Source organism: Nycticebus coucang, chromosome 7, assembly GCF_027406575.1.
Source record: "Nycticebus coucang isolate mNycCou1 chromosome 7, mNycCou1.pri, whole genome shotgun sequence".
NCBI lineage: Eukaryota > Metazoa > Chordata > Mammalia > Primates > Lorisidae > Nycticebus > Nycticebus coucang.
In genome coordinates this window covers 120,062,040-120,206,218 of record NC_069786.1, presented here as the reverse complement: position 1 = coordinate 120,206,218, position 144,179 = coordinate 120,062,040, and the positions used below count along the sequence as shown (strand labels likewise).

The following is a 144,179-nucleotide window of genomic DNA, read 5'->3' as shown; positions in this document are numbered from 1 at the left end:
ATTTGCAGATGTATTGGGAGGTGGCAGGGTGTGGGTGGGAGGTGTTACGCTGGTTTAAAATTATGCTAAATGATCGAGTTCTTTGGCATTTTTAATTTGAGAAATTTCACTCTGAGTCAGCTCTGAGTTGAGATGCCCTTTAAAACTTAAATCTCCCATCATTGCAATCACATTCCATTCTGCAGCCACCACCTAGGTCCAGGCTTTCCAGTTCAACCCAGCCCTCACTGGGATCATGCATTGTTTTTATTTTAACTGCCTTTTTGGCAATAGAGACAAGTTCATGGAAGAAAATATTTCCTTGGACAGTGAGGGGTGGCTTGCATTAGATTCCCCGAGGAGCAGGCAACCTACATCTCTCACATACACAGTTTACAGAAGGCTTTGTGCTCCTGTAAGAATCTAATGCCACCGTTGATCTGACAGGAAGCAGAGCTCAGGGGATAATACAGAGATTGAGAGGGGCTGTAAACACAGATGAAGCTTCTCTCACTTGCCTTCTACTCACCTCCGGCTGTGCCGCCTAATTGCTAATAGACCACAGATTGGTACCAGTCTGCAGCCTGGGGGTTGAAGGGTACAGGCCTAAATAACAGAAATCCATTTCCTCACAGTTTTGAAAGTTTGAGATCAAAGTTTCCTTGTTGTGGCAGCCCTTGCAAACTAATACATTTGCATAATTTTATATAAATTTGATTCTCATTCAGGGTCATCTTTACCCAAAGGTGACATTTGGCAACATCTGGAAATACATTTGGTTGTCACAACCTGGTAGGTAGGGATCCTACCATCACTGAGTGGGTGGAGTCTAAGGAAACCTCTAAACACCCCACAACACACAGGACAGCCCCCACACACACACAGAGAACTGTCCAGGCCCAATAGTGCCGAGGATGAGAAACTCTGACATAGATGAATTCCACGAAGTGTTTTCACGTGCCAGGCACTTGGGCTTTGCATGTATTGAACCCATTTAATACTCCTCAAATTCTACAAAAGGTGATATTATCCTCACTTTACAGATTAGGAAACTGAGGCTGGCACAAACAGAGGGTAATTAGCTTGCCATCTCTGAACCCTGGTGTTTTGGCTCAGAGACTGTGTTTCAGGTTTATACCACATGGATATCCTTGGCAAGTCAGTGGAATAAGCTCCAGGGCAAATATCCCTTCTTTCTATCTGTGATTTATCCCAGGAAGCACCTTTTAAAGCTCTTGCCCTTTGGTCTAGAAATTCTGAAAATGCTTATTATAACCTTCCTTGTCACACTGACTGCAGCACGTTCTATCTGGCCAAAAGGATGAGGACTAAGGGACACCACGATCCTCTCCTGTGAAATTTCCAGGCTGTTCACGTAGCCTGTCGTGAAACTGGAAACCGGAGAAATGATTCCCAGGCTTTCAGCCTGCTGTCCTCCTTCCTTATTCAAATCCTCCTTATAAAGCATACAAGAAATGGCGCAATTAACTGTAAATGGACACCGACTCCCCTCTCACCCCAGTTTCCCCTCAGCAACTTAGGGCACGCCATCCCTGACACTGCACAGGGGTCACATTTGTATGTAAATAACAGCTGCAGATAATGGACTCCCAACGGCAACGAGCAGAGTCTGCCTCTCAAAGTAAGAGGAAAGACCTCTAATTTCATCTTCAAGGGCTTCAAGTCAGGGCTCTGCTGTGTATCCCTTGCCTCTCGTGGTTTTCATTCCCTCCTGTGTAAAACAGGGGAAATAATACTACCAATAGCTCTGTGGGAAAGGTTAAATGGGTTAATACAGCGAGATGTTTGTACTCGTGGCTGACCCCTGGGCAGTATTGGCTATTGTTACTGGTAGACAACTGCTTTCTCCCTGGGTGACCTTAATTTTTTTATTTGTAAAATGGGAACAAAACATGCATAATAGTCCCTTCCCCTACATCAATAAATTGTTGTGAGATTTAAGCAGAAAATCAATTCAAAATAAATTTGTAAACTGCAGGTACTAAACAAATGTAAAGGTATTGGAGGCCTCATTCCACGTGGGGGATGCAAATCACGTCCTACCTGCCAAATACACATGTTAGCAAAAAATACAATGCCAGTTCTAGCTCTCAGCTCTCAGGTTAAGTCCTATAATTCTCAGATTCATTCATCCCAGGACCTGCGTTCATCCCAGGCCTGTCTCTTCTCTGCACCCAACTCTTCCACCACCTGTCTTGGTCATGTCTCTTTCTTCCTTCAACAAGATTTTTCTCAGGGCCCTCCTTCCACTGGGCACTGCTCAGAGCTGTATGTGGCTACTCTGAGAGATTTCAGTAACTGTGAATCTCAGACAAAGGTTATTAGAATTCTTGTTCCTTTCCTCTCAGAAAGCCCCATGAAAATATTCCTACCCTCCCCTGCAGCCTGCAAACCTCATATATCTTCAGTTTCCTCCACCTATACATAAAGTTTTGATTCTACAAATACCCTGCTTCACACTGAGCCCAGAGAAAACCATTTCAGTTGCTTGCAAAGTACCAGTATTCTCTTTCTGTTAAAATCCAAATAAAACCTGAATAGGTATGTGAGTAGCAGCAATCCCAAAGTTACATGCATTGAGCCCTTTGGTAATAATGGTGATTTTTTTTTCTACCTAACAATGTCAATTAATTTTAGTAATAAATATGATTTAATTTAAAAAATTAAAAAGATTGTTACCTCCCAACCCTACTCTCTAAAAAGACCTTCTCAGAAGATGGGGTGCCAGCAATCTGGATAACCCACATTCTGTTCTGCAGCTGGGTTCCTCAGAAGAGTCGCTTCTATGAGAAAACACTGTTGGGCTTTTAGTGTGAGCCCATCCCCAAAGACCCCAGAAACAGGGCAAGTAAACCTCAATGTTAGACTTCCAAGGACTTAAAAGGGTATAAAATTCATACATGGGAAAAGAAAGATTTCTCACACAAAGATTAGGATAAAAAGTAGCAAAAAGTTGATTTACTTTTCTGAGAAAAAGAAAGAGAGAAGGAAGGAAGGAAGATAGATGGAAGGAAGGAAGGAAATGTCACAGCCCTGAGAAGGCAGAGGAAAATGCCGGGCAGCTGATGATAAGTGGCTTGGAGTTTTTTAAGGGTAAAAATGACTTTTTTTCTTCTCTGCTTCAGCATAACAGAAGTAGCTGTGAAGCTGCTGCGGGTGCTTTTTATTTTTATTTTGTCTCTTTTCTCTGTGAGGCTGACTATCAGTCCTTGAAATGAACTCCTGGAAGGAACTGAGGCAGAGAGCTGGAGCGGGGAGCTCACAGCCCAACAGTCTGCTCGGGGCTCTTCAAGGCTGAGACGGTGGATTCTCAGAAGTAACAAGTCAGACCCCAGCGCTTAACTAAAACAAAGAGCAGTTGTGCTGTGAGCCTACTCTTCAAAGTGGCAATTCGCTATTGTGAGTTTATTTCTCTTACTTTCTGTTAGATAGTTTATTTTTCCTCTGTTCACTAAGTTATTTGTAAAGCCACTTTTCAGGACTCATCTTTTTTTTTTTTTTTTTTTTTGGTAGAAAACCCAAAAAATTCCCATAACTGCCCAACCTCACCTTGGTTTTAACATAACTCATGGTGAGGACGAGATCATGGCACACAGCTACCATTTGGAAAGGAAATAAATGGAAGTTGGCACAGAAAAGCACTTTCAAGAAAGTCAAGAGGCATCTATTATGACATTATATGTGCATTCTGTCATCTTGGTTGTTCCTTCAAGAGAAGGCCACAAAAAGCTTTTTGACATCTGCCATGTTGCCTCCTTTACTCAGGCAGTGCCCTCGAGGCCTGCGTGTGAGTCAGGCCTGCTCTTCCCCAGCACTCCAGCCAGCCTGGACGCGGGCACGGCCCGTCGCTCACTCTTTACTGCAGCAGTGCTTGCAGCTTGCAGCAAGATCACTGGAGGAGCAGAAACCCCACTTCTTATCTGCCTGCACTTGGACTCGTTGGTATTCGTCCAAATGTGCTAGTGCTTTGTAGAAAAAAGAAAAACACAATTTAAAAACCCTTGGCAATGGGGAGTGTACAACATGAACTAATCAGGAGGCAAAGCAAATGCAGGCTCCTCTACCTCTGTGTCCTCTTACCCAAGGTAATCTTTGTTTTGCCTAAGAATGCACAGTCCATCATGTTAGGGTAGGTCAGAATTTTTCTGTGGCACTGACAATAGTCTCTCCTCCCCTGAGCAGGCTGGAAATAAATGAGGCTTTATAAATAGAAATCGAGGGGGAGATATGAATCCAGCAGACACATGTGTCCAGCCAGAGTGAAGAGAAGATGCCTCTCATCTGAGCATGAGCCGGAGGAAAGGTTAAAAGTCACAGAGCAGCTCTTTAATTGCACCAAATAAAGGGCCTTGCTAATATCAGTGCATCTTACTCTAAGACAGGGTTTGAGTTTTCTGCTGCTGTATAACAAACCATCCCAAGGCAGTGGCTTAATCCAATTACCACCACGTATCATCTCTCCTGCTCACAGGTTTGGTTGGGCTCCACCAGGCAGGTTTTGCTCAGGGTCTCTGCCTGGTTGCAGTCAGAGAACATCTTGCAGCTTTGCTCACTGGCACAGCTGGTGCCTTGGCTGGGAAGAAAGAAAAGTCTGGGGGTGAAACAGCTGGCACTCCTTGGACACCCCTTTCTACCTCCAGGCTGCTCTCCGTGCAATCTCTCCCACATGGCAACTTTCGTGCAGCTCAGTCTTCTTACATGGTTGCCCGGAGCTCCAAGGGCACATGGAGGGAGGGAGACACACAGAGGGATGGAAGGCGGAGCGCTCTGCTGCTTGCTTTCTATGCTCTAGCCTTGACTGCCTTGAAGGGCATGTCCACTGCTTTCTATTGATAAGAAGACACAAGTCACTCAGCAGGAATTAGAGCCACTTTGTGATGGAAGAAGCATCACAATAATTTTGTAGGCAGGTTTTAAACTCATCAGAGTTATTTTCAACCCTGCCTACTCATCAGAATCATCGGGGCAGCTTTTACAAATCCTGATACCCAGGCCACACCCCCCACGAAAGTGGAATTTGTCTTAGTAAAACCCAGGCATCAGTTTCTTAACACCACGAACCCGAGTTTAAGAACCACTGCTTTAGACAGTAGGGAGGATTCCTGTTTAGCATGCAGAATAAAACAATCGGAAGCTCTGCTTCTTAACCTCAGAAGACCCAATGGCTGCTGCTTGTCATAAATATTTCAAATGTCCTCCTTATGTGCTGAATTAAAATTCATAGGTAATAGAACTTGCCTATACATATAAATTCCAAAAATACCAACATATTAGCTTAACTAACATTAATGGTAAATACAAAAAGGTAATTTATTTATTTTTATTTTTTTTCTTTTTCTTTTTTTTTTTTTTGTGGAGACAGAGTCTCACTTTATGACCCTCGGTAGAGTGCCGTGGCCTCACACAGCTCACAGCAACCTCCAACTCCTGGGCTTAAGCGATTCTCTTGCCTCAGCCTCCCAAGTAGCTGGGACTACAGGCGCCCGCCATAACGCCCAGCTATTTTTTGGTTGCAGTTCAGCCAGGGCCGGGTTTGAACCCGCCACCCTCGGTATATGGGGCCGGCGCCTTACAGACTGAGCCACAGGTGCCGCCCACAAAAAAGTAATTTATAATAAAATAACATAAATGTCATGAAGTAAATGCTTGGGCTTGACAATGCTACTCATAACAGCCTGAGACGCTTGCACTGCATGTGGAATTAGTGTGGATGCCACTGCCACAAATGCCGATCAATGACCCTGCATGTGGAATCAGTGTGAATGCCACCACCACAAATGCCGATCAATGACACTGCATGTGGAATCAGTGTGAAAGCCGCCACCACCACAAATGCCGATCAGTGACACTGCATGTGGAATCAGTGTGAATGCCACCAACATAAATGCCAACCGATGACACTGCATGTGGAATCGGTGTGAATGCCACCACCACAAATGCCAACCGATGACACTGCATGTGGAATCAGTGTGAATGCCACCACCATAAATGCCGATCAATGACACTGCATGTGGAATCAGTGTGAAAGCCATCAGCACAAATGCCGATCAATGACACTGCATGTGGAATCAGTGTGAAAGCCACCACCACAAATGCCGATCAATGACACTGCATGTGGAATCGGTGTGAATGCCACCACCACAAATGCCAACCGATGACACTGCATGTGGAATCAGTGTGAATGCCACCACCATAAATGCCGATCAATGACACTGCATGTGGAATCAGTGTGAAAGCCACCACCAAACACAAATGCTGACCGATGACACCTGTGTGTTATGTGGGAGGTGCAAATGCACCCAGCAGCTTGAAAATCATGGGTGTGATTTTCCAAAAATAAAGTAATTGTGTCCATTAGCTAAGGCCACCATAATATATCACCCACTGTAGCCTAAACAATAGAAATTTACTTTTTCACCGTTCCGGAAGTTAGAAGTTTCAGATGAAGGTGTCAGTGGGTTGAGTTTCTTCCAAGGCCTCTCTCCTTGGCTTGCAGATGGCTCTGTCCTCGCTGTGGTCTCCCACAATCATCTCACAGCACCTGCATGTACCTGATGTTTCTTTGTCTGTGTCCTAATCTTCTCTGCTTATAAGAACACGAGTCATCTTAGATTAAGGCCACCCTCATGACCCCATTTGAACTTAATCACCTCTTTGAAGAACTCAGTAATGCTTATCGAAACCAAACAAAGGCATATAATCTTCCTTTAATTAATCACATTCTTAGAACATTTATTGTGTGTTTTTAAAACCCAGACTCACCAATAATAGCACAGAGTGAGTTGTTTATTATAAACAACAGAAATTTACACCTTATGATGCTGGAGGCTGGGAAGATGCCAACAGAACTGGTGCCTGATAAGGGACCAGTCTCCACTTCCAAAGTGGCACCTGATTGCTGCATCCTCTGGAGACGACTCCTGTGTCCGCACATGGCAGAGAAGACCCCATGTCCCCACATGGAAGGATAAGAGAGCACTCCCTTCAACCTCAAGACCTTTTAAAAGGTAATCTCATTCAGGAGGAGAAATCCTCATGACGTATTCACTTCCCAACGGCCTCATAATTTGTTGCATTAGGGCAGCAGTTCTCAACCTGTGGGTCATGACCCCTTTGTAACAATGGAAATATATCCTGCATATCAGATATTTGTATTACGATTCATAACAGGGGCAAAATTACAGTTATGAAGTAGCAACGAAAATAATTTTATGGTTGGGGGGTCACTACAACATGAGGAACTGTATTAAAGGGTCGAGGCATTAGGAGGCATTAGAAAGGTTGAGAACCACTGCATTAGGGATTAAGTTTCAACATGAATTTTGGAGTGGGTACCATCATTCATAGCATAGCAATATGTAAAATGAAGTTAGATTCAAGTCTTAGCTCAGAAAGCAAATTTTACACCTACATGAATGTCTCACTGGACAACTGACAGTTGTACAAGTTCACAGATCATTATTTGTGCAGGACTGTTCACCACCACTTCAATTACTGCAATACCCAAAATGTTCTGTAGAGGGCAGAACTGTCCCCTTTGGGAATGTCCGATTTAAGGGAACCCAACAATTAATCATACTCTAAATATTTCTCTTGTCAGAGAAAATCACCACCCCATAATTTACTTGCTAAGTTTTGATTTTTGTTATTCGATTTTCTAAAATTGGGTAAACTGTTATTGTACATGATACTTAAACTTGACTGTAGGGCTATCTGACATACTGGAAATTACCCAAGTACAAAGAGGACTGAATTCCAAACAAAATTTGTTTGGGTTTTTTTATGCTGTTCCAAATCAGCTACGCCAATGATCTGTCAGTTGGTCTAATAAATAGCCTAAATACTCTAGCATGCAATGAGGGAGTAGAATTTTTTCCTCTTGTTACATATTTGAGAAAAAGCCAAAACTAAATTTGCAATTTATCAAGTCTCCTAAAACTGTTTCAAGGTGAATGTGTACCTTGAATTTGATGTGATGTGTGCACACCTAACTGAAAAAGAAGAAAGGACAACGTAAAGAAAAGGTACTGTTGTTTAGCTGTTTTACTGTACCCAGAGTCCCAGAATCAGCAGGTGGGGGGACACATATCCAGCCCAAGCCTGTGTGACGCCAGAGGCCTGCTCTCCACTACCACTCAAATCCCACAGGATGCACTGTCCAGAAGAAGGCCAAAAACAAGGCAAGAGAACACTGTGGGATGTGTGGCATTCCTCAGCAAGCCACAAGGTCTATCTTAGCATTAGGACAGGTGGGATGGTCCCTTAAAGCACTTCAGCTTTAGAATTTGATTTGCTGTGGACAGGGCCCAAATTCCCCTTGTATGATCAATGTCTAAGTCCAGGGGGGAAAGGTCTAAATAAAACATACATGATTAAATAATTGGGCCAAACCCAACTTAGAATACTTAAAATGTTGAATATATTATGCTTTAACGACTAGATTTTAAATGCTCTGGAAATGGACATTATTATTCCCTATCTCATCTCTTCTCCAGCACACAAAGGAGTTTCCTCTGTGAGTCTTTTGAGAACTGCCAAGGTAATTCTACACTTTGTACAACTAGAGGCAATACTGTGTCCCACTGGTGGGTATTGTCTCCACCAAGACCCCGCCTCTTCCTGCTCTCAGCATCCAGCAGTTTCTTCCACAAAGAGACTGGAGAACAAGACCTCTTTTTACTTAATTTTCCTTTGATCTCTTTGAGCTATTGGCTCTTTTATAGCATGAGGGAAGTTATTTATGATCATGTCTCCAAAATATCAGGTGGAATAGTTTTCATGGCCAATATGAATCCTAGCATGAGTGGTTACACTAATGGTTCAACACATATTTTTAAATGAATGAATAGATGGTGAAATCATGTGTACACAATGGAAAAGAGAAAAATGACCTGGAAAAGTGAGTAGAGTGACAAAGCATGACTAGAGTCCCATCTTTCTATGGGACAAAAACTGGGAATTTTATTCTGGCTGGGGCTTTTAAAACCATGAGTTTGAGGTAATCTTTTTAAATATAATCATTATTTGTATTTTGAGTCATTAAATGATTCTCAAGGACTTTACTCTGGAAAAAAGAGACTGTGTTTATAATACTTTAGTTGCATGTTACAGTACATTGTATTCTGTAATTCCATCCTGAAATCCCAAGAGTCCCTGTGTAGATTCTGTCCCCATGGTATTGAGAAGGCTATAACAGCATAGCATTAAACAGGCTCTTTGCCAATGGTGTGTATCCACGGCTTTCAGAGACCCAAGAGGTTTCCCTTTGGACTCTATGCCAGAGAATCACATTTTACACACACTGTGCAGTATGTATGACGGATACTATAGGAACTCAAAGATAGCAATTAAATATAACAGAATTTAACTAATCCTTTCCACACACACCCCCATACCCTGCACTTCCATCCTTCCCAAACTCATTTAGGGATGCCTTCCAGAATAGATGAGACCATGCATGATGGTTGATTCATCTGGTCAATGACATGACCAAACAATGTACAGTCACAATCCAATCATTGTAGTCATAGCATATTCAAAATTTTATGATAATTTTACAACAGCCAAATGGAATTTAAGTGGTGCAACAAATCTTCCTTTCAGGCCATTTCTATTATGTATCACCCCATTGATTATTTGGCATCTGATATAAAGGAATCATTGAACATCATTTTACACGTGTAGCCTTCACTGAGACCACCAAGGGAATTGAATGAAAAAAAAGGAAGTATGATTCATTGTGAGCCTAATGCCCACAGATTTCCAAGATTTTTATAAATCATTTTTCTACTCAGCATATATATACTCAGCTGCTATGTTCCCCACGTGGGACTTCATATGAAACATCAAAAGATGAAAAAGGTATATCCCTGAAGAAACTCATGGCTGAACCAGAAGGAAAAACAGCATATAATGACCTATAATGTAATGTTAATTGTCGGATACAGTAGCCACTAGCCACATGCTACTACTGAGACCCTGTGGGGCGGCCAGTCTGAACTGAGAAGTGCTGTAAATGTTTAACACTTATTTCAAACAATCTTTAAAAACAATGTAATATATTTCATTAACAATTTTTACAATAATTATATATGTTCATGGTGGTTATACACACACACACACACACACATACACATGTTCGTGATGGTTAATTTTATGTGTCAACTGTTGGGGCCACATGATACCAGATATTTGGTCGAACACTATTCTGGGTGTTCCTGCAAGAGTGTTTAAGAATGAGATTAACATTTAAAGGGGTAGACTGCATACAGCAGACTGCCTTCCATAATGCAGGTGGGCCTCATCTGATGAGGTTGAGGCCTAAACACAACAAAAAAGCTGACCTCCGGGCGGCGCCTGTGGCTCAGGGGGTAGGGCGCCGGCCCCATATGCCGAGGGTGGTGGGTTCAAACCCAGCCCCGGCCAAACTGCAACAACAAAAAAATAGCCGGGCATTGTGGCGGGCGCCTGTAGTCCCAGCTACTTGGGAGGCTGAGTCAAGAGAATTGCCTAAGCCCAAGGATTTGGAGGTTGCTGTGAGCTGTGTGATAGCACGGCACTCTACCAAGGGCAATAAGGTGAGACTCTGTCTCTACAAAAAAAATTAATAAAAAAAAAAAAAAAAAGTTGACCTCCCCCCTGCAAGTAAAAGAGAGTTTTTCCTGCCTGAAAGCTTTTGTCTTAGTCCATTTGGTGACTAAAACAGAATACCATGGACTGGGTGGCTTATAAACAATACAAATTCCTTTCCTTTTTTCTTTCTTTTTTTGTTTATTTTTCTTGCAACAGAGTCTCACTTTGTCACCTTGGGATTGAGTGCCATGGTGTCATCAAACAACCTCAAACTCCTAGACTCAAAAGATTCTCTTGCCTCAGCCTCCCAAGTGGCTGAAACTACAGGTGCCTGCCACAATACCCAGCTAGTTTTTCTATTTTTAGTAGAGAAGGAGTCTTACTCTTGCTCAGGCCAGTCTCAAACTCCTGAGTTTAAGTGATCCACCTGCCTCAGCCTCCCAGAGTGCTAGGATTACAGGCACGAGCCACCATGCCCTGCCTACAGTTTTATTTCTCATAGTTATGGAGACTGAAAAGCCCAAAACAAAACCCCAGCAGATCCAGTGGCTGGTGAGAACCTGCTTCTGACCCGTAGACAGCTGTCTTCTCCCAGTGTCCTCACACAGTAGAAGGGGCTGGAGAGCTCTCCAGAGTCCCTTTTACAAGGGCACTAATCCCCTAATCACCTACGAAAGGCCCCACCTCTTAATACTGCCACACTGGGAGTTAGGATTTCAATATACAAATTTGTGTGGGGACACAACCATTCAATCTACAGCAGCCTTCAGACTAGAACTGAAACATTGCCCCTTCCTGTGCCTTAACCTGCCAGCATTTACGCTGCCTTAGAAGTCAGAAAGGCAAGTTTCCCTCCCCAAACTAATGCTTATTTTCTGTCTGCTAAATGTACTTATTTTCCTCATCAACCAATGAACAATAATAAAATTGTTGAGAATCCCATTCATTTTCAGTTTCTCTTCTTCTGGGCTTTTCCCATTCATCCTTGAGTTCACTGAGGACTGTAATGGCAACGGTTTGCTCGGCCACCCACACACACTTCCTCTGACAAAGGCCCTCCTTTTTTCTCATGCTGTGCTATAGTTGAAAAAATGTAGTCCACGTGGCTGGGCTGTGGACTTGAATTGCTCATCTCCTTTCTGCTTCCCTTTTGCACAAAGGCCACTAAAGTCTCTTCTGTGATCCCGCTCTTGTTTACATCATAACTACTTCGGTCTTCTGTCATGTTTTCATTTTCTCTTGGGGAGAAAAATGCTACTCTCCCTGGAATTCATGAGAAAAAATGAGGAATAGAGTTCAATTAGCACACTTGGAAACAAACACTGAAGTGTTCAGAGTAAGGGGCAGGAGAGGAAGCAAGTGGAAGAGTCAGTGGAGGCTGAGAAAGGAGACTGGAGAGCAACACCACAATCATAGTTTAGCCCAATAAAGGAGGCTAGAGAGAGAAAGGAAAATACTTGTTGGGAAAGAAATGTGTAGATGAAACCAGATAAAATCCACAAGAGATGGCCACTGGCCACAGATACAAAGTTAAGACTCTTCACTATTTTTTCCTTTATCAGATAGTGTTGTTAAGCGTCCATGGTCTGATTAGTATTATCTTTGAATTTTCACAGCAGCTTTCAGAGTAGAGCCTTGGGATTTCATGTAGCAAAAGATGAAGCTGAGTAATAATAAAGAGACACATCCAATTTCCAGACATCTCAGTCTATGACTCAAGTAGTGAGATAACAGGGTCTGCTCGTAAAGAAAGAGCAGGGGACTCCATTCTCTAAAGTACACATTCCCATGTATTTAGTATCATCTACTGACCAGACAGCACATCCTGAAAACCTGCAGGAGGTTTCTGGGAAGCCGGAAACAGCCTGAGTCAATCAGGTTTGATTTGTTGCAAGGAACAGAAATTGATTCTGGGTGCATCATGTGAAAAAAAAAAAATATACTGTATATAATTGAAAGGCTATGAAATAACTCACAGAAATTAAGGGAAAAGAGAGAGATCAAAATTCAGAAAAGCCAGGAATCATGGACACTCTGGAGATCCGGGTAGCAGGAACTAGAAAATAGTCTATTCAGGGCACTGGCATCGGGAGTTATCAGATGGCCAGAGCATCTGGATTATTCTACGTGAGATGCAGATTCTAGGGAGAGAGTGTCTACCAGTGTGGCTTGGATCACTCATCCATTTCCTGTCCAGGAAGGACAAAGTTCCTTGACTGACAGCCCCCCACCCCACGCCTGAAAGTAGCAATCAAAGTATAGCTGAGTCCTCCAAAAGACGGGGTGAGTGCTGGGCAGACAAAGCACAAGGCGCCCTCTGCAGGTCCCACACCCTTTCTCCATTCAAACCATCCATGACCGTCCTTGCCCTCCACCTAAAGCACATCCACACTCATGGTCCTACCTTCAAGCCACTCTCTACCAGAAGTGCACTGGGTACTCCAACCCTACTAACCCCTTTCTCTCCCAATGTACACAGGTGGTCATTCACATAATCATTCATTCAACAAATATAGTTCCGTCCTCAGGTACTCTACGTGGTACCCATTCTTCTGAATGTTCTGATATTTTCCTCTTGGGTGCCCCAGGCACAACCTCATCCTATTTTGGGAACTCAAGCAAAAATTTACAGATTTTACTGGTCATTCATCAGTCTTTGATCCCTTGGGTGTCAGCTTGAAGCCAAATGCTACAACCTTAGATAAATGCTCAGAAATTGTTTTAATAACCTGTACCCCATGACTACTGATTAAGCCAAGTTACTTGGAAATACTCTAATTTTAATTCTTATCAAGCAGTTACTCTCAAGTTACATTTAAGTTGTAGTTATTTTCTCCTTCAACAAACAAATCCCTCTTCAATATCTTTCTTTTATAAATAAAGACACACTTTGCTAAGCAGAGCAGATACTCACCAGTACACAGTAATGCAACTGTGCCAGTCGTGAAAACACCCCATGCTGGTGGGTAGTCACTGCCCCAAGCCTCCAGGTGTTCCATCACCATCACCTCATAGCCCCAGCTGCCCTCACTTTTATGCCCCCTCCCCCAGTAACCCCCTTTCCCATGATCCAGTAATTAAGGGTGAATTCCTAGCAGAAGACCTTGCCCCAGCTCTCAAGCCAATGTCTGTTCTGATGTGTGCTCCTATCATCTCCGTTGATAAATATTTTTAATATCACCCTGGTTCTAAGAATTGATAGAAAAATAGGCAGGCCCTGTCCTTAAAGAGCTTACAGATGAAATACCTCTCAGCAATAAAATGGAACAAAGTGTATAAATCTCAAAAATGCATTGAGCAAAAGAAGCCAGACATGAAAGAATACTGTATGCTTCCACTTATATAAAGTTCTAGATCAGAAAAACACTACCATCATGTAACTCAGAAGAGTACTTGCCTGAGGTGGACTAGGGGAGGAGGGTATTGACTAGAAAGCGGCACCAGGAAACTTCCCAGGATTAAGGACATGTATACAGCTTAATTAGGGTGACTTAAAAATCTGTGCACTTGGTTATATATCAATAAAGAGCTTACATTCCAAAAAAGAATTTGATACCTCCAAATATCAACTTAATCCCATCTGGAAAACCTGAGCCTCATGAAAAAGGTATCAACTTAATTCCAGTTGGAAACCTGAGCCCCATGAAAGAGGCCCCCGTGGCCGAGTGATTAAGACCATCCTCTCCTGGGTTTCACAGCAGTGCCCAATCTGGAATCTTGACTGTGGGCAAGTTATTTTAAGCCCCTTAGCTCTCTCATCTGCACAATGGTAACAATCATATTAACTACCTGAGGGGTATTGCAAGGGTCAAATGAGTCATCTATCTAAAGTGTTTAGAACCTTTGGCACAGAGCAGGTACGCAATGAATGTTCAATATTAATATAATTACTGGTCTCCAGAAGAGGAGGTTATGGCCAGGTGGCACAGCATTGAGGAGCTGAGTTTTGAAGAATTATTTACAAGTTGTAGATCTGGGTAGATGGGAGGAAATAATATTTATGTGTACTTACCTCCCTACTTCAATGCTTCAAGAATTATCTTAAGTGTCGATTCCTCAAATAAGCTTGACCTAACTCTAATATCTTTTGGCCCTCTGTACACAGTTTTAGGACACCCCATACTTTCTTGTACTCACTTATCCTTGGGGTTCCTCTCTGGGCTTAAATCCCACTTTCCATAGACATACCTCTGGGCAAGTTAGTCCATTTCTTTATACTTCCATCTCCTGCAAGTTGAAGAGGGAAATTAGTTTGCCTGCACAGATTTGTTGAGAGTAATAAACAAGGGAATTCTTGAAAAGCATTTTACTATGTCTATCACGTAGTAAGTGCTCAAAAAATGGTGGTATCAGTATCACTCCCTTTGCTCAATCTATAAAGTAACATCATCCCATGAGAGATGTTGCTATGCTAAAAATATAAAAATACATCAAAATGGCCAGCAAAGTAGCGCAGGCCTGTAAGCCTTGCACTCTGAGAGGCAGAGGCAGGTGAATTGCTTGAGTTCAGGCATTCAAGACCAGCCTGAGCAAGAAAGGGACCTCATCTCTAGGAAAAATAGAAAAACTAGCTAGGCATTGTGGCAGGTACCTATAGTTCCTGCTGGGAGGCTGAGGCAAAAGGATTGCTTGAGCCCAAGAATTAGAATTTGCAGTAATCTCTGACACCATGGCACTCTACCTAGGGTAACAGAGTGAGAATATGTCTCAAAAAAAAGAAAAAAAATCAAAACACTCAGACCGGAACTGTATGGATCTTTCTTCTTCTCAAACTATAAGGTCTGACAATTAAGTTCACATATTTGTTCTAGGTAAAGTACTGCCTAACTCATTGCTAAATATCACTAAAGTCACCTTCTAAGTATACCCCTTGGGAAGCTATGCACAAACACCACAGCCTGTAGTCCACCATTCAAAGCAATTTTGGAACTATTTTTCTGAAATGACCATCCGAGATGTCATCACACAGAACACAAAATCACACCCCTTAGTAAGATACTGCCACATGTCAACATGAACACAACTGTGAGACACTGACATACCAAGGTTATGAAACCTTACCGAGTTGTTTGAACAGTGCTGCCAATGTAAGTACATGATGGCAAGTTCATCAATTGTCAGACCTTATATTCATCCAGTTCCCCAACTGGCAGAGTGCACAATAAGGTTAAGTTGTGTTTTATATCCATTGTATATATCTTGTCCAAAAATGAATTGCCAAAAAAATCTACTCTAATTCCAATCATTTCAGCTTCCTTTTCCTTTTACAACCCCAAGATTGTATTTTCTAATTCTTCCCCATCATGACTTTGGCAAAAGTGTTTAGCATTTACAGAAATCTTGTAACTACTCTATCTCATTTGGCCTTCAGATTGGCCTCCCTTTTCAATATGAGATTGGAAGATAAGAAAAGATGCTGAAGTTTTCCCCAGGCCACAAAGAGTAAGCAAGGGAACTAGGATTCCAAACCCAAGTCCTCCAGCTCCAAGCCTGCTAGCCTTTTAATGTAGACATAACTTCCAGGAAATGTCTACAGCAGGGTCCTAAAGAATAAGAGTGACATTTCTGAGTGTCTTATAGGTCTGTGCTGATGAAGCCCAGTGCCTGATTTCTTCTGACTCCAAGTCTAAACTCCAGGGAAACCAAGTAGCCACAGATTTTACAGTTAAATAAGCACAGCCTGAGGCTCAAGATTTTAATTAGTCTTTGGCCTAGTATGAATTTCCTGGAGCGACACCTCAGGGGAGAAAACTTGAAACACCAGTAAATAAGCATGACTGGGAAAAACTCCCACGTCAAAAGAGGAAGTGGTAAAATAGCCTGTCATGGTAGTAGAGAGAATACCAATCTAGGGAGAAAAATAAAGTCCTAGATGTGATAGCCCCCAAAGTGGACCAGGTAAGGTCATCTAAACATTGGCTAGACTGTTCCTATATTTTTCTTCTGTATCAAGTTCTGTTTATAGCAATGAGGCTGGGTCATTTTTCTCTTTAGTTCTTTATTAATTACCTCCTCTTTGGGTCAATGTACATATCATAAATATATGTATGTTTATATGCATGCAAGAGTCATTGTAAGAATTCTTTTTACCTTAACAAAGACACTAAACTATGAAGTGCAAAAATAAATGTGGAAGTACCCAGCACTATTCAAGGTACATGTGGGTACTCTGTAATTGCTTGCTAACATCGAATCTGCTGAAATTTCTTTCTAGTGGCTTTTAGCTTTTCACAACAACCACCAAGACAAACTTTTCTCCTAACCCTACTATTGTACTAATACTTGGAATGCAAATCTCTTTTGAAGCCCATTCCCTTGCCTAAAGATTTCCGACACATCAAAATACCATTAAATAGTTTCAAAGTCAAATAATCAGACTACTTTTTACTAGAAACACTGGAGAAATAAAACTGCAAAGAACTCATTAGAAAGGCTGAGAAAAGACCATCTCAAGAGCTGTCCAAAACATTTTGTTCCTATTTAAAATTGTCTCTGGGACACTTTCCCTCTAAATATTGCATGAAAAAGAATTAGTAGTTTCACTCATAAATATGTCTCAGGCTATAGGCTCCAAAGTCATGCTCAGAAATGTTGACAAGCTCTCTGTCTTTGAAGGGAGTAAAGGCAACACCAGATGGGTCCTCATTTGAATTTCTCTCTCTAAAAGCTTCCATTCTGAGTAAATGCTACAATTTTAAAATGTCTTTTTTTTTTTCCACATCCGAAATGTCTTTATTTATACCATGGAAATTCTGATGTCAATTGCCTTACAAATCTCCCCAACAAAAGAAATCCCAATTAATTGTTGTTGACAGGCCTGCTGCATCTCTTGTCAGAGCTTGTCACCACAGTGTCTGTTGCCATAGTTACCTGTAAGGTACGACAACAACTGTGTCTCCAGAAATTAAAGTGTCAAAGAAAACAGAATACCTGCATATCACTTAGCTAGATGATCCCATGTGGCACCATAGCTGATTATTAGAGAGGGATACTATAGTCCTCCAGGTGAAGCCAATGACCAAGTGACACAGCCACTGAGAAAATGGTTTCCTCAGCGTTTTCTCTCCTAGATCCTGACAGACTGATAAAATGATCCCTTGATAACATTTAAAAGGTATTTTCCAAATTTTTCTTTTTGTAAAGTTTAGGAAAGCTGTATCACAGTAATTGACCAATGGAAATCACTTCAGACTACATACCACCTGGGATGACCACCACCAAAGAAGGAAAAGCACAGCTGATAAGTGAGTCATCCTCTCTATATAATAGCAACCAACCAAATTGATCTTTTTCCTTAAATGGCAGGTTTTACTCCAAAACAGTTGTGGAGGGAATCTTAAGTGTATATGTCACCATTTAAGTGTACACTTTCCCACTTTAAATGAATTAGTTGATTGAGTTGTTTGAACTATGTCCACCATTTACAGATTCCTGTCAGCATTTACTGAGCTTCATGCCCCCTTCCATTAAAAGAGAAAGTTGAGAATAACAAATAGTGTATTTAACGTTAGCCCCACTTGTTTCAGATGGCTCACACAGAGCTGTTCTCATCTCCTTGGAGGCTCATATAAGGAAATGAATGCAATAAAGAGGCAAACCTCTTTAGAGAAACACTGCTAACTTTCTTATTTAGCAAGGAGAAGAGTTAAAGCTTCAGGAAAGGAAAGATAATGCTCTCCCCTAAAAGCCTAGATTGTGTTGTGAAAAAGAAATACACATACATATACATTCCTCTCATGGTGGGATATATACCAACAAGGCAACTACAACTCTCACCAGCGGCAATTAAACTGGAATTAGAATAACTAGCATCCTTCCACCAGCTCACTCCACTTGTATGTCCCTTCCTGCCCTAGTGCTGATAAAGACATGGCGTGATGAAATCCACCTCTAGCATTCATCTTAAATTTTCACTAGAGTTCACAAAATAGAGAAGGCCCCAAGGGCATTCACACAAAGAACAGTAGATTTTCCTAAGGAAGAAGGTTGAGGACTTTGTACCGTGGGATGTGGAGGGAGCTGGAAAGGTTGAGAGATTTAACAGTAAGAACATAGGAGCATCCGCATGGAACAGCTCTAACCCTCACCCTAATCCTAACCCAACCCCCAGAAGGTATAAGAGATCTAGATAGTTGGAAAAAAAGAAAAAAACAAACAAAAACTCCCAGTTTTCCTAATCTGTAGTATTGCCAGATAATTACCCAACCCTATGTCAAACTTGGACTATGGCTAAGAAGGCATCACTCTCCTCATGGGGAGAGTTAGGCAGAAATGTCCACAGAGCAGTCAGGGCCTCTCCCCAAGCATGAGATAGAATAAAACCCATTCCCCTGATTCTCCCTTGTCTCACCCTTAATGAAACAGCAAGCAGCATTCTGTTAACCTGCCCAGGTTACATTCCGTTAACAAGCCCAGGTTACATCTACATAAAAATATATAATGAAAAGAAAATGTTATGCTAAAACTCAACTAAAAGGAAAATATTATAAAGTATATAAAATCAAACATCTTACAGTCTTCCTTATCTCCACTGACTTTCTCTTATTTCTTTCACTCATTACATGAAAACAGCTGGAAAAGGAAAGTTATCGATAGAAATTGAAGAAATAAATCTTAAATTTCCAGATGAAAAAGAGATTTCCTTTTTTTTTGTCATGAATCATCTTTTTTCTTCCCCCACAATATCTTCCCCATTGTTTTCACACAGGTTTCCTTTTGTCAATTTGGTTTTTACTTATTTTAGAGGTTATTGCTTCCCCTTTTTCATCCCTAAGTCTTTTTCTTCTAGTTCTCTTCTGCAACAACCTTCCTTCATTCCATAAAAGTACCACAGTTGTCATTCTACTACATTTTAGTAATAGGAGAGAACAAAGCATTTGCTGCTTTAGATTAATGTAAATGGTAATATCATTTGGTAATAAATATGTGTATACATTTGTATGTGTATGTTAAAACTCTGTACTCAGTTTTACTTTGGGTAAATTAACCAAGTTACAAACTCCATAAATATGTATGTTCTGCATCTATAACATAGACAGACATATATTATATGCTCAATAAATATTTGTTGAGCAAATAAATAAATGAATACTGTCTAATTTGCACTTTTAGAAATTAAAATGATAAGGATTGTAGATTTCAAAGAAACATTTAAAGATGTGAAAGGACTTTTAATCTCCAATTCTCTAATTAGTTTTCAGTTAGAAGAAGTAATTATCTTAGGATCACAAATTTTTCTGATTAAAAGAACTAACAGGAAATTACAGTTCCATTCAAAGTACACCCCATTCCATCTTCCCCATTGAATGGGATTTTAAAAATGTGGAAAAAGAATATATGGAGTACCTTTCTGAAGACTCTGGAAAGTAAATGGTATCAGTAGGATTGTGGGGAAAAAACATACACCTTGAAGTATCACTGAAATGGTGACAAGTATCACATTTATTCCCTTAGTTTCTCCAAGCCTGAACTCAAAGGCAGGCTAAAACCTAGAAGTGCATACTTAGGACATACAGAAAAATTTTAAGAAAACTCCATGACACTCTGTGGGAAGGAAACCCTGTTCTCTGACTAGAGAAATGTGGTTCTAAGATTGGGGAGAAAAAGGTACTGAAGGTATGGCATTGCTAATAAACTATCTAACTGAGAAAAACAAACTATCTAAGAAAAAGAAAAAAGAGAGATCACAGCCCCTGTTTGATCAACCACCTGTAGCTTAATTTATTATCTTTAAGATTAATCACATATATAGTTTTGTTTTTTACAGTACTTGAAACGAACTGAGCAGATAGAAGGAACATGACCCTTCCCCCTACATCTGCCAGAACCATGTTCCAGAGAAAGTGGTGAGCCAGCCTTAAGAAGAAGGAAAAAAATGAAGGCAGCCTCTTCATAGCTGTTTCCTGCTATCCATCTTCAATAACAAACTTTTAAAATCCTTTATATCCTCTAATAAAAAGCTCAAGCCATTTATCCTCAGAGCCAGCACTTCTTTCTTTCATGTACTATGTTCTCTCTCTCTCTCTCTGTAAAATAAACATTTTTATTTCCTTCTATCCTAATCTGTGTGTCAAGAATTCTTTCTCAGCCCAGGCTTTGAATTCCCACCCTAACAGTTATCTCCATTGCTCTTTTTTCTCCATTCTTTAACCACTTAGCCAGCAAGGAATATGTCTTTATGGGAAGGGAGCAACAGAAAGGGTTAAGTAAGCTCCAACTTTCTATTCACATGTCCAAGGAGGGAATCACAGAGAACTCAAGAAAGTTATGCTATATGTACAGCTTCCAAGCAGTACATACATGCATCTGACTCTAACTATCATACCAAAATCTTTGAGAACTAAACCATAGAGTGGGCCACTTCCAGATCCAAGACTGGTGGTGAACACACAAAACAGATATAAATAGAACTACAAAGACTTTGAAAAATTAACTGCCTCAAAAAGATAATCCACTGAAGGTGAATAAGAATTTGCAAACTCAAGCTAAGAAGGTTGGCGGAGTAAAAAAAAAAACATTCTCTGTTGCTGTCCACCAGCCCAATCAACGACACAGAGATATCACTGCAGACAGAATGATTAATTAAGGGAAGATTGAGGCTTGCTCAGGCCTACAGCCCTTGTTCATTTTTATTCACTGTATTATATATCCAAACTCATCAGATAAGAATAAGCTAGAATAAAGAACAAAAGCATTAATTGAGACTGCTATAAAAAAGTTCTTTTCAGCATAAATGTTGCAAAGCACATACACATCATTTCTAAGTCTGGAGCATATAACTTGAAGATAAACTACAAGGACACCAGGTTGTCTTTTTCTGTTTGCCCACCTCCCTAACAAGTTAAATGAAGCTTTTGTGTAATTTGAAGTTGGGGAATGAAGAGTAACAGTTCAGCTCCAGACAGGTGCTAAATCTCCAGCTACGACTTGGCGGGGACCTCAGGGAATCACATCTCAAGGCCTTTTCAGCTAGCAGGGAAGAATTAACCCCTGCGTCTCTGCTGCTTTAGCAAGCAGGGAGGAATTAACCCCCAAGTCTCACTTATAGCCGAGAACGGAATTTTCCCGTCTTAGGTTCTTGTACTTCAAGGAGCACATATGAGACAAAGCCACCTTTCTGGGGTGCTGAGAACCATGCCCCTTCAATTCTCCATAAGATTTAAATAAGACTCAATGTCCCATAACATAATATTCAAAATGTTCCCAAGATACAATCTAAAATCACTTGATATGCAAAGAACCAGAATAATATCAACACCTCAGAAGGGAAAAGAAAATTAGCAAATACCAATCTCCAAATGACACTAATATTGTAAATATCCCAAGATACAATCTAAAATATCTTGATATAAAAGAACCAGAATAATCTCAATGTCTCAGAAGGGAAAAGAAAATTAGCAAATACCAATCTCCAAATGACACTAATGTTGTAAATATCAAAGATTTTAAAACAGCTATTATAAGCATGCTCCAAGAAGTAGCACAACCACCCTTGAAACAAATGGAAAGTCTCAGCAGAGAAAAAGACACAAATTTTTAATTGGAAAATCACTAAAAAATATAATGACTAAACTGAAATATTCACTGAATGGATTTAATAGCAGAATACAGAGGACACGGGAGAGATTTAATGAACTTGAAGAAAAATTAATAAAAATTATTTGTTCTGAACAATAGAAAGAAACAATTATAGAAAAAAATTAATATTAATTTTAATATTAATAACTTGTAATATGCTATTAAAATATCTAATATTTAGGTATCATTGGAGCTTTAGAAAGAGAGGAAGGAGAGTATACTGCAGAAGACATATTTGAGGAAATAATATCTTAAATTTTCCTAAATTAAGTAAAAGATATAAACTTACAGATTCGAGTTCATTAAACTTACAAGACACAACTCAAAGAAATACATTACAGATAAAACATAATCAAACTTACGAAAATGAAACCCAAACAAAAAATATAAATGACACATTAAATACAGAAAAACAGCAACTCAAATGACTGTGGATTCCTCACCAGAATCCATGGTGGTCAGAAGGCAATGGAACAACAATTTTAAGGTGCTAAAAGAAAAGACTGGACAACACAGAATTCTATACCCATCAAAACATGCTTTAGGAATGAGGGCAATATGCAAAGATGTTGTCACATGAACAGCCAAGAGAATCTGTAGCAAATACATCTGGTTTAAAAGAGTTGCTATATGAATTACTTCAAATGTTAGGAAAAAGTTACCAGAAGGCAACTTGGAAGGTCAGGAATGAAGGAAGAACAACAGAAATGGTACACAGTCCAAGAAGTTCACAGCTTTTCTCTTCTTCGGGTCTTAAAACATGTATGTCAGTTGAAGAGAAATATATATAGATATAATGCACATGACAACCAGACGATCAAGTGGGAAGGGTAAACAGATGTACAGTAGTAGGTTTCTACATCACTCAGAATGTGATAGAATACTAATTTTAAGTAGACTATGAAAAGTTAAGAATATGAGCAGCTGATATACAAAGAGACATAGTCAAAAACTCAATGGAATAATTAAAATAGAACACTGAAACAGAAAAATTTAAATAATCTAAAAGAAAGCATGAAAAAGGAAATAGAAAACGGAGAAAATGAGAGAATAGATAGGAAACAAATAATAAAATCACATTATATGAAAATTGTCTAAGCTCCAATTAAAAGACAGATTGTGAAAATACATTTTTGAAGGTAATTATATGCTATTAAAACTCTCCTTAAGGCTCGACGCCCATAGCACAGAGGTTATGACACCAGCCACATGCACCAAGGCTGGTGGGTTCAAGCCCAGCCTGAGCCAGCTAAGCAACAATGACAACTACAACAACAACAACAACAAAAAATAGCCAGGCATTGTGGTGGGCACCTGTAGTCCCAGCTACTTGGGAGGCTGAGGCAAGAGAATCACTGAAGCCCAAGAGTTACAGGTGGCTGTGAGCTGTGATGCCACCACACACTACCAAGGGTAACATAGTGAAATTCTGTCTCAAAAAACAAAAAACAAACCAAACAAACCAAAAAAACCTCTCCTTAAATAAAATAATATAGGTAAGTTAAAAGTAAAAAGATGGGGGCGGCACCTGTGGCTTAGTGGGTAGGGTGCCAGTCCCATATACCAAAGGTGTCAGGTCCAAACCTACCCCTGGCCAAACTGCAACAAAAAAATAGCTAGGCATTCTAGCAGGCGCCTGTAGTCCCAGCTACTTGGGAAGCTAAGACAAGAGAATCGCCTAAGCCCAGGAGTTGGAGATTGCTGTGAGCTGTGACGTCACAGCACTCTACTGAGGGTAATAAAGTGAGACTCTGTCTCCACAAAAAAAAAAAAAAGTAAAGAGATGGAAAAAGACGTGACATGCAAATCCTCATTAAAAGAAAGCTATAATGCTTATGTTAATATGAGACAAAATAGACCACAGGTGTTGTGGTGGGCGCCTATAGTCCCAGCTACTCGGGAGGCTGAGGAAAGAGGATCACTTGAGCCCAAGAATTTGAGGTTGCTATGAATTATGATGCCACGGCACTCAACCCCAAGGCAACTAAGTGAGTGTGACTCTGTCTCAAAAAAACAAAAAAGGACTGTCCGGGATGGACAGCAGTTGGAACGCTCTTCCATTTTTGGTGGAAAAGTACTATTCAGTCATATAACTGCTACCCAAATTACAATATAGAACATTTCCATCATCCCAGAGAAATGCATCATGTTCATTTCTGGGTAATCCCCCACCTCCCAGCCGTGTGCAGCTATTGATCTTCTTTTCATGAACATAGATTATGAACAACATAGAGAGTGGCTTGGCACTTTCAATGAAACAAATACTTACCATATAACCCAGCTAATTGTTTACCTAAGAGAAATAAAAATATACGTTTGCAAAAAGACATATATAAATACTTATAGAAGCTTTATTTGGGACAACCCAAATGTCTGTCTATCAATAAGTGAATGCATAAACAAATCATAGCATAGTCATACAATGGAATACTACTCAGCAATAAAAAGGAGTAAGTTACGGCTCGATGCCTGTAGCCCAGTGGTTAGGGCACTGCTACATGCACTGTGGCTGGTGGGTTCGAAACTGGCCCAGGCCTGCTAAACAACAATGACAACAACAAAAATATAGCCAGAAGTTGTGGCAGGCGGCTGTAGTCTCAGCTACTTGGGAGTCTGAGGCAAGAGAATTGCTTAAGCCCAAGAGTTTGAGATTGCTGTGAACTGTGACACTACAGCACTCCACCAAGGGCAACATAGTGAGACTTTGTCTCCAAAAAAAGAAAAACAAGTTACTGATATACATACAATGTCACAGATAAATTCCAAGAACGTTATCTTAAGCAAAAGAAACCAGACTGAAAAAAGTACAAAACTGTATAATTTCACTTATACAAATTGTAAAACAGAGAAAAATAATCTATTTTGACAAAAAGATCAATAGTTACACGTGGCTGGAATGGGGGAATCACCCAGAAAAGAACAGGAGGCAGCCCTTTGGACTGATGGAAATGTTCTATATCATCATTTGGGTGGTAGCTGTATGGGTGAATATGTCTGCCAAAATTCATCTAACTGTACATTTTACATGACTGTATTTTATTTTGTGAAAATTATACATTAATAAAGTTGCTTTTAAAACTTTTTAAACCATTGCTTCTCCAGGAGAGCAATCTTTTCCTTCTCCTCTCTGATCTGTAAAGTTTTATTAAAACTGAGAGCTGTTATGAGAAACGCATTACTTCACCTTCTGAATTAGGAAGAGAAATTGTAGTTCAGTTACTGACTGTGTCCAGGAATGCAAATGATAAAAATTGCTGCCTCTCGGTCCAGCCCATATCTGCTTTTGTGTATGTGGAAGTATTTTCCAGTGGTACAGAAAGCCTTTCTCTGCGTGGTGGTAAAGTAGATTTTTGATTAGCATGCTTCCAGCTCTAAGATTCCATGTAAGATTTCTTCTCCGAGAAATGGAAGAACTGCAAGGAAAGATGGGTTCAGTTGAGGCCACAGGTTCTCAACTGTACCACAAAAGTGGTCAGGGGAAGGGAATTATGACCAACCAGACCTGCACTGTATGTCATAAAGACGACGAAGTGGGGGAGGGGCAAGGTACTGGGACTGGTAGTGACCCCAGAATCACAAGTCTAAGATACCAGAGGGTTAGTTAGTACCTAACCAAATGCACAGTGCTGGGTATTGTAAACCCACAGATATCCATCACATCTTCCAAGAGAAAGGGCCCCTAAAATGATTGGAATATGGAAATATAATGAAAAGATGGAAGGTTTCCCCCACCCCGAAAATGTGCAGGAGAGAAATTCTTTTTGGCCAAGAGCTGAATGTTGTTCTTTCTTTTTATCTGGAAAAATCAAAGATAATTCAAAGGGAACAGCGTTCTTCCCTAACTGATAAAAATCTTTTGGAGAGAAAAACACCCATACACACACATACGCTGAAATCTATGCATGCCAAGGCAGCCATAAATACCAGCACAGCACTGTGACTTGGGCCTCACGCTTAGCGAGTCTAATATTCTTGTTTCTGTGAGTATTTTTCAGCTGCCTGGGATACCCTCTAAGTTTTTAGCCTCATTTCCCTAGTGGTTCTTTGTCAGAGAATCTAACAGAAAAGGAAATCAAAAGCCCTTATTTCATCAGCTGACATTGGAGGAGACAGCAGAGAAACGACAGACTAACGCTGGCAGCCAGCCCCTTTTCTCACAGAGAAAATTACCAGAACTCTCTGCAGAGTAGCTGAGAGCAGCCAGCGCCATGCCCGGCGTTCCCCTCTCATATGAGACTGAGCAGATGCAGTTTTATAAACAAGATGGCGAAAGAAGCCAGGATTCTCTCCTAGGGCAAACCAGGTCACCTCTGACCAGCTGGTCTTTCCACCACATCCATGGACATTGGACAGACGGCATGAAACGCTAGTGGGTAAAAGCACTTCAGACGCTTTCCGGAATAGCTGCAGCAGGGAAAGTCAACAGAATGGCCCCCGTGGTTAGGGTGGGTGTCCGGGTTTTCATACTACGGCTGGGGAAACTGAAGTGCCCCAGAACCCCACAGGCTTATCTGGACATCTGGCCAATAGCTCAGTGTTGAGGTACGAACCTGAATGTGCCTTCCACGTACCTGCTCTAGGTCTGTGGCACTGTCAAGAGCCACAGGACTGTCGTGGTAGCAAATAAGGAAAAGACAAAACTCAACTGAAACAACTTATATTGTAGGAGTAATGGATTAATTTATTGCCTTATGTTCTATCATTATGAGCCACACGAGGATGAAGACCCTCTGATGGGTAGACCTATTGGGGAAGCTGGTTCACAGACTGTTGCTCAAAACATACCCCTGAATGAATGATACACTACCTACTTTTCCTAATACCAATACTAATCATGAAAAAAGCTGGGGGGTAAGGGTGTATTTTCACTGGAGCCCAGCTTCTGAAGTCCTTCTGAGGTAGTTACACTTCTGAAGTACTAAACCCTAGGAAAATACGATCCTTTTGTCTGTATGTAGCTATTTAGATGATGAAAGTAGAATGTGGCCTGGTCAGAATGTCCTACTAATTGAAAATTGTGAGTACTGTGACCCCCAAATCATATATTTGAATGTTTTAATATTCAATCCTTATTTTCCCTTTGTCAGAAGGAACCTGAGCCATCTCTAGGACAGAGCAAACGAGGACAATTTCACCAAGACCAATGTTCTAGTGAAGAAGAATCTTAGCGCACCAGCAAAAGAAGGAAGCAGGAAACCATTACCCAATGGCTGAACTAGAACTGCTGCCCGTCAGTCCCTAAAATGTGGCTAAAATTACCCCACGCGCACCGTTAGCCACTGTCTCCTTGTATCTCTTTCTGGTACCTTCTCTCAGAAGTATTTCTCCCTACAAACTATGCTTCCTGACGTTAATGCTTTCATAGCACTGACCACACCTACCCTGGACATTTCCTTAACCAGGTTTTGTCCATATTCCAATTTCAGGTGAGGAATGATCCCTTTCCCCCACCTTTGCCCCTTTGGAGCTATGACTCTGAAAGGAGAGAGTCTGGCCTGGATATTCTAGGACAGAGAAGAGGAATCACAATATTCCTTTAGCCCCTTTCTAGGCAAAACCTTCCGTCAATGAGGCAGCTAAACGTATGGGGCAAAACTTTCTGGGAAGATAAATAGCAGTGATACGGGCAGCCAGACTTCAAATGCTCTGGCTCCACCAGGAAATTCTCTTCTGAAGGCCAGAGCATGCTTCAGAGTATCTTTTCCATACTATGTTCTCACGATTAAGGGTAAAAGCACATAGCTCTAATTCTTCCCCCAAACCTGTTTCCCCACATCTAAATAGGTCAACACTATTATTCATTCACCTACATGGATGGCCGCTCAGTCCTGCCACTGGGAAGTCCTGCATCTGTCTATATGGCTACCAAGCACTGCCAAGACATTGGACACTTCATCCTCAAGCAAAACGAGTCTTTAGTGGAAGATAATTAACATCTAGTTCTTGGCTTTGGAGCAAGCGAAGGCTGAGCAGGCCCCAGAGGCCCCTTGGGGTTCCAAAAGTTATGTCTTTCTGGTCATCTTCAGCTGAGTAGGCTGAAAGAGAAGGTTCCTAAGGGCTGGGAGGGAGAACGAAAAGGAAAACAAACAGAGTGGAGAGACAGCTGGAGTGTGGATGCCCGAGTTCCTTCTGAACTTTGTACAGGGAGACCTCACATGTTCTTCCCCTCTTTCTTGGAAGCAGGGACAGAGAGACGCTGCCCTGCCACACAGCCAGACTGGGAACCCAAGCTCACTTTTTTGAAAACCCATGAGGACTTTTCTCTCTGGAGCTGAACCTGATATACTAATATAGAAAGGGGTAGCCTTGTTTTTACTTCTGTCTGTCTTGATTATCACTCTCTACACTCCAGTCTCTTATGTCCCTTCCTAGCTCTGATTTTAGCCCTCCATCCCATTCTAACTGAAGTAAATGGGAGAGAATTCTCAAGAAGGCGGAAAAAGGATAACTCTCATTGCAAAAATAAACTTTTGGTGTTTATACTTAGAGTTTATCTTAAATAACAAATGTGTTTTCATTCATTCAATAACTATTGATACAAACTTCTTATTTAGCCTTAAGCAGAAAATATCAAGGTGGAACCAAGCACAAACTCTGCTATCCCAGGTCTCCTGATGTTATAACAACTTGTGTGTCTCAAGGTTTCCCTACAGACAGAAGCAAGGCATTATAGGAAGATAGGGAAATAAATTCTTAGATGTCTCTAGAGATAACAAAAAAGGTTTCTTGGAAGAAATGACATTTGAGCTGGCTCTTAAATGACTAATAATAATTTTCTAGCTGGATAAAAAAGGAAAGAGTTCATAGGGCTAAAGTAAAATCATCTTAAGAGACAAGAAATGAAAAAATACTTATGTATCTGTGGAACTGGATTCAGTAGCAATACTGGAGACAACACAAGTAGGTAAAAGTCAGGTGTGTGGAGGGTCCTATACTATATATTTAGTGGTTCAGATATTGTCACATAAAATTTTAGGAAATTTAAGTGATTTACATTAGGAAGCATCATGATCAAATTTGCATATTAAAAAGATCACTCTGGCTACAGTGCCTGGGATTATGCAACTGGGGTAAAGCCAGAGGCAGGAAAACTAATAAGGGAGCTGCTGTAAAGTCCAAAAAAGAGGTGGTGAGGGTATGAACTATGGCGATGGCATGGGTTTCGAGAAATGGGCTACATATTATTTATCACTCATTTCTTTTTTTTATATTAAATCATAGCTGTGTACATTAATGCGATCACGGGGCACCATACACTGGTTTTATAGACCGTTTGACACATTTTCATCACACTGGTTAACACAGCTTTCCTGACATTTTCCTAGTTATTGTGTTAAGACATTTATATTCTACATTTACTAAATTTCACATGTACCCTTGTAAGATGCACCACAGGTGTAATCCCACCAATCACCCTCCCTCTGCCCATCCTTCTCCTTCCCTTCTCTCCCTCTCCCCCTTCCCCATATTCTTAGGTTATAACTGAGTTATAGCTTTCATATGAAATCCATAAATTAGTTTCATAGTAGGGCTGAGTACATTGGATACTTTTTCTTCCATTCTTGAGATACTTTACTAAGAAGAATATGTTCTAGCTCCATCCATGTAAACATGAAAGAGGTAAAGTCTCCATCTTTCTTTAAGGCTGCATAATATTCCATGGGGTAATTATACCACAATTTATTAATCCATTCATGGATCGATGAGCACTTGGGCTTCTTCCATGACTTAGCAATTGTGAATTGGGCTGCAATAAATATTCTGGTACAAATATCTTTGTTATAATGTGATTTTTGGTCTTCTGGGTATATACCTAGTAGAGGAGTTATAGGATTGAATGGCAGATCTATTTTTAGATCTCTAAGTGTTCTCCAAACATCTTATTTCTTAAGGCAACCTTTTTTCCCTGCCTGATACTATGATGTGAAATGAGGGAATACTATTTTATAAGGCAAATATTGTGTGTTTTGTTTATCCTTATCAAAAATTTATCTGTTGTCATCTCAAACTAAGCTCTTCCACACAAAATAAGTGGTAGTGGTTGTGCTGATGGTGGTGGTGGTGATCATGGTGATGGCTGTCATTGTTGACTATGATGATAATGATGATGATGACAACCAACTTAGAATGTGAGAGCAGACTTCAAAGTACTACAAATTAATATCTGCTATGGGCTGAATTTTTGTGTTTCTCCCAAAATTTATATGTTGAAACTTAACATCCAAATTAACAGTATTAAGAGGGAGGTGACTAGATCATGAGGACTCTGCCTTTATTAGTGAGATTAGTGCCCACATAAAAAAAGGCTTGAGGGAGCCCGTTTGCCACATGAGAACACATAAAAAGCACCATCTCTGAGGATGGCCCCTCACCACACACCAAATCTACTTGTGGCTTGCTCCTGTAGTTCCCTGCCTGTTGAATCATGAGCAACAAATTTCTATTGTTTATAAATTACTTTGTCTAAGGCATTTTGCTACAGCAGCTTGAAATGACTAAGACAAAATTGAACATCAATTATTCCCTCAAAAGATTTGCGGTTGTATTTTTAGATTATTACTGATTGAGGCTATTCTTGGCTTCTAATGGGGACGATTCCAGGTACTGCTAAACCTCCAAACAAAGAAACAGAAACATCCACTTTGTTTATGATGCCAGAACTTAAATACAGAGCAGAGTTCTCCTCCTGTGCATTCCTAGTGACGTGCTCTTCTCTCCACTGCTCCAACCACAGCCCTGGTCCCTCTACTGCCTCTGCCCCTTCTCACTGAACTTTCACCAAATTTTCCACACTTTTTCTTGCCTTGGAACATGCTATTTCTAATTTGGAGTCTTTTCCTCTGTTTACTTTGCCTTGGAAACTTCAGCTCATCTCTCAATTTCTACCTCAAAGTTCATCCTGCCTCTTTGCAATCTTCTCTGATTCCACAGCAGAGTTGTTTGTTCAATATCTCATGTGCTGATGGCACTGTGTTCACAGATGTGTTCAAGTACTTAGATATTAAATTGAAAGAAATAAAAAAAGACTTAAATAAAGAACAAATAACTGGGGAAATACAAGAAAAATAGGAAGGCAGCAATACAATAAACAGTGAAGTACAGATAAAGAAGTCGGTGACCAATGATTAAGAACTAGGACAAAATGGCTTATATGTGTATGTTTTTCTAGAAAAAAGAGTCCATAGCCCATCAGATTCTCAAAAAAGTTCTGCGAAACAACCTGTTTAGAGAAATTTTATGTTATATACAAAATGAGTTAACATAAAATATTCTAAATTAAGGTGAAATAATTGAATCTATTTCAGTTCAGTTTTGTTATTCAACCACATTCACAAGCTCAGACAATTAAATTCATGAACTTGCTACCATGTCCTTACACTGGCAGCACCATACAAACAACTCAGTAAGCTTTCAAATCTTGGTATGTCAGTGTCTCACAGCTGTGTTCATGTCTATATGTGGCGTCTTGTTAAGTGGCATTCGTTACTGTTGTTGCATGTTTTTGTGTGCCATACAATGACAGCTCTGAAGGTCATTCCAGAAAGAGTTCCAAAATTGCTTTGAAGGGTGGACTAGGCACTGGTGTTCATGCATAGCTTTTCAAGGGAAATACTTCAAAGGTGACCATAGTAATATTCAACAGTGAGGTATGTAGCACTTTTTTCTAAGATGAGTTTGCAAACTTAATTGTCCAATCTCGTATATATTAACCAAAACTAAAAATAGTAAATATAAACACATAAAATAAAAAGAAGTTTTTAACTCAAGGGGGAATAATAACAGAATGAGTTCTGATCTCAGATCAGACAAAGTCATTTTAAAACTTTCAAAATCTAATAAGGTATAACTTTAGGTACATTTAAGTGTTGTATGGTCCTAAGAAAACTCAAAGGTTTCAAAGTTTCTAAAGTACATAACGTTCCATTTCTTAAGATCCCATAAAATTCAAAACATTTACATATGTTAAGAGCTTATCAGCCTAGTAGGAGCTATGGACAGAAAAATTAAGTGAAGTGTATAACTTGCATTCAAGTAAGAGCATTAAGTGAACATTCCTCCATGAAGCCAAGAAATCATTGACTTTGTAACATAAATAAAGTTAGCAATATTACCCAGATAATGAGCAAGAATCCAGACAGCCTCCTGGACTAATAATGGAGCTACTAATAATGTAAATTGCAATGAAACAGGCATCAAGTGCCTGAGGTTCTTGATCTTGGACTTCTCAGCCAGGGAATATGAGCTCTAACAGGTATAAGGGTATGGGGCTCACCTCAAGGTGGAGTGGATTATTTTCTGGCTGTTTTCTCCAATACCCAGAAAACACATTGCTGCCATGGCCCTTCTTCAGCGTGAATGTGGGCTTCCAAGCCAACAGCAAATTTGACAGCAACATACCCAGTCAGGGGCAGAACAAGCTCACATAGATAAGTCTGAAGAAAGAGCTATCTAATACCCCAACAGACTGTGCCCTGTGAAATTCTCCTGGCCACCATCATTGCTAGAGTCTTCCTCCTGAGTCATCCATGCACAATGAACCAGAGACACATGAACCACAAAACTTACAAGAAAAGTGTCACCAAAGATGAGCTAGACCCTTCTGCAAACCACAGACACCTCTCAAGTCTAGAAAGGAATCCCTCATTTTCATTTCCCTGTGATAACTTTAGCCCAGACCTGTGGCCCCCACCCCCAGGCTGTGGGTGGGTACTACGGTCTATGGCCTGGAGATGAGCAATGCTTCATCTGTGTTTACAGCCACTCCCCACCCTCACATCACTGCCTGACCTCCACCTCCTGTCAGATGAGTGGAAGTATTTGATTCCCATAGGAGTACAAACCAATCTGTCTACTCCATATTCAAGGGATCTGGGTTGTGTGGTTCTCATGAGAATCCAATGCCTGATAACCTGAGGTGGATTGAGGTGGTCATGCTAACACTGCAGAGAGGCTGCAAGTACAGATTATCATTGGCAGAGAGATTTGACTCCACAGAGACCATAATAAATCAATTGCTTGAAGATTCATATCAAAACATCCCCCCCACCTCATGGAAAAATTCCCTTCCATGAAACCGGTCCCTGGTGCCGAAATGATTGGGGATCACTAGCCTAGAATACAAAAGTATGTCCCACTGAGATGCTGACTGATCAGTATTAAACCTCAAAGAACTACATGGAAACACAGGACGAGTAACTCCAGAACTACTGGGTGTACCCTGAAAACCATGAGCTGAGGGTGCTATCCACAAAGTAAGGAATCTTGATGGGCAGTGGCAGTTTACTGCTGCCTTCCCCTCACCTCATCCACCTTCTTCAACTTTCTCTTACAGTAACTGTGAAGAATTACAACCCTTAGAAAGTAATAATTTTAGCCAAATAAAATACAGACATGAATGGGTGGTAGTTTATACATACACAGAAGGGAGGATGATGAGGAAAGCAGAACTTTATGTCATAATTCCTAAAACTTAAAGATATTGGAAAAAAATCTACATTTAACTGCCTTTGCTTACAAAATGCATGTTCAAGTCCCTTTTAAAAGTTTAATGTGATTCACTTAATATACATATATGTATCTTTATAATAAAATATATATTTAATATATATTTAAATCTTTAAAATAAAAATAAATAACAAAAGCCTGAATCCAAAAGAAGATGGCCTTGGTCACAGGGTTTTTAAATATCAGTGGCCATCTGAGCACAAGTCTATCATTGCATTTGTGGGGTGCCACACCAGAGCGGTTGAGCTCCTGATATTTTTTTCCACCCAAAATTCACCCAGATGGGCTCCCTCCTTAGGGTTCAAACCATCGTACAGTTCTCTGCTACTCAAATGTGGTGCTCAGACCAGGAAGAGCAGCATTGCTTGTAAGCTTGTAAGAAATGCAAATTCTGAGGCCCCATCCTGAGGTGGAGGTCAGGCAGTGAAGTGAGGGTGGGGAGGTCAGGCAGTGATATGAGGGTGAGGAGTGGCTGTAAACACAGATGAAGCATTGCTTATCTCCAGGCCACAGACCACAATACCCACAGTACCCATCTCTCAGGCCCCATCCCAGACCTACCTAAATCAGAATCTGTGTTTTTCTAAGATTTCCAAGTGATTCCTATGCACATTTTCATTTGAAGAGTTCTAGTGTAAAATAACTTATCCTACCACTGACACCTAGAGAAAAGGAAAGGATGGCAGGTGGGCACACAGCTACCTCGCGGGTGGAGGAAGGCCAGACCCACAATCCCTGACATTTTCTTGACTGGCAGAAGCAGGCACTGTGTTTGAAGAATGATGACGGAGTACCTCTCTCAGAAGCACTAGGCATCTGCAGACTTGAATGATTTTCATAAATTTAATTAAATCTACTTCTGTTTTGACTATCAGTTAAAATTTTTTGACCATTTACCATATGCCATAAACCAGTTTAAATTCTCAGCAGGTACTTGCTTACATGAGCCTTTTCACGAGCCCAAGAGTCGGTTCTATGACTTGCCCCATTTTGCAGAGAAGGAAGCTGAGGCACTTGCTCAAGATCACACAGCTACTAATCCCTGATTCCCTCTGGGCATGGTGGCTCCAACTGGGCCCTATAGTAATAATGAGCAGAAACTTTGGCCACATCTGCGATCACTTGATCAAGCTGTGGGATGGCCAGCTGAAAGGGCAATGCTGAAATTCAAGGTCGCAGACAGTGAGAAGCACACATAGGCTTCAAAGAGAGAGCTTTTCAACGCTGTGTGGGCAGGGGCCTTTCCTCTGCCACACAGGCTGTGATGCAAGGTGGCCCCAGCTCTCTGAAAAGGCACTTGACCTCTAAAGCACTCTGCCGAGATGGAAAATCAAAATTGATGTCCTTCTTGAATGAAGCACTCAGATCCAGTAGGAGTCCAAAAACCAAAGCATGATTCTCAGTTTTCTCCACCTCTCCTTCTCACCCTTAAGAGAAAACTGAGCAAGGTCAAGTTTTTCAGGGAGTAGGCAGGGGAGGCAGACCATAGGATGGTGACGGATGGAAGAGCAGAGGGCAGCTGGGAAGACTCACAAACAGGAGCCAGAGGCAGGCATTCAGAGGAAGTGGTTTCTGTGAAGAATTGCTAAGAGCAACAAAGGTTCTGGGAAAACTAAGGACGCCGTGGGAAGGTGAGTGACCCAGAACTCATAATGTGTGCTTCTTGAGATCAGAAGATGTCTACTGATGGTGACTTTTTAAATTGAAACCCTGATAGATAAACAAGGCTTTACAAATCTTAAAATCTTTATTTTCATCAAAATACAGCCTAATCTTCTTGCTGGCAGACCATCATGTCATGGCTTTGAGACTCTCACTTTCCTTGACTTCCAAGCACAGATGGCAGGTTTCCAAAGAGACAAGTCTATCTTCGTGGTCAGAAGGATGAACAAGAGCAGAAAGAATTGAAAACACAGTCAGTCTGTTGCAAATGCACGTTGTCTGTTTGAGGTGCTGGGGTCTCCTCAGTTCTGCCAGGTCACATGTGAAGACCAAAGTGATTACCCCCAGAACAAGAGGCTGAAGTGGCCTCCTCCAGCCAGACAGGTGGCCTCCAGATCACTGCAGAAACAGGACTCACAAAGAGTTTTTAGAAGTTGCTTCATCTTAGATCCTGGGATTCAAAGATGTTGCTGATGCAGCCAGTTGGTGCAAATAAGCTGAAAGTGTTGCTTCCTTTAATCCACGCTTTTAGTTTCATTGAATGTGGGGTTTCACTTTAATCTTACAACAAAGAGATGTACTTAAAGTCTTTTTAAAAAAATCACTTAAATTAATATCTGAGCCAACGGACCACAAACAGAAACAATGCTAAATTCAAGAAACTATTATAGATTTGTCTTTTGTTTTATGTTGTTTTGCTTGGCTCAGTTGGGTTTTTATACCTCATTCTCAACTTCTGCCCAGGCAATTTTTGTTGGTAACTTGTGTAGGGAAAGACTTAAGGGTCCCAGTTCTACAGATAAAGCTGGCTACAGGTTCTTTTTCTCCGGTGGGGTGTGTGTGCCCCACTCTGAACACAGACTGAGTGGGTATAAGTAAAAAAAGAAATAAAGGCTCCCCTGCACTGAGGGACATACTAAGCACACAGAGAAGGTGAGAGTCTCAGGGAAGAAGAGAAAATGGGCACCTCCTTCACCCTTCCAGACAGACTCCAGGACCCTCTTTGGTGCTGAGTTAGGCAGAGGCGAGAGCTGGGCTGGCCACTGTCCCAGAAGCCTTTGAACATTGCAGAAGCTGCTTCAGATATTCCCCAAGGACAGTGACATCACACAAGGTCCAGCTCCACTGGCCAGGGAGGAGCAGCAGACTTCCCACAGGGACATGTACATGCGCAGTGGCTGGAACCAGGCTCTGCTGGGTCCGGCTGCCCCACAGAGAGCTGGCAGGATGCTCCTTTCATTTATTTTCTCCAGTTTTATTGAAGTATAATTGACAAATAAAACGTATCAGCTTAAGAGGTACAACATGATGATTTGATAGACGCATGTACTGTGAAATGATTACCACAATCAAGTTAGTTCCCATACCTATCACTTTACCTATTCACGTGTGTGTGTGTGTGTGTGTGTGTGTGTGTGTTCAGAAAGAACAAGGTAGTGGGAAGAGTATGTGTACCCCCATGTTCATTGTAGCACTATTAACAATAGCCAAAATACGGCAACAACCCAAGTGTCCATTAACAGATGGACTTGGTGGGTCACACCCATAATCCTAGCACTCTGGGAAGTAAAGCAGGAGGATCACTTGAGGCCAGAAGTTCAAGACCAGCCTGAGCAAGAGTAGGACCCCTATTTCTAATAAAAATAGAGGAAATTAGCTGGGCATCATGGTGCATGCCTGCAGTCCCAGCTACCTGGGAGGCTGAGGCAGGAGGATTGCTTTCGCCAAAAACTTTTGGGGTTGCTGTGAGCTATGCTGACACCATTGCACTCTAGGTGGGGCTACAAAGTGAAACTGTATCTCAAAAAAAAGGAAGAGAAGGGAAGGGCTTGTGGAAAATACACACACACAACTGAATATTACTCAGCCTTATGGAGAAGGAAATTCTGACAATTGTGACAACACGGATGAAGCTGGTGGACATTACGCTCGGTGAAATTAGTCAGACAGAGAAAAGCAAACATCACATGATCTCACTCAGACCTGGAATCTGAAAAGTCAAACTCACAGAACCAGAGGGTGGAATGGTGGCTGCCGGGCTCAGGGCAGGGGTAGTGGGGTGATGCACCTTGTAAAGGTGGATGCAGACAAGGCCGTGGCAGACTGGATAAGACGTCTGTGCACAAGTAACGATTCAAGTTTCTCGCAGCAAATCGCTGAAAACAATCACATTGTTTTATTTAAAACATAGCATTTCTTTCTAAATTCTAACTTCTGTACTATGACAAACCGATATCATCTTGTTTTCAATTTAAGGCCTAAAATCTTCAGGGACTTATGGAAATTCTGGTGTCCAAAGGAGAAAGCCAAATTACAAAGACCCAGACACCCCTGGGGGGTAAGGGATGGTTTCCTAGGAACCAGTATCCATGTAGGACGCTAGGGGTAAAATTCAGACTTCTGCGTCATGAGACCTACCTTCAAGAGCAATTTTTCCATTAGCTGCAGTGAGACCTTAGTCTAGTCAGTTAATCTCCCAGAACTATCTCATTTACTCAGTACCCAACAAGCTTGTCTTGAGCCCTAAATACTTTCTAGGTACAATCGACTGAGGTGGTTTCCAACCTTTCCAAGTATAAAAGACCATATCTGGACACAAGAAAATTTCCAAAACTCTTTTTACATGAATGCCATGATACTTTTCCTATTACTGCATTTTGGAACCTATCTAAACGGCAGAAAGCAATAGAGTCAATGCTACTTTTAACACATGTATATTTGCTAATTAGAAGAGCATCTACACAGATCACAAAAATAGGAGTAAATACATTTGCAAGGCGGAGGATTCACGTGTTCTGAATGCCTGGTACACAGACACGTGCACCGCTCCTCACAGGAATTTAAAGTTCCCAGGAGCAAGAGGTCCCATCTCTGCTCAAAATATGACTGCCCAGTCTAGGTATCCAGCCATTCAGCAAACACCAAGGCACTGGGCACTGTGATGTAGATATTGTGCTCTCCCAGGAAAACAGCTCCCTTCCAATTTTAACAAACCATTATATTCAAAGGGTCATCTGGCTGGAAACAGCTCTGACTATACTTTAACGATCAAAAATGCATCACTGCCTGAGATAGTCTCAAAATTCTCAAACTCCCTTGGAATTCCCAGGCCATTATGCTCAGCAGATTTGGCGTTATTTATATTTCTGTCTGTAATTGTCCTCTTCCCCCCCACTGCAGTTCTCATGCTTCTGAGACGCAGCTTTCAGTAGAGAGGAGCTGAAATCGCTCCAAGTAAAAAGATTAAATGACTGATACACTTACCCTGGGTGAAGCTCATAGATGTAATGTTCAGTGAAAGAAATTAAACACCGAAGAGCACACACGTACTGTGCGATTGCATTCACATGAAGTTCAAAAGTAAGCAAAGCTGATCGATGTGATGGTTCCCCATGTGGGTCCTGGCTGAAGGGACCATGAAGGAGTTGTTCTGGGGCTGGAATGCTCTGACCTGGACTTAAGTGGCTCTGACCTTGACATAGGTATACACATCAGTAAAAGTCACTGCCTATATAGTTAAGAAGCATTCACTTTAATGCAAGTACGTCATACTTCAATCTTGATGAATGAGGAGAGAACTTAACTGGGAATTAAACCAGGAAAACGGCTGAAGGAACAGGTGGACTTGGTTAAGAAGGTGGGGGACGATGAGGCAACGTGCAAAGGAGACAGAAAAAGAGCTCAGAGGAGGGGGAGGAAAGGACACAGGGGGCAAGGAGGCCAGGCGGGAGTAGCTCGTAGGGACTTGCATAAAAAGAAGAATGGTGACTGAGTGGAAAGACCCTATCCCCAGTCTCATTAGTGGAAATGACATACACAGAAAAGCTGTGGCTTTTCATAAGTTTCACCAATGTCTGGGGGATTTGAAAACGTGCTGGAGAAGCATCAAGTCCTCATTTGAGGAAACTTGAATGTCATGTCCAGTCATACAGCCCCGTGGGGACCCATGCTTCCAGGGCCTTCAGGGACACCCACCCTGGACAGGGAATGGTCACCACTCTGCACTAGACAATGGGTGACCATCGGGGCCACCTAGCCACATGGGGAGAAGAAAGGAGTTGAAGGAAGCCCAGGCAATGCCTGAGGTCATTAGTCCTTGGGCTTCTCCACATTTGCTCACTTGTGGGACAGAATTAGAATCAGATGGGGTTTAGTCTAACAGTGGATTTACTGCCATGCTGGAGAAGTACTGGGGCTTCTGCGATGCATCTGAAAAACAGAGCTCATATGAAAATACTATTTTCTTCTTTTAATGTCTATAGCACTTTGGTGAAAATCGTTGTTAAGACATCTCTTCTGGGCTTCCTTGTACTTGTGCTTATTTTGTGTACTTGCCTTCAAATTACATTTTAAACACCCCAAGGACGGAAAATGGGTCTTTTCATCTCCTCTCCTTCCCTGGTGACCGCACACAGTCGGAGGCTCGGAGCAGGTTGCGGGCTGTTCCTGGGAGCCCCAGCTGTGGGGAGGGAGCCTGGGGTGAGGCCCCACTGCAGGCACCCAATGGCACTGATGCGCTGACTTGAGGCTGAGGCACTGCGCTGCCTCTCTGGGAGAGGTAAAAGTAAATTGTTTAAAATTCAGGAAGACATTTCAGAGAAACAGAGACGAGGTGAAAGCAGCCCTGTGGCAATAAACAGCAGACTGCAAAGGACAGCGACAGGGGTTCTGAAGGAGGAAGACAAGGTCGCCTTGCCCTCGGGTCTCATTAGTGGAAATAACACTGTCAGGAAAGTAACATCTTTAAAGATATTTGGAACTTTCCTGAGAGATCATGAAATGGCTGGTGCCACTATAAGGTTTTCAAACTATACACAGCTGCCCTCTAAGAGCAGCTCGACTGGCAATTAAGGCAAGGCGCTGTCCTGGGGCTTATCTTCCCTGTGTTAGCTGTGAGTCACAAGTTGCTAATTAAGAAATCAGTGACATGTCAGGAACTTGATGTTACCTGGTGGGCTAAAGTCCTTGATGGTGATGACTAATAATATTGGTGTGTTCAAAATTTAATCCTTGACTTGATTTCCTGGGGTGACTAGATGCGGAACAATGGGACAGGTTATTTCATTCTTTGATAGACCCTTTGTATGGGGATACGGGTAACGCAGTAGAGCAAGAGAAATAAAGATATTGTCCTCCTGCATTTTCCCTCCATCCTGAGGTCAGCAGTCTTCACATACAGATGGGCGCTCTTGGTAAGATGTGCAGGAATCTATGTTGGCCAGACCCCACGTGGACCCAACATCCTCATGCTGCAGAGATCGTGTCACAAGTTCCTATGGGGTGACAGAGCAAAGATGTTTTAGGAACATAAACTCAGAGTCATGCAGACCTTTGTGGACTCTTAGTTCTACCCCTTATCAGCCCATAGAGAGGAGCTCTGAGCCTCAGTTTTCCTCATCTATTAATCTACTTTACTCATCAAAATAGTTCTAATAATTATACTTACCTCACAGGATTTGTTGAGAAAATTTAATGAGATAAAGCATGCAAAGGCTTCACATAGTGTCCAGTTTCTGTTGACTCTGTCCCCACTACTTGCCCTGGGGGTTTCCCTGCTCCTCTGCTGTGAAGGTCCCTTCTTCCTTCCAAAGTCCTAACATTTTCCATTTAAACTGGCCTTTCCTTTGAGCCATTTCAGAATCTCCCCCCTCTCAAAGTAAAATCCAGTGTACCTTTTCCAATGCTGAAGACTTTTTTGTTGAGATTCTTATACATGTAACATGAGTTTGTCCTCTGGACATGTTGGCTAAGCATCCAGAAAAAGAATCCCCCCAAAATAATCACTCCAATAAATGCTCAGTAAAGCCAAATAACACCAAAAACTAGACTTTTTTTTAAAAATGTTGTATTTCAATTGTGTGTGTTGGAGGAAAGGAAAGATTTCAAATCAAATTTAAGCAAAGCAATAAATTAATTTTATATTCCAATGGGGAAAAACCATCTGGTCTTGTATCTGGAAACTGGGGCAAAGACAAGTTTCTCATTGGACATTTTGAAAAGATGCCAAGGCCAAGAAGGTGGGGAGGGAGTAGGGCAGGGGAACAGGTTTCCTTTTTTAATCAATTTTTAAATGTTGTAACATGTCCAACATGTTATATCTCCCTAAATTATATTTTGGAGAAAAAAAAACATTTAACCTCCAGTCTTCCTTAAGACAGATGTCATGAAAACCAGACCTTGCCTAAGGTCAGAGATGGTAAAAATGATACGACTATTTCCCTGACTCTGGATGAAGCTGTTGGTCTCTACGCAGAGATACTTGTCAAGTGTCAGAGATTTTTCCTAAACTTCCTTCCCTGCTACCCCAGCGACTCTCAGGCAGTACTCTACCCAACCTTCATGCGCAATTCAAAGTCATCAGCCTCTCCAAAAGCTTCCTCTGCACTCAGTTAGAAGAGAGCTTCCTTCCCTAGAACTGGAGCCCTTCCAGCCTTGATTAGAGGAGTGGTTCTCAACCACAGTAGGTGATTTTGTCCTTCTGGATACTCGTCCAGAGGTAATGACCTCTGGTGGGTTGAACAAAGGGATTCTGCTTACCATCCCACAGTGCCCTGGGCAGCCCTTGCCAGCTAGGACTAACTGGTCCTGAACACCGGCAACAGCAGCAACAACAGGGCAGAGAAACTCTGCCTGAGAGGGACTCACGTGCTTGCCGGGTCGCAACAGTTGACACAACTGCCCTCTCCCACCTCCCCAACTTATTTCTTCCTTGGCTTCCAGGACGTCACATTCTCAAGCCGTGGGTTTTCGGCAACTGTACTGGCCCACCCTTTTTGGTCAGCAGTGCTGTCCCCTCCTCACCTCTGGAGGGCTCCCAGCTCATCCTGGATATTTAATCTCTTGTCTACCTTGTCTCACTCTAGTCAACAGACCAGCTACTCTCATATTTATATCTACGCCCTGACCCTGCTCCCAGAATTCTGGGCTCCAGCTCTAAATATCTGCCCTTGATTGTCTCCAAAGCATCCCAAACTCAACAGCTCCAAGACTGAGCTCCTGAGCTTTACCCTAGAAACCTGCTCCTCCAACTCATCTGAGTTCATGGTAATTTCATCTGACCAAACCTCTCCAACAAAAAACCTTGCAGTCAATCTGGACCCCTCTTTTCCTCTCAAACACTCATTCACTCTACCATCAAATCAACTGGCTCCAAAAATAGCCAAACGCTGACCACTTCTCTCCATGTCCCCCACCATGTCCCACCTAGAGCTTGGCAGTCATCCCCGGGCTGGTCTCCCTGCTCCAGCCTGCATGCCCTTCTCAACACAGGGGCCAGAGTGATCCTCAGCAAATGCAAGTCAGACCATACTGTGCGTCTCTTCAGAACCCTTGGTGGCTTCTACCAAGCCGGAAGTAAAGGCCGGAGCCCTTCCCTGCCCTGCGAGGTGTTGTGTGCTCCCTCTACTTAGAAAGCCCAGCTGCCTGGGTGTCCCCTGACTCTTCCCGCTTTCCCCTCACCGTGCCCTGGCGTCCCCACCGGCCCCCTGGGTCTCCCTGGAGTCCTCCAGGACTTTTGCCTCTGCTGTGCCCTCTGCCTAGCAAAAACAGCCTCCCGTAAGTCCCCGTGGCTCGCCCTGCCAATTCTTCAGGTCCTGCCTGTCCACTCATCAGTTCTCATATTTCCCCACAGAGCTTTTCACCTCCCCGGCACCCCCCACACACACACTAGTTATTTTTCTTATCTGATCTGCAAGCTCTCTATAGGCGGGGGCTTTTTTCTCCCTGTCTCCACAGCACGGCAGATGAATGCAGACCACCATAGTAATGCCCGACATGATGGACGACCGGGTTCCTGAGTAGAAGCCAAGATTCCCCGGGAACAGGAGGTGCCCTGGGTCAGCCACACCGCGTCCAGCGGGGGCTCCTCCTGTGCCTCCCCCACCTGACTCTCATCACCGCCCAGACCAGGCGCTGCCTAAGCAGTCGTTGTACACATTTGTCATTTCATTTAGTTTGTTAGGACTCAATCAATTTTTAATCGAATGTTCAATCATAATGCTTACAATATCAAAGCATCTTCACCGCAGTGAACGCTTCATCCTGTTTTCCACACTGGTTTGTCAATTAATTCATCAGCAGGCTGGCGGAGGGGCGCCTGACGACTCAGCGGCGGAGTTTCTGCGCCACCTTGTGGCAGTCTTGGGAACTGCACGTTCTGAAAGCCTCCGTCTTCCGGGTCCCAGAAACGGGGCTCTGCGGGATGTCTCCTCCCCAGCCCAGAAGGAACACCTTACTTGCTTTCCTCACCTCGACTTCCCAAAGGCTGTTGGACGGGAGAGTTTTAAGTAGGCAATTTTCACTCTCATTCAAGAAAAAAGTCTTTCTGGTGGCTGCCTGGCATTTGACTTCTCCCCGACTGTCCTTTTCCTAAGTCATCCAGTTCAACTCCCTAAGTCAGGAAGCCTGTGGGTACGCTCATTCTTCAGCATTTAAGTAGATGTCCTAAGAGGGATACTTTCAGCCACACCATGGGAGGCTGGCCACAAAACCTAGCACCCACCAGCCTGCTGGAAACCCTCCAGTATGCATCTGATTCCACTTTCAGAACTCGAATTTTAGAGGTAAATATTCCCAGGAGACAATCATATGGACCAAGCCAAAAGACAGGCCAGAGATGGAGGTGAGGCCAGAAGAGAAAGACCCCCCACCCATCACCTAGCAGGAAAAGGACAAAGCTGCAGACCCAAGTTGGACACCACTTAACCTTACAACTCACCTCCTTCTCAGCCTGCCCGTGCATGGTGCAATCTCATTAATTCCCTCCTGTGTGTTTGGGATTGAGGAGAGGCAAAGGGCCAGGTCAATCTGTTCATGAAAATTCTACATTCCAATAATTGATGCAGAAATTCTATTACTCTCAAAACCTTCAAACTATATGAACTAAGCCACCAAAGGCTGCCTGAGAAAAGACTGTAGAAAAAGAACCATGACTTGTAATTAGTACATGGGTTGTTTGAAAGAAGCATGAAGTTCTGAGGTGTGAGAAGTTTCTTAAATCACTGTAGCTAAGATCATGGGGATTATTTACATGTGAAATAGCTATCAGGAAATAAAGAGTGTAGAGTCTTAAGTAGATTTAAACTTTAGGCTAACATTTCTGAATTACCATCAGAAAGGGAAGAGAAGAGAATAAACATTGAGAGCCAATCTGTGGGCAGCACCATCTAGGCTCATTACGTCCTTATCTTTAGAGCTATGTGAGCTTAACTTCTGGGAGCCTCATTTTCCTCATCTATAACATGGTGTCTGATTCCACGGAACACAGTTTGGTGGGTCCTCAAAAAGTTAAATGGAGTTATCACATGATCCAGCAATTCTACTTTTGGATATATATCCAAAACAAGTAACGGCAGGAATCCTAACAGGTACTAGTACATATCATGTTCACAACATCATTATTCACAAGAATCAAATGGCGGAAACAACCCAATACCCATGGACAGATGAACAAATGTACAAAATATGGTATCTACATACAATGGATTAGCATTAAGACTTTAAAAAAGTGAAATTTTCATTTGGAGAGGCCAAGGAGAGAGGCTTACTTGAGGCCAAGAGTTCAAACCCAGCTAAACCAACATAGTGAGACCCCCTCTTACAAAAAATAAGAAAAAATAATTTTTACATTACAGCACATGGCTGTAATCCCATCTACTCAGGAGACTGAGGCAGCAGGACCACTTGAGCCCAGGAGTTTTGAGGCTGCAGTGAGCCATGGTTATATCCCTGCACTCAAGCCTGGGTGACAGAGCAAAACCCTGTCTCTTAAAAAAAAGAAAAAGAGAAAAATGGCATTCTGATACATGCTACAACATTGATGAACCGTGAACATGTTCCTGCTGAGTGAACTAAGCCAGACACAAAAGGACAAATATCATATGATTCCACTAAGGTAGTTAGAACAGGCAAATTCATTCCACAGGGACCAAGAGGAGAATGGGGGTTATAAGGAACATGGGGAGAAGAAATGGGACGTTAGTATTTAATGAGTGCAGAGTTTCAGTTTGAGAGGATGAAAGCTCTGGAAATGGACGATGGTGATGGTGAAATAACATGGTCAATGTAGTCCATGCCACTGCACTGCACACTTAAAAAAAAGTTAAAATGGTAAATTTTATGGTTCACATATAGTACCACAGTAATAGATACATCAATTGATGGATAAATAATAGATTAGGATCTGGTGCTGAGTTACCAAAGTCTGTCATTCTTAGCTCAGGTGTTCCTCCTACTATATTGTCTAATTCTAAATTTGCTGAATTGTATGATTGTTAAATTCTACTCTGTGAAAAAAATCATGTTGGATAAATACGGTGAGCTCATTGGGGGTAGTTGATTTATTACTGAACCACAAAAAGAAAAAATCACAATCAGTTTTCTCACATGCATAGTGTAAAGCAGAAGAGAACCCTCTGGTTTCCCTCCTGAGCTGACGTCCTCCTGGACCGCTAACTCCTAGCGGGACCTCAGCAGCATAGGCAATCTCTCTTCTTCTGTAGCTTAATGAGAAAAGTCTCCATGATGTACTTTTTTCTTTTCCATTTACAATGTCGAAGAATGGCCTTTTGTTCCCTTCCCGTTTTAATTGAGATGGAACATTCCAAGGCCAAGAAAATGTCACGCATTGTCTGGTGAGTAAGCTAGACATCATGGGAATGACAGTTACAGGACAGAGCCATTTGCCAAAAATGTGACCTGTGGGACTTAAGGACCATGTCACGCTGCTCTGCTTGTTGGTTTTTCTTTGGATGAGCTGAAATCACCAACTTGGTTTTCTTTTGAACAGAAAAATGTCTGATGTATATAAGAGTAGTAGTGGTGGCAGAGGGTGAGGGCAGACACATGCTCAACCACGTGTTCACAGCCATGGGGAAGGAAGGAACTGACCTATTTTCCCTGGAAAACCAGAAAAAAAAGCGAGAGAGAAAAGAGCATGAAATACCCAAGTTATGTCTTTTTTTTTTTTGCTGTTTTTGGCCGGGGCTGGGTTTGAACCTGCCACCTCTGGCATATGGGGCCGGAGCCCTACTCCTTTGAGCCACAGGCGCCGCCCCCAAGTTATGTTTTCACCTGAAGGAAAGTAAGCCAAGAGGAGTCAAACTTTGAAGAGAAGTTACAGAATATGAATCTATCCACGCAGGGCACTTACTATATTCTCTCATCTTTTCCGAACTCTGCAGAAGTCTATAGTCAAGACTGAAAATATGAAAGGCCATAAAACAGAGATCCAAATAAACTCTCCAGATGTCTCAGTCAGTCCTGTGAGAAATCACGTTTGTGAGGACAGATAAAAATGAGAAACATGGAAAAAAAAAAAAAGTGGTAAAGTTTAAACATTAAAGAACATTCCATTGATAAACGTGATTAAGTACCTACCACAGAAAAGATACTGGGCTAGTCTCCATAAAATAAATGAACACCAAAACATGATTCCTGCTCGACTGTGTATTATAGTCTAGTTGCACGTTTTTAAAAATCTAGTCCCATAAATAGAAAATGATTCTGATTTAACATCTCATCAGATAAGTACTACAGAAAGTGGGAATTGAGCTCTAAATGGAAAAAGTCAAATGTATGTGTTTAATTCTTCCCCCATCTGAGTTCTTAATAAAATGGAAGCAAGAAAATTAAAATATATATATAAACTCACCAAAATAAAGTAAGTAAGGGAGGTGGGGGTGGCAGGGTGTCACTGGATGAAAATTTGGTAAACAGCCAGAAGATAAAGGATGGAGGACATCATGTAATGTGAAGTTCGTCAGCGGGACCGTGGCCTAGAGTCGGGCGGAAAGGAACACACATCCTTCCCAGCGAAACCCAATGAGGCTTCGCACTCAGCAACAGAGGAACGAGGGGGCAGTGAAATGAAGATGTGTGCTTCCTGTACCTCAGAACACCAGGGAGACCGATGCTCCCCCACTCACCTCACTCCCGAGTCTAATCATCACAGGGTCCTCTGAAAACCAAACCAGACGGCCCCACTGGGAACATCTCTTCACTCTGGCATTTAGGATGTCCTTCATCACCAGGGGCAAAACAGTCCAGCTGACAGGCCCTGCCCAAGGGCCATGACCTTTTTGTCGCCTCATATTTCAGTTTGAACAATGAGGACGACCAGTCGTTTCAGAATAGAGACAATTTTTTAAATGACTCCAACCAAGAAGAGTTAGGTTACAGAGCTCAGAAAAAGAAATCCCTAATTAGTAATTGTACCCATAAAACAAAAACAAGATACTCTATCACGGGGAAAATTAGACCAAAAAAAAAAAAGAGAGAGACCTTAGAAATTTTTAAATAGGTGGACAGAGCAAGATGGCCAAATAGAAACCTCAGGGACCATCCCTCCATGAAAAGACCAATTCAACAACTCTTCATGCAAGCAAACACCTTCAGAAGAATCAGAAATCAGGAGAGAAATTGGACCACCTGCTTTTGCTTTGCTCACGCCAGCCTCTCCCATCCCCCAGCAGTGTGGCACCAGCACCCAAGAGGAGAGAGACTTCGTGTGCCTGGGGGAGGGAGAGTGAAGTGATTGTTGGGCTTCAAATTGAAACGTAGGGCCACCTTGGCCCAGGGGAACACGGCACTGGACAGAATTCTGCAGTGTCCATGGAGGGAGTTTTTAGACCAGCCAGAGAGAAATCTTCTGCTAAAAACCAGAGTTCCAGCTAGCCACCCACTGGTGGGCAAGGATCCTGGGGCCTGGACTCAATTCATTAGGCAGTCAGGCCCCAGAGGCTGTGGTCCTTGGGCAATTCCTGCTGCTGTGAACTTGGTATGCCCAAGACTCAGTTAGACACCAGCTGCAGTGGCCAAACCAGGGCCTGTCACCCCTCCCCAGCCACAGGCAGTGTGGCTCAGGGAGAGTCTTCCTCCACTTGGAGGAAGGGAAGGGAAGCGTTCAGAGGATTGTTTTGCAACTTGGGTACCAGGCCAGCCACAGTAAAATAAAGCATCCAGCAGACTCCCGAAACCCCCGAGTGGAGGCCAGAGTTCCTGGACAGCATTTCTGGATACACCTGGGCCAGAAAGAAACGTGCTGCCCTGAAGGAAGGACCTGCCAGGACTCACCACCTGATCACAAAGGGTCTTTGAATAAACATTATAGGTACCCAGGCAACTAGCACCACCGGCTGTGGGTGGGACTGAGCTGACTTCAGGTGTGACCTGGCACTGGTGGCCATGAGGGAGCACTGAGGTCACCCCTTCCCCAATCCAGCAGCTCAGCACAGACAGTGAGAAAAAGAGAATGAGAAACTTTACCTTTAAGTCAGAGAATTCTTCCACGTCTTACCCAGGCTCACCAAGGCAGTACCACAGGGGTCTGTAAGAGCCACAGCATTACTGGGTTTGGGCCACCCACAGCACTGATACAGCTGCAGTGACCAAGGACATAGACAACAACTCCCTTTGAGTATCTGGGAAGCCTTATCTAGAAGGATGGATTCAAACGAGCTTAGACTGTACAGATTAAAACAAACATTCAGGAAGACACGACTTCACCAAGCTAAGTAGTGACCTGGACTGTGGAGACAGGTGACCTTTCAGACAGAGAATTTAAAATAGCCATCCTACAGAATCTCAATAAACTTCAAGGTAACACCAACAAGGAACTCAGAAGTCTATCAGAGAAATTTAACAAAGAGATTGAAATAATAAAAAAAAACTCAAGCAGAAATTCTGGAGCTTAAGAATAGACAAACTTAGGTGTCAGTTTCTCAATAGCAAAACTGACAAAGCAGAAGAAAGAATTAGTGAACTTGAAAAGAGGCTATTTGAATATACACAGCCAGAAGAGAACAAAGAAAAAATAAAGAAGAATGAAGCATGCCTACAGGATCTAAGAAAATAGCCTCAGAGGGGAAAATCTAAGTTATTGGCCTTAAAGAGAAGGCAGAGATTGGGGTAGAAAGTTTATTCAAAGAAATAACAGCAAACTTCCCAAACCTGGAGGAAAAAGTCAACATTAAGGTATGAGAAGATCATAGAACAACAAGCATATTTAACCCAAATAAGATTACCTTGAAGCATAATAATCAAGCTCCCAAAGGTCACAGATTGGAAGAAAAAGGCTGGCAGCAGACTTCTCAACAGAAACTTTCAGGCCAGGAGAGAGTGGCAAGACTTATTCAAAGTGCTAAAGGAAAAAAACCATGGCTGGCACAATGGCTCATGCCTGTAATTCCAGCACTTTGGGAGAATGAGGTGGGACAACCTCACTCAACGATCGTATGGGCCCAAGAGGTTAAGGCAGCTGTGAGCTATGATGATGCCACAGCACTCTACCCAAGGTGACAGGGTAAGAATCTGTTTCAAAAAAACAAACAAACAAACAAACAAACTTAATCATAGAATATTATATCCTGCAAAAACATCCTTCAGATACAAAAAAGCAATCAACAGTTTCCTAAACAAATAAAACCCAAGGGATTTCATCAACAGACCTGTCCTGCAAAATCAGAATTCAGGATGATAGGAAATCAAGTAGGTTAATGACAGAATTTCCAGAATAAAAAACATTTCCCTTTGAATAGACTGCCAGGTCAGGGCCAGGGAAGAAAATTCTTCCAACTCCCTTTTCAACAAGTATTTCAGAAATGTCAATTAAAGTTTGACTTTTATGGGAAGAGCTTTTCTTAAAAAAAAAAACAAATGTTTTAATATCAGAATTTTTTTTTACATATCTTTATTCTTCAAACTTTCATGTCAAGTTACAAAAAAAAGGCCACACCATATAGCTCTGTAGCTTCTTTATGACATACACGTTTTCAGGCAGAAAACAGCAATAAGGAAGAATACACTGGAAATGAACTCACAGTAAATAACCAATTTTAAGTGTAGAAAGGACGCATTCCATGTCAGTGTCGTCCAGTATGTACACTGTTTAAAAGTGGATCCCCCTTTACAACATCACAGATGTACATAAATTTTTACCAAAAAGGGAACCCACACAGATTTTTAAAAACTTTTTAAAGTTGTATCACAGGGACTTATTTAAAAACTGTAAAATCTTGAGTATTTCAGTGGCAAACAGAAAGTTATTTCAGGTTAATCTACTCTTAAATATTGCTGAAAAAAGTACAACCTTTAGAGAACATCAGGGATATAAACTTCACTACTTAAAAGCGAAGTAGAGAAGGTAGATACCTCTTTCAGTTTTTTCTTTTTTCTGAATCAGCAAAAACTTTTTAAATGATATTTAAGTTACAATAAATATCAGTGGAGAAGATGGAAGGAGGTAGAGAGGGGCTGCCAGACTACAAGCTATAAACTGTTAACACTTAGGAAATGTTTAAGAATTTTTCATATAGATCAGTTCCAGAAAACAATAGTTCTTAGGAACCATTCTGTTAGGATTCATATCCCATCTTCAGATACACATTATTAGATTTAGTAATTTACCTTGAAATTCCTTAAGGTTTTTCCTTCCTAGGTATCTTTTGGTTAAACCAGTTACTTCTTATACAACATAATTATAATTGTTGCATGGCTTTCTTGATTAAATAATTTTTTCCTCTTGAAAGCAGTATTAAAGGGTTTTTTGTTTATCACCGAACATTTCTAGCTTACAGAGAAATTTGTTTGAAATGGGACTCTACTTACTGGATTTCACGTTGTACTGTGGCATTTGCCACTTTAGGAATGAAACAAATTATAAATTTTCATCATGTGAGAAAGCAGAGGGCACTCGATTAAAGAAACAACTTTGATTCTGAACTTGGGATAAGCTACATTTTCATCTGACACTACTTCAAGTCACAATTATCGGCGTCTCTCCTGTGAAGCATTAAAGCTTTTTTTTTCTAAATACAATCTTTTAAAATCAATTGAAAGCAAACCATTATTGCAAAGACAAAGCATCAGAAACAAATTCTCTCTGCCTACCCTGATTTAACTTCTAGATCACAGTATCCTGATATAGAGAAGTTTCATTTACTTTCTTTCATATTTTTTAGCAATTATCCCATTAAAATTTCAACTATTACAAGGAGAAAAGCATTTAAAACATAATACAAAGATACAATTAAAGTTGAACACAAAATAAACACCATCTTGCAGCATCTTCAGATATGATGTTTGTGACTGACCAAAACATACAGGGTCCTGGCTCCTCCCGGCATCTCACTATCTTTCCCACACTATGTTTGTATCTTTTCGTGTGTGTGTGTGCGTGTGTGTGCACGCGCATGTGTGTGTGTGTATATATATATGTATATATTTGCCTTTGATGCCTAAAGTAACTAAGAATCAAGAAAATAACTAGTCTAAAATTAAAAAAATGCAGTGCCTATGGTTTTTTTTTTAAGAAAACATTAATCACACATTTTATTTGGAATTGCCTATGATTTTTTAAGTCCTGATTTGAGCACATCTTAATTGGAGCAATACTACTCTTGATAATCCAGAAATAACAAATGACAAAGACTTTTTTAATCACAAATAATTTCTACACTGACTTAAAAACCTACAAATTAAATCTTAAATCACCTCATGGTAAAGTTAGTTAAATTCTCAGGTATCTTAGTGAGAATGCCAGTATCAAACGCATTCTAAACTATCTCATTTTCTAGTATAGAAAGAATAAGGTGCTTTTTAAATAAGCTACCGCTCATCATCCCTCTTTCTCCCTCATACCCACACACAAAAAAATTCTGCTAGTGTAAACTATACTAAAAAATCTTTATTTTGAAATGATATATATGATTAAATATCTGGACTAAAAGCAGAACAGAATTTGGAGAAGAATAATTTTCCATGACTGAGTTCATATAGACAACTCACGGTACATACGGTCAATGAAACAAAGAATAACTTTCTAACCTTTGTTTTTGAAATTCTACCCTATCTTTCAGAATTGCTTCCATTTAAACTAATTTAGATGTTTTCCTAGAAGACACTCAACATTCTGACAGTAAGCTACTGGAGACTAATTACCAGCTGGTGCTACATTTGCTGTGTTTATTTCCTGTACAATTAAACCATAACCCTCTACTCCTATTTTTGTTTCATGCAGCACCAACCAACTTTTTTTTTCCTAATAAAAAATAAATATATGAAGAAGACACTGACAGGCATATATTCACAAGACCTCCATTTCTTAAAACATACATACGGGTATATTTATTTCTCTCAAATGCATACAAGACAGTAATTACACAGCAACAAATCTTTTGTTCAACAATGATTTGATTCATAAGCATTTGAAATTTACATAATTTCACATCAATACCTTTGTATTATTAAATACAGTTAAGTAAAAAAGCCCCCCAATAACCAAGTCTTATATTTCCTATTTATCCCTCTATACATCCAAACTTTAAAAAGTTACAAACTGAACATTATACAGAACATATAAATCATGTTTAAAAACGTGAGGTTTTAAAACCACTGCTCCCCCGATATGATTCAGAAAAATTCTCCTACTGACAAATACAGTCATAGGTGGGAAACGAAACTGGAAGAGGGGAAAAGAAAGAAGAGGCAGACGCGAGTTTGCTGTCTTAATATTTTACTAATCCTGTCAGTGAGAGACAGTGATGCCATAGTAACAGTTCAGATTTAATACGAAGAACCAAGTTTGCCTCACAGTTTGAGACAGGCATTTCAAGTATTTTCCTGTTTGATCTGAGCTCACTGTAGCAAACTGATGCCAAAAGAAAACAATTACTTTCTTCCATACATTCTCTCAATGTCCGCCTGGTAATGTGTTTTCAGCTCTTTGCGTTTCAGCTTGAAGGCATCTGTCACCAGACCAGTTTCAGGGGTCCATGGTTCAGGGCTCAAACGAATTTTTACTGGAATTTCAAACTTTTCCAGACTTGCTAAAATGATTTTAAAAAAAGACAAAGTATCAAAAGTATGCAATTAGTAAATGCTGTGTAACCTTCCAATCTCCAGGTACCCATCAAAATGCATAATCAACAGTCTGTGAATCTCACTCAAACAATCTGTCCCTCAAAAGTACCAATGTAAGGTAAAGAAAAGTATGTAACAGAATTACAATAGCAAAAATCTATTTTAAAATTCCCACCTATAGGAGAGTGAGTTAAATAAAATACAATATAGGCATAAAATGGAATATAGTTCTGTCATTTAAAATGAGTTAAATTTATACCGATATCTTAATAGAGTCATGTAATGCTTAACAAGAAATATATTCTGAGAAATGTGTTGGTAGGCAACTTTGTCGTCATGCAAGCACTACAGTGCACGTCCACAAACCAAGATGGTAGCCTACTATCCTCGAGGCACAGAGCCCAGCCTGTGGCTCCACGCAGCAAACCTGCACAACAGGTTCCTCTGCTGAATGCTGGAGGCAATAACAACACAACACACAGTGCTTGTGCTATCTAAACTTACCTAAGTACAGAAAGGGTACAGTAAAAATATGGTATTCTAACTTACGTCACCACTGCCCCTAAATGCAGCCCGTTACTGATGAGAAGGTCATCACACAGTGCAGGACTGTACACTGCAGTTCCAGCACAAGCTGGATAAATCGACACTCATCTCGAGGTACCAGACGAGGAGAACGCACAGAGCTATGAACTGTGTACCTCTAGGGAATGGGGTCCAAGAGAAGGTAAAAAGAAAATCGGCTTTTTTCTTTTATGCCTATTTGTTTTCCTTGAATTTATCATAAAGAATATAATTCAGAAATTTTAAAAAATAAAATGTAAAGAGAATCTGGTCAAGATTAAAGATAGGATGCTTGCTCAATACCATGTTCCTAGAACACTGCCCAATACCGAGTAGATTGGTAAGAACAGATCAGTGGAGGAAAGGTAAGCATCTGAGGGAGGTGAAGAGGAAGATGTAGTTTTGAAAAAGCATCCGTCCTTAGTAAGACTGACTTATTTTTCAGGCATTCATTCAACAAATACTTAATGAAAAAAATTACTGTGTGACAGTACTCTACTATACATTATTTTCCAAGTACAAAAACGAATAGTTGCTGCTCTCTAGTGGCATACAATCTTCAAAGAAACCAAAGGTAAACACCTACCCACAAACAGTACACAAAGAAAGGGGCTAAGGAGAAATCAGAAAAGGAAAACTCGGTCCCTCGTTCCCCCACAGACATAGATTTATTCCCTGTGTCAGAAACTCAGAAACCTCTTAAGTTAAGAGGTCTCTACACTCCAGGCGAGTGAAACCGACTGCATCAAAGGCTGGTAGAACAATACACAGCACTTAGCTTGCTAGAGCTCCTCCCCTCAGCACAACGCAGAGCCACAGGGTGGGAACCCAAACTGCCAACTACCCCCCTGGAGAAGAATAGGAGTGGAACATACACCCAATATTCTGCCTTCTGCAGTATGAGTTTATTCCGCCTTCAGGGGGTTGTATCTTTTTTTTGAGTTTCAAGCTGTCCTCCTGGGTAGAGTGCTGTGGTGTCACAGCTTACAGCAACCTCAAACTCTTGGGCTTAAGCAATTCTCTTGCTTCAGCCTCTTAGGACTACAAGTAACTGGGACTACAGGTGCCCACCACAACGCCAAGCTATTTTTTGTCGTTGTTGTAGTTGTCATTGTTGTTTTAGCTGGCCTGGGCCAGGTTGGAACCGCCAGCCTTGGTGTATGTGGCTGGCACCGTAACCACTGAGCTACGGCCTGAATTTAAATCACTAAAAGGAATAGGGCACCAGGTTGGGGACTGCAATATCAAAAACAGACACTAGGGGACACTCCGGGACTGTGGCTTACTACACCACCAATGAGGCCACAGAACCAAAGGCACCAGGGGGAACTACTGAGGTGAAACTGCAAACCTCTATAATTAGATTACTCCCACAAACCCAGAGGATACATCCTCAGGAAAGACTTGCAATGGCTCCAGAACCTGTCAGTACTCACTGGGCAGTCTTCCCAATACAAAACCAGCCTGCAAAGACTGAGAAAGGTAGCAGATGTTTCAAATGCCAAAGTCCCAACAAGAAAAAAAAGACATATAATGAAACAGAAAAAGATAGCCTGCCAAAAAAAATCAAATCTCCAGAAACCAATCTCAAATAAGTGGAAATATCTGAAGAATTTAAAATAAGTCATAAAGACATTCAATGAATTTAAAAGAGAGTAAAGACAGAAACTCAGAAAAACAGTACACGAACAAAATGAAAATATTAACAAGGAGATTTAAAAGAAAAAAAGAAGCAAACAAATTCTGAAACTAAGGAATACAAAAAATGAATTGAAAAATTCACTAGAGAATCAAGAGCAGATTTGACCAGGTGGAGAGACAGAATCCACAAATTCAAAGATTGAAATCACTGAGGCAGGAAAGCAAAGAGAAAAAAAAAAAATGAAGAGAGGCCTAAGAAACTTAAAGGACACCATCAAGTGGATAAAACATTTATTATAGGAGTTCCAGAAGAAAGAGAAAGGGGCAGACAGCCTATTCGGAGAAACAATGGCCCAAACCTTCCTACATCTGAGGAGAGAAATCTGAGTAAAAATTCAAAAAGCTCGGGCGGTGCCTGTGGCTCAGTCGGTAAGGCGCTGGCCCCATATACCGAGGGTGGCGGGTTCAAACCTGGCCCTGGCCAAAACTGCAACCAAAAAATAGCCGGGCGTTGTGGCAGGCGCCTGTAGTCCCAGCTGCTCGGGAGGCTGAGGCAAGAGAATCGCTTAAGCCCAGGAGCTGGAGGTTGCTGTGAGCTGGGTGAGGCCACGGCACTCTACCGAGGGCCCTAAAGTGAGACTCTGTCTCTACAAAAAAAAAAATTCAAAAAGCTCAAAGAACTCTACTAGGATAAATTTAAACAGAACTATACCCACACCAAGACACATTCATAATCAAACTGACAAAAGTCCTAAAAAATCCTGAAAACTGCAAAAGAAAAATGACTCATCACATCTAAGGAGCTCCCACTGAACTATTAGCAGGAAGCCCCCAGATTAGAAAGGAGTGGGATGATATATTCCAAATACTAAAAGAAAATTTTAGAAACCACAAAAAACTGCCAACCAAGAATACTATAACCTAAACCCGTCCATCAAAAATGATGGAAAAATTAAGACTTTCCCTGACAAACGTAAGGGGGATTATCACTACTAGATCTTCCCTACAAAAAATGTTGAAGGGAGTTCTTCAAGTTGATGCAAAAGGACAATGAACAGTAACATAAAACTGTAAGAAATTATAAAACTACTCAGTAAAGGTAAATTCATAGGCAAAAAGAGAATTCTGAAGTAATGTACATGCATAAATCACATTATAATCCGATACAGAATTTAAAGAACAAAGGCATGAAAAATAATTATAAATCTGTGTTAATGGATATACAATAAAAAGAGGCATAATCAAGGAACATAAAGGAAGGGGCAAGAATGTAAAGGAATAGACTTTTTATATTACACAAAAGTTAAGCTGGTGTCAGTTTAAAAGAGATTATTATAACTTTAAGATGTTTTGTGTAATTGCATTGGTAACCAAAAAGAAAATATCTACAGAATATACACAAAAAAAAAATGAGAAGGGGACCAAAACATGTCATAAAAATTAAAAACTATTGTGCTTCAAAAAACACCATCAAGAAAGTAAAAAGACAATGTACAGAATAGGAGAAAATAGTTGTCCCTTAGTAACTGCAAGGGCTGGTTTCAGGATTCCGTGGAAACTAAAATCCGCAAATGCTCATGTTGTTATATAAAATGGCATAGTATTTGCATATAACCTACACGCATCCCCTTTTATGCTTTAAACCATCTCTAGATTACTTACAGTATCTTACAAAATGTAAGTGCTATGTAAACAGCTGTCATTATTGGTTTTCATTTTTACTTTTTTACTGTTATATTGTTGTTTCCAAATATTTGATCTGTAGTTGGTTAAATACATGAATGTGGAACCCACAATACAAAGGACCAGCTGTGTTTGCAAATCACATAACTGATAATGGACTTACAACTAGAATATATGAAGAACTAACGCAACTCAATAATATACAGACAAGTAACACTATTAAAAAATGGCAAAAGGATTTGAATAGACATTTTCTAAAGAAAGATAAACAGACCCAACAAGCACATGAAAAGATGCTCAACATCATTAGCCTCTAGGGAAACATCAATCAAACCACAGTAAGATATTACTTCACAGCCAGTAGGATGGCTGGAAAGGCTGCTGAGGACGTGGGAGACTGGAACCCTCAGATGTCAATGTAAGAATGTAAAATAATGCTGCCATTTTGGAAAATATTGAGAAGAAAAAACTTCGAAAAATAGCCTAGCTGTTCTTCTGAAGTTTCAATATAAGTTAACATATGACCCATTAATTTGGTTTCTCTACTAAAGACGCAAGCACATGCCCACACAGCCATATTACTCTCAACAGCGAGAAGCGGAAACAGTGTCCATCAATGGTGAACATACAAACAAAATACAGCAGACATCAGTATAACAGCAATAAGAAAGAAGTACTGGTACACGCTACAGCACAGATGAATTCTGAAAACACGCAGAGTGAGAAAAGGCAGTCACAAGTTAAAAGGCTCTGTTTGCTCCCGCTTATTCACAATCTGCAGAGTAGGCAAATCTAAAAGTCATTCAGAGGTTGCTGAGGAACAAGGGGTTTAGGTGAGAATGGTGAGTAACTGCTAAAGGGTGTGGGGTCTGCTGGGGGCAGTGATGACAATGTTATAAAATGACTATGGTGCTGGCTGTACAACTTGGGAAATATACAGAGTGGCCATAAAGTCCATGTGCAATTTAAACTAGTTGTCTACTTTACGGCCACCCTGCATTACAAGCCATTTAACATATACACACATTAAATGGATGAGTTCTACAGTATACTAATTATCTCAAAAAAGCTGTTGCAATATATACAAAAATAAGCAGGTAAGAATATGAACATAAAAAATTATGTTTAACTGTCTTTCATAATTCTACCTTATTTAGAAATGATGTAGGTTTCTAACAAATATCCATTAATTAAATCAATTTTAGCATCAGTCTAAAGCAAGGGTCCTCAAACTGCAGCCCGTGGGCTACATGAGGCGGTATGATTGTATTTGTTCCATTTTTTTTTTTTTTTTACTTCAAAATAAGATATGTGCAGTGTGCATAGGAATTTGTTCATAGGTTTTTTTTTTTTTAAACTATAGTCTGGCCCTCCAACGGTCTGAAGGACAGGGAATTGGCCCCCTGTTTAAAAAGTTTGAGGATGCCTGCTCTAAGGTTTTAAGCTATCTAAAAATGCTAGAAACTATCTTCAAACTGACATATTACAAAATATAACAAATGTTGAAATAAAGGAACAGAATAATGATTCCATTTGCTTAAAATGTAAATTTATGCTTTTCATAACCATGTATGACATACCCAGTGGAATAATAATGTACACTTGCACTATATTTAATGCTGATAACTCAGAAGACACTACTGTTTTTAGTAAAGCAATAATATTAAACTAGTCTTGGACCAAAAGAAAAAATAGGTATAGGACATCAGTACAATTGATTTCCAGTACACTAACATTGTATGAAGTTTCAAAAGAGTTCTGGACCATTCCCTCTGGACCAGTGAGACCAGGAAAGTGAGCAGGGCCTTGAGGAACAGCTCAGGTAAGAGAAAGGACAGCACGGGAGGTAAAGGCTACAGAGACAAGAACATTCAGTACACACGCGCTTCAGGTCACAGTAAGCAGGTGACTTGTGCTTCCTACACAGGGGTCTGAATGGGGAACTGACAAGGATATGTTCTTCCATCTATGGTAGAAATGATTATTAAGCGGGAAATGATATGCCCCAAGCCTTATAACAGGTTAAATGGATATAACTACTATCATCCCATCTCACTTGCTAGGATCAGTTAACAGAACACTCACCTGAAATAGCAGCTTCAGAAAGTACTTTCAGCACTTCATTTTCCATTTCACAGCTGTTACACAGCTCCTCCCAAGTCCCTTTAAGTCCTTTCCTTCGAGCTAGTTCTGTTAGCTCCTTTTGATTTGGCACAACAAATCCGATGACGTAAGAATGATAACTGAAATATACAAAGGACAACTTGGTTAAGGAACAAAATGGCACACTGTGTTAACTGCAGTTACTGATTACAGCAACAGGTAGGAATTAACTCTTCACTATTTTCAAAAAATACACACGCCACCGTTGGTACTGGCACACTTAACTTCATACTACAGCTAGTTTTACTGTCTGATTCACAGTATGTTCCAATGCTTCGGCAGAGTTCATTGTTAAATAAACCTCAATCTAACATGTCATGATAAATTTCAAGAACACCTAACTATTATGAACAGGGTCATGTGCACATTTTTTTAAGAAACTTAGAAATATTAGAAAATTCATCTTCTATAAAATCAGTAATTCATGGCAACAAGTTAAACAAAACTAAAATATAATTACAAACTTTATCCAAAATTTGGCAGCAAATCAAAATAATGTGATTATTCATTTTTGCTTCTATTATCATGAGAATTTAACAGAGGAGCACTGAGCGTGCACAGCGAAGGCAGGCAGTCTTCTGAACCAGAGGACAATAACTTGGAAGAAATGGCAGCTGCACAGGAGGAGAATGACAGTTCTGGTCACCATGACGTAAGTACAATCCAGAACGGTGCCATCACTAAAGAAAATATTAAATGGCTAATTAAAGGGCAGAATCCTTTATAAATCAATGTTCATCTTTATAAAGGGCAGAAAACTTCATAAATCAATGTAGTTCATCTTTGACTTGGGCTATACCCAACGTTCTGTTTCTAATTTGATTTTTCGGATACCCCAGACTCTCTTTTCCCATAATAATGATGTCGGTTACCGTAGATGGGTTCTCAGCTGCCTCTGTGCCATCATGGCTAGGGATGCTACCTATCAAGCCCCAGGGTAACACAGCTTAAGCGGGGAGCCCCAGGCCTGCCCAGGGTCCTGAGGAGACTCGAGTTCAAAGCACGAAGCACGCGCTGAACGCACTGCCCACTGACATTTCTTACTTCCCTTCCCTCTGGAGTGGCTCGGCGAAGCTTCCCATGCACAGAGACTGACAGCTAGGGGTCTCAAAGCAGCAGAAAGGAAGATTTATTTCCTTTCCCTCCCAGCCACGTCTGACCCTACAGTGAGATGTAAAGCAGAGAACAGGAACGCACAGAAAGACGATGGGGAAACACTCAAGGAAAGGGTCAGCCAACGGCTGTCACGAGGCGGCGGCTGATCCCAGAGGTAGCAGGAAACAGAAAAGCGTTCTCGGGATAATTGTACAGAGAAGGTTCATAGTAGAATTCCACTTTCTCACCTATTTGCATATGCACAAATGTTATCTATTAGTGGAAGATTCTTCAAAGCTGCCTCTACTTTCCCAAGGGAAACATATTCTCCTGCTTGTAGTTTTACAAGATCCTTTTTACGATCTGTGCAAAAAAACAGATGGGGAAGGGAAAACACTGAGAAGAACAGTATGAATTTTTTTTTAACAGCACATACTAATAACACCTTTAACACATAAATACTGGCCATTCCCTAAAGAACTTGCTATCAAATTACTTAAACTTTGCTAAACTAAGCATTAATAGTTATGCTAAAATTAAAAGTATATAATAAAACGAGGCCCTAATTTTTCTAAACACATTTCTCTTAAAAGAAAAACAATTCACTTCTATTTAAGGAGCCCTAGCACCAGGGTTTCAGGTATGATCCTGGAGCCCATTAATTCCAGGCAGGTGAAGAAGAGATTCAAGGCCATCTGAGAGGTCACATTCTATCTGGAGAAAGGCATAATGCAAACATATTACTGCATTACAATACAGCAGTGCTAACTTAAGACTCTCCCAGCCGGATTAGAAAGCAATTCCTGCAAGTACACCCCTCGCAGAGTGTGAAGGGAGGCAGCCGGCACTGGCAAAGGCCAGAACCAGGTCAGCTGGACTCTCCGCAGAGCAGAGAGGAGGAAAACAACTGAAGATGGTGGTAGAGATGTGCCCAGTGGCCGTCTACCAGAGGCACCAGAACTGAGCTTGCAGGAGCCATTAAAAGGTTCACAGTAAGAAAGTGACCCAGGAAGATTAGTATTTAGTTATCACGTGGTAGAAGCCAGAGTTTAACTGGCAGCAAGCATGGAACTGAGGTGAATTTCTCACAACAGGGTGCAGGAGGTTCAGACCTGACCTACAATCATGGCAAGCAGGACAGAGAAAGATAGAGAAGTAGGAATTTGAGGAATCTGGTAAGAGAAATCAGTAGAATATGAAATAGGCATGGAAGCTGACTAAAGAGGAAAGTCTCTCCCCTCTCCCAGGTTTCTAGGTAGCATGACCAGGATAGCAATGCCATTAAGTGGAAAAAAGGGGAGAAGGTATTTTTCACCCCCCATGCATAGTGTATTTGAGCTGCCTGGCTTTTCTTCATTCTCTCGGGCAAGACAAGGACACAGTCTAGACAGGAGAGCCCCATCCAAAAATCTCTAGGTATCAAAGAATTCACAAAATTGAGTATTTCCTACACAAGCTAAACAAAATAACTACGAGTTATCTAATAGTAATTTAAAACAGCACTGTTGTTGAACCATTTTTGAGAACTCATATCAAGCCTCAAATTCTATAGTCCATATTAAAAAATCTATATTCAAAATTTTAAAATTTAAAAAAATTAATAACAAAATTTTTATTTTCCAGGGATGATGCAATAGCCCACACCAACATTACATGAAGATATATCCTTACATTACTAAACATCTTCTCTAAATACACTGTACCTCTTACATAAAACTATTTAAGAAATATTCACTTTCAAAAAAATCAGATGGCTCACCAATAATCTTTAAACAACCGTCGGGGTCAAACTCCCCGATGTCTCCAGTGCAGAGCCACCTCTGTCCACTTTCATCTTCAAAGAAATCGGTTTTGGTTTTTGCTTCATTTTTGTAATATCCCATTGTCACATTTTGGCCACCAATAAGAATTTCACCTCTAGGGTGTGGTTTATCAGTATTAAAGTATCCACCTAGTAAATAATAATTCTGAGTTAATTCAATATTTTTAATCCCTATATTCAACACATGAAAATTTGCAACTATTAGTTTCTTAGTAAGAACATCTTATTTTAATCCACTTAGAGCTTCCCAAAGGAGCAACGCAGACACTATGAATGAACAAAGTTTATCAATTTAAACCTGGGCACAAAATTTGTTTCTTAACCATATGCTTTTAAGTTACTATTCCAAGAAAACAATCATACTCTAACATCTGACTGGGCATGGTGGCTCAAGCCTGTAATCCCAGCACTTTGGAAGGCTGAGACAGGAATATTGCTTGAGGCGAAGACTTTAAGACAAGCATGGGCAATATGATGAGACCCTGTTTCTATAAAAAATAAAAAAAATTAGCTGGGCATGGAAATGGGACATGCTAGAGCCCAGCTCCTCAGGAGGCTGAGACAAGAAGACCACCTGAGCCCAGGAGCGGGAGGCTACAGTGAAGCTAGAATCCCACCATGCACTCCAGCCTGGGTCAGAGAGAGCAACATCCTACTAAAAAAAAAACAACAACAACAACAACATCCTCCACACGTTATATAAAATAATTACGAATACTGCAGAGGTAAGTTGCTAGAAAGATTATATAGAATTTAAATATCATTTAATAATAAACTCACAAGGTATTAAGTCCATTTAATAACAGAACAAATCTGTATAAAAACAAATTACTATTTATTCTTATAATTTTCAGAATGACTCCAAGCTTAAATTTATTGAACATTTTCACTAACTCTAGTAAAGACAGCTGAAAAATGGCATTTGAGCCTTCAAATCTTTACTTTGTATAGAGGAAAGGTACATCTCAATAAATCATAGATAATCTGCACATTTTAATTAGGAGCAAATGAGTTTTAAGTGATTAGTATTTTAAATGACATAAGCAACAGACTTACATAAAATAATGAAAATTTCCTTTGACAATCCCCCCTCAGGGAAAAGGAAAAACGTGGAAAAATCCTCAGCCTCAGAGAATACATTTTATAACTTTGTTTCTACAAAATAAAGTTATGATCACTCCTAACTTACTGACATTATTCATTTGGCACATTCTCAAGTTTTTGCCATAATTCTCATTTGCATTTATGTAATAAAATAATAGGCAAAATAAAAACATTGTTATTCCTCAGAACTAATCTTTGAAACAAAACAAATGCATGCATGTAGTCTAGCTAAAAAATATCCATTATAAAGCACAAAACTGAACACTTGTGTTTATATTCCAAAATAAGATAAGGAAGGAAATGAAGCACAATTCTAAGTTTAAGGTTCAATATTACAAAAATGCTGTGGTTAAATTTACCTTCCTCCCAGTTCTTTAATTTGATTTCACAGCAAACTAATGGTGCTCCCACTCTGCCAGTATTGTAGTCCCACACTAAGATATAAATAGGATTTAAAAAAAAAAAAGCATTTGAGAACAGCAGTTAATAAATTGCTTCATTTTTCTAAATTACCAAAAATGATGATTTATCTCAAAACTCAGATATCCCCAAAGAATCCTTTAAAAAAGTCACAAACTGGTAAACTAAATAACATACTGGTTAGCCCACACTGAGTTTTTTTAAACCAAATTATTACCATTTTAAAAAATAAGGAAATTTTACATATAAATGTGAACCCTCCAGCAAAGATGCACCAACATTTTAGGTATAGCAATAACTGCCAGCCCGGGTGAGACAGGAGATCTGCCTGCCCCAGCTCCCTGGAATCCCTGCCCACCACATTTCCTGACATCAGGGCCACTGCATCCACTCAAGCAGCTGCTCTGTTCCTAAGTCCCTGCCTCAGAAGATGAGGCCACAGTGGTTTACACCTATGCTACTTTCTTATCAGGGCTCACAGCTTTGCAGTACAAAAAGCCTTTCCAATTCAAAGATCCCTGCAGCCCCCTCCTATCAGCTAACGCTATCACACCCTATTTAAAATTAAGTGATATAATAACAGCTCAGAATCAGATTGGAGACTGCTGACTCTCAAGGAGCTAAGGAAGAACCCTCCACTATTATGAATTATTACTGCATTCTGTTTCCTCTTCAAACATCATTCGATTCTCAAAAATGAAAGGCTGATACTTAACACTTTAAAGATTGTTTCATTTAAAACAAACTTACTGATTAATCACAATTCAATCTGAATCTTAAAAATAAGAATCCTCAGAAGAAACCTTATGCATGTATTTAAGTTTGCTTGTAAATTTCTTGCAAAACAAGACTTAGACATGGCTTCCAAAAATATATAAAATATAGAGAACATAACTGAAAAGCAGAAAAATTAAAAAGTCATCCAAAATAAACCAGGTAAGAATGGTATGCAGAATACTCAAAAGAATAAGAAAAACTGACCACTTGAGAGGTTTCGCATCTATCAGTATTTAGAAAATACAAGTAGGAGAAGCACAGCTTTAGCTAGGAGTGGAAAGCAAAATAACTTCTATAAACTATGTAACTCATTTGGAAATCACTGATTAGGTGGTGAATACCTCCTCAACCACATTGCTGTGATAAACTCTGGTATTAATATTCTCTAGACCTGAATCTAGTTTCTCTCTACACTTACACAGATCCCCTATACAACTAGACAAAAATATCTTATTTTTTCTACATAAAATGTAATAACTAATGTGAGAAAATGAAATGTGTATAAAATAGTCAATGTTTGTTACTAAAGCTTCTCTTCTAGAATGCTGAAGTTTTTAATACCACATAGTTTAATGTAAAAAGCTGCTCTAGATAAATGATTGACCACAGATATATCAAACACACTCTAAAAATTGTTACAATAATCACAGTACCTGGAATTAACCATTATTCAGCTACACAAACATCTTAATTACTCTTTTCCTATGTATCTGCAGATAAAAAGCGCATTAACAAAAAAATGCCTGGAGTTGCACCCCACCTCCCATGGACACTCCCCTTCATGAACAACACTAACCTTCTGTAATTGTTCCAGCCCCAGCAGATTCCGTAAGTCCATATCCCTGACCAACGGGACAGCAAAAACAGATATTCATGAATCGCTGCGTGGTTGCAGAAAGGGGAGCACCACCACACAAGAGAAGCCGGATATTTCCACCCAGCAAGCTTCGAACTTTCCGGAAAACAAAGCTAAAGGGAAAAAAAAAAAAAAAATGATCAGAGAATCACAGGACTTTGAACTAAATGGGGGGCGGTGCCTGTTGCTCAGTGAGTAGGGCACAGCCCCATATACCGAGGGTGGCGGGTTCAAACCCAGCCCCGGCCAAACTGCAACCAAAAAATAGCCGGGTGTTGTGGCGGGCACCTGTAGTCCCAGCTACTCGGGAGGCTGAGGCAAGAGAATCACCTAAGCCCAAGAGAGCTGGAGGTTGCTGTGAGCTGTGATGCCATAGGACTCTACCGAGGGCAACAAAGTGAGACTCTGTCTCTTAAAAAGTTAAGTGGCATCTTTCAAATCATTTAAACTAATCTCCCTATTTTTATATATGAGATTTTGAAATTAAGTAATTTATTCCAAGGTCTCATGACCCATTTGGGAGATTCTCTTGATCCACTACTTAAATATTAATTTTCAGAATTTCAGCAAGGTAAAAAATATATAGTTTCCTCTTAAGAACTTTTTAAGGCAAGGCACAGCACTTACACCTGCAACCCTAACACTCTACGAGATGGGGGGAAGGGGAAAAAACTTGACACTAGGAATTCAAGACCAGCCTGAGCAAGAGCAAGACTCATCTCTACAAAATATAGAAAAATAGCTGGGCCTGGTGGCACACAGTAGTAGTCCCAGCTACTCAGGAGACAGAGGCAGAAGAGCACTGGAGTATACGAATGTGAGGTTGTAGTCAGCTATGATGATATCACAGCATTCTAGCCCAGGTGACAGAGTAAGACTCTGCCTCAAATAAATAAATAAATAAATAATTTTTCAAGTAATATTTAAATTAGAAGCTGTCAGGTTTAATTTTGTATAGTGATGGAAAACCCTTTGCTTCTGGCCAGAGCAATTAGTCTTACATCATTATTTACATACCATATATATAATTAATATAATACATATTATATTAATGAACAACATAATAGAACAATACTCTATCCTTAAAAATGTATAAACATCAAATATTTTGCTTTAACTAACTTCATGAGAAATGCATACATATTTATATACAGCAATCTATCTGTTTTTGAAGTTTCACTATTTCAAGTTTTGAAGTATAATTTTTTAAAAATCTAATAAATCATCTGAGACATTTTTAAAAAAGAAAACAATTTAGACACATACTTAATATGTCTAAAAATAAAAAGTCTGCACACTCCTTTGATCAACTTTGAAAAAAGTGAAAACTAAAGGCAAACCTTTAAAAAAAAACATTAACAGACTCTCCAAAGCCAATACACAGTCACCATTCAGTATTCATCGATCTTTTAAATAAACTTCTTATAATTTTCTCAATTAACTAAATTATTAAATTATCAAGGGAGAGAAAGGCAGAGTCTTCACTTACCTATCACACAGTGGAGTAACACGTCCTTTTGAGATCTGTTCCATTTTGTAATTATAGGCCAAAATAAACAGATTGCGTTGAAAACTGCTCATTTCATTTACTTTATTCATGACATTTTTATAGATTCGATCCATTATTTCCTTGGTATGTAAAAATCAGTTAACATAGTTAATGATGGCATCAGCTGCTTCAATTCTCAACAGATTAATACTTCTATCAATGTTAAGGCATTTTAAAAGACGTAGCCTTTTAAAAGGACAAAAGTTTCAATACAAAAACACAGTTAGTTTTAAAAATGAGGTTTCTGTAAAAGTCAGTTTTAATTATCTAGATACTCATAAGAATAGCAAGAAAAAAGACAAACAAAAGCTTTAGGGCAGGAATATACCATTATTGATCCTTTATATTACTTTGCTTATTTACCTTATTTATTCTGATCTAAAACTTAAATTCAAAAAATAAATGAACTATAAAACATGTTTTTTTTAATCTCCTAACTTTACCTTATTAGACACAGAGTACCACATTCTTTGCTTACAAAAGGAACACAAGAATTTTTAGGATTTTTGTTTGGCTTTTAATCCTGTTTCCGGAGAATTTCCCTTGTCAGCACTACATTTTGTTTGCTAGGCCTTTTCTTATGAGGTAGACTTTAATGATTTAAAATAATTTTTCCCCTACAATTTTAAATCATAGGTAATCTTTAAGTCAACTAAGAATTTTAAGTAGGATACTACTTAGTAAACTATAATTATAAAAGCTCTAAAACCACTGATCATTTATATTTGACTTTGGAGTAACTATCTAATTATGCTTGATATAAGCACTCAAGTATCTGACAGTAATTCTGAACACTTTTAAGCAAACTCAGAAAGCCTACACTAGGAGAAGCTGTCCTCTTTCTATTGTCTTATTTGAAGCCCCTTCTGTGACATCAAGGTGCACAGCACTTCTCACACAGCTCAGAATTTCTCCAGCTTCCCTGTCACTTTTTCTGATGTGTGAGCCAGACTTTCCCTGAGGACTCAGGAGGTAATCATATAACTTGCTTATGAAGAGGTTATCTCAAACCTTTCCTGCTATCTCCTGCTGGGCTTTCAGTTTCTATAAATCAGCAAATAGATATCATGGAAATGATTTTTATTTTAATAAGAAGCTATTTAGAAAAAGTAGCTGATCACTTCATATGGAAGCTAAAACTGAGTTGCGTGTTTAGTAAATAAGAATAAAGCTAAAGCAAGACTGAGTTAATTCTGTAGAACTTCAGGCAACATCAATTAATCAGTAAGAAATAAATCCTACATAAACTACCTGATCAATAATATCTTTTTCACCAGCATTTTGTAGATGACACTTTTCTAGGGCTCAGTATTAAACAGTGGCCAATTCTTACCGGAACAGCTGCCATCAGTGTTGGTTTCAACATGGAGGTATCCCCTTTACTTCCTTTCTTTATTTTTGAAGACTATAAAGTAAAAAAAAAAAGTGATGCATAAGTGATCTTTATTTTAAAAATTCAATGGATTTCTTAGATCAAAAAGAAAAATTATAAATTCATCATTTAAATGTACTTACATTCTAAGAAGTACTTAAAAGACAACAGCTTATTTTAAAATGATGATGTGTCATCCTTACAATATTCTACTATACTGCTAAAAATAAGTGTCAAAAATAATTAAGATTTTTTTAGTGTTTCAAGTCATAGACATTTAATGTACCTGATCTGCTAAAGTCTGTGGTGAAGAGTAGCCGATGCGGCATCCGTGAGAAAGACAGACAAGCTCAGCACTCAGCTCTAGAACGTGGGCCAGAGGCAAATATCCAACATATACATCTTCCTCTCTGGAAGAAAAGCAAAGGTCAGGTGCTGTCCCTGCAGGAGTCAAGCTGGAAGGCACACAGAAAGTTCTCAGGCCACCGTCTCTGCTGGTGTAGTGTGTGTGTGTTTACGTGTATGTGATAGAGAGACACAGAGAGTGTTAGACAAACAGAAACAGACAGACACGGGGGATGGCAGCAAAAGAAAAGCCCCAACTCAGCCTACGAGTGAGGTGGCAGGCCCTCTCAGGAAGAGGTTCTGTTTCTTGTCCTACTTGAAGGCACTCATGAATTATGAGTGCTAGAGAAGCAAAGTGCTAAGCCAGAAGAAATAGGGGCTTGAAAAAAAAAAGTGGGCGGGGGGTGGGGGGGTTCTTTTGAAGGAAAAAAGAAATTATCCAAGTAGGAAATAGTCTTTAAATCTAGTGCACTGCCAACCAGAAGAGTTCAAATAGAATCCACAATGCTCTGCTAGAAACTCTGCAGAAGGGACTCCTATTCTGGGAGTTGAATCAAATAATAAATTATATCTTAATATATAAGAAAATATGTATGTGTATGTATTTTAAGAACACCCAATATATGGAAGACAGCTGAGGCAAATCTATAAGGAAACAGTTGTTGAAACATTTTTCCTGAATAAATACATGAAAAATTTCTGTCTCCATCCCCAAATCAATCCCACAGTAACCTTGTGTGTGTGTGTGTGTGTGTGAGAGAGAGAGAAAGAGAGAGACAGAGAGAGAGAGAGAGAGATATTTGTAGGCCTAAAGGCATCAAAAATATCCAACCCCTGTACCACATCAGTAATCATCATACCGATCTCATCTCTGGGAATGCTTCTTTGATAATTCCTCAAACTTCCACTTGGTTTCCTCCCTCAGTCTCTTTCGAACCCCACTAAACCCTCCCCTGCTACCACTGAAGCTTGTCTTAAAAAGAGAAAGAAGAGACTGAACACAGAAGCTCAGAGACTATTAAGTTATCTGTTCACCTGAATTATATTTAGATATAAAAATGACTAGCAGGGCAACAATGACAGCTAATTGAAATAATTTAAATTAAAAGCTTTACAACTATAAACATTGAAAATTTACACATTAACTTCCATATCAGTAGTTCTTAAAAAAAACTGCATTTCAAAAAGTATTAACTTTATTTTAAACTTCACAACTGTAACTATTTTGAAATTTTAATGTACTTTTTTAAATGAAACGCCTACTATAAGCAAACTCTGAAATAATTATTAACCATATACTACTGAAGGGACACATGCATTCACACTGTAACAACTGACAAACACTGAACTACTCAATGCTCTGTCCCTGTGACATACCCCAGTCCTGGAATCCTTTCCGCCATCCCAGTTATACCAGCAATAATGTTACTGTGCGAGATCATGACTCCCTTTGGAAGTCCTGTGGATCCACTTGTGTACATGATTACTGCAATATCTGAGGGCAACGGTCTGCTACGAGATTGGTTTTCTGTATTGAAGAAAAAAGAAAAGGCCAAGCACAGTGTTGAGACATTCAGCCACATCACCAATTTTTTAATAATCATTTATTTATTAACTCAGTTTAATAAATATTAATTATACTCATAGAGAGGTCAATAAAACACTCCCATCCCTACACAGAAGGGAAACACACCCTATTGGGACAAACAGATCAATTTACAAAGAGAAATGAAGCAAGACAAAGGCAGAGGATCATGGTAGATGTGTCGAGATGGGAAAGGCAGGGAAATCCTCCCGACAGTAGTTACTTCAGCAAAGACCTGAATAAAGTGAGAAAGGGAGCTACAAAACCCCAACTGTGGGAGCAGAGTGTCCCAAGTGGAAGCCAACAAGCACCCAGACCCCAAGCAGGAACGTGCTGGCTCATCCAAAGACGGAGTGTGCAACAAGAGGACACGCAGTGACAGGAAACTGGCTGCCAGGACCACACACAGGGCCCCAAAGGCCATCATAAGGACTCTGGGTTTCATTCAGGATGAAAAGCCAAGTTGTTTTTAACAGGGGCATGTCACAACCTGTGACAAGGATCATTTTGGTGCTATGTGGCTACATAACTTTAGTAAGGGAAAAAAGAAATTAGGGAGACAAAGGCCATCCCAGTAATTCAACTAAGGAATACCTTGGACAGAGTACCTAGATATTTGCTAAAAACTCTCCACTGCTTCACAGTGGCGAAGTTAACTTGGTTACACCCAAGAGTCCTGGATTAAAGACAGTATAACCCCATTGGCCATCATCAGAATACGAGCCTAAGCAGGACAGCCAACAAGGCAGAGCGGTGGAACAGCACAAAGACAAAAAGGAAGTCACAGATGGCGTTTTTCATCTGTCTGAACTTCTCTCAGAACTACTTCCATGTGGACTTCTAAAAAAGTGTGAAAAATTATGTAAATGTATTTCTAAGCGGATACCCTTTCTCTCCTAACTATTTAAATATACTTGTTGAGAACTGTTTTCACTTAGAAGTCTTTGCTTTCAAATCTGCCATTCACACCTTCAACTCACAACATTTGTTGGAAACTGTAACCTTAGTGTCACCTGACCTTTACACCAGGTCCTGCGGATGCCTCACCAAGATCTCCTTTCTCTTGACTTTTGTAAACCATGCCCTACATGTTTTCTTCTTTCTTCTGGTGGGATCTCAGTGGCCTTTGGGGCCAGCCACTCCCTGCAGGTGGCCTCACCTACACCCACTGCTTCTAGCTTCCAAACTGACTCCAGAGTACCAGACCTGTACACGCCACTGCTTACTACATATCTACATAGAAATAGCCCATCAGGACATAAAATCCAATGTTATCAAATTTAACATCCCTCTATCCCTGTTTTGGAGCCCAGTGATTACTGACATCTAGTTAATCACTAAGTTTCCAACTACAGAGAAAACAGCCCCAGCCTCCTGGCAGCTTCTGCAGTGTCTCTAAATACCTGTATACTTTCTAACATTTATTGACACTGCTAGAGTCACGATGCCTAGGTGTGCTAGCTGGAGAATAAAGTTGTCCCTTCTGGAAAGGGAACAAGGAGAAAAAAAGGCCACCAAGTTTAGCCACTGTATCTTGATATTTACAGGTAACTCACACAGGAAAAGTTTAAAGGCATTATTTATAAACAAACTTTAAACCACCCAAAATTATCAGAAAAAGGAAACAAGAATACCGAACAATGTTAAAGAGAAAGTACTTTAAATTAATTTCAAATAAATACTATTTTAAAATACTTACTTTCCTTAGACTTTTCTTTAAAGGCTAAATAAAAGGAAACCGAGAGGGACCTACTTTCCCAACTGTGTCACTTGATCTAACATTAGGATCAAAACTCTGGCATAAAGTGGTCACATCAGGCATTTGGAAAGTGTGACATACCCACGCTGGCCTTGGCTCCCAGGGCCTGAACTGCAGCCATGGTATGAACAATGACACCCTTGGGGAACTCGGACCAGGTTGGTGGCTTCCCATCAACAGTGATGATGTGCCGCAGGCGTGGCACCAAAGAAACTATATCCTAGAAACATACAAACATGCACCATGTTCATTGCAGTTAGGCAAATAGTTCGGGACACAAGAAAAGTAGCTTACCATATTTGGTGAATTATTAAAGTAATTTCCTGCCTTAAAAAAGAAAGAGAGAGAATACACTGATCTAACCTCACTTTTTCACATGAAGAAATACAGGTCTGAATTTCATTACTATTCTACATCATTAGGTTTACCATGTGCACGCCTGTTCTTCAGTAAGATCTTAATCCTCCAGGGTACTACATTACAAAATGGGCATGCCAACAGGCTGCCTGTACTAAAGAGGAACCAAAAGCCCCTGGTGTTTTCTGGAGACTAAATAAAAACTTATAGGGAAAGGAAAAGGGAATTCACGTGTGAACTTTTTTTAAAAAAAAGAACAGCCCAGATAGAGGGAGTTGTCTGGAGAACTGAAGAAGTCTCTTTTTCCTACAATTTCATGAAATGTCTCCTTTTAACTTATAAAAAATTCTGAAAACTCTTAATTCCTAAATACCTTAATAAAAAAAAAAAAAATCAAGGAATTACTAGTTTAAAATGTAACCCTTCAATATACAAATTTACTAAAAGTAGCCTAGAAAATAAATGAGTACAATAAAAGAAAATGTAGTTATAATTCCCTCAGTTTAAATACAGGCATATTAGTAATTTATAACTCTGGACTATTATACATGAATACATATGAAATCCATTTTTTATTTTCTAAAAGAAAGGAACAAAGTATGATATTCTTAAAATTTTTAAAGGTATTAAGGATTTATAAGTCATAAAAACAAAATATCAGTAATAGAATTTTCATGATTGAAAATTCTGAAGTATTGGGTAGTTATAAAGTAACTATAGTCCTTACCTTTAATTTCGTTTGCAGGAGCTCTTTACTAGTAATGATGTTAGTCACCTCTGTTTCATTCAATCCATGTACAATTGCTGGACCTCCAAGAGTAGCATATAATGTAACAACTACAAGGAAAAGAAGCAGAAACTCAAATATTCAAGCATTTCATCAACTACTAAATGTCAACAAAGCCTCTAAAAGTGGTCGTGAATCACAATGGAGCACCCTGAATTCTTAAAGCTGCAGTCTACAAAAGGGTTGTTTCTAAAAATTATCTTAATATTCTAATCAATCTACTCATCCTCCCCTAATGTCCCCAAGATTTCTAATATTTCAAAATGAAGATTTTAAAAATTTTGTTTTATATACGATGTTACTCTGAGATTATCGCATTGGGAAGGAATTATAACTGATTTCTAAAATTTCAAAATCTTGCTGGCTACTTGGATGTCCAGTATAAAATAGCACACGGAATGTCAGGTTAAAGTTATTGTATGTCAAGACAAGAGCACAAGCAAGGGGCAGCACTGCTTATCCTAAAGCAGAAATATCCAAAGAGAAACATTCTGAGAAATGCTGACATCACAGAAGATGGACAATATGAATTTTTGTTTAATTTCTGTAAAATTCAAAAAAGGTAGACATAAAATGACTTTTGAAAACTATGATAATTTTGAAAGCTTCTCAAAAGAAACATAATGCAAATACAGATAAGGTATGCTTGTTTAAAAGAAAATGGCATTCACAGCAAGAAATCTGGTAAAAGTATATTTCTGCCTCATTTGAAGGGCAAGACAGCATCCACAATTACCACGACAAATATTTTAGCTCCGAGACCTCTGAACTTAAGGTTCCCAGACTATCTTGCGGATTGAGCCATCATGATTACCATTTAGATAATTACATTACAATTCTCCATCCTCTAACCTAGTACCTTGAAGTTCACCAGATTTGAGTATGAAGTGTTTTCGAAGTCAACTGCCATCACTGACAGACACAACAAAATGATAGTAACTTCAAAAGGGACCTCCTGAGAATGACAGCAGAGCAATGAGCCTCAGTGTGCCCAGTTTCTCAGACTTAGAAAGTCCCCTAACAACAGGTTCAAGCCTCCTCACAACGATGACTGGCACAAGTGTGTACCTAATTCCTTTTCCAAAATAGACCCAAGAGGTCCCCACTAATCAGACACAAGGTAGAAATTAATGTCAGGATTTTTATCTTTCCAGAGTGCAGTGTCGTAATAAAAAGTGTTAAGTCTTTTAAAGATAAGAACGCCTACATACGCTGAAAATTATACATAAAACACGCCTGTGCTGCAATCATCCACTCGGCCCTGGTCTCACAGAAGATGGCAATGTTGGTCTTCGGTTTCTGACCCAACATCTGTAAGCCATTTCCAAAATTACGGGCTCGAACAAAGACATCTTCATAGGAGAGCCAATCATAGTGTCCAAGAATAACCTGATAAAAAACAATTGTTTTTTAATATAAGCAAAATATTAATTTACAGGAAAAAAACAAAAATGCTCCAAAATTTGACAAAATAGAAAGTTACATTTGCATAAAGCTATTTTTCCCCTAATAAAAAGAGATTTGAGTTTCAAATGAAAAATCTATTTTAAAAATTAACTATTTTATGATACCTTCTACAACAAGTCAAATCATGATAAAGCTTTTAACATAACAGTTTCTTGACTTTATTTTTGGTCTTCAAAAATATTCAGAGTCTGATGGGATATTAAAGGTCAAGTTCTTGGCCAAATGGTCATATACTAATCAGTCACTTAGAGATTCAATTTACTTAAATGATTTAGGTGTTAATTTAAAATTTAACCTAGTACCAAGTACCACTAATGCCAAAACTTTTCTGTCCCTCTCTACTCAGGAATTCCCAGATTTCAATGTGAGATAGCATAATATGATCCACAAACAGAAAGGGGTCCCAGGTATGATTTATGGCTGTTCAATTTGAATTACTGAATCAAACTCTGAATAAGCAATGGAAACAAGTCTCTCTGTAACCACACAGGAACTGGTTCTATTATTCATCACAATCCCCTTGTTCACATCTTCAGTGCTCACTGGCACCCTCAGGCTTCCCTATTTGTGTTTATCAGAAGTACAAGTAACATCAAGTTTGCATTAATAATAACCCTCTTTTAAAGCAATTTTTTTTTTTTGTCTTTAGGGATTTTCTTAAACTTAGACAAGACCATTTACATACAGATTGAATAAAAAGCTCCTCTCTGTGTAAAAATACACAGATAATTCCCAAACATGGCTGTGCCAGTAACTGACATCTCAAATACCTTAAAATCTGATGGTGTTCATTTTTAAAAATGCAAATAAAATTTAAGAGATTTCTACAAATAAGATTGGATGAACATAAAAATGAAAAAAAAAAAGATAAATGCTGCCCTCTAGTGTCTTGTTCAATGTTGTATTTAAGAAATAAATTTGTTTTGATGGATAAGGCAACTGTGTTATTTAACTTGAGCATTCCCAAATTCTTGCCTTGTTCTGCACCACCATGAAATGCTCACATGGGGAGCTCCAATGACTTCAAAAGGAGCTTTTTTTTTGGGGGGGGGGGTGTCAGAAGACAGATGAGAATTTGACCAATATATGCAGGAACTGGATTGCAATTATTAAAAATTTTATACTCCAAAGGTAACACTGAGCTACCTTCTAGATTCTAGAATCCAAATGGCAAGTTTTACAATTTCAAGGAATATGTGTTCTCTGAAAGGTTGATACATAATCTAGACATGTAAATTCATGTAATAATTAATGCCACCACCATGTGGCAAAGAAATCATGAGTTTAATTCAAGAGTGAGGCTTCCTCATATATAAAAAATATATATAACCAAAATCTGAATTTCATTACTTTAACTTCTTAAACCACTGAATCTTCTAGTAATTATCCTTTTCATAAAAAACAGAGAACCCTATTCCATAATTTTAGCTGTCTTGTGCTGAAAAGTAGTTTCTAATCCTTACTTGGTCCCTATGGTTGACTATCTAACTCAAGATTAAGCTCATTTACTTATTCCTTACCTATACTGTTGAACACTGCTGCAGAAAAACAACTAACCTTATTAAATCCACAATCCTATTATACTTCCCTGGCATATTCATTTTCTTACTCTCTGAAATAGCTTTCCTTTTTTTTGTCTCACTCTTGCTCAGAATGGTTTTGAACACCTGAGCTTAGGGATTCTCCTGCAGTGGCCTCCCAGTGTGCTAGGATTACAGGTGTGAGCCACCACATACAGCCTCTGAAATAGCCTTAAAACGTTCTCTCCCCTCAAATATCCTCTGCCCTCTCTGCTCTATTTTCTACTTCCAGGAGATGGTCCAGTCTCATACTGAAAACCTCTTTAGGCACTTGTATTTTTTTTTTTACTTTTACTAGTTGAGATAGAAATATTTCAAAATTATACACTTTCCTGTCTTCAACAAAGTACACTTGGCTTCATTTATCCTTTCTTCTGCAACTGAACACGATCAAGAATGAATTATTGTGACGGAGCCAAAAGAGTTAAAATATCCAAGAGCTCTAGTCAGCTGATAATAATTATTATAATGATAATGATGAGGGCAACTACCCTTTCCTAACGTTTACCACATGCTGAGCATGTTGCAAGTGTTACTGTCTTATTAAACTCTCACTGTCACTGTAAGAAACTGTTACTGTTACTCCTATTTTACAGATGAAAACATGGAGGCACAGAAAAAAATATGACTTGCTCAAAATCACACAGCTAATAAGTGATGGAACTAGAACATGAACCCAGGCAAACTCATTCTAGAGTTTAAGTACAAAATCACAGTGCTTCGACGGCACTATAACAGGGAGCCAGGATCTTACTAAGCAGGTGAAGCAGCCTGATTTAACAAACAAAAAGCTATTTTAAGTACTGTGTGTGAGTGTATTACAGCAAGAGTGGGCCAGTGTGGAAGCAGAAGACATGTAAAAAGGTGTGGTTGGGGTGGGGGAGTTAGGGAGCTATAAAGGAAATAAATCAGACACTCCTGATTTGTTTGGCTTGAACAATCTGGCACATGATAGTGCCTTTAACTCACAAGACGACCGGAAAAGAAATAGGTTGGAAGGGAAAACAAAGGGAAGAAAACTACAAATACTGGCCAAGAGATCAACCATTATTTTTTATGTAAATGATGATGTAAATGTCCTAATATATGAGAAAGTAAATATCACATTTGCAGAGTAAAAAAATGTGACACCACAGTAATAAGTAACACAAAAGCAGGCATTAAGAAAGAAGAAGCTAAAGCTAAGTCTATTTACAAGAACAAAAATAAGTACTTCTATCAACTTTTTGGATCAATTTTGAAGAAATGTCATGATGAGATTTTTCTCTAAGCATTATGACTAGCTATTCCCACTTACTCTCTTCTCTCCAGTGTATATAAAATCTATAAGAAAAGGAAAGACTTTATGAAGATAATTTCCATGGCAATTGCAACAACAAAAATAAAACAAATGGGACTTCATTAAACTGAAAAGCTTCTGTACAGCTAAGGAGACAACAACCAAAGCAAATAGACAACCTACACAATGGGAAAGGATATTTGCATATTTTGAACCAGACAAAAGCTTGATAACTAGGATCTACAGAGAACTCAAAATAATTCACATGAAAAAAGCCAACAATAGGGCGGCGCCTGTGGCTCAGTGAGTAGGGTGCCGGACCCATATGCCGAGGGTGGCGGGTTCAAACCCAGCCCCGGCCAAACTGCAACAAAAAAATAGCCGGGCGTTGTAGCGGGCACCTGTAGTCCCAGCTACTTGGAAGGCTGAGGCAAGAGAATCGCGTAAGCCCAAGAGTTGGGGGTTGCTGTGAGCCGTGTGAGGCCACGGAACTCTACTCAAGCGCGGTACAGTGAGACTCTGTCTCTACAAAAAAAAGAAAAAAGAAAAAAGCCAACAATCACATATATCAATGGGCAAGAGAAAGGAATAGAACCTTCTGTAAAGAGACAGACGAATGGCTAACAAACATGTGAAAAAATGTTCGCTATCCCTAATTATTAGAGAAATGCAAATCAAAACCACCCTGAGGTATTATCTAACCCTAGCAAGAATGGCCCACATCATAAAATCTCAAAGCTGCAGATGCTGGTGTGGACATGAAGAGAAGGGAACACTTTTACACCGCTGGTGGGAATGCAAACTAATACAACCTTTTTGGAAGCAAGTATGGAGAATCCTCAAAGAACTCAAGCTAGACCTCCCATTTGATCCTGCAATCCTATTACTGGGCATCTACCCAGAAGGAAAAAAATCCTTTTACCATAAGGACACTCGCACTAGACTGTTTATCGCAGCTCAATTTACAATCGCCAAAATGTGGAAACAACCTAAATGCTCACCAACCCAGGAATGGATTAACAAGCTGTGGTATATGTACACCATGGAATATTATTCAGCCATGAAAAATATGGAGACTTTACACCTTTGTATTAACCTGGATGGAAGTGGAAAACATTATTCTTAGTAAAGCATCACAAGAATTCCATATACTCAATTCTGATATGAGGACAATTAATGACCTAGTACACGGTGTGGGGTGGGAGACAGGAAAAGCTGAGAGAGGGAAGGAGGGAGGCGGTGGGGGGGTTACAGTGTGTGACAAACCTTTTGGGGGTGGGACACAATTATAAGAGGGACTTTACCTAACAAATGCAATCAATGTGACCTGGTCTTTGTACCCTCAATGAATCCACAACAATAAAAAAAAATTAAAAGGTTTCTGATAGCTCACAGAACATTTGAACCAGCATGTACTCTTTTCTGTTTCTGGTAGTTCAATTTCAAGCACATAATTTTTTAAATTGTTCTGAAATTCAATCATTTCACTGCTCTTCGTTTCAAGAAGACATGAGTGCAACATGTTTAATGCTGGGAAGACTGGAATCAGGTGGTAATGACACATATCCATAACTCTGCTACAGTTTTATAAAATCATTTGAAATTTAGAAGGATGACACAATAGTTCTTAAGGCCTGCTACGCCACAAGCATCTTGCATTCCTCTGTACCACCCAGAGAGTCCCATCTTTGTAAAGCTGGTGGCCACTCAATCTTGGGCATAATTAAAGCAGAATCATCACAATTGCCTTTTCTTCTACTTATCTTCCCTTGGGAGCTTAAAATGGACTGTTAGGATAACATTGAAACAAAACCTCACAGTTCATTAACTTGAAATAAAATTTTTGCATCTTTCAATCATATTAGGTACATGTGGCAATTAATCTTCAAGTTTGCCCCTCAAAATATTTTAGATATTGCTGTATAATCAGCTTTCTTCTCCAACAGATTAACTTCAAATATGGAAACAATTTAATGACAACACACTTTGAAAATGTCTTCTGACCTCTCTTCAGAGCTTGATCAGTTGGTAGGCACGAAGGACAGAAGTCACACAGATTAACCCAGCAGCTGTGAAAAGCTCCCCTCTTGAATATCTTACCATAGAAGATGCAATATAATGGGGCCAAAAAGGAACTAAGAGAGGAAAGGGGAAAAATAGAGCCTCACCTATCTGACATGCAGCACAGGTACCTACCGTCCAGTCTGCAGTTTCCCACTACACAGCTGGAACAGTGGCCAACAGAAACTGAAGTCTCAGCCCGCCAGCAGCACTGCACACTAGGGCCAACAGAGACTCAAGTCTCAGCCCACCAGCTACACTGCACACTAGGGCCAACAGAGACTCAAGTCTCAGCCCGCCAGCAGCACTGCACACTAGGGCCAACAGAGACTCAAGTCTCAGCCCACCAGCAGCACTGCACACTAGGGCCAATAGAGACTCAAGTCTCAGCCAACCAGCAGCACTGCACACTAGGGCCAACAGAGACTCAAGTCTCAGCCCGCCAAATGCACTACACACTAGGGCCAACAGAGACTCAAGTCTCAGCCCTCCAGCAGCACTGCACACTAGGGCCAAAAGAGACTCAAGTCTCAACCCACCAGCTACACTGCACACTAGGGCCAACAGAGACTCAAGTCTCAGCCCACCAGCAGCACTGGACACTAGGGCCAAAAGAGACTCAAGTCTCAGCCCACCAGCTACACTGCACACTAGGGCCAACAGAGACTCAAGTCTCAGCCCGCCAGCAGCACTGCACACTAGGGCCAACAGAGACTCAAGTCTCAGCCCACCAGCTGCACTGGACACTAGGGCCAACAGAGACTCAAGTCTCAGCCCACCAGCTGCACTGGACACTAGGGCCAACAGACACTCAAGTCTCAGCCCACCAGCTGCACTGGACGCTAGGGCCAACAGACACTCAAGTCTCAGCCCAAGTGCACTGGACACTACAGCCAACAGAGACTGAAAATGCGTGGGCATTTATTACACACAAAACCTAAAAATGGGATCAGCGCTCATCCAGACCTCAATAAGAGCTGCACCTTGACCGCGATCGGCGCCCGCACAGACCCCGATAAGAGCTGCGCGGCGACCCCGACCCGTGCCCGCTGGGCATCCGCACGCCTTGACCAAGAACTGCAGGAGCCACACAACCCCGGGTCCTCCCTCCTGTACCCTCCCTGCCTCCACACCGGCCCACTAATCCAGCCAGGTACTCTGGTAGCCGAGTGTCCTCCAGACCCCTCCCTGCCTCTTCTCCTGGCAAGGGACTGCTGGAGCCTTGGGCTCTCTGTGCCAAAGTCACTGGGTACCAGGCACTCCCAAAACCATGTGCACCACTTCCTGCACTGTTGCTGGATCTGGATGTGTCATACCCCGGAGCTGTTTCCACAACCAGAACTCTCTGGCTGGGGCAGTCCCAGAGAAACTGCACATGGTCACTCCTACAAACATCCAGCAACAATAGAGTGATCCCACTGGGATCTAATCTTGCAGACACACCTCCCCAACTCTGAGGACGGCCAGACGCAACAGTGAAAGACAATCATGAGGCAAAATCAACAGAAAAACTCTGGCAATATGAATAATCAGAGTAGATCAACTCCCCCAAGGATAAATGGGGCAGACACAGCACAAGATCCCACAGACAAACAAATAGCTGAGATGTCAGAAATTGAATTCAGAATCTGGATAGCAAATAAGATCAAATTAGAATTCCAAGCAGTAACCCAAAAGATGTTTCAAGAATTCAACAAATTCAAAGACCAAATGACCAAAGATTTTGACACATTGAGACAAGAAGTTGCAGCCCTCAAAGATCTGAGAAACAGAGTAGAATCCCTCAGTAACAGAATGGAGCAAGCAGAAGAAAGGATTTCTGACATTGAAGACAAAGCTTTCAAACACTCCCAAACTCTCAAAGAGGAAGAGAAATGGAGAGCAAAAACAGATCACTCTCTCAGAGAGCTCTGGAATAATTTGAAGAAAACCAATATTCCTCTTATAGGGATCCCCAAAAGCGACGAAGTGGCTTCACAAGGCACAGAGTCTCTTCTCCATGAGTTAAGAAGGAGATCTTTCCAAACATGCCAAGAGATTCTGAAACTCAGATAGCAGACAGTTTCAGAACTCCAGCACGAATCAACCCAAATAAGACATCCCCCATACACATCATAATCAATTTCGCTGAAGTTAATATGAAGGAGAAAGTTCTGAAAGCAGCCAGACGAAAGAAAACCATCACGTACAAGGGCAAGAATATTAGAATCTGCAGATACCTCTGCTGAAAACTTTCAAGCTAGAAGAGGATGGTCATCGACTTTTAATCTCCTAAAACAACATAACTTTCAACCCAGGATCCTGTACCCAGCTAAACTGAGTTTCACTTATGACGGAGAAATTAAATACTTTAATGACATTCACATGTTAAAGAAATTTGCCATAACTAAACCAGCTCTCCAGGATATTCTCAGACCTATCCTTCATAAAGACCTTCCACAGTCGCAAAAGGATTCAAAATTTCCACCGGACTCTTGAAAGGCTTATCGATATTCTCAATTAATGTGAATGGTTTAAACTGCCCTCTAAAGAGGCACAGGTTGGCTGACTGGATACAAAAATTCAAGCCAGATATCTGCTGAATACAAGAATCGCATCTTACATTAAAGACAAATATAGACTCAAGGTGAAGGGATGGTCATCTATACTCCACGCAAATGGAAAGCAGAAAAAAGCAGGCATTGCAATCTTATTCGCAGAGGCAATAGGTTTAAACCAACCAAAATAAGGAAGGATAACTATGGACACTTCATATTTGTTAAAGGTAATACTCAATATGAGATTTCAATTATTAATATTTATGCACCCAACCAGAATGAGCCTCAATTTATAAGAGAAACTCTTACAGACATGAGCAACTTGATTTCTTGCAGTTTCATAGTAGTTGGAGATTTTAACACCCCTTTAGCAGTGCTGGATAGATCCTCCAAAAAGAAGCTAAGCAAAGAAATTTTAGATTTTAACTTAACCATTCAACATCTGGACTTAAGAGACATCTACAGAACATTTCGTCCCAACAAAACTGAATACACATTCTTCTCATCAGCCCACGGAACATACTCCAAAATCGATCACATCCTAGGCCACAAATCTAAGCTCAGCAAATTTAAAAAAATAGAAATTATTCTTTGCATCTTCTCAGACCATCATGGAATAAAAGTTGAACTCAATAACAACAGGAACCTGCATACCCATACAAAAACATGGAAACTAAACAACCTTATGCTGAAGGATAGATGGGTTATAGACGAGATTAAGAAGGAAATCACCAAATTTTTGGAACAAAACATCAATCAAGACACAAATTACCAGAACCTCTGGGATACTGCAAAGGCAGTCCTGAGAGGGAAATTTATAGCACTGCAAGCCTTCCTCAAGAAAACGGAAAGAGAGGAAGTTAATAACTTAATGGGACATCTCAAGCAACTGGAGAAGGAAGAACACTCCAACCCCAAACCCAGCAGAAGAAAAGAAAGAACCAAAATCAGAGAAGAATTAAATGAAATTGAAAACAAAAGAATTATACAACAGATCATTAAGTCCAAAAGTTGGTTTTTTGAAAAGATCAACAAAATAGATAAACCTTTGGCCAACCTAACCAGGAAAAAAAGAGTAAAATCTCTAATTTCATCAATCACAAATGGTAACAATGAAATAACAACAGACCCCTCAGAAATTCAAAAAATCCTTAATGAATACTACAAGAAACTCTACTCTCAGAAATATGAAAATCTGAAAAAAAATCGACCAATACCTGGAAGTACGCCACCTACCAAGACTTAGCCAGAATGAAGTGGAAATGTTGAACAGGCCTATATCAAGTTCTGAAATAGCATCAACTATACAAAATCTCCCTAAAAAGAAAAGCCCAGGACAAGATGGCTTTACGTCAGAGTTCTACCAAACCTTTAAAGAAGAACTAGTACCTTTATTACTAAACCTCTTCCAATATATAGAAAAAGAAGGAATATTACCCACCACATTCTATGAAGCAAACATCACCTTGATCCCCAAACCAGGGAAAGACCCAAGAAGAAAAGAAAATTATAGACCAATATCACTAATGAATATTGATGCTAAAATACTCAATAAGATCCTAACAAACAGAACCCAACAACACATCAGAAAAATTATATACCACGACCAAGTGCGATTTATCCCAGGGTCTCGAGGCTGATTCAATATATGTAAATCTATAAATGTAATTCAGCACACAAAACAAACTAAAAAATAAGGACCATATGATTCTTTTAATTGATTGCATAAAAAGCTTTTGATAATATCCAGCATCCCTTCATGATCAGAACACTTAAAAAAATTGGTATAGAAGGGACATTTCTTAAATTAATAGAGGCCATCTACAGCAAACCCACAGCCAATATCGTATTGAATGGAGATAAATTGAAATCATTTCCACTTAGATCAGGAACCAGGCAAGGTTGCCCATTGTCTCCGTTGCTCTTTAACATTGTAATGGAAGTTTTAGCCATTGCAATTAGGGAAGAAAAGGCGATCAAGGGTATCCACACAGGGTCAGAAGAGATCAAACTTTCACTCTTTGCAGATGATATGATCGTGTATCTGAAAAACACTAGGGATTCTACTACAAAACTTTTAGAAGTGATCAAGGAATACAGCAATGTCTCAGGCTACAAAATCAACACCCATAAATCTGTAGCCTTTATATATACCAACAATAACCAAGCCGAAAATACAGTCAAAGACTCTATTCCTTTCACAGTAGTGCCAAAGAAGATGAAATATTTGGGAGTATACCTAACAAAGGATGTGAAAGATCTCTACAAAGAGAACTATGAAACTTTGAGAAAAGAAATAGCTGAAGATGTTAACAAATTGAAAAACATACCATGCTCATGGCTGGGAAAAATCAACATTGTTAATGTGTCTATACTACCCAAAGCAATATATAATTTTAATGCAATTCCTATTAAAGCTCCATTGTCATATTTTAAAGATCTTGAAAAAATAATACTTTGTTTTATATGGAATCAGAAAAAACCTCGAATGGCCAAAACATTACTCAGCAATAAAAACACAGCAGGAGGAATCACGCTACCAAACCTGAGACTGTACTATAAATTGATAGTGATCAAAACAGCACGGTATTGGCACAAAAACAGAGAAGTAGATGTCTGGAACAGAATAGAGAACCCAGAGATGAATCCGGCTACTTACCATTATTTGATCTTTGACAAGCCAATTAAAAACATTCAGTGGGGAAAAGATTCCCTATTTAACAAATGGTCCTGGGTGAACTGGCTGGCAACCTGTAGAAGACTGAAACTGGACCCACACCTTTCACCATTAACTAAGATAGACTCTCACTGGATAAAAGATTTAAACTTAAGACATGAAACTATAAAAATACTTGAGGAAAGTGCAGGGAAAGCTCTTGAAGGAATCGGCCTGGGTGATATTTTATGAGGAAGACTACCCGGGCAATTGAAGCACTATCAAAAATACACTACTGGGACCTGATCAAACTAAAAAGCTTCTGCACAGCAAAGAACACAGTAAGTAAAGCAAGCAGTCAGCCCTCAGAATGGGAGAAAATATTTGCAGGTTATACCTCCGATAAAGGTTTAATAACCAGAATCCACAGAGAACTCAAACGTACTAGCAAGAAAAGAACATGTAATCCCATCTCAGGGTGGGCAAGGGACTTGAAGAGAAACTTCTCTAAAGAAGACAGATGCACGATCTACAAACACATGAAAAAAAAGCTCATCATCCTTAATCATCAGAGAAATGCAAATCAAAACTACTTTGAGATCTCACCTAACCCCAGTAAGAGTAACCCACGTAACAAAATCCCAAAACCAGAGATGTTGGTGTGGATGTGGAGGAAAGGGCACACTTCTACACTGCTGGTGGGAATGCACACTAATACGTTCCTTCTGGAAGGATGTTTGGAGAACACTTAGACCTAAAAATAGACCTGCCATTCGATCCTATAATTCCTTTACTAGGTTTATACCCAGAAGACCAAAAATCACAATATAACAAAGACATCTGTAGCAGAATGTTGATTGCAGCCCAGTTCATAATTGCTAAGTCATGGAAGAAGCCCAAGTGCCCATCGACCCATGAATGGACTAGCAAATTGTGGTATATTCCATATACCATGGAATATTATGCAGCCTTAAAGAAAGATGGAGACTTTACCTCTTTCATGTTTACATGGATGGAGCTGGAACATATTCTTCTTAGCAAAGTATCTCAAGAATGGAAGAAAAAGTATCCAATGTACTCAGCCCTACTATGAAGCTAATTTATAGCTTTCACATGAAGGCTATAACCCAACTACAGCACAAGAATACGGGGGAAGGGCCAAGGAAGGGAAAGGGAGCGGGGAGATTCAAGTGGAGGGAGAGTAAAGGATGGGGCCACACCTATGCTGCATCTAAGAATGGGTACAGGCGAAACTTACTAAATGCAGAATACAAATGTCTACATACAATAACTAAGAAAATGCCATGAAGGCTACGTTGAACAGTTTGATGAGAATATTTCAGATGGTATATGAAACCAGCACATTGTACCCCTTGATTGCACTAATGTACACAGCTATTATTTAACAATAAAAAAAAAAAAACTAAAAATGCTGCTTTCCCAATCAATCTAATTTCAGATAAGATAAATATAAGACGTTTCCACATCAGAATCAGGATTCAGCCTTCTGAACAAAGTCTGACGGACTGCAAATGCCAATTTGATGAATAATGCTAATAGTAGGCATATCTCCTGACATATGGAAATTTTAAAACTTCTTATACTGAATAAAACCTTGTAATAATGTGCTAGAAACAGAAAAGTTGATGACTAAAAACAGTTTGTCTCACCTTTTAAATTCTGTGAGTTCAAATATCTCGTACTTGGTTGAATAATCAATGAATACAAATGCCCATGATCAAGACCCACAGGGCAGCACGACATAGACACAGGGAAAGAGAACAGCTCTCCTGTGTCCATCCTACTTCCTGTGCACACTGTGCTATCTGGCCACAGTTAGGGAATGTCTATGACAGCTCTAGGATTTTATATTGCCCTAATTATACTGATACATGAATTATGAAGAAATTTCATATTCTCCATGCAAGATTTTCTCCTTTTTGTGTAATCAGGAACAAGTTTGCTGCTGTAGGTACTTAACGATGACTTAAAGTACAAGACACATTAAATGCCCATGACGTGTGAGATGCTGGAGAATAGCTAAACTCCCTATAAAATAAGACTTGGACTAAATATAAAATAAGATTTAGACTAAAAGTAAGAGAACTCAAACTCTGAATTCAAATAGCATATTAGATCCAAAGACAAAAATGAATGCCTCTTAGATACCCTTAAGAAGCACAGAGAAGGCGAAGAGTGGAAACTTAAGCACATAACAATGCAGCGTTTCAGTACCTTTTACAACTGCAAGATCTTTCAAAGACAGACTCAGGGATAGTGTACCAAGAAAGGATCAACTTAATATGATAAAAGCTTACTTCATTATGAAAAAATGATTTTCAAATTATAATCTATAGGCTAGAGAAGAATAAAACCCACTTAACAGCATAACTTCAATTTCTAGAAATGTGCTATTATTTCCAGCTAGATCTTAAGTTAATTAAGTAAAAAAGAATTCAATTTTTTTCTAAGTCAGCAAAATAAGACATATGCCTTAAAAGTAAGGTGAAGATACAACTTTATTCAAACTACGGCCCTTTTGAGACTATAAGGAGGCTCTACTAATGTCAGAAAAACAGGTAAAAATCAGGACTATTCTAGCAATACAAGATATATGGTCACTTGATTTAAAGGCAAGGAAATTCACAGGTCCTATTGTTGAGTTAAAATGTTTACAGTTTCTAGGAATAACTGAGATCAACTTGCCTGCTATCTCCTTTGTGTTTAGAAAATAATGACATATGGGATTTGTATGGTTAAGTGGCAAAATTACTGGGCCATGAGAGAGGAAGCAACACTTCCCTGGCCCTCCAGTAACAGAAGTTTTTCATTCCAGAGCTGTGGTTTAGACTCCCCTTCAAGATCTGAAAGTTTCCTTGTGACTGACAGAAAAAGGCAGTTGAGGAGAGAGCAGTCAAGATACAGCTAGAATAAGAAAAAAACAACTTTGCCTACAAAGGTATCAAACCTATAACCTAAACAAATTATCAACCGACTACAGATCATCATACTGCCTCTAAAAAAACTGTCTTCAATTTTTACCTACCAAAGTTTAATAATTGCTTATAAGAAAGCCATAAACTCAAGTACATAAACAGCACTTTATGCCACTTCTACACTTACTGTCATTCACAGTGAAACACCACCATGACGTGAGCCTCTCTGCACTCACTGATCGAATTTTCCCAACTGACTTCCCAAGAATACAGAACATGACTGTGAATGTTGGAGCATTTACACTAGGAAACCACAAACTGTTCTAAGCGCATCACAAGCATGTGCATACATTCAATTGTTACAAGAACTCTGCAAGCTGTGAGTTAATGATTAGGAGTTCTGAAGTCAGAAGACCTGGATTCTGGTCCCAAGCTCCACCACTTGTTAGCCACAGTAACTGTGGTGTCCTTGGGATAAGTTACCTATCTTTGCTTCAATTCTGTCATCTGTAAAGTACAAATAATAAAACTAACCCACAGGGTAACTGTAAGTTTTAAAGAAGGTAATATACATAAAGTTCTTAAGAGTTTGGCTCATAAGAAATACTGGTAGGTGTCAGTGACAGTTGTGTTGCCATGTTACAAATAAAGAAACTGAGGCAAATTTGTTAAATAGCTTTTCCAAGTACATGGTGAATCTGGGCAACATAGTAAGACCCCATGTCCTTACAAAAAGTAAAGATAAAATTAGCCAGGTGAACGGTCTGTGAAGCTAGTGAATGATGCCCCATGATCATATCAATGTACACAGCTATGATTTAATAAAAGAAAAAAAAAATAAGCCAGGTATGGTGACACATGCCTGTAGTCCCAGCTCCTCAGGAGACTGAGGCAGGAGGATCACTTAAGCCCAGCAGGTCAAGGCTCCAGTAAGCTATAATCATGCCACTATACTCCAGCCAAGGCTACAGAAGAAAAAAAAAATCAGTTTTCCAAGTCCACAAAGCTAGTAAGTGACAAAGCCAAGATTCAAACCTATAGTCTTTGTGTGGAGTCCAGGCTCTTACTCACTGTTACACTGCCTCTGTGGACATCATGTCTGTTTCAAACTAACTATGCAGGTACCTCTATATTTGTGAGAAGAAATTTAAAGAACTACACAATTGCTACAACCAAATTACCAAGACATTAGATACTTACTGCAACCCACATCAAAATCAAAACCAGCAGGTCACACCCCCAAACCCAGAGCCATTTCAAGCATCTCAGTGCTTCTAGAAACCAGAGAACATGGTTTCCTACCAAAACATGCCAGACATTCTATTCTAAGCCCTGTGGACATGCAGCTTCAGAAGCACTCCACACCAGGATGTCTTTCTGAAAAACTCAGAACCAATCAGTGCTGGTAAGCACAGAGAGAGATCAGAGCACAGTCTAGTCCTCTTCACATATTCTTCTTAGCAAAGTATCTCAGGAATGGAAGAAAAAGTATCCAATGTACTCAGCCCTACTATGAAGCTAAATTATAGCTTTCACATGAAGGCTATAACCCAACTATAGCACAAGACTATGGGGAAAGGGCCAAGGAAGGGGAAGGGAGGGGGGAGGTTAGGGTGGAGAGAGGTTAATGGGTGGGGTCATACCTACGGTGCATCTTAGAATGGGTACAGGCGAAACCTACTAAAGGCAGAATACAAATGTCTACATGCAATAACTAAGAAAATGCCATGAAGGCTACGTTGAACAGTTTGATGAGAATATTTCAGATGGTATATGAAACCAGTACATTGCACCCTTTGATTGCACTAATGTACACAGCCATGATTTAACAATAAAAAAAAAAAGAGTATATTTTGTTCTGAGGGAGTTCAAAGGCAATGAAAGATTACCTTACCTTTTTAAAAATTTTTCCATTTGGTTGTACTTCATCTTCCTCATTTAAAATTTCACGTGTTCCCAAAAGTCTTTTGTTTTTAAACTTGTTTTTTGCATACATAAAAACTTTATCTAGAGTATCACATCCAGGGTATAATACTGAAGCCAAACCATCCAAACTATTAACAGCTCTGTATGCAGACTCAGGTTTTGCATTTACAGGCTTTGCTTTAATTTTGTTTGATTTTTCTTGTCTTGACTCAGAGAAAAAATAAAATGGAATGTATGTTAAAATAGTATAAAGTGATATTATAAAATGTATGAAATATAAAAGAATGGGGTTGATGGTATGTTTTAACTTCATGGTAGAAGGTTTGGAAGACACGTGGTTATTCATAAGTGCTCAAAAAGTAGAATGAACAGATTTCAGCAAGAATCTAGAAAGAAAAAAAGAAAATTATTAGTTCAAAATAATTTTAAAATAACTTTAAAGAAAAATTCGTCAGATTATCTAGGCAAACTACTTTTTTTTCCAATCATACAGAAGCTAGCATACCAGCCCCCTGCAATGTCGATATTTCTAAGAGAGTCATTTGTACCATATCTATTAGTAATGGGATTCCGCAGAGAAGTTTCCATAACACACTGTAAACAGGTGGCCTTTCCAATCTAACCCAAGTACCTACAAGCATCTCCCAGTAGTAAGAAGGAAGCAAGCCAGAAAAACGGGAAAAAATATGAGACCCAAAACTTACCCATTTCCTGTTCTTTGGCATCTCACTGCATTAGGCAAATATTCTACAAGCTCCTCTCTCAGGGCCCTAGCTGCCAGATAATCTGCATTCTTCCCCTGCGAGCCCCCTCTCACTGTAGGCAGCAACAAGCAACTGGAGTTGGCAGACACATAAAATTCATGCTCCACAGTGGCTCTAGATACTTTTCAATTTAGGCAGGTTACATTGTGAAGCAAGAAGGTAGTAAAATTTGATCATTCTATACTTTGCATTTATCAGATTTGTTGAAAAAGTGAACAAAACAGCCTAAGTCCCACTTTTATGGAAGCTACACTTTCAATGGGAGAGGTAGACAAGCAAATACACGTGCACGTAAGCGTGCCAGGCGGTAACAAATGCTGAAACTGGTCTCCAGGGTGCTACAGAATGTGTTCTCAAAGAACACTAAGTGACCTGAGCAAAGCTCGAAAGGTGCTCTATTATATGGGTAGGCAGAGACTCATGAGGAGGAGAGAGGCTATGTTAAGTGCCTGTCTTGGGGAAAGAAGTATGCAGTACCACTCACTGGTAAACTAACCACTGGATTTTTAACACAGAGGTCATGAGAAGCCACTGAAGGTTTCTACACAGGAAAATGGCAAAATGAAAACAAACAGTCTTGCTACTTCCAGGACATGATAGTTACAAAGAACATGCATCTCCTAATAAGCCAGGAGAATGACTTTATCTAAGTACTTCTTTGAAAAACAATTTTGCATGTTTTTATTTTAAAATAAAAATAATATTGTGATAAAAAACTATTTTTACAGATGATATGATCATGTATATAGAACCCAAGGAATCCACTAAAAAACTACTAGAACTATTAAAAAGTTTAAGTTTGTAAGATACAAGAATGTGAGTACCATGATATACTAAGAAATACATTTTTGGTCTTCATCCCTGGTTTCTGGGCACAGAGCTCCTAAAACCTTTAGATTTTTGAATAATGAGACTAAGAAGAAAAATTATTTGCTTTTTAATAATAAGCCCCTTTCAACCATACCCAAACTTTTACTAAAGTGACTCTCAGAGAATGGGGGCTGCTTGCAAAAGACACCATCCAAATGATTAGAGCACTGGAACTTTTAGCCTCATCTCCCAACATACAAGAGGAGAGGGGTGGTGATTGAGCTAATTACCAATGGCCAATGATTTACTCAATCATACCCATGTAACAGAACCTCCATAAAATCCCTAAACCACCATCCATGTGCTGGAGGGCATCCCACTCCCCTCCACATGAACAGAAAAGTTCCTGCCCTCCAGACCCTTCTGGACCTCACCCTGGGTACCTCCTCTTCATCTGTCTGTTCATTTGAACTCTTCCACTGTATTCTTTATAATAAATTGGTAACAATTTATTGTATTCTTTATAATAAATTGGTATTTCCCTGAGTTCATTATAGCAAATTATTACACTTGACAAGGAGCTAGTGAAAAACCAATTTGTAAATAAGTCAGAATTGTGAGTAATCTGGGGACCCACTACTTACAACTGGCATCTGAAGTGGGGGGCATTCTTGTGAGACCAAGCCCTTAACCACGATTCTAAGAAATGAATTAAATTTATACCCAGTTGGTGTCCAGAGAAATGGAGAATTGCATGGTGTAGAAAATCCACATTTAGTGTCAAAAACGTTATGATCAGAAAAAGTTTCTATTCCTTTAAAGATGAATATAGAAAAAAATCAACTGTAATTCTACATACTAACAATGAATAATCAGAAAATAAAATTAGGAAAACAATTCTATTTACAATACCATCAGAAACAACAATACTTAGGAACAGACATAACAAAAAGTACTAAACTTGTACCCTAAAGCCATAAAACATTGTTGAAAGATAGTAAAGATGACCTAAATAAAAAGAAAAGGAGACGTCATGTCTAAATGGCCAGGCGTGGTGGCTCAAGCCTGCAATACTAGCACTTTGGGAGGCCAACATAGGAGGATTGCTTGAGGCCAGGAGTTTGAGACAAGTTCCCTATAACCTTGTTTTGTTCCCTCTTCCCCAAGCTCAGAAAGAGATTCTAAAATTTCCTCATCTAAGAAATTCCAACTGTCTTATACAAATGGCCAATAAGAATAAGAGATTCTAAAATTTCCTCATCTAAGAAATCTTAAGAAATTCCAACTGTCTTATACAAATGGCCAATCCCTGTCATCAGAGAAATTTAAATCAAAACCACAATGCGATATCATCTCACTCCAGTTAACATGAAGGCAGCAGAAACTAGAGATGAGGCAATTAGATAAAAGGCCACTGAAATAATTCTTCCCTCCTAGATCAGGAGACCAGGGTAGAGTGACGTGAGGCCAATAGCTTCTGAGGCTGGCAGAGGTTACAGCTGTTCCTCCCATCCTTCCCAACAACTACAATCTCTTCTGCCTCATAAAGCAAGGGTGATTTCTTTTTCTGAATACTGAACAGAACTATGACATGAATTAGAGCAGTGGCGATGCAAAAAGGAAAAATGGTTGTGGCGTAAACCCAGACAGACATACAGGGTTGAAATAATTGGCCAGTGACTGGATGGTTGGTGGAAAAGAGATGAATACAGTCTTGAAAATAAGGGTTTAAGAAGCCTGCGAGTCATCTAAACACAAATAAACTTAACATTGAGAGAATGAGAAGTACTCGTTCTGAAGCTACATGAGATGAAGGATGAGAACAAGAGGGAAAAGATGGACTCCAAGGACAGAAAACGGTGGGGGGACTGAGCGGAGGACAATCCCACTGCGGAGACCAAAGGAGAAGGAGAACGTGGAGCCCAGGGAGGCAGAGCAGAGGACAGCGTTCAGTGATGTCAAGTGCAGCCCAGATACACCAGCCACCTTCAGTTAAGACATTTAATTTTTCTAAGTGGTCTAGATAAATTAAGTAAAGTTAATGAATTTGGTCAATTACATCCTGTTTGTTAAGGGGCTGTGAAAAATGTAGAGAATGAGAAAAATTCTTTTAAAAAGTGGTATTTTTTCATGTTGTCAAATGTTAAGATGAACATAATCTTTAAAAAGTAAACCTGACCAGTTACATCTGTCAATCTTCCTTTCACATCTTCCAAGTTTCCAGTTTAATTTAAGGAGTCATTACCCATTGAAAGGTTAAACCAATCTTAAAAAAGGAAAGGAAGAAAATCATTCAAAGAGAAGATTTTCATTCTAAGATCCATTTTAAAAAAAAAAAAAAACTTCTGCCTCCAATCAAATTAGATTATGTCAATGGTAAATTAACGAATAGGTGCAAGAGAAGAAGATGGAAAAACGTTTTCATTTCTTTTCTCCCTCTCTTTTTTTTTTTAGAGACCAAGTTTCACTTTGTTGCCCTCGGTAGAGTGCCATGGCATCACAGCTCACAGCAACCCAGCTCTTGGGCTTAGGCAATTCTCTTGCCTCAACCTTCAAAGTAGCTGGGACTACAGGCAGCCACCACAGTAATTTGGCTGCGGCTGAGTTGGAACATGCCACCCTCAGAATATGGGGCCAGCGCCCTACTCACTGAGCCACAGGCGCCGCCCCCTCTTTTATTTCTTTTTTTAAGAGAGATGAGGTCTTGCTTTGCTGCCCAGGCTGCCTCAAATTCCTGAGATGAAGAAATCCTCCCATCTCTGCCCCTGAAGTAGGAAGATATGCCACCTCATCTGGCCTCCTTTTCATTTTTCAATCACAACAAAAAATACGTTTTAACATGCAGTCTAAAGATAATATGAATTGTCTGAGAGAATGTGATGTTTGACAGATTGATCCAACAAAGATGAGACAGCTCAGATCTGGTTTCCAGACAAATAAAGGACTAGAATAACTGCTTCAAACTATCTTCACCACCAACCCACACACACACTTATCTCAGCTGATGTGCATCGGACACAGTCTGTTTTCACTTTTTCACCCTGATCTCTCACATCCTGTCCACACAGCTGAAAGAACAAGAGCCAGGAACCCAGACAAAAGGCAACTGCCAGATGTTGTTCCCTGAAGTTGATAAATGTGTAAAGTCTAAGGTTCACACACAAAAGTAGCTAAGTATACTTTTTACACACTGAAATACCACTGCACTCCTACTAAGACTGCTAGATTTAATTAACTTAAATTCAATTTTAACTGGGTGTCTTTTATATGGCAACCCTACTATCATCCCAATTTACTACAAAGCGTTAACATTAATTAGGATGACCAACCACGCTGGTTTGCCGGGGACAGCAAGAGCTTCCTAGGGCACAAGACTTTCAGGACTAGAAATCAGGAAAGTCAGGCAAACCAGGAAGAGCTGGTTACCCTACAATCAATCATCTCATGGTGTCAGCAACTAACTGTAGCCTGGACACTACCGCTATAGTTCAGTTTTACCTTTTTTTACAAAATAACCTTTTGGGACTTTATTTCCCCATGTATGTCAGCGTTTATCTAAGCACAAAATTAAAGTAAGGATAAAATGTGAAATGCAATAGATACAAATGGCTTTGGAAAAGTGCAATGTGTTATACAAGCTAGTTATTTCACTTGATGTGAGCCAAAAGGCCAAGAAGCAATATAAAAGCTAGTCATTGATACAGGTAGTTTGGGTTCAAAGTCCTGTTTCATGCAGTTTCATATAGGAACTTGTTTTTATTTATATACTTTATCTGATCTATTGGAGAAGCCACTATTTATAACATCGGTTTGACTGCGTTAAAAATATTCAGCAGACTCATTCCTTTTGGAAGCTTTATAAATAAGCTCTGGGTTTGATGCTGGCTTCCCATTTAATCATAGTGTAATTTGGAACAAGTTCCTTATCCTCTAGATTCAGATTCAACTGTAAAACTAGGGTGACCATAATAAATTCCTTACAAAATTCCTGTTAGGAACCAACAAGGAAAGTGGGTAAAAGCACTTTATATAAACTATAAAATGCAATGCACATGTTAACAGGGCTTTAAATTCTATTGTTTATACAAACCTACATATACAGGTCGCACATCCCAAATCTGAAAATCCAAAATTTTTTTTAAGCACTGACTTTAGTCTCAAAATGCTCACTAGAACATTTAGGATTTCAGATTTTCAGATTTGAGATGCTCGACCAGTAAACATATGCAAATATTCCAAAATCCAAAACACTTCTAATCCCAAGCATTTCAGATAAGGAATAGTCAAATGGATACCAATATTTTTATTTTACCATGATTATTTCTTACACCCTTCTGATTATGAAAATACTAAAGTCAAAACTTTACTCTCAGTGAGACTCTTGGCTATGGAGCCAGACTGGCTTTGACACTTAGCTCACCAACTTACTAAATGTTGCCTTAGTTTCTAATTCTCAGATTCCTTATCTCTAAAAAGTAGAAACTACCTGCATCATAAGATTTTATGGGAATTAAACAGTATATGTTAAATATAACCGCTCAAAACATACAAAACATTAGCAAAAGTGAATGTGCTTCTAGCGAGCACAGTAAAATGCATGGCTGAGAGAAGATAACTCTTCAGGCAACTGTAGCCTCTGAGAATGTAAAAGGACTAAAGTTTTTCAATTTAGATTTTCAAGATGATTTAAAAATGCTTATTCCATTTATGAGTAAGAGCTACAACAGCTTAGAATAATTATGCAATCTAAGTCTACCTATACAGAATACCTTTTCTTTTAATTTCAAGGATTTAAATATTCTTCCATTCCTCTTCCTCCATTCCCCTCCCTCCCAAAGCCCAGCTTCTTATTTATATTTTGGGGAAATCAGTTAAAAAACAAACTTAAGAAAAACCAAAAACATATATGAGTAGAACTTGTAAGATGCAGAAATATATACAACCACAGAATATATTACCTGCATTACAACTAACATTACACTACCTTCATTTGTACTACCTAAAAGTTAAATAGCTAATAAAATTTAAACATGAAATTATTTCCTTTAATCAATACCTAGCCTCATATTTTGTTCATTTAAGTCACTTTTTGTTTTTCCTTTAATTTTTTACATAATTTTCTTTCCACAAAGTCTCAATTATTTTACCAGTAAAAATCTCTTCCTAAACAACATGCCTCAAAAATCAAAGCTAAGATACACAGTTGTTTTCCTTCCCTCTCCTTGCCAACATTCTCTAGCGTATCATTATCTGGCCTCTGTAGCTCCTCTAGAAATGTTCAAAAACTAGATTAAAACACAGAAGGCACAAGAACAAAAAGATCCACCTTAAGGAGATAGATATATTTGGCCCAACTCTAGGAAATCTTCTCCTGTTAAACCAAGGGAGGAGCAAACTCGCAGCTGTCCCCATCTTCTTCCACACTTCTAATCTAGGTTACTTTCTCATACAAATGAAAATATGCTGAATAATTTCTCCACTGCAGGGGATATATAAGGTAAGACTTTCTGCTACCATCTGAATGTGAAACACTGGGTCATCAAGATAAGTAATTAAGTCTTGAAAGCCATCAAAACTTTTCTAACCTATAAAATATTTAAATATGAATTTTTATCAATACAAATGAATATCACGAAAAAAATGAGACCAATGAACTTGCTGCAAACCCGTAACATTCAAAACATTAAATAACAGCTATAATAAAGATTAAATTTATTCATATAATTCTATGTGCTAATGTTGTCTTTCAAACTGTCATTTTTAGATGGACTCCTAAAATCATGAAAATGAATATAAAATTCAGTAATCAAAATCTGCTGCCTAAGTTTTTTTAAGGAATTTAAAATGCTTCAACCTAACAATCACACAAAAGACATGCACACACTGAATCAGCTTCCATTTTCACATCATTTCTTAACTCACAGGATTTCCAAACAAGAGCAGTTCCCAATTGTGGAAAGACTGTGCTCTAAGTTTCAGTATTCAAGACACTGGGTTCCCCACATAGTTCATGATATTCTCTTTACTTCATCATACAGTTAACCTAAATACCACGATTATAAGTTTTCTTCCCCCTTTTGGGTGTCTGGTGCAGCTGGGCAAAATTATGACAAAGAAAGTTACCTTTGTCACTGCTTTTTTCCAGTTCACCACCCTTCTACCTCCAGCTCCTGGTCTTTCTCTATCCTCCTCAAATGTCCTAAGTGCCCTATGTTGAACATAAGAAAATGAACTAAAGCTCCAAAACCACTTCTCCATCTACGCAAAGCTAGCTGAGCTTCCAAAAAGGCAATAGAAATTACTCATTTCTATAAATACCTTATTATTTAAAACCTCCTATTTAACATGCCATAAATTATCTTTGCAAATTCAATTTTATTGTAAATCTAAATTCTATTGGTGCATTCTTAGCTAGGAATTCAAAGTTTGGGATTCCCTTAACCCATTAACCACTAAAAAAAAACACATGTAGGGTATTGTGCTTCCATGTGTTTACTCAGTTTTCATCGGGCCACATATATCCCTCAAAGAGACGCAGGCAAGGAAATGTCTAAAACCCAGTGAAGTCCTTTTTCCAATGCACCTGCTTCATTAAAACAGTAACTCAGATATATACGACATTTCATATTGTTAAGGGATAATAATTCCTAGTGAAAGAAATAACTTAACACAATAACTAAGAAAATGCCATGAAGCCTACGTTAACTAGTTTGATGAAAATATTTCAAATTGTGTATAAAACCAGCACATTGTACCCCATGATTGCTGTAATGTACACAGCTATGATTTGACCCAAAAAAAGTTTCCCAATTACTAAGATACTTCTACACTGTTCAAGTTTTTAATAATAAACATATTACTTGCATAATTTCTTTTTTAAATCAGCCAAAATTATAACGAATACTAAGTTCACTTGATATTGATAAAGACTTCGAAATGATCTTCTGAAAAAAGAAGATATATGTCAACAATCATGATTCTAATGAATAAAATGCTTCTTGCTTTTATGTCATCACAGCACTCTGCCAACATACACTATTCTTTATAGTAGTTTTTACTTTCACTTCAAAGAATGCTAAAATCTTCAGGTCACCTGAGCTTTAAATTCTTGCCCCAAAATGCACAAACTCTAGAATAAAACTACGCTCCATTGCTCATACACCATGACAATTATAATAATCACACAGAAACTACAGGTTAACAAAATGAACATTGCTGTTTTCCTGACCTTGAACCTGTAACTTCTATTACAATGTCTAGTTATAAACTTATAATACCACCAACACAAATTTTAAATGACCACTATATATTAAAACGGTAGTAACAGTTTTATTAGTGATAACCTGCAAAATAAAGAGGCTACTGAGTTCAAATCCCCTGCAAAGACACTTAATGAAATTAAAACTGAGAAAAGGAAAGTATGCGATATCACTAAATAACATGGCTTAATGTGCCAATGGATTTATATGAAATTAAATAAGAATGAAGCTACTTTCTCATAACTTTCATGATCTACGGGAAGTCACAAATGAGAAGAATTTCAAACATTTTTACTCAGTTTAGCCATAATTGGGTTTTAAAATAATATATTTTATACCTATTAAAATAAATACTTTTATAATAAAAAAGTAAATATTTTACCAGTTGACAATGGTGGGAGGTACTAGTGCCTTCAAGATATGTACCCTTATGTCAGTGCCTGCCAGAGCAAACACATACAACAAGCATGACTACTTTTAGTCTAGATAATCAGAGCCAAATACCAACATTTTCCTAGAGATATTTTACTTCTAAACTGCACAGGAAATTTTCTGATGAGTTATCTATCACACTAGCAAATGATATTTTATCATTTAACCTTCCTCCAAAAATACATTATACAGGATATATTACGCACCTAAAAGAATAGCCAAAAGCCAAACACTAACACCACCAAACGTTAGCAAGGATGTGGACACAGAAACTCTAATTCACTGCTGGCCAGAATACAAAATGGTGCAGTAGCTTTGGGAGTGCAGTTATCATCCTTGCGCAGGAGCCATGCTAATCTCTGCATCGTTCAATGTTAAGTATACGTGCTGCCAAAGTGAGCATAGTGTGGCTTATCAAACTAAACACACTCTTAACATACAATCCTTGGTATTTACCCAAAGGAGTTGAAAACACATTCAAAATTTAAAAAGAAAAAAATGGTGCACATCAATGTTTATAGCAGCTTTATTCACAACTGCCAAAACTAGGAAGCAACCAACATGTCCTTCAGAAGGTAATGGATAAACTGTGGTATATCCAGACAACAGAGCAGAGTCAGAGCTGGAAATCAGTGAGCTATCAAGACACAACAAGATATGGAAGAAACTGAAACATGTAATACTAAGTGAAAAAAGACAACCTGAAACAATCAGTGATTGCTAGAGGTGAAGCGGCAGGGTAGGATGAACAGGCAGAACAAGGATTTTTAGGCAGCAAAGCTATTCTGTATGATGAGGTAGATACACGTCATAATACATTTGTTAAACCCACAGAGTGTAAACCAAGAGTGAACCCTAGCGCAAACTACGGACGTGTGTGATCACAATACATCAATGTAAGTGCATTAATTATAACAAATGTGCCACTCTGGTGGAAAATGTTGATAATGAGGAAGGCTGTGCCTGTTTAGGGGAAGGGATATGTGAAAAATCTTTGTACTTTCCTCTTAATTTCACTTTGAAACTGAAACTGCTCTAAAAATTAAAGTCTATTTTTAAAAAAATGGCAACTCTGACAGACATATACAGAACACACCATCCCAAAGCTAAAAAATATACATTTTTCTAAGGAGTCTATAGTATGTATTTCAAAACTGACCACATTCTAGGATACGAATCATCAAACCTCAGCAAAATTAAAAGAATATAAATTATACCTTGTATTTTCTCAGATCACAAGGCAATAAAGCTGGAACTCAACTCCAACAAAAAGGTTCATCCCCACACAAAGACTTGGAAATTAAACAACCTTTTGCTGAATGGTAGTTGGGTTCAGGAAGAGATAAAAGAAGAAATCGTTAAATTCCTCACACGTAACAATCGTTCAATTCCTCTAACATAACAATGAAGACACACATTACCAACACCTGTGGGATATAGTAAAGGCTGTCTTGACAGAAATTTATCACATTAGATGCCTACATTTGAAAAACAAAAAGAGCACATCAACAAACTCATTAATCACCTTATGAAACTGGAAAAAGAACAATCTAATCCCAAACCCAGCAAAAGAAAAGAAATAACCAAAATTAAACCAGACATTAATAAAATTGAAAATAAAAGAATCATTCAGATAATTAAGCTAACAAAAAGTTCAATTTTGAAAAAATAAAATCAATAAACTTTTGGCCAGATTATCTAAGAACAGAAAAGTAAAATCCCTAATGAACTCAATCAGAAACAATAAAAGGGAAATAACAACAGATGTCACAGAGATACAAGAGATCATCTCTGAGTACTACAAGAAACTCTATGCCCAGAAATTTGGCGATGTGAAGGAAATGGATCAACACCTGGAATCACAACCTCTCCCTAGACTTAATCAAGAAGAAACAGATCTCTTGAACAAACCAATTTCAAGAACTGAAATCGAAGAAACAATGAAAAATTTACCAACAAAAAAATGCCCTGGTCCAGATTTCTATCAAACCTTCAAAGAAGACCTTATACTCAAACTGCAGAAATTATTCCAAAAAATTGAGAAGGAAAGAATCTTCCCCAACACATTCCATGAAGCAAACATCACTCTAATACCAAAACCAGGAAAAGATCCAACTAAAAAGGAGAACTTCAGACCCATTTCACTAATGAATATAGATGTAAAAATTCTCAATAAAATCCTACCCAATATATTACAGCTACACATTAAAAAAATCATTCATCACAGTCAAGCTGGTTTCATCCCAGGGATGCAAAGCTAGTTTAACATACCCAAGTCCATAAACATAATTCACCGTATCAAAAGAAGCAAAAACAAAAGACGCAGAAAAGCATTCAATAAAATTCAGCATCCTTTTCTAATTAGAACACTTAAGAATATAGCCATAGGTGTCACATTCCTTAACCTGATCAAAGCCATCTACAACAAACAAAAAGCTAGTATTAGAATTGCCCTCTATCACCAATACAATTCAACACAGTGATAGAAGTTCTAGCCAATACATTCAGGCAAGAGAAGGAAATAAAGGGGATCCGAATGGGTGCAGAGGAGGTCAAACTCTCACTCTTTACTGACGCTATGATCTTATATTTAGAGAACCCCAAAGACTCAACCATAAGACTCCTGGAAGTGATCAAAAAATACAGCAATATCTCAGGATATAAAATCAATTTCCACAAATCAGTAGCCTCTGTATAAGACAATGACAGCCAAAATGAGAAGCTAATCAAGGACACAATTCCCTTCACGGTAGTTTAAAAAAATAAGAAATATCTAGGAATATACATAACAAAAGAGGTAAAGGACCTCTAACAAAGAAACTTACAAAACCCTAAGAAACAGCAGAGGATGTAAGCGGAGAAGAATCAACATTGTGAAAATGTCTATACTACTCAAAGCAATCCACTGATTCAATGCTGTCCACATTAAAATACCATCATCATACTTTCAAGATTTGGAAAAAATAATTCTTCATTTTGTATGAAACCATAAGAAACCCCATATAGCCAAGGCAATTCTTAGTAATAAAGACAAAGCCAGAGGGCGGCGCCTGTGGCTCAGTCAGTAAGGCGCCAGCCCCATATACTGAGGGTGGTGGGTTCAAACCCGGCCCCAGCCAAACTGCAACCAAAAATAGCCAGGCGTTGTGCCGGGCACCTGTAGTCCCAGCTACTCGGGAGGCTGAGGCAAGAGAATCGCTTAAGCCCAGGAGTTGGAGGTTGCTGTGAGCTGTGTGAGGCCACGGCACTCCACCGAGGGCCATAAAGTGAAACTCTGTCTCTACAAAAAAAAAAAAAAAAAAACAAAGCCAGAGGTATTACCCTACCAAACTTTCAGCTATACCACAAGGCCATAGTGATCAAAACAGCATAGTATTAGCACAAAAATAGAGACACTGACACTTGGAATCGAATAGAAAACCATGACATGAAACTGACATCTTACAGCCACCTGATCTTTGATAAACCAAACAAGAACATATACTGGGGAAAAGAATCCCTATTCAATAAATGGTGTTGGGAGAACTGGATAACCACATGTAAAAGACTAAACCTGGACCCACATCTCTCATGACTTACAAAAATTAATTCAAGATGTAAAAAGATTTAAATCTAAAGGATGAAATAATAAAAATCCTCGAAGGAAGTATGGTAAAAACACTTAAAGTGGGTGGCACCTGTGGCCCCATATACCCGGCCAGCTAGAAGAGCAACGACAACAGCACACACACACAAAAAAAAAGCCAGTGTTGTGGAGGGCACTTTTGTCCCAGCTACTTAGGAGGCTGAGGCAAAAGAATCACTTGAGCCCAACAGTTGGAGCTTGCTGTGAGCTGTGACACCATAGCACTCTACCGAGATCAACAAAATGAGACTCGGTCTCAAAAAGGAAAAAAAAAAACACTTGAAGTCACCAGCCTGGGAAAAGATTTCATGATGACTTCCTTGGCAATTGCAACAACACCAAAAATAAACAAATGGGACTCAATTAAACTGAAAAGCTTCTGTACAGCTTCCTTACAAACAACCAAAGCAAACAGACAACCTTCAGAATGGGTAAAGATATTTGCATATTATGAATCAGACAAAAGCTTGATAACTAGAGTCCACAGAGAACTCAAATTAAGCAACAAAAAAAACAGGGCCAACAATCCTTCATATCAATGGCAAGAGACATGAATAGAACCTTCTCTAAAGAACAGATGAATGGCTAACAAACATGAAAAAATGCTCATCATTCCTAATCATCAGAGAAATGCAAATCAAAACTACCCTGAGATATCACCTAACCCCAGTGAGAATGGCCCATATCACAAAGTCTCAAAGCTTTAGGTGCTGGCGTGGATGTGGAGAGAAGGGAACACTTTTACACTGCTGGTGGGACTGCAAACTAACACAACCTTTTTGGAAGCAAGTATAGAGAATCATCAAAGAACTCAAACTAGACCTCCCATTTGATCCTGCAATCCCATTACTGGGCATCTACCCAGAAGAAAAAAAAAATCCTTTTATCATAAGGACATTTGCACTAGACTGCTTACTGCAGCTCAATTTACAATTGCCATTTAAAATGTGGAAACAACCTAAATGCCCACCACCCCAGGAATGGATTAACAAGCCATGGTATATGTATACCATGGAATACTATTCAGCCATTTAAAAAGATGGAGACTTTACATCTTGTCTATTAGCCTGAAATGAGATTGCAGAATCAAATGAGAGGTCTAGTTTGAGTTCTTTGATGATTCTCCATGCTTCCTTCCAAAGAGGTTATATTAGTTTGCAGTCCCACCAGCAGTGTAAAAGTGTACCCTTCTCTCCACATCCATGCCAGCATCTGCAGCTTTGAGACTTTGTGATGTGGGCCATTCTCACTGGGGTTAGGCAATATCTCAGGGTGGTTTTGATTTGCATGTCCCTGATAATTACAAACTATGAGCATTTTTTCATATGTTTGTTAGCCATTCGTCTGTTCTTTAGAGACAATTCTGTTCATTTCTCTTGCCCATTGATATAAGGGATTGTTGGCTATAGATTCTAGTGATCAAGCTTTTGTCTGATTCATAATAGGCGAATCTTTTCCCATTCTGATGATTGTCTAATTGCTCTGGTTGCTGTCTCCTTAGCTGTACAGAAGAGTAGCTATGACATTACATAAGTTCATTTATGTTTCCATCCAGGGAGGGGAAAAAACAAGGAATTTCCTTGTTAATTCCTTATACCATTTTCCTCACATGCAAACAAGGATAACAGCACAGCAACATAAATAATTCATATCCATATCTGTAGAATTTCTGCAAAAAGGCAAGTAACAATAAAAGAAGGCAACCCATGTGCATCAACAGATAATTCAAAGAAAATTTTCACATTGTCCATTAACTACCAAAAAATAGGTCAAGTGTAGCCAGTATGAAGAGCAATTTGGCAGCATCTAGCAAAAGCTGAAAATGTAGATTCCTATGACACAACCAATCCCTTCTAAGAAATCTGCCCTGGAGAAACTTTGGCACCAGTGCGTACTTACTTAATGCTTCTCTGTGCTGTTAATTAAATGGTCCAATGTGACAGGTCCTAGGTATTGAATTGGCCCTCAATAAATGTTAAAAATCTCTTCAACAAAAACTTAGTAAATGACTCCTCAGCTCTAAACCTGATGCTTCTCACTCTGAAAAGGGACCTTAGAACTCAAAAAGTTCCAGTCCAGTGGGACAGCCTGACATATTGTTTTAACATAGCAAAAACTACTAGAGAAGTACAAAGACTTTATTAAGAAAACAGGCAAAAAAAAAAAAAAAAAAAAAAAGAAAGAAAGAAAGCAGACAAATGCAGCCTTCTGTCTACAAGAAGAAGATAAGGTCAAGGAAATCATTAGGAGCTGAGCTGAGCATATGTATATTTGCCAACTGCAGGCAGTAACAAAGTATTTGCAAAAGCACAGGGAGGTATATGGAAGGGAAATTTCGGAAGATTCTCTAAGCACTTTGCAGTGAGCTAAACAATCTCAAAGGTATCAGGTCCTAGTCCCTGGAACTACAAATGTTACCTTATCTGGAAAAAGGACCTTCATAGAAGTGATTAATTTAAGGGTTTCAAGATGAGAAGATCATCCTAGATTTTACAGTGGGTTCTTGTCATCACAAGTGTGGTTACAAGAGAGAGGCAGAAGGGACACACATAGAGCAGAAGACAATGTGAAAATGGGGCAGAGAGAGGGGAAGGTGCCAGCCTGGAAGACTGGATGACACAGGAACACCAGCAGCAGGACACAGGGAGGAGCAAGATCACAGTCCTGTTGAGGGTCTTCCGAGGAGCAGAACTCTGCTGACACTCCGATTTCAGGCCCTAACACTGATTCAAATGTTTAGCCTCTGTTAACTGTAAGAATAAATGTCAGTAGTTTTAAACCACCAAATCTGTGATGGTTTACTGCAGCAGCTCTAGGAAACCAACGCAGCCCCCTCTGCCACTATAAACTTAGGCCGCACTACATGGGCAGGACGTTGTCCACGTCTCTGAAGAGTCACCTAATCTTTATGCAGGAGAACGACATAATCAGATCTCTGTTTCATAATGTTAAAATTTAGGGCTAATGTTGGGAGTTTATTATTGGAAAAAAGAAATTAGAAACAGGAAAACCACTTTAAAACTAAAAAAAGAAAAAATCCAGATGTAAGATAACAAGTTGTGAATTACCAGATATTTGTGAAAAACCATCACTATGAAAGAAAAAGACAAAAACAAACAGCTGTGAAAAGGTACCTCAATGAAAACAGACAATGTAGGATATGGGGGAAATTTGTAAATATGTATTTGTAATTAATATTCTCAAAGGTATAAGAGAGACTACTGCATTTATAAGAATGAGATGTTATATAGAAGAAATTAAAATACTAAAAAGCTCTTAGACATTAATAACAGCTGCCAAAATTAATAAGGAAAAGCAAGTATCAGAAAAAAAGGTTGAGAACATTTCCCTGAAAGAGAAGCAAAAACAAAAAGGTAGAGAAGAGTAAAAAAAATGGGACTCACTTTTAAAAACATGGTATCAATCCAAGAGATACAAGTTCCACTACAAACTGCTCTAGAAAAGAGACAAAAAGAGAATGAAGTGGCAGAAATTGCTGAAGTCTACATTAAAACAACCCAGAGCTGAACCACACTAGCATTCAGTCAGAAAGGCAGACCAGATGAGTGAGGAAAAAAATAACTCATGTCTAGGCATGGCCTTGTAAATTCCCAGAGTGCAAAGTACAAGAATAACCTAAAAGCTTCCCCCCAAAAAAAACTCATCTACAAATAAGGTAATAATTCTATAACTGCTCAACAAACAGGATACTTTTCATTGTAAAAGGAGGTGCTACTGAAAGATTTAATTTGGGAGTATTCCAGAAAAATCAGGAGGTATGGTTACCTTTCCTATAAAAGAACGAACAAGAATCACACTGGCATCAGATGTCTCAGCATCGTGGAAAGCTAGCCAGCCGTGAAGAAGGCCTTAGAAGTTTTGAGAGAAATTAATTTTAAACTAGAATTCTACTGCCAACTAAATTTCTGATGAATTACAAGTAGAAATTATGCAAAATAAGTAAAGAAATTTTCAGACATGCTAGGAATTAGAAAACTACATTCCACAAACACATTTTGGTAAGAAATTTAACTTTTTAAAAAGTCCCTCACCATGTGCATATACTCCTTTAATATAAGTTTTAAAACACACTATTTTTAAAGCCAATATTGATCAGAAGTTTTGGAATCTATTTTGTAAGATCTACTATAATGCTGATTCCAAAACCTATGTACCACACAGGAAAATCTCTCTAATGAGTATGGAAAAAATTCCTAAAATACCAGCACATCTAATCCAGCAGAGGTAAAAGAGTAACATACTCTACCCAAGCATGATTTACTCTGAGTACAAAGATGCTTCACCATTATAACTTTATCACTATCTTTATCTATATTAACAGGCTAAGAGGGAAGGGAAAAACATGATCATGTCGGTATATGTTTTTATTTTTAAAAGTATTTAAGGAAAGTAAATACTAATTACCATCTTTAAAGGAACTTCTTACTCAGAACTTCTTACTTACAAAAGAAACTTCTTTAATTGAACAACAGTGTATTTATCAGAAACCAACATTAAATATCACACTGAAAAGTAATTTCCATTCAAGTAAGGAACAAGACAATGAGGCCAACTATAATCATTATCACTTATCATTGAGAAGGCTTCAGCTCTGTGCCGTCCAATGCAGTAACCATTAGCCACAAAGGCTACTGAACATGTCAAATGTGGCTGGTCGCAACTGAGATATGCTCTAAATGCGAAACACACATGGAATTCCAAAAACCTGGTAGTAAAAAGAATTGCATGACAGTCTGCCATTTTCCTTGTTTGCTGACAAAGTAATAAATTTCTCTTTCCTTCTCCTCAAAAGAAAAGTGAAACAGCTTATTAATAATTTTTCTATTGATTACATATTGGAAAGGCTAATATTTTGGATATATTAAAATCAATTACCTGCTAGAAATTGACAATTACACATATGACTCACATTTATGCTCTCATGCATTTCTTTTAGACAGCTCTACAGTCTAGCCAATGCAATGACTTAAAAAAAAGTATAAATACTGAATTAGAAAAAAACAATCACTGCATGCAGATTAAGTGGTAGTCCAACAAGAAAATCCAAAAGAATGATCTGAAAAATAGCTAACCATAGAAAGAATTCACTAAGATAACGTGATATTAAGTAAATAATAAAAACTGATAGTTTTCCTATATACTATTAATAGCCAGATAGAAAAGGAAATGGAAAAAGATCTGAGTCGTGATAGCAAAAGCAACTTTAAAATGTAGTCATGTAATACCACACCCATATTTAAACATGTGCTTTCCCAAAATTAACCTACAAATCAAATGCAATCCCAATCAAAATCCTAGCAGGATTTTTCTTATTGTTTTGTATAGTTACTTGATAAATTTCTAACATTCATCTTACAAATAAATCATATGGCTAGCTAATTAAAATTTGAGCAAAAGAACACTAAATGCATATTTGCCCTGTTAGATACTGAGATGAACAGTAATTATTTTGGCATATCTAAACCCAGAAATAGTGATGGCACTTTTGTATATGACAATGGTGGCATTTCAGGTCAGTGCCTAAAAAAAAAAATCATACAATAAATTGCACAGCAATCTAAGAAAAATCAGAACTGAGCTGGTGATTAAATTAATTTCTGTAAATATTAGGAAAAGAAGAACCCTGAGGCTAACAACCAGCCTCGTAATAATACCTCTCTCTTCCACAGCTCCCATCTCCTAAAAGTGAAAGAAAGATTTGTTTTGGGTCTTTTTTCTGCTTCTAAACATCCAGTGACATTAATCATAGCCTGCACAGTCCACGTTGTCTGCCCTACAGAGTGGACTGTGCAAGCCGTGGATGGGGAAGCAAGCATTGCTTCTGTTTCAACTCTGTGATGCCACTTCACTCCCATCTCCACTCCAGCAGACTCGGGCAACGTGGGCATCCACAGGCATCCAGCAGGCCAATGACCTTAATCAAAAATAAAAGCGTGTTGGTCCAATCATACCATTCTCTCCAAAACTGGGATGCGGAACTGGAGAGAGACATAGAAGCTGAGAGGACTGCCAAAGTAATGCATCTCCAAGATGCAGCTCAAGACTGGAGGTGAAGTCTGCCCTGGACGCACAGTGCTGCGTCAATCCCTCTGCGCGCCAACTCCTCCTCCACTCCTGCCTAACACAGAGAGGTATGAGTGAACACAGGATGAGTAGCCACACGCAGCCTGAAACAGCTGCAACACAGGAACACGGGAGGAGTTAGAAATGAAAACGTAGATGGAATGAGATAAGTGTTTAAGTAAATCGTTTGACTAAATTGTGGGGGGTTTAGAGCAATTAGTTAGATCAACACAAAAAATTAACTGGCAAGGATTCCAGGTATGTGATTATTACAATAGCCCAAATGAAGGACGAAGAGGTGCAGAATTTAAGGCAGCAGGTACAGAAGGAATGGGACCAAGTGCACACTTTTCTAAGGTAAATGCAGTAGAAACTATCAGGCAGGATTCAGAGTAAGAGCTCGAAGATGAAATATTTCTATCACGAAAGAAATGGGTGGTGACAGATACGGGGAATGTGAGAGGAAGCTCCGTGCATGAGTGCAGGGTCAGACACTAAGCTCGTGGGAAAGATCATGAGAAAGCTTCAGGGTATTGTTAGTGAATACAGGGCTGGAGCTCCAGACAGCTGGAAAATGTAGATTTAAGAGTCATCACTGAATAACAGAATCCTTCAGCAACAGTACATCAGTTATAGATAAAGAATTAAGGAAAGACACCAGAAGAACCAGCAAGAAAAGCAGAGGAACCAAGAGTAATGTCAAAGGCAAACATGAAGGTTGATGAGAATTGTCAGGGCATCAGAGCTACAGAGAAGGCCACTAGTGGTAATGACAGTAAATTACAGCAAACAATTGGCCTGGCCTAAAACAAACCATCACTTTCTAATTATCACATACTTTTTAAAATTATACTTGTATGTATTACTGAACTAGCTAGCCTTTCAAGTACGTATTTATCAACAACAGTAAATCTATTCTTTAGGAATCCTAAGTTATCATGAGTAAAGGTATACTAGTCATTCTGATGTAAGATTTCTGGCCTTCCAAAACTTTTCTGGTGACTTGGTGCCCATAGCTCAGTGCTTAGGGCACTGGCCACATGCACCAGGGCTGGTGAGTTCAAACCCAGCCAGGGCCTGCTAAACGACCCTAATAACAAAAAAATAGCCAGGCGTTATGGCAGGCATCTGTAAGGCGTCTATAGTCCCAGATATTGGGAGGCTGAGGCAAGAGAATCACTAAACTCCAAGTTGATGTTACTGTGTCGCTAAAATCCAAATTGAGGTTACTGTGAGCTGTGGTGCCACGACACACTATCAAGGGCAACATACTAAGACTTAGTCTCAAAAAAAAAAAAAAGAAAAAGATAAAACTTCAGGTATGATGCTCCCATCTCTCAAATCAATTTAATAAACCATCTCATAACCAGTACTGTGCTGGGTGGCAGAGACTGATTCAGTCATTAACAAATATGAATGTCTCCTATATGGTGGGCACTGGGTGTACAGTAGTGAATAAAATACAAATATCCCTCCCCTCACAGAAGTTTCTTGCCAGTGGAAACATAAACAAACCTCCTCTCCCTTAAGCCCCCAAAAAACACTGTATTCTTGACTCACCTAAGAAAGACAACAAATTCACAGTTATGTCACAAAGGTATTGTAATTAACAACAAAAAACAAAAGCTCTAATTAATCACCTAGAATTAACATGCTTGTACTGTGGCATCATATAATATAAATAAACCTTATTGACTTAACATACATACAGTCAACTCCCAATTATCTGTGGGTAAATTATCCATGCATCAAGGGCAACTTCCTAGCACTGATTCATGTTTCTGGGTGGTATCCTATGCAAATTTCTACCCTGTAATCTTCTAACACACAGTGTAAGAATAAATAGGCGTCACATGCCAGTCTTACTATGTCTACCATTTTCCAAATGAACTTACAAGGACAAGCTCCCTAAATCCAATTCCCTTCAGTTCACACTCCAGAGCCACTAACCAAATTCATCTCTGAAACTGGCCCCAAACTAATAAGCCTCCAAACATGGGCCTACCTTTCATCTATTTAGATCATGGTCTCCAAACGTTAAAGATCTCAAAAGCCCCCTTTGTAAAAACTGTTGTCATTCTAATCATGTGTACCTTAATATGGTGCACATGTACTATTGTTCTAATATAAACATTATAAATTACACACTAAATACAGAAATTTGTTAAAAGAGATAGAATTTCTATCTTTTCTTCCACCACGCCAGCAGTTGGTTTGCACGTACACCTTGGAGCACTATGCACCCTGTAAGAGAGACATCATTCCTATCTTAAAGAAACTGAAGCTGAGAGGTTAATTTTCTGTGGTCACAAACCAGGATGAGGTTCAAGCAAGTGTGGTCCCAGGGCTCAAGGGCTTTGTACCCATTCTCTACCTCTCCAATCTCTTTACTTATACTAGGGGTACACTAAGACCTCTCTCTCTCTGATCTCCCGCCTCACCCCTTAAAGCTCCCCACTACCTTCCAAAAGCCTCCCATCTCAAGATGCTGTTGGAGAGAGGAGGTTCTTTTTGTGCCTCAGAAAATGTTATGCAAGCCAGAGCGGTGGCTCAAGCCTATAATCCTAACAATTCTGGGAGGCCGAGGTGGGTGGATTACTTGAGTTCACAAGAAAGCATGCATCAAGGTCCAGAATGAGGATCCCTGCAATTCCAATAAAAGTAAAATAAGTAAATAAAAATAAGAAACTTTTGTTATTTTGTGGTTAAACGGCAGTTTTTCATAATTTTGGCCAGAACTACAACCCAGAAACATCAATGTAGGAAGCTACAAACTGTTATATGCCTAAAAATAAATAAATAAATCTACTACTGTGCTTTTCTTTAAAAAACAAAGAAAGAAAAGAAACGGTCTTTCTCTGTCACCAAGGCAAGAGTGCAGTGGTACGATAGTAGCTCACTGCAGCCCTGAACTTCCGAGCTTAAGTGATATCCTCCTGCCTCTGTCTCCTGGGTAGCTAGGACAACAGGTGCCACCAGGCCAACTTGTTCCTCAAACTCAATATAAAATAGTTCAGATGTATATAAACAGAGCTGAGCACTGAACTGACCTTGCCTTCAGTCTCCTCAGACAGTCCATGCATTTTCTTGTCCCCTGCCATTGTACCCATCTGCCCCCAAAGTCCTACCTCTAGCCCCCTAATAACTGAGAAAAACTCTAATCCAACCATTTGAACTCTCTCCATTATTACCGCCATACTTTATCTTCCCCTCCTCCAAAAAGGAAGCTTGATTAGACATCCTTCCTTTCAGCTTACAAAGCACATTAGGCATACCATTAATATAACTTATTGCAATTGAGTTTTAACTTAACCTTTCTGTGTCTCTGAAATAAACTGTGAGCTTCTTAGAGCGAAGACTTTTTTTCTCTGCTTTCTTGAATCATAGCCAAGTAGGTGATATGGAGCAGGTATCAATAAATGTATATTTTAATAAATACTATTTTATATTCAATAATGTAAACAGGTATAGGGAAAATATCTTAAAGACACAAAATATTTCAAAGCCACAATAATTAACTCCTGCTCAAACCTTGAGAAAGACTATCTCCTAAAAGGAGAAGAAGCCCCATCAATAAATCAACTCCCTCAGTACACAGGCATTTTTTTTCTAAAATTGCCATATGAAATACACATAAGGTCAAACTTACAAAAATTATTCCCATCATTTTCTAAGAGCCAGAGTTAAGGAATATAGAATGGGGTCTAAATCAGTCAAAGAAGCCGATCTATCTTTTACTGAATAAAAATCCAGACTTCAATGGCCTACGGATACAGATCATCTCACTCTTACCCGGATGTGAATCATGCCTAATGGATGAAAGGTTCCTTCCTCCACCCCACCACTCTTCAAGGCTTTTTATTCAAAGAAAACCTCATTTCCTCTCTCCCCAAACCTCCTGATTGTATCAGTGATGGGGGCAACAGGAACTCTGAGGGACATGAGGTAATCCTCGGACAGCTAGAGAGGGAAAAGTTTAGTGTAAAAATAATAATAGGCGCATTTACTGAGCATTTAACGTGTGCAGGCACTGCTCTAATCACTTTGCATATATCATCTTTAACTTTACAGGTTTTATATATAACATGAAGAAAGGTACTAGAAGCTAAATTTGTATCATTATTCCCAACTTTACCTCTCCATTCAAATTTTCACATAAATGAAATTTTTAAATTCCTCATTAATTTTGTATCTTTAAATAAAAACTTTAAATATAGGGCGGCGCCTGTGGCTCAGTCGGTGGGGCGCCGGCCCCATATACCGAGGGTGGCGGATTCAAACCCGGCCCCGGCCGAACTGCAACCAAAAAATAGCCAAGTGTTGTGGCGGGCGCCTGTAGTCCCAGCTACTCGGGAGGCTGAGGCAAGAGAATTGCTTAAGCCCAGGAGTTGGAGGTTGCTGTGAGCTGTGTGAGGCCATGGCACTCTACCGAGGGCCATGGAGTGAGACTCTGTCTCTACAAAAAAAAAAAAAAAAAAAAACTTTAAATCTAGAAATTGTCTATTCTTTAAATCCTTCAGCACAATACATCTAATGAACAAAAATACTGGTTACTATTTAAATCGTACCTAGATTAAAAATGTTTTAACCAAAGTAAATACTCAGCTTGCTAAAAAATTCCCCCAAAATTACAGAAAATACTATTAATACAAAATAACATCTTGCTCCTGGTTTTCATTAGTATACAAATGTTAAATACAGGTGTAATGTAAAGGCACTCTCATAAACTTCTCACAAAAATAAATACAACCTCTCTGGAAAGCAATTTTGTAATTTTTATTAAGAGCCTTTAAATTTTTCATAACTTCTGACCCAACGATTCAACTTCTATGAATATTTAATGAAAAAAATGAGGATTGCCATTAGTTATATACAATAAGGGGAAATAGAAATAAGCAAATAGCCAATAATTTGGAAATAGTCAAATACATTATAATATGTATATACAGCTGACTATCATACAACCACTAAAAGTATTTTCAAAGAACATCTAGTAACATGAGAATTGCTTGTGATATAATAAATAAGAAAACTAGATTAAATATTAAATATACACAGTATTTTTTCTTTTGTTTTGTTTTGTTTTTTGAGACAGAGTCTCTATCACCCTGGGTAGAAAACTGTGGTACCACAGCAACCTCAAACTCTTGGGCTCAAGTGCTTCTCTTGACTCAACCTCCCCAGTAGCTGAGACTGCAGGTGCCCGCCACAAAGCCCGGCTATTTTTAGAGATAGGGCTCACTCTTGCCCGGGATGGTCTCGAACTCCTGAGCTCAGGCAATCCACCCACCGCAGCCTCCCAGAGTGCTACTAGGATTACGGGTGTGAGCCACTGCACCTGACCTTCATTTTCACTTTTGTTACAAAACATACACAAATATTAAGACTGAAAGTACCACAGCACTGGCTATACCTATAATACATGCAGTTATGTATTTTCCCAATTTTTTTACTTAACATTTTGCTAAAATTAAAAACTTTGAGCAACAGGCTGGGTGCAGTGGCTCACACCTGTAATCCTAGCACTCTGGGAGGCTGAGGCGGTAGATAGCTTGAGCTCAGGAGTTCGAGACCAGCCTGAGCAAGAGTGAGACTCCATTTCTAAAAGTAGCCCGGTGTTGTGACAGGCACCTGTAGTCCCAGCTACTGGGGAGGCTGAGGCAAGAAGATCACTTGAGCCCAAGCGTTTGGGGTTACTGTGAGGAGTAATGCCACATCACTCTACTGAGACTCTGTCAAAAAAAAAAAAAAAAACTTTAAGCAAACATTAAGTACATTATAATTTCTAAAAATAAATACATAGAAACATCACTAACATCCCTAAAACACTAGTCCAGTCTGTGATATTTTACACAAGAAACTGAACAGTAAACCCAGAGAATAGAAACACTAAAGTATTTCTGTTCAAAACACGTAACTCTACAAAATTTTTTATAATTTTGAAAAGTTTCCCATTGGCCTTAACTCATTATGTGAGAAATACCAAAATTATAATTAGGAATATATTATAGATGCTATTATTAATACTGCTAAAGATCATTCTACTAAATTTTAACACTTCTAATCATATAATTCAAACCACAAAAAGAAAATAATTAGCTATTTCCATATCTTACAAGAATAAAATTTAAACATCTTTTTCTAGTAAGTGAAGAGCAAAGACTCACACTGACTCGATACAGATATTGCTAGCTAGATGGCAAAGCCACACCTCCAATTCCCCAATCTTCCCACTCTCCTCTCAATGGATGGTTTTTAACAGAAAAAAGGGTTTATTTTTATTCTTGTCTAATGCACACGGTAGCCCGTTTACCTTTGCACCCAGCTTCATCTCAAAGATCTTTGCTTGAACTCCCATCCCTGTGCCCTTTGTATAGATTTTTTTCCCCAAAGCCAAGTCTCCAACCCGCCCCAGAATGCCTCTAGCCGTCCCTAGAACGCTACCCACTCACCCCCACCTCCATACTGCTATCCCCTTGCACCAGGGTTCAATGTCACTTGGCTCAGAGAAGCTTCCCTCAACAGCCCAGTCAGGTTCCCTAAACATTGCCCTCACAATCTACTGCAGTTGTAATTAAATAATTACTTGGGGAACTGCTATCTATCTTCCCACTCTTGACCCAGGGAAGGATCATATCTGTCTTATTCATCACTCCACTCTCAGTGTCCAATAGCACACACAGTAGCTGGTGGCAGCAGCCACCACATACACAAATGGATGGATGGATCATAGACGTTAAGAATAATTATTCAGGACGGGCGCCTGTAATCCTAGCACTTTGGGAGGCTGAGGCAGGTGGACTGCCTGAGCTCACAGGTTCGAGACCAGCCTGAGCCAGAGAGAGACTTCATCTCTAAAAATAGCCAGGCACTGTGGCGGGCACCTGTAGTTCCAGCTACTCCAGAGGCTGAGGCAAGAGAATCACTTGAGCCTAAGAATCTGAGGTTGATGTGAGCAGCGACACCATGGCATTTTACCAAGGGCTGCAAAGTGAGACTCTGTCTTTAAAAAAAAGAATAATTCATTTAAATAAATTTCCCTAAGATATTTTAATTTTCTTTCTATAAAAATAATGTAACTTTCTTAGTACTATTATCTATTTTATAAATTAGCATATTGTAATCTAAATTTTTATCTTCTCCCTGTTGAGAATCTGCTCAGTCTTTTTCCATGGAACTATACCTTTTTTATAGTGAATATTACATTCAAAAACTGGGGGGGGGGGGGTGGATAAAGGGTTGCTACAAGAGCCAGCAGCATTACTTTTTAGTAGTGACTAAACCTGAAGGAGTAAAGCAGAGAAGCAAAAAAGTAACATTCCAACAAAACAAGATTCCTCGCATAGGAATACTAATTCAAGCCTTAAAAATAAACAAAATGAGAATGGGCTGTTACATCCCACGTCCCCTATCCAATGGACCTGCTTTCCCAGCTGATCCTGGCCACCAACTCCCTTCCTGCTTCATTTGCCTCCAAGCAGCCTGGTCCTAGGGAACGAAGTTTTCAGAGATGGTTTTTGTGGCAAACATTCCTTGATGAAGAGCTCTGAGCATTTACTATCTCAAGCTCTCAAACATGACCTGTCCCTACAGATTCACTGTACTTTCTTCACTCCCAAACCCAAAGCTGCCAGCTGGAGAGTTATCCAACCAGGACCAGTACCACAGGTCTGTGGGTTCCTAGTGACAATTACTGTACGCACCTTTTAACTGACTTCCTGCCACATTCTATAAAGCTTTAAATCCAGAACTTCGCCGTTCTCCACTTCTCAATCCAACCCTCACCAACCCACCTAGATAACCCCTTCTCTAGCTTTTTTTGAGGGGACTGCAGCTATCCCACTTCACATTCTTAAAAATAATAAATTTTTAGACCTGAATTCTCCTTTCCACTTCAAAAAGCAGTGCTCTTACACTGTCAGTCAACCTTTCACCTTTCCCAGGTTAGACGAAAAGCTGCCTCCTCCCATTCTGAGAACCCTGCTCAAAACTAAAAAGCATTGCCCTTTCCTTTACCCTCCACAGACCCCAGTGGTTGGCAAGGCCTGAACATTCTATCTTCTCTGTCATCCACCCACTTCCATCCATTCTCACGGCTACTTTGCCAGTTTGAGTCTTTACTCCCGGTCATTTGACAGATTTCAAGTATCTCCTTAATTAACCCCTGCTCCCCTCCCACAATATATGCTGCAACCACCTGCAGTGTGACACTGCCGCTCCTTTACAACCCAAATTTCACCTCAATCCTCTACTCAAAAGTCTTAATTCCCTCCTCATTGTCCAAAAGAGAAAAACAATAATTCTAAACTCCTAAATTCAAGTTGTGAAGGAAGGGCCAAGCATTTAAGGCCCTTCACAACTTGAAATCAGCTTACTTTTTAGCCCTCACCTTCCAATCTCTACGTCACACCTCTGTACTCAGGTCTAACATCTAACTGGCCCCCTTACCTGCTTACTTTGCCCATCAGTTCTACCTGGAATGTCCTTCCTTGTTCTGCACATACCACATTCTAGCAATTGCTTAACAATCTAAATTGACACGGCTTTCCCTGACACAACCTCACATGGCCCCAACTTCAGCCTGAACTTCTCTATCCATCTACTGAACTCTCAGGGTACTCATTTTTCCTTTGTAATTAGTTATTTGTGAATTTATCAGATATATCAAAACGGAATGCCTGTAAAATCCTGATATCAAAGAGAGAGATTGAGATGTCTAAAGAGGAAGAGACCCAAATACCTCCAGTGAATTTCATGCAGTAAACACATAAACGAAAACACAAGGGGAAATGCACAAAGCACAGTGATCAAAAACATCTAAGAAAGAAATATGGCAGAGGTAACAAAATCCCCAACCAAGTAAAAGGAAGAGGTGGAAAGGAAGGTAAAAAAACGAAGAAGAACAGCAGTAGAGAAGATTTTTGTTGTTGTTAGCAACAGAAAATTACAGACAAGAAAACTGAGGTCCAGGCAGATTAAGTGGTATGGACAGCAGCAGGGTGACAACCACTTCCTGCCAGACCTCCAAATGCTCCTCCTGTACCAAGGTACAGCCTGTCACTCTACACTGTGAGCTGCTCTGTCTCCCTCCCTATTCCTACAACCTTTCATTCACTCAACAGTTACTTTCTGCACTGAATCAGTAAGTAAATGAGTTTATGCAAGGATTCTGTTCCTTACTTCCCCACAGAATGTGATCTATCCTCATAACTTCCTTAATCCTCCTAAGCAGCTGATGGTTCAATTTAATCTGTCAATTCTGCTCTTCCAAACTCCACTGCCCGACACCCAACTTCAGTACCTTCCTCACGCTCAACTCTTTCAAGTCCAACATTAGTCTCATTTTGCATGGTTGACCTTTCTTTAGCTACTCTGGCCAAGCATGATCTTTTTTTTTTTTTCTCTATATTGTTCCTCTAACACTTACTACATCTTTTCTATACTCTCACATAGGTTGAAAACTTTTATCCTTAAGGAATAAATATTTCCTAATCCCCTTTAAATGAGGTATGTTTTTATTAATGGTTTGCAAACATACTGGATTTAGAATGTCTTGTGACTATCAAAAACTACTTCGGAAAGACAGAGAAGGGAGGAAGAAAAAAGAAAAAACGGAAAAAAATATTTAAAAAGTAGGGGAAAAAGGAAATTATGAGAGAAGACAGAGGCAGAGAGATAAAGAAACTAACATAGGTGGCCAACTATGAATCCAGAACTACTACCAGTTGCCTCTCTCAATCTTCATGATAAGTGTATGAGGTATGAATTAAAATGTTTATGTTGCAGAAATTAAAGCAGAAGGCTGAGAAAGGTTAAGTAACTAGATCAAATTTACCTATCACGTTTTACATATGGATGGCAATGGTTCTTTCTCCATGCAACACCATAGGTTGATGATATCGGGTAACACATTTAGAAACACTACTGAATCAGGGTCATATTACAAAAAGTCTTTTGAAACTAACAAGAAGAGACTTATTAATTATCTGAATGAGAATTTCACGATATCAACTTATTTTCAGTCTGCTTTATACATACTTACAAGAAAATTAAAGCAGAATATAAATCCCAAATTATCGCTATCAAATAAAATCTAATGTCCCTTAACATATAATTTCCTGCTATCTACAAGATCTCGTCCCAATCCTCATTAACAAGAGGTTATACATTAGACATTTCCCTGAGGTATATGCGCACACATGAAAATAACTGCGCTGCTTCAAAAGCAGAAGTAATCATGAGTAGAAGATGCTGCATACTGTAAAATAAAACTAATAAAAAGAGTTAATATTTATCGAGTACTGACTATATGCCTGATACTTATTTAAATCTCACAACAATCTACACAAATTCTATTATCTCTATTTTACAGATGAAGAAACTGACACACAGGTAAGTGCCCCATGTCACACAGCTAATAAGAAGTAGAGCCAGGATTGCAAGCAATCCCATCTCCAAGCCCATGTTCCTACCCACTACATTTCAAAGAAAAATACTTAAACAAGCACTAAGATACAGAACTGGCTGAATCAAAAGTAGATTAACAAAGAAACATTTCCCCAGAGTAAGGACACGTGTGAACTATCCCTTAGTAATTTATGAAATTAGAAGCAAAATAATATTAGATATACATCTACAAAATATCCACTAAGACATATTGATACTTTAAGATATTTTTATTATTATTTTTTAAATCAAAACAAAGAAAGTAGAACAACATTAAATGAAATAAAGGTTACTAAAAAGAGCCTCAGAGGAAAAGTGCCTATTGTAATTTTGTACTGTAAGTATAAGAGACAAAAGCAGTTTAGGTCAAATAATGAGAAAATTAGAGGAAGACCAAGACAAGAATGTAAAGAACAAAGAAAAAGGAGCACAGGGTCACTAGAGCATCAAAAATAGAATTAGACAAACACAGACTTGCATTCAAGAATACTTATGGTAATAATATTTGTATGAACAACAACAACAAAAATGCAACCTACAAGTCTACCAACAGAGGGAAAATAAATGTGGCATAGCCCCAAAATGTAATGCCATGTCACAGTAAAATAAATGAACTAAATCGACTCGTACGCACGCTGCTGAAATTCAACCAATGAAACCACACTGGTAAGTGACACTGAGTGTGGGGGAGGGGAAAGTCTGCTGCACAAGAATACACACAGTACCACCTAAATAAATTTAAGAATACACTGTTCAGGGATACACACCTGTAGTATAGCTACACAGCATAGACATGCACAGGAATAACAAACACCAAATTCAGAGTAGTGGTTAACTAACAGATTTGGGGTAAAGGAGTAGTTTCTCTAACTGGATTAACTGTTATAAAATATTGTTCAAACATACAGAAAGAGTTCAAACATACAGAAAGAGTATCTATATCTTATTTAAAAGAGAGAAAAGAAACAGAATTAGTAGTGGTGGTTCACACCTACTATCCCAGAACTCTGGCCTCCCAGAAATCGAGACTAGCCTCAGTGAGATCCTGTCTCTGCTAAAACAGAAAAATCAGCTGGGCACGGTGGTGGGTACCCGGCTACTCCAGAGGCTGAGACAGGGGAATTTTGTAAGCCCAGAAGTTTGAAGCTGTAGTGAACTATCATCACATCACTGTACCCTAGCCAAGGAGACAGAGTAAGACTCTCAAAAAATAAACGAAAAAAGAAAATAAAAGGAAAGAAAATGGTATTAGCAGATTATGGCATCCCAAATGGCTTTATATTCCTGATCCAAAAGAGAAATCTAAGAGCACAATGATAAAGACTCTTGGGAAAGAAAGTTCAAGGAGAATGCATCCTGAAATACTAATGTTGGAGTACAAAAAGAAACTTCTAGTTAAATTCTCTCAGTTCTGTTCTGGACCAGTAACTTAGTTATGGCCAGTAACTATATGTAATTAAAACAAACATAAACCTTGCCCCCAAATGTTATCACAGCCCCTTTCTCGATACAATTATGACTTCAGAGGTTAACATGAACTTGAAGCCAGTTGTCACCCCAGAGAGGAGATGCAGTGCCCAAGGTTTACGAACACGGACTCTGGAACCAAAGTGCCTGAGATGAAACCCAGCATACATTCAAGCAAGTTACTCAAGTTCCCTTGTGCTTCAGTTTCCTCATCTGTAAAAAATAATAATATAAGAACCTATCCCATTAGACTGATAAGAAAATTAGAATAGCTACAAGTCACAGCATGCTGTAAGGTATTATCTATTATCCTTACTCCAAAAACCATTAGCTTAGAAGAAGAAAACCTAGGCTATCAAAAGAATATAAGTAAATTCAGTTACTTTCTTCATCAAACAGGACAGAAAAGCTGATCATGACAGAAAAGGGGGAAATGGGCAGCTTTTTACGTCTAGAGCAGTCAATGTTAGGATAGTAAGATATGCTTTTTAAAATTTTTTCTAACAAGATTCTTTGATACTGTTAGAATAGTCCCAGTGCATATACACACAGACAAAATTCAAGGTAAAATATTCTATTCCCTGGCTCCCTGTTCTCCAAGCAAAACTCCAATTCACTAGGACACCTGGCTCAGCCCTCACCTCCACTGCATGCCCCCTCTCCTCCTCTACTCAGGGCCTGCTCTGCACTCTTCCTGTATATCCTAGCCACTTCCACTGCTGTACTGGTTAGTATTACCATACTGTAATGAATCTGCTCACATGCCTTCTTCCCTTACCCTATCCCATAAGGTTTGTTCAAATATCTCCTTCCTTTAAGTGAACCGTAAACTCCTTGAGAACAGGAACTCTCTACTACTAATCATTTCTAAATTCCGAAGGCTTTGTTAGGCACAATATAAATACATACATGAACAAACCCATGCCCCTGTGTATATCATTCACAAATAAGTACAAATTTGTATTTGGAGGTGACTTATCCAAAAAGTTAAGTATTTTCAATTCTAAACAAAAATTAGCAGATCAATTGAGCCCACTGAATCATCTAATTCAGTGGTTCTCAACCTGTGGGTCGTGACCCACAGGAACTGTATTAAAGGGCCGCGGCATTAGGAAGGTTGAGAACCACTGATCTAATTCTTTATCCTTCAAAATGGGAAAAAATCATAAGCACATAAGTAAACACAATCCAATAATAACAGAAGCCAAAACACTAAATAAAAAGAAGAATTAAGGTACTTACAATGTCAAGAAAACAGAAGCAATCTGAAAGCTTTTTCTTATGAAACCCAAAATAAGCACACAGGGAAGGAATCACAAGATTTAACATTTAAAATGTCTCCTTTTTCAAAGGAGAAATAAACTACAATCAAAAATTAGATGAAAATATACATCCTACTGAAGGGATGAAATCAAGACTAAGCCACATATTAAGTCAATTTCAGACACTGCTTTTGTGGTGGATTTTTCTTATATGTCATGAGTCAGCTAAAATTGGGTTGATTTTTTAAAATTTAACAATTCTTAACAATTTTTTAGTATTTGCTTAAGGCTCTGTTGTAAGTTACAGGCCCGTTTCTGTGCTGCAGAAGGGGTGTCCCCCACCACCACCACAGCTGAAACACAGGCCTCACTTGTGTTCTGGATCCCATCCACTCCCATCCTCTCAGGAACTATACACAAACCCTTTCCTAATCCATGCTCGACCTCTTCCTCTCCACTGAGCCTTCCCATCAGCATTTAAACATGCTGAAATGTGAGCAAGAGTTTAAGTAACCTGTACTTGCTGTCTCCTCCTCATTCCTACCCCTGCCATCAGATGAGCCTCTCTTTCAAAGGTCACCCATGACCTTTATGACCTACATGTTACTAAATCCAATGGACTGTTCTCAATTCTCCTCTCAACAGAAGCATCTCAGAGTATAAGCTTCCTGCTGCACAGACATCTGCTTCTAGCTATCTCTCACTTTCCTGGCCACTACTCCCGTCTCCTTTGCAAGCGCAAACTCCTCTACCCAGCTCCATCCATTCCTATTCTGTGGTCTCTCCATAGGCAATCTCACCCATGCCCATAGTTTGAGCTCTCACTTCAAACTAAGGGCTCCAAAATGGAAATGTCCACCTCGATTCTGAGCACTAAACCTTTTGAGACCTCAAAAGAGGTCTCAAAGGCAATTCCAAAGGAACATGCCCCAAACTAAAGCCATGCTATCCCCATAGAAAATCCACCTCTCTCCCAGTAAGCCCCAGCTCAGTGAACAGCACATATACTCCTTCAGCGTGTTGGTCTGAAACCCAGTACTTTATCATCACGCCCTGCCAATTTTATGTCTAAAATCTTCATTTTCTCAATATTACTGACCCATTATACACGTAACTTAGAAGATCACAAGTTGGGCATGGTAGCTCATGCACTCTCTTAGGCCAAAGCAGGAGGATCACTTGAGCTCAGGAGGTTCAAGACCAGCCAGATCAAGTGCAGACTCAAGTCTCTACTAAAAATAGAAAAATTAGCCAGGCACTGTGGCACAGGCCTATAGTCCCAGCTACTTAGAAGGCTGATGCAGGAGGATCGCTTGAGCCCAGAAGTTTGAGATTGTTGTGACCTATGATGACACCACTGCTCTCTACCTGGACTCTACTCTGGAGAGAGAGAGAATTTAAAAAAACAGTATATGACAGCACTTAGAATAAAAACTTAAATTTGAACATTAGTATTCAGTGATATCTCACTGAAAGCAAGAACTATGTCAAGTTCATCTTTTTATTTATTCAACATGGTCAACCTAGGACAGTGCTTTGTACACAGATGGCATTCAGTAAATGCATTACAATGAACTGTCTCTATTAGCTTCATAAATGTTCAACTGAAACATTATGTATTTCAGTCTGTAGTTCTCAATTTGGCCACCAAAACAATGCCCTAAGAGGTGAGAATTTTAAGTTAAATCACCCAGTAAAGTGTAAACCACAACTGATAGTTTTGATAATTACCCCGCTGCTTATCTAAAATTTGCAAAGCCTGTCACCTTTGGCATAGCTTGCGCCCGCCCCCCAAAAAAAGTATCTAAACTCTATCTTCAAGACCAAAACTCACATTCGAGAATGTGAGTCTTGCTTTACAACTGTTCATCTCGAGAATAAGCATTACAAGAACATTTAAGCTTTAAATATCCTGAAGGCAAACAGAATCAGAATGACTGCTTGAAACAGTTCCCTATCTCATTTCCACATCTTGTAATGTGAACTGGATTGACATTCTCCCTAGGAACAGACAATATGAAATGAAAAGAATTGCTATTGCTCAAAAGTTCTCAAACTCTTGAGTTAGATGCATTTAATTACAGCCTCAGAATTCAAGGCTGTCATCTAGTAAAATCTCATCCCATCAATTCAAAAAAGCTCCCTAGACTAGATTTCCATGTAATCCACAATCCTGCTTATAATCTTCATTCATAAAATACTTTTTCCTTCATGCATGTATAAAAACCTAAAATTACATGTTTATCTGTATGATCATTTTCTTCTTGTCTTATTTCCTCCATAAGGGCAGGGATCACATCGATTCTATTCACTGTTCTATTCCCAGCATCTTCCACCTTAACCCCTGTCTGCAATCAGGCAGAGGATGATCTTCTCTTTATAATTTGTTCATTCTTCATTTCTTCCATCCTTCCTTTCTTCCCTCATGGAGGGCATTTAGATTCACAGATTACTTATGCTTTAAATCACCTAGGTCAAACATTATAAATCCACAAACTGACATCCAGAGACACTAGGTGACTTGTCACCTTGACTCTTAAGTACAACAGATCACTCTTCTCTATATCCAACAACACTGCCATGCTACAGAACTAACACTTTTTATGAAGAGAAAAACCAGGGGCCCGGCACAGTGGCTCAGGACTATAGTTCGAGTACTTTGGGAGGCCAAGTCAGGAAGATCACTTGAGTCCAGAGGTTTGAAACTAGCCTGAGTGGAGGAGCAAGACTCCATCTCTAAAAAGAATAGAAAAATTAGGCGGGCTAATGGCACACACCTATAGCCCATGTGCTTGGGAGCTGAGGTAGGAAAATCACAGATTATAGTGAGCTACGATGACACCACTGTACTCCAGTCCAGGCAACAGAGCCAGAGTGAGATTTTGTCTCACCAAAAGGGAAAAAAAGAGAGAAAAGGAAAAGGAAAAGTCTAAAGACAAAACACATGCCAGAGTTACAAGAAGAGCTTTACTCATCCAGAAGTGTGAAAACTGCGCAGAAAAAAGAATAAAATGTGTGCAACATGTCGTACCACCGTTCCCCTATAACCATCTTCTAATACACTTTCAGCAATATCCTTAACTCTCAAAACCAATCTGAGGATACAGGTTGTGATGATGAGGAAAGACGTTATCATGACACTTCAGCCCTCCTGGCCATCCAGATTAAAATCCACAGTGGCAACTATTCAGCCAGCCACCAAAGAGAGGCAGCATAATATAGGGTTAGATGTGAGAGCTCTGAATTTAGACAGGCCTGTCTGAATCCCAGCTTCTTTTCTTACTATCTTAGATCTGCCGGCAAGTTAACATATCCACACTGCAGTTTCTCCCGCTGTAAAATGGGAATAACCTCCATCCTAGTGGACTGTTAACAGTACAAAGACACTGCGCATAAAGCTCTTAGAATAGTGCGGGACACGTAATAAAGGCTCAATATATGTCAGCTATTTGTCATTTTATTCGGCTATAATCTCATTTACAAAGCCTACTCCGTCTCTCCGTCCCGTATAATTTTAAAAGCGTTGTACTCTATTTTTGAGGGGCCTCATATACAATAGCTTGGAGCGTATTTTCCAATACCACACTGCCTGGGTTAACCAGTTAAATCTGTTCCTCCGGCTCATCTGTAAAAAGGGCCTGGTAATACCTACCGCACAGGATTGCCGGTAGTGAGCATTCCCTAAGTGTTCCATCCCATCACTAGTGTCTAATTAAAACGCAGTTGGGGAAAAGTAAACCCACAACTCCCAAGCCCAGACGTCGGTCTAAATCCCAGTCTCAGCATCACAGACATTGCCCAGAACAAAACCTCTAAGGCCGACCCACCTCACAAGCCCAATTTCTTCTCACATCACGCAGCAACAGACACTCCTGCCCCTCCAAGCATGGGTTTTCCGAAATCGCAGGGCTGGGTTTCCCTCCCGCGGACGCCGCACAGCTCCCGCCGCCGCAGAGCCCACCTCAAGCGGCCGGCCCCCCATCCCGCCCCCGCCCCCGCCCCCGCCCCCAGAGCGCCAGGAGGGACCCAGCGCATCCTTCCTCCCGGGACAGCGCCGTGCTAGCGCCGCCCCACGCCGCTCAGGCTGCGGCTCCTCCGCCCGCGGGGGCCCTCCGGCCCAGGCCCCACACAAGCCGGGTCCCCGGACCCCGGCGTGGACGCCTCCCACCCTGCCCGCTGCTTTCTCCGGTGCTGCGGAAGTCCTGCGCGCACACCCCTGGGGCCAGGTCGGGAGGCAACGCCGAGGACCCAAGCCCCTAGGCCGGCCGCGTCCCTCCCCTAGACTGGGGCGACCCTGGGGCCCAGTCGAGCCGCACACAGAGGCCACGCAGCCAACCGGCCCCCGCCGCTCCCACAACGGGCGCCGCACTCACCGCCACGCCGGGGCGCGGGTTCCTCCGGCCTCGGGCCCACGCAGGCCCGGCAGAGCCGCAGAGCATTCACCCCCCGCGCCGCCTCCTGGGTACCCTGGGGCGCAGCCGTCGCGGCCACACTGCGAGGGGACGCCCGTCTGCTGCCCGGTCCGCCGCGGCAACTGCAGCGTCGCTCCCCGGCGCCGGCAGACCAGCGTCTGTTGAGCCGAACCGCCTGGGACGCGCTCCCCCGGCCGGCACTCGTTGCATATGCAGAGAGGCCGCCGCCCATTGGCCCGCGGGCGGTGGCGCGTGCGGGGCTGGGCCTATCGAATTCGGGCCGGGGAGCGCGGCGCTGGCGGCCCGGGGCGGAGCGGGGTTACTACGGGTCATTCCGCGGAGCCGCGGCGGCCGAGACTCAGCCGCAGCCGGCGCGGGGCGGGGACCGGGTGGGCCAGGCGGTACCGACCGCGGCCGGTGGGGGAAGGGAACAAGGCTCGGCCACTGCGTGGGAGGAAGAGGCCAGCATGGTAGGATCTGGAGGAGGGCCGTCCCTCTCTAGGAGGAAAAACCAACCCCCCAAAAGAACTGCAAATCCACTGTTACTGCAGTAATGTGTAAATCTTTAATATAGAGTATAAAATAATATGCATATCAGTTTTCGTGTTTAACTGGATTAGGCTATTCTGTTCTTGCACAAATGTCTGTCAAATCTTGCAAAATAAAATGACTCTTGGAAATGCCTGGGACAGGAAGAGGCTCAAAAACCGAAAGTATATCCATTATTATTATATTTCTCTTGATTTGACCTCACTTAACCTAGCATATAACCCATCCCTAAATGTACTCACTGTACAAAATTGATATTTCTTTTCAAAAAATAAAGTTTACTCCAAATTGTTGATTCTGAATGTCCTCCCCTTAGGAAGCTAAAGTGTTTCCGTAATTTAAAGAGTTTACCTTGCATCTCATTTTGGACACTACACAAGGGGAAAAGGCCACCCCACGCAGATAGTCTGCCTCCCCTCAAACAAAACAAAACATGCATATGTCCCCCAAAACACAAACTGACTAAAATAACAACTACGGTGTACTATAAGAAGACGTTTGTAATAGGGATGGGCTCTTTTATTTTCAAATCCAACATCATTGTTTAGTTTTAACTTTTCCTAAAGTAGGTGAAAAGTTGCCTTCTTAAACCAGCCTCAGGCTAAAGCAGAGATACTTCCCAGGAGAGTCTCAAAATCAGGAAGCCGTCAGAACTTGAACTAGGTGGAGCAGTGATGCACAGAGCAAAGAAAGATCACTCAATGTTGGTCCTAGGCCAATTTAGCTACCTCAAGGAATGAATACCTAACTGAGGCAACCTGTTCGCCCACAACAAAATATGACAGTTCAGTTGCTGGTTAATCTGTCCAAATGCTATCAAAGGATACACCCTGAAGATAAGTGGAATATAGAGCTTCTTATTTCTGAAAAGACCTTCACAGCTCTGCAGAGCTAAGCGTGCTTTAAAAGGGGTAGTTCCAGAATCAAGAAAAGCCTATAGAAAAACCAAGTCACTTTCAACAGAGAAAAACTAATATTGACCTGTTTTTTCCATCAAAGACCCTAAAACAGACTAGGAGAATGCCAGCAACATCTTTCTTCACTATGTCTTTCTATATTATGAATATATTTTATGTTATGGACATGTATTTACATATAAAAGAAAATAGTCCTAGGAATTAAAGTTCTAAATTCTCCTCTGTTTTAGACTTAAACTAAACAGAAATGTGTAGTCATGCCTTGGAGATACTGCAAGTTAGGTTCCAGACTGCTGCAATAAAGCAAATATATCAATAACACAAGTCACACAAATTTTTTTTGTTGCCAATGCATTTAAGTGTTTAGACTGTGGTCTACTAAGTATGCAATGCCATTATGCCTTTTAAAAGTCAGACTTAATTTAAAAATACTTTATTCCCGAAAAGTGGTAACAATTAACTAAGGCATTAGTGAATTGTAATCTTTTTGCTGGTGGAGAGTGGTCTCCTGGTATTGATAACTGCAGAGTGATCAGGATGGTGGTTGCTAAGGTTGGGGTAGCTGTAGCAATTTCTTAAAATAAAACAAACAGTGATGTCGGATGCATAAATTGATTCTCCATTTTACAAAAGATACCTGTGTAGAATGAAATGCTGTGTCTTTTTTTTTTTCTTTTTCTTTTTGTTTATGTATGCCAAACCACGCAATACTGTTTGGTAGCATTTTAGCTACAGTAGATGTCTTTCAAAATTGGAGTCGATCTGCTTAAATCCTGCCACTGCTTTATCCCCTAAATTTTTATAATACTTAAAATCTTTTGTTATTTCAACAATGTTCACAGCATCTGCACTAGGAATAGATTTCATCTCAAGAGACCACTTTCTTTGCTCATCCCTAAGAAGAAACTTCTCATCCATTCAAGTTTTATCATGAGATTGTAGCAATCCAATCCCATCTTCAAGCTCCACTTCTAATTCCAGTTTTCCTGCTATTTCCAACACATCTGATGGTTACTTCCTCCACTGAAGGCTTGACCCTCAAAGTATCAATGTTAGGATCAACTTCCTCCAAACTCCTATTAATGATGATATTTTGACGTCCTTCCATGGGTCATAAATATTCTCAATAGCATCTAGAATAGCATCTAGAATGGTTCTTTCCAAAAGGTTTTCATTTTAGTTTGCTCAGATCCATCAGAGGATTCAGTAAGGCTATAGCCTTACAAAATTTCTCAAATAATAAGACTTGAAGATTGAAATTACTCCTCAATCCATGGGCTGCAGAATGGATATTGTGTTAGAAGGCATGAAAACAACATTCAGAGCTCCATCAGAGCTCTTGGGTAACCAGATGCATTGTTAATAAGCAGTAATATTTAGAAAGGAATCTTATTTTCTGAGCAGCAAGTCTCAACAGTAGGCTTAAAATATTTAGTAAACCATGCTGTGAACAGATGCACTGTCATTCGGGCTTTGTTGTTCATTTATAGAGCACAAGCAAAGTATATTTAGCATAATTCTTAAAGGCCCTAGGATTTGCGGAATGGTAAATGGGCATTGACTTCAACTTAAAGTCACCAGCTGCATCAGCTCCTAATAAGAGAGTCAGCCTTTCCTTTAAAGCTCTGAAATCAGGTGTTGACTTCTCTCTAGCAATGAAAGTCCTAGAAGGCATCTTTTTCCAACAGAAGGCTGTTTTATGTGCATTGAAAATCTGTTGTTTAGGATAGCCACCTTTCTCAATGAATTTAGCTGGATCTTTTGGAACTAGCTGCAGCTTCTACATCAGCACATGCTGCTTCATCTTGTACTTTTCTATCACGAAGATAGCTTCTTTTCTTAAACCCCACGAATGAAATTGTGCTTGTATCAAACTTACCTTTCTGCAGTTTTCTCACCTCTCGCAGCCTTAGTAGAACTGAATAGAGTTGGAGCCTTACTCAAGATCACACTTTGGTTTAAGAGAATACTATGGCTAGTTTGATCTTCTATCCAGACTACTCAAACTTTCTCCATATCAGCAATAAGGCTGTTTCCTGTTATCATTTATGTGTTCCCTGGAGTACTTCCTTTAATTTCCTTTAAGAACTTTTCCTTCGTATTTGCAACTTGTCTGTTTGGTACAAGATGCCTAGCTTTCAGTGCATCTTAGCTTTCAAGTATGCCTTCCTCACTAAGTTAAATCATTTCTAGCTTTTGATATAAAGTGAGACATGTGGCTCTTTCACTTGAACACTTACAGGTCATTGTAGGGTTATTATCTGTCCTAATTTCATTATTGTTGTTTTTAGGGAACAGAGAGGCCCACTTTCAGGGAGAGTGGGGGGCAGAACAACTAATCAGTGGAGCAATTAGGACACACACCATTTATCAATTAAATTCACCATCTTATATTGGCCTGGTTCTTAGAGCCCCAAAACAACAACTCTAGTAACAACAAAGATCACCAATCACAGATCTCCATAACAGATGTGGTAACAATGAAAGACTTTGAAATATTGCAAGAATTACCAAAATTTGACACAGAGGCAAGCAGTTAATACACGCTGTTGAAAAAATGGTGCCAATAAGATTTGCTCAAGGCATGACAGCCACAAACCTTCAATTTGTAAAACACTCAGTGTCTGCAAAACACAATGATGTAAAGTGCAGTAAAAATTAGATATGCCTATAGTATTTCTACTCCATTTTTTTCAAATTAAAAAAATGTGTGTAGATGGGCGGCACCTGTGGCTCAAGGGGTAGGGCGCTGGTCCAATATGCCGGAGGTGGTGGGTTCAAATCCAGCCCCTGCCAAAAAAAAAACCAAAAAAAAAAAAAAATGTGTATAGTTGATTTTTTTTTAGAAACATTTTCAATACATTTTTATTGACAGCTCTCAAGAGTTATGAAATTCCTTCTTTTGATGAAAATTCAGTTCAGAAATTATAGTGTCCAGCTGAAGTAAAACATCCCTGGGAGCATGGCTGTCCCTTTTATAGTTTTGTTATTTCTCCAAATTGCAGGAACATTGAAGGGAGATGTCTTTGTAGTGATGATCTGTTTCACATGAAAGGTCACAAGAATAGTCTGTCACTGTACCCTAATATAATAGCATTTTCCATTGGCAAAATATAATACCAGCTGATGTTTAAAATTTTAACAGAAACTTTTTTCTTCTTTCACTTCTGGTGGACTTTGAGGGCAGAGGGCAGGCCTTAAAGTAAAATATTAATCTTATACATGAGTTAAGATGGCTCTAGCTTCAAGGAGCAGAACACTTAACAACAACAAAAGTTTAAAAATTAATGACATTTATTATCTCACAAAAAAAGAACTGAAGAGGCAGGGAAAATCCACAATCAGTCCAGGTATTCTGCATGTCATTGAGATAGGGCCTTTCCCATCTCTCACTCAGTCATTCTTAGCGTACTGGCTTCATGCTTAGGTCATCCTAAGCATCCTTATTGTGACAGATGGCAGCCATAGTTTCAAGTGTCATATGAAGACACAACAGCATCTGGCAAAAAATAGGAGCCTGTTCCCTAAATTCCAGTTTTTATTAAGGAGAAAAGCTTTCACAGGAGGCTAAAAACAGACCATTCCACAAATCTAATTGGTCAGAATTGGGCCATACATCCATAACCTAGCTGCAAGGGAGGCTGGGAAAGTGCTGGAGAGGCATTTTTGGCCTCTCTAATGGCAGGTAGGCACCATTAGTACAGAGGAAACCATGAGAAAGGAAAAATGTGGGAAAGCCTAACTAGCAATAGCTGCCATAGCTATCACCTGAAATTACCCATTTTGGACTAAAAATGGCTGAAATAATAAAACCATATGTTATGTCCCTTAACAAAATGTCCAGAGTATGACAGTTCCTGGCCTGCTTCAAAGGCTCAATATTGTTGTCAAGGACCCAACTCCTTCCACCCTTTCACTCACTCTGCCATTTTCAGTCTCCATGTTTTCTGCCTCTTCATGGTTCTAAGATAGCTATAGAACCTGCAAGCATTAATTTGCACAATGCATCCAAAACCAGAAAGGAAAAACAGCTTCTCCTTGCATGTCAGTATGTTAACTGAGGACTTACATCTTTCCCACATGCACTCAGCCCACTTCCCCTAAAACAATCACTGAAAAATGCAATTTACCCTGATAAATCTAGCCCCACTGTAGATCATCTACTAGGACTGAGGGGAGAAGCTACTACAGACACAGTATTATTTGACTTTTGGTTCAAAGTACCAAAAGCCATGTTTTGAAAGACAAGTCACACCTCAACAGAGCAGCATCTTCTAGCTGGCTCCTTTGCTGGTCCTTCACGGAGACTCTATGTGTTCCATCAGGCAGCACTTATCAGTGATAAAGTATATGGTAGGACCCACAGACATATGCTCATTGTTGCTCCTTTGTTGTGAAACAGGTCCCTTGGTCCCAGACCAATGTAGTGCAGGATTCTATGATAGGAAATCAGACATTCTGTGAGCCCTTGGTTGGTGGTGCTGGCAAGACTCAGTGAGCAGGAACAACTCATACCCAAATTATAGATCCATCCCAGTAAGGTGGCATTACTGCCTTAGGCACTGGGGAAAACAAAGCCTTGAGGTGGAGATTCCCAGATGTCATCAGCATGGGCTGAACATGGTAATGCCAAGGGGATATATTCTGGACACCTACAATATCTGCTACAAGTGGACAATCAGCAGTGTCTGCCATGTATCCCCAAAACAAAAAAACAAAAACTGGAATACATTTCAAAGAATTTTCTAGTTACTAAATTTCAAAGAATTGGTGGCTCACACCAGTGATCCTATGAGGCAGGAGGATCACTTGAGGCCAGGAGTTTAAAACCAACCCAGACAATATCAGCACCCACGTCTATAAAAATTCTTAAAATTAGCAGAATCTGGTGGTGAATGCCCATTGTTCCACCTACTTAGGAAATTGAGGCAGGAGGATTGCTTGAGCCCAGGAGTTTGAAGTGCAGTGAGCTATGAGCTTTCAGCCAACAAAAGAAGGAATCAAAGGAAGAATTCTAAGAGATCCTGTGGTCAAATGTCACTTTCTAGGAAGTTCTTTTCAACACAAGCTGTCAGCTTCAGGAGGGATACACATGGTTGATCAGCAGCTGAGACATCACAGTAGGACACCCTCAGTCCATACTGGACTTCTACTACAACCTTGAATGACACCAGATTGGCTAAACACTCTATCAAAAAGCAGTTTCTTTCATTTAAAGTAATTTGATCTGTTCTGTGTGAATGATTAAAAATTGAACAGCTTCCTTTCAAAAACTCTTCACATGCATGAAATACTTTTAAATCCTCTTATTTTATATTTTCCAAGCTAGATAAAACTTAAAAAAAAAAAAAACTCTTTCCCAATGTCCTGTTTTTTATACCTTTAATCATTTTTACTGCTCTCTTCTCCCCTTCATCATTTGGAGGAAAAACAGAACACCTAGATTTTACCAAGGACCTGACAGTTGTAAAATATATTGAAAGGATATATTCCTGGTCCTTATACATCAGAATTCCATTAAAATCACTTCAAATTCATTAGATTTGAAAATAACAACACATATTTTTTCATTCCTGGTTAATTTTGAGTGATAATAATTCCCAGTTAAGGAAGCGAACATTTATTATAATAGCTACAAATGCTTGGGTGTCTAACAATCTCTTTGTATGTACTATTAGGCTTGTTTAATTGCCTCTGCAATTGAGGCAATCAAGCCTGTTTAATTGAGCCTCTGGCTCTGCAAATACAGTACTTTATATTACCTTTACTAAATCTTCTCTCTGATTTATCAATATATTTGAGTATCCTTTCCACCAAGTATATATGGAAAGAACCCTGCATTGAGGAAGTTATATTAAACTCTCCAAAATAGCTGTTCCTCTATTACTTTCAAGATCTTCTGTAATACAGACTTTATATATTTGATTAAAAAGAGAAAATCAAGAGTATTAGAATTAAGTTTAGCCTCATATAAACTGAGAGTTCAAAATAATAGTAGCTGGAATATACAGGGAATATTATTTCACATAAAATGGAACTGGGTACACCGGAGCCAATATGGCAACTCCAAAAAATCAGGAGGTATCCAGGCTTCTCTCTTTCTGTTCTGGTCTTTTAGTATGTAACTTCTCGGTGAGTGATTGTCATACTTGTAAATTAGTCATAGAATAGCTGCTGGAACTTCAGCCATTACATCTGCATTTCAGGCATCAGGAAGGAAGAGGAGGGCTGTGCAAAAGACACACAACTTCCAATCATTCCTTTAAAGAGTTTTCTCCACACATCTCTCCTGACACCTCACTGGCTAGAATATCATTACGTGCTGAGGAAGTTGGAACATGCAATTCCTTAGAAGCACACAGTGCCATCTTGACTAAAATCAGTTCTGTTACTAACCACAAAGCGGGGAGTATTGGATAAGCTACCAACAGTCTCTGCCCTCTTGATACAAGCGAAATGGCTGAAGAAAGCCACAATATGTTGGACGCTGAAATACTTCGCTTCACCTAATGAAAGTCAAGTTCTTCCGTAGGACCAATGAACATGTCTTGTTTGCTCTTCCCTTTGCTTTAGAAGTTTGGGACACTAGAAAGCAGCTTTTTTTTTTTTTTTTTTACATTTTTCTAATCAAGAGCCTTATACAGTTATGAAATAAAAAAAATACTTCTTCTCATCTCTGAAATCATTCACATTAATTTCCTTGGAAGTTCTGCAGGGAATTTGCTTCTCGCCTCTTCAGTGTGGGTGTTTACTGCATTCTGAGGCCCTTTCAGATTCCCACCCCACTGGAAACTCAGAGTCTCTTCCCAGAAATCCTGTTTCCTCCTCAGAGGTGGTGTGTCCTTCCTTGCCCAATCTTTGTGCCCAGAACACTTCTTTGTCTGTCCAGGCCTAACCTACTGGCTTCACCATTAGATCCTAGGGTGGAGTTCAACAGTCCACACCCCACAGGTGTGGACTCACCTGGGAGCCTCAACCAGGGAGCCTGGGTGAGGAGGCAGCTGTAAATTCCCTTTCCTTCATGTAAGTTTGGAAAGGAAACAAAACATCACACAGCACTACCTTGAGCTTCTTGTTCTAAGCACTCCAGGTACTTCTTGTACTATGTTAATGTCAATTGTGTTTATAACTTTCCTTTTTTTTTATTTGGGATTAATAGGAGGGTACATACAATTAGGTTACATTGTCCACATTTGTAAGGTAAAGTCCAAGTTGTAGTTGAGTCCTTCACACAGGAAGTGTCACGTATACCTGTACATTGTACACATTAGGTGGGAACTTACGTCACTTTCTTAACTAGATGATGAGCTGAACAAGAAGAACCACCTTCATTTTTTTCATCCCTAAGGTCTACCCAGTAAGATGGTAGTTACATTGCACAATGCATATTTGTTGGATTCAGCTATAAATTCTGTGCCTGTATATGTGTATGTCTTCAGAGGGCTACACACACCAGTGTTGGTATTGACAGAACACTTAAATCTCTCACAAGACATCAAACTGTTTCTTAAAAGTTTATCTGAAAAACTATCCTCATGGTACATTGACTTCAGTGATTTCTTCTATTTTTAGTTCATCAGTCTTTCTACAATGAATTCATTCCTGTACGTTTTTTCTTAATCATATATGTCAATCTACATTTAATTCTCCATTCTGTAAGTCTTCTAGTTCTTTGTACTCCAAGTATGCTTCCTGGAGCAGCAGTGGTAGCATCACCTGGGAGCTTGTAAGAAATGGCAGAACTCCAGGGCTACTTGAACCAGATCCGCATGTTCACAAGATTTTCAGGTGATTCAGAGACACAGTAAAGTTCGAGAATCACTGGCCAGCACCATTCATTAGAGATATAACAGAAGCTTCGCATGTAATTTAAAATTTTCTGCTAGCCACCTTCAAAAAGTGAAAATAAAGTAAGTGAAATTTATTTTAATAATATATTTTGAATAACCCAATTTGTCCAAGATATATCATTTCAATGTAAAAAATTAATGAGTTACTTTTGAGGGGTATTTCTTTAAACCCAGCCTTTAATTATATCTACAACACATCTCCATTGGGACTACCCACCTTTCAAGTGCTCAATAGCCATATATGGCTGGTGACAACTAGATAGTTGTGTTTTTCAACCTTTTTCTAATCTCATGGCACACTTGAACCTATAGTTAAACTTCCACAGCACCCTTAAATTATGTTGATCAAAAAAAGGAGTAAGAAAAGGAATATACTTACTGTGTTTTGAACTTCTTTTAAAAATAATTAAGTAATTTTTTCGAGGCACACCTAAGATCCTCTCACGGCACACCAGTACACCATGGCACACGGGTTGAAAATCACTGGTATAAATCAACAGAGCTCTAGACTGTAAGATGCATGAAAAAAACAAACCACGTCTGTTTCATTCACCACTGTTCCAGTGCCTAGCTCAGAGACTGACATGTAACAGGCAATCATCAGCATTTGTCAAATTTATACATTTAAGAAGGATATTTAAATTTTATTTTATTTTTTTTATTGTTGGGGATTCATTGAGGGTACAATAAGCCAGGTTACACTGATTGCAATTGTTAGGTAAAGTCCCTCTTGCAGTCATGTCTTGCCCCCATAAAGTGTGACACACACCAAGGCCCCACCCCCCTCCCTCCGTCCCTCTTTCTGCTTTTCCTCCCCCCCATAATCTTAATTGTCATTAATTGTCCCCATATCAAAATTGAGTACATAGGATTCATGCTTCTCTGTTCTTGAGATGCTTTACTAAGAATAATGTCTTCCACTTCCATCCAGGATAATACGAAGGATGTAAAGTCTCCATTTTTTTTAATAGCTGAATAATATTCCATGGTATACACATACCACAGCTTGTTAATCCATTCCTGGGTTGGTGGGCATTTAAATGTTTAACCAGCACAGCAAAGGCACAGGCAAGACAGAGAAGTCCTTTTAGTTTTTCTCTTTTGCGCCTTCAGATCTGAACTATTGAAAAACTTTACCATTTGTTTACCTATTATGAGGACAGATTTCAGAATAAAATTTTTTTTTTTGCAGTTTTGCCCAGAGCCGGGTTTGAACCCGCCACCTCCAGCATATGGGGCCAGTGCCCTACTCCTTTGAGCCACAGGAATCGCCCAGTACAAAAATTTTTTATGAAGTTAGATTGTGCCATAACATCTCATGTTTAGAAAACAAATTACTCGTAAAGGTCGTTTATACGCATCTGGCTAGTAATTTATTCTCCTTTGTACTGAATCTCTAATAATTCTGTGAACATTTCTAGGATCCACACACAAATAAAAATATTTTATATGTTTTATATATTTCCTATGTAATCTTTAAATCATAACACTGTTTTATTCATTATGTTATCACACCTTGACTGACAGCATATTTCTCAAAGTTGCATAAATTGTGGAAGCATCAAAGCATTAACTTAAAGTCTATTTAAGAGTACGTGATATACCTCACCTACACACACAACAGCTTTAATTAAAACTCAGGAAAACCCAACTGTGAATTTACTGCTTTGTTACTTAAAATAGTTCCATGAACTAGCAGCAGCAGGTGCTGCCCCACTTGGGAATTTGTCAGAAATGCAGACTCCCAGGCCCCTGCCCACATCCACTGAATTCAAATCCGCATTTTAATAACATTTTAACAAAGTTGGCCGGGCGCAGTGGCATATGCCTGTAATCCTAACACTGTGGGAGGCTGAAATAGGTAGATTGCTTGAGCTCAGGGGTTTGAGACCAGCCTGAGCAAGAGTAAGACCCTGTCTCTACTAAAAATAGAAAAAACTATCTGGGAGTAGTGGCACATGCCTATAGTCTCAGCTATTTGGGAGGCCGAGGCAAGGGGAATGCTCAAGCCCAAGAGTTTGAGGTTGTTGTGAGCTACGCCCTGGCACTCTACCCAGGGCAACAGAGTGAGACTCTGTCTCAAAAAAAAAAAAAAAAAAAAAAAAAGATTTTAATAAAGTAATGAACTTGTGTACACATTAACGTTTGAGAAGCACTGACTCAACACTAGTGCCAGTTCCTTCCATCACCAAATGCAGATATACTTATTGCTTACCTTAGAGCCAGGTGCTGAGAGAGAAGAAAAGACAAGGCCAGAGAATAGATACAGGCCTGACTGCCATGGCGTGGCTTCCTGAACAAGGACACAGTGGAGTTTTCCACAGATGGAGGAGCGGGTCTGGGAAGACAGACCTGAAGTTTACCCTGGTTGTTTGCTATTCATCCAAAAAGCAAGAGCTTTGGCTAGCCCCTGAGTATCTGGGCTAAGGAAAATAATAATAATAATAGTAATAATTTTTATATATATATTATAACACATGTTTTAAAGAACCAAGTTTTTCCCAAGTGGCTCCTAATCTTAAAGACAGCCTTCCCTCCTCCCACCCCTCACAGAACTAAACTGAGTGATGCCAGGGAGTACTCAAACAGCCAGAACATGCTTCCCAGCCTCATTTTATTCCTGGGGTTAATTCATGAAAATCAAAGTAATTCATTGCACATTGATTTCAACTACAAAATCACAAATTCTCATCTATCCACGTCTCAGTCAGCTACTTTTAGCAAAGGCAGAAAAAAGAAAACCACTAAATGTACAATATAGCCTAACACATCCCTTCTTGTTACCACTATGAACAGCAGCTCTGAAAAGGAATCATCTCCCTCAATACTTTAGGCTACATTTAGCAGAAGGAATGATGCGACAAACGCACTCTCACAGGGCATGAAGAGCTTGATATGTAAAATTTCAAAGCTCAACTTTAATCTATACAATCACAGTAACATTCTGGCTAGAAGATAATTTATAAAATATTACCTCAAGCATCAACATCTGTTGCACTGTTTGCCTGGCAATCCCTCCCTCACTTTTTCTATTATTTAATAAAAGCCATTCCTTCCCTTTGGAAAACATCCCTTCACCATTCTGTGTGTTTCTGGAGGAACTGCAGGTCACTGGACCTTGTCCATTCTATCCACAGAAGTACAGGATCCAACCTGCCAATCAAACATCCCCCCCTCTCCTTGCCACAGGTTGGAACCCTGGTCACATGATCCCGGAAAGACCAATCAGAGTCCATTGTTGGCATTTCACATCTGTATCGTGAATGATTTGGAACTATCTAAGCTTGAAGTTTACTAAGTCCCTATCAATTCTCTCTCTCTAAAGCCACCAGGCCAATACACCCAAAAGTGAACCCAGGAAAGAGGTGAAGGTGAGGATTCCCAAATCAAGTAGTATTGAGGTCAGAACCTACTTCCCAGGAAAATGAGTCAGAACTCTCTGTGTGCATGTCTTTGCTTTAGTGATGACTTTGCTTAAGTCGTAACTCAGACTTCCTGATGTACAAACAGGAAAATGAAAGGGGGATTTAAAAGTGAAATTCATTGACACTTGGGAAAGTAGCTTGTTAGTATTGTGAAATAGCGGTTAAGTCTTTACTAAATAAATGTTTAGCAAGACACAATGCTGGTTCCTTTGTGTGTTTTGCAGATATTCTATCATCCTGTCTCTGCACAGCAGGCATCAGATTTCTAGGGCTTCCTTTTCTTCCTGCACTCGGTCAGGCAAGCTCAGGTTTCTGAATGAATACAGCTGAAGAGAGGAGTAAGCACTGTGTACTTTTAGACCCATTTTCTCGCTGAGTCACTCTCTTCTTGTGCCCTGCTTAACGTGGTGAAAGGTTTAAAATTTCCCTCAATTATTCTCAAAATCAAATTGTTAGGATGGAAAAATAACACTCACTTAATGAATCAATATTTTATTTATGTATGAAATTTTGTTGAACCTAATAACTACCCCATGAGGAGATTGCCCACACTGAGACCTTGCGGGATACTTTGTGAGATCCTCAAAGTAGTGAGGGGTCAAACCTGGATATACTCCCAAGCCTTTTTGACTCCCTAAAGCCCCTGATTTTCTCCCTACACTGCCTTCCAGAGAACAGGGCAGGATTGTGAATCATCCTGGTGGTATATCGTATAGTAAACCAAAGCCCATTCTGGAACTGTATTCAACATTCCATAAGCCTTGGTGTAAAATAGTTAGCATGTTTGTTAGAGAAGTCATCATTATATTGAGCCTGAATAGAATGAAAGTCCGAAATGGAAAAAGATACAGGAAATGCACTCCCCTGCTCCTCAAACATACTGACTAGGGGGAGAGAGGAAAGACTAAAGAGGACGAAGAGGAAGAAAAAAAGAAGCACGGGAAGGAGAAATTTCTGCCAGACAAAAAAGGGAACTCAAAATAAGCATCATTCTTCAAAGACTATCTCATGTTATGAAATTAGCACACAAGAAGAAACAAGATAGCTTGACTTATCTGAAAAAGGAAGAATAGACATTTTGGTAAAGAAAGTACTATGTTTAAATAAGAATACTGTATTTAAATCGAAACAAGTAGAGTTTTATTACTGTCAGTAACACAATCATCCTCCCAACCTCAGGATTGGACAAGCAGGTCTAGAAAAATGGGGAAATCAGTGAGGTTTGCTTTTGACATGGCCCCACTGAGTGCTACACCCATACAAACATGTAACACCCCACCCAGCCCAGCTCTCCCTATTCGGGCTTGTGTACAACAATTTCCTGGCCCCTCCCCATCCTTCAAAACTTGCCCATCCTGTATGCCGTTACCTAAAGGCATATTCACTGTTTTTCATAACTTAATCTTGAATCACACAACACTAACATAAAAACGTTTCTAAAATATATTGCAGCGTTCCGTACGTAAAATGAAATGCATGGAAAAGAACTTAGAAAATACAAGATCATGAGGAGAGGAGAGAATGGTAGGGTGAAAATGTGAAATGAGAGCAGATTTCCACCTTTTTTGTTCTATATAATTCTGGTTTTTCTTTTTTTCTTTTTTTTTTTTGAGATGGGGTCTCACTCTGTTGCTCAGGTGGGAGTACAGTGGCACAATCATAGCTATAGCTTTGAACTCCTGAGCTCAAGCAATCCTTCTGCCTTAGCATCCCAAGAGGGTGGAACTACCTGCATGCGCCACAACGCCTGGCTAATTTTTTTTATTTTTTATAGAGATAGGGTCTTGCCATGTTGGCCAATCTGGTCTAAAACTCCTGGTCGCCAGTAATCACTCTGCCTAGGCTTCCCAAAGTGCTGGGGTTATGTGCATGTACCACTGTGCCTCGACTGTATTTTTTAATTTTCTTTTTATTTTCTCTATACATATACATGTGTTTATTTGGTTTCCACTTTTTGCATTCACAAAATTAAAAAAGCTTAAAATTTAATAACAATAACAATGTTTAAGATAAGGGCTAGAAACAAAAACCTCGTAAAGAACAAACAAAGATAAATACATTCAGAAAAGAAATCAGACGATTGCTGCCACAAAGTATTTAGCAATAATAAAAATAATAATAATGCAAAAAAAGTAACATTCACATTGTCAGGTAAGAGTATGTCTATCATAGAATGCTTCAGTATGAAGTCATCAGTTAATTTCTTCTTATTTTTTTTTCCAAAGTCTCAAAAAATAGACAAGTAATATTTATGAATAAAAGATAATTAAAAAAACAGATCATGCCAATCTTATAGACAATAGAAAAAGAAGACATCAATGGGGTATAATGTTTTAGTTGTAAAAGTTATCTTGTAGAGATGTGCTGTACAATATTTTGCTTATTGTTAATACCCATTGTGCACTTAAAAAGGTGTTAAGAGTTAAGCCCAGGAGTTGGAGGTTGCTGTGAGCTGTGTGATGCCATGGCACTCTACCAAGGGCCATAAAAGTGAGATTCTGTCTCTACAAAAAAAAAAAAAAAAAGGTCTTAAGAGGGTAGATGTGACATTATGCCCCTAGCATATCAATGAATTTTTTAATAAAGAAAAGCAACAAAAAATATAAGATATAGTACATACAAACTTTGTGTAGGTAAAAGATCATAGTAGTGAAGTAATACAGACAGACCAGTGGGATGGAAGAGAAATTCAATATATATATATATATATATACACTTTTTTTTCTTTTTTTTTTTTTGCAGTTTTTGCCCAGGACCGGGGCCAGGTTTGAACCTGCCACCTCCGGCATATGGGGCTGGCGCCCTACCCCTTTGAGCCACAGGCACTGCCCTCAAAATACACATTTTTTAATCTTTTAAATTAAGCACATGTTCATATGTTACTAATATAATTATTTTATTTATTTATTTTTTTGTAGAGACAGAGTCTCACTGTACCGCCCTCAGTTAGGGTGCCATGGCATCACACGGCTCACAGCAACCTCTAACTCTTGGGCTTAACGCGATTCTCCTGCCTCAGCCTCGCAAGCAGCTGGGACTACAGGCGCCGGCCACAACGCCCAGCTATTTTTTTTTTTGCAGTTTGGCCGGGTCTGGGTTTGAACCCGCCACCCTCGGCATATGGGGCCGGCGCCCTACTCACTGAGCCACAGGCGCCGCCCATAATATAATTATTTTAAATGAGTGAAAAAATTGGGAAAAATTATAGTTTAGCTCATCCTCATCCTTCCCTTCGTGGAAAAACTTTTAATAGTGAACTTTTAGGAAGGATTTCTAAATACATAGAATTTAACAGAATAGGCACTTTCAGATATCTCTGGGTTTGGGTGACAGAGTGAGAGGAGAGATGTATTTTGCAGGTGGGACTTTAGTCTTAGTGTATATGTGGACAGAAACTATAGAATCACAGTCACCCTGTGCAGCCACCATATGAAACAAACCTCTGTGTTCCCACATGTGCCTTTGCTAAAGTATTTAAGAGGTTTTAAAGGACGCTAGCTGGATACAGTGTAACCTCTGAAAGGGTATGGTCAAGTGAAAGTCAGGGGACTTTCTGCTTTTTCCAAATTGTGTGAATTTCTACAAGAACATATTCATTTTTTGCTTAGTAAGTAAAAACAAATGTAAAACGGTAAATTTTGAAAAATTTGCATTTAAAAAAGTGCAAATGGAATGGGGAATGTGTTCCATCTAAGTGAGTCACAGTTAAAGCAGTTTAAGACCCACTCTCCCTTCGAGGGACTCTTCCAGGTGCTACATGCCCAGAGGGCCGATGGCCATATGCCAGAGGGCCACTGGGTGAATTGATTCGGGTGGAAGGAAACATATACTTGTCACATGGCCACAGAACATCTGTATTCACTTTTTCTCTACAGATTTGCCAACTACTCTGATTTCTATATTAATAAAAGACTTTTGGGGGGCAGCGAATAGGGTGCCGGCCCCATATGCCGAGGGTGGCGGGTTCAAACCCAGCCCCGGCCAAACTGCAACAAAAAATAGCCGGGCATTGTGGCGGGCGCCTGTAGTCCCAGCTGCTTGCGAGGCTGAGGCAGGAGAATCGCTGAAGCCCAAGAGCTGGAGGTTGCTGTGAGCTGTGTGACGCCATGGCACTCTACCGAGGGCGGTACAGTGAGACTCTGTCTCTACAAAAAAATAAAAGACTTTTGGTTGCAAGTGATGAGATCCAAATTGAATTTCTTTATTTTAAAAGGGGAATTTATTTTACCATGTAACTAGAAAAACAAAACAAAACAGTCTTAGTGTCACTCAAAGCTGGATTAGGTAATCAAACATTGTCATCTGCGATGTTTTTCTGCCTTTCAAGTTTCCTTTCTTTTCCATCGGTTTCATTCTCGAGTCTTGCCCTATGTGTAGACAAAGACGACAGACTAGTCACTGCAGGCTTATAATTCTACCTCGTATTTCCACCACCAAACAACCTCAGTGGAAAAAGTGAAGAGAACATCCTGCTGGTCTGCGTTATGTGCCTAATCTTTCAACCAATGGTTGAGGCAAAGGGAATAGAATGTTCTGATCGGACAGGCTTAGATCATGTGCTCACTAATGGAGTGGAAGCCTGGAATCAGAGCCCCCTGAACCACAGGACCAGGTCGGTAGCCCTGAGGCATACTGAGGTACCATTATTAAAAGAAAGGGAAGTCCTGTCTTGGTGCCCATAGCACAGTGGTTACAGCACCGGCCACATACAACCAGGCTGCTGGGTTCAAACCCAGCCCAGGCCAGCTAAACAACAATGACAACTACAACAAAAAAATAGCCGGGCATTGTGGCAGGCGCCTGTAGTCCCAGCTACTCAGGAGGCTGAGGCAAGAGAATAGCTGAAGCCCAAGAGCTAGAGGTTGCTGTGAGCTGTGATGCCACAGTGCTCTACTGAGGGAAACATAGTAAGACTCTGTCTCAAAATAAAAAGAAAAGAAAAGAAAAAAAGGGAAGTATTATTAGGAGGCAAAAACAAGAGATATCTTCCAGTTTCCCTGGATGAGTAGCCATACATTTCTGTCCTTTTTATGTGCCTAATGTCTGTCTAACATGCCCTAACTTTCAGGTCTCAATTGGTTTAGTCTCTTTGTTACAAACTTGGAACCTTAAGGAGACTGTGGGACATTACCATCATTGCTGGAAGGGAGTTCATAGACAACTGTGAGTGGACTGAGATGGAATAATTTTCTAGGCAGGGGACGTTGACTCAACATGTCTTTTATTGCTTCTATGTTTCAAATATGTTTGAACCAGTTCCTGTCTATAATAATTAGCTTAGTGGGCTCAGTGCCTGTGGCTCAACCAGCTAAGGTGCCAGCCACATACACCTGAGCTGGTGGGTTCAAATCCAGTCCAGGTCCGCCAAACAACAATGACGACTG

General features: G+C 39.7%; 1 protein-coding gene and 1 non-coding gene across 3 annotated transcripts; both read right to left on the bottom strand.

The window, feature by feature from the left end:
* Positions 1-52,414: 52,414 nt before the first annotated feature.
* Positions 52,415-126,198, bottom strand: ACSL3 (acyl-CoA synthetase long chain family member 3). Of its 2 annotated transcripts, XM_053597448.1 has the most exons (15): positions 126,016-126,198; positions 89,462-89,879; positions 74,263-74,440; positions 72,992-73,101; positions 71,989-72,127; positions 69,941-70,091; positions 68,505-68,628; positions 68,180-68,251; positions 66,787-66,926; positions 65,238-65,410; positions 63,604-63,678; positions 62,078-62,269; positions 60,567-60,681; positions 59,146-59,303; positions 52,415-53,138 (listed from the first exon to the last, which is right to left on the bottom strand). In XM_053597448.1, exons 2-15 carry the CDS (start codon positions 89,837-89,839, stop codon positions 52,981-52,983), a joined length of 2,163 nt encoding a protein of 720 aa, XP_053453423.1. In that variant the 5' UTR covers positions 89,840-89,879; positions 126,016-126,198; the 3' UTR covers positions 52,415-52,980. The 2 variants fall into 2 exon arrangements, with proteins under 2 accessions (XP_053453423.1, XP_053453424.1); XM_053597449.1 differs by lacking the exon at positions 63,604-63,678.
* On the bottom strand, positions 99,057-99,161 carry LOC128591016 (U6 spliceosomal RNA). The gene has a single exon (XR_008381466.1). It is a non-coding gene; the product is annotated as a U6 spliceosomal RNA (small nuclear RNA).
* Positions 126,199-144,179: the final 17,981 nt, after the last annotated feature.

Coding starts and splice junctions, on each gene's coding strand:
- ACSL3 (XM_053597448.1), bottom strand. CDS start 89,839: ATGAATAACCACGTGTCTTCCAAACCTTCTACCATGAAGTTAAAACAT. Junction 70,092..71,988: donor GGGAGCCAAGGCCAGCGTGG/GTATGTCACACT, acceptor TCTTCAATACAG/AAAACCAATCTCGTAGCAGA. Junction 68,252..68,504: donor CACAGACTTTAGCAGATCAG/GTACATTAAATG, acceptor TTTACTTTATAG/TCTTCAAAAATAAAGAAAGG.